Genomic DNA, 143,759 nt, shown 5'->3' on the forward strand with positions numbered 1-143,759 from the left:
GACACTGTTTACATTAAAAATATCTTCATTCTTTTCTTTATTACGTGCCCACCATTGACACTTGGTCCTGTTAGCATAGCTGTTAGCAAAGATGGCGGACACTGTTTACATTCTGGGAATGAGGCAAGTAGGTCCAGCTGCAGACCCGCAGACCACTCAACGAAACGCCCCTTTACTCAACGAAACGCCCCTTCACTCAACGAAACGCCCCTTCACTCAACGAAACGCCCCTTCACACTACACGACACTCTGATTGGCTCTCAAGAGACTGCGTCTGAAACGTGATGACGTTTACTAACGTGATAACGTCTTCTTTTATTGAAACTTTATTTACACACGCGTATTTCACAGACACTTGTTGACAAGAGACTTTTATCCCGGTGTGCGACAGGAATAGAGAAGAATAAATACTCGTGTTGACTTTTATGAACACAGAAATGTACTTTCTGTGAAATTTGTGAATAATTAATGTCACTTTGTAAAGTATGTAATGTTATAGCCAAACTGCTAAAATATATAAATGCCGATTGGAAAAGTTCTTTGAACATCACGTTTACACAATATAGTACCACGTTTTTGTGATATAATTATCACGTTTATACAATATAATATCACGTTTATGTGATATAATTATCACGTTTATACAATATAATATCACGTTTATGTGATATAATTATCACGTTTATACAATATAATATCACGTTTATGTGATATAATTATCACGTTTATACAATATAGTATCACGTTTTTGTGATATAATTATCACGTTTATACAATATAATATCACGTTTATGTGATATAATTATCACGTTTATACAATATAATTATCACGTTTATACAATATAATATCACGTTTATACAATATAATTATCACGTTTATACAATATAATATCACGTTTATACAATATAATTATCACGTTTATACAATATAATATCACGTTTATACAATGTTTATACAATATAATATCACGTTTATACAATATAATATCACGTTTATACAATATAATATCACAAATTCCACTTTGAACACACACTTTGAATAATTTCATTTGTTTTTGCAAACTTCCAACATCATGGCAACCTGTATGTTACAAAAAGGTGTGTTTAATATAGGCCTACATTTATTGAATGTCTTATTAGTCTGTAGTTTGACATGTTGTTCAACTGGACAGAACAACAATTAGAACTAATAAAAGTCTACTTGATTAGGTTTTTAACCTGAAAGAAACCCTCCTAAAATTCTGTGCTGGTGTGGTCCAGGTGGTGGTAGACAGAAGTTAAGTAGACAAGATCTGCTGAGTATGTCATTAAGGAGATGTTACCTATTTCCAGGAAGATATGTGAAACATTGGTATCTGAATCAAACCCAGCCAGTTGGACATCAGTAGGTCTTTTGATGAAAGTAAAACAAATGCACTGAAACCCTTGATTCTGCACAGAAAGTTGTATAATTTTCAAATCCATGTAATGAATACAAGTGATGAATGATATATTTTCTTTATTTTATACACAACAGACTATCCAGCAGACACATTCACTACCCAGGGATTACAGGCGCCTGAGGAATTCCTCACACTCCAAGGCTTTCTTGTAATTGCTCAGGAAGCTATCCAGTTTCTGCCTCGCTTTTGAGGAAATGTGGCTCTGAAGCTGTTCCCCAAGCTGGGTTATCTCGCTGACAAGACAAAACGATATAGCAAAATAATGAAGTCGTTAAAGACACTCAAATACATAATAAGATATAAACTGAAAATTGGATTAACAGTTTCCTAAACTATCCTGCTTACCTTGAGTCAAACTCTGTGCCACGCATGTACATCTCCTTGGCTTTGTCCAGGGAGATGGAGTGAACAGCTCCGAGGGCGTATACTGTTGCCTGTGGCATGAAGATTAAGATTTAAGATTGTGTTAGACAGTGACCATGTGTTAAAAGGAGACAGACATATGCAGTCATATAAAACATGTAGTCTACAAATCAGTGTCAGTGTCTGAGATCTCACCTCTGGCAAAAGTACATCCATTACGAATGCCACTGGATCTGCAGACTTCTTGTCTGTCTCAGTACGTTCGAGTACTTCAGACAAGAAGTGCATGACTTTGTCCACTTGTTCATCATCTTCAAAAAGAAGGATGACCCTGTCCTGTTTCTTGGCCCAAGGAGACACCGTGTTGCCTGTGATGATGTTCTATAAAAATTGTTTAGGATTTTAGTTTGGGTATTCATATACAAATACACAAACACCACACTAAATGCCATTGTCACTCACTTTAAGGTGTTGCAGCATGCCCTGATCCTCTGTGATTACACTGGTTAACAGACAACATGCCTCGCGTCGCTTCTGTTGGGCTTGTTGGGCCCTTTCCTAAAATTAAATTACACATAATATGCAACACTGAATACATGTGATTAAGAACTTTGAATAAGACATTTTCTTTCCCTGATTATTTGCACTTCCTCTGATAAGAGGTGTCATCCTGGCTGGCAACTTGTTTGGCCACAGTAACATCACTGCCCTAAATGGATATACAGATAAGCCTGTCTGAGAGGCAAATTGTTACATTATTTCTGAGAACAATCATTATTATCAGGGGCATCTATAAAAATGCAGGAATCTTGAAACTTTTTCTCAATATCTAAATTGTTATAACCTGTACATATAAATGAAAGAAAAAAAGGAGAAAAAAGGGAGAAAATCGCTGCGTCTTGCTTGCTGTTACAATCGCTATTGTTACAGCATGCAGACATAACTGGTTAATAAACCGCACTTAATTGATATAATGGATACAAATAATGACTATTCATCCAGTGTTCAATATCTAAATGTGTTTTTTATCCATTCTTACCTTTTCCTCCGTTATTTTCCCGTGTTTTAACCGTGTTACTTTTTCGGGTTCTCTCTTCATACTCGGTCAACGTAAACTTCATCACGTTTCAGACGCAGTCTCTTGAGAGCCAATCAGAGTGTCGGGTAGTGTGAGGGGGTGTTTCGTTGAGTGTGAGGGGGCGTTTCGTTGAGTAAAGGGGCGTTTCGTTGAGTGAAGGGGCGTTTCGTTGAGTGAAGGGGCGTTTCGTTGAGTAAAGGGGCGTTTCGTTGAGTGGTCTGCGGGTCTGCAGCTAGACCCTTCTCGAATGAGGTCCCATCCCCCTACGAGTGGGTCTAAAAAGTGCAGAATTAGCGTTGCAGTTACAAAGCTAAATGCAAATCGGTGAAGTATTCCTTTAAAGAAATTACCATTAGTAGTCTTTTTTAATTTGATTACATCAAAGAAACTGCTCCTTAAGCTGTTTTCTGTCACCGGTCCTGCCCTGTGAAGACATTCAAACAAACCAAACTTCACGATCTTTGTAATTATAAAAAAAAATAACTATGAAATGCTTAATACATTTCTTTTCTTTGTATTGACAACAAAATTCCCTTTAGGTGTACAGATCGAGTGCAAAAGACATGTTAAGATAGCCTTCATTCAGCTGCTTTTACCTGCTCTGCCCTTGGTGAATGTTTGCTCATTACATTTGTTTTTTTTTTTTAGAAAAGTCAATTCTTGGTCATGTTTGGGTGGGTTTCATTGAATAATTGCCTGGCAACAATGTAGTTATTGAATATTAAGTGGATTCTTTTCTCCTGTGCCACCATTCCATCCTAAAACAAACAGTTTTGTAGAGGCGTTTTCATGTCTTTACACAGCTTGTCTGAGTCCCCAGAGCCGCTGGTGCATAAATGTGCAAAAGAAAAGCACACATTTGCAAGCAGACTGAGCACACTACACTCCCTCTCTCCCTCTCTCCCCCCTATCTCTCTTTGTCTCTCCATAGCACCGTCACAGTCGTTCTGCCACACTTCAGGGAGACTCGTTAAAAACATTCTGGAGATGCATACTTTCATTCCACTTGCAAGTTATCAGTGTGGTTTTGTCGCAGCCAAAGTGCTGTGATGTAGCTTTGGTGTTCCCATGAGAACTCTGTCAAAGTGCCCACCCCTTCCGTAACACTTACCGCACAGCTCCAGCTGTTTCGCAGTATCTCCAGCAGTGGCCTGTAAATATCAGGTGGAACTCTCGACTATATGCGCTGTGAGCTGCAGCAGGTGCGATGGTAATAACATATTCTCTACGAGACGTCTTAAAAAAGCCTTTTTTTTTTTTTTTAGATGAACACTAGGTAAATAGCCGGCCCGGAGTCGATCAGTCTTTATCAAACTAGGCCATCCATCCCTTTGTTCCCAGTCGTTTGTACACAGCTATCAGACCTGGGCCACTGAAGAGGGAAAAGGACAAGCCAAGAGAAAGTAATGATGTTTGTGATGAGCCTCACTGTTGACTCAAGTCTTGCTGCTAAATCCCTGGACTCTCACAGTCAGACCATTACACACACTCAATGTGGTCCCCATAAGCTAGAAGAGGGGCTTATAGGAAGTGAAGGCACTCTTATTTGAGGCCGTGGTGAACACCAGACCACTGAATGCTGTCTGCAGACCTTGCACATTTCACCCTTTCAATTACAACTCCATTCTCCCAGTTGTGTAGCGCTCACCTTGGGGATCACATTTTGTTTATGTCTTTTTTATTTTAAGGACAGCCACAAGCCATGCTGTCACTGCATCCCTGCCATCACACCTCCATTTTTAATAGCATGTCCATGACCTATTGGGGGAGCACAACACCGACTGCTGTTCATTTTCTATTAATAGTCTATTCAGACAAACAGCAGGAGCTTTCAAAAACACAACACTTTCTTTTTCTTTTCTTTTTTTATTTCACTGGTATTATTGGATTTAGCAAACGTGGTTCCGGGACACACAAGTGAAATGCAAGTGTCAGCAGAGGTATTCAGGTAAGAAAAATGGCAGCCTTTGCTATGTATGACAAGACTTCCACCCTGCAGCTGCATCAGCTGGACGTATCCCTGGCTCTGTGCCGTCTTTATTCACTCTTTGTCGATGATGGCTGCCAAATGCCCATGTCACTGTCATCCGTTTGAGGGGAAGCTGGTGATCAATTAAACGCACACTCGTGTAGACGGATGGAATGAGATTGTGATTTCTTTTTATCAAAATTACTGTGCCATAAATTTACAGGCTTTTTTTTTCCTAATCAAAGGTCCAGTATGTAAACATGTAGGAGGGTAAACGTAATATAGTACCCATACGTTTGTGTATAAGACCGACGACCTGTCCAGGGTGTACCCCCTCCACCTTTTGCCGTATGTCAGCTGGGATTGGCACCAGCGGCCCCCCCGTGACCCTCATGTGAAGGATAAAGCGGCAGAAGATGAAGTATAATCTCTTCAAAATGAAAATCTTTTGGGGTTTTTTGCAGCTTTCGAAAAAAAGGCTTTTTGATATCCACATTAGGCAAGGGGCGAGCATTGAACTACCAAACCGTATGCACTTGGGAAAGGGAGGAGTGAGCGGAGCCGGGAGTCCCCCAGTTGACACGATCTGTCGTCTCGCCATTATGTGTCACTGATTCTTACAAAGTGAACCTTTAAAACAATGACAAAGTAGCCCCGAGACCAAGAAAGATGGAGACTGAGAGATACAGAGACTGAGCCCAAAGAATATACAGTTTCCTTACTTAGTCATCAGCCACAGTCTAAAAAGTTCAACCCTAATCATTGCCTATAATTAAGCTGCCTCTGAAACAAGAGCATTATACACGATGAATAAAATGGAGAATAATGGTTTGAGGGCACAACAAAGCAGCTGTATGCAGTCTTCCTTTTGGAGACAAAGCTAGCGAGGATGACAGCGTCCAGGGAGGAACAGGCACCAACATAAGCTGAGTGGGGACAGCTGACAGACAACAGCAGCTGTCGGCCAATAAACCAAAGACACTTCAGCCCTCTTGGTTTTAACAGCTTAGTGGCTATTTCCTGTCATGGAGGTGCTCGGATGCCCATAATATGACTACATCAGGCCTAGGAGGCGACATGGTTACACTGTGATGCTTGGCAAAAGTTGAACCAAGGATAAGTTGGCAGCATTTGGTGAGTCAACATGTTGATCCTCATTTCCACATTTCACCTGGGTACTGGGCGCAGCATTAGTGTGGTCTGCTGCAAATACAAAAGCAGCAGAGCAGAAAGGAAAAACACACACACACACACACACACACACACACACACACACACACACACACACAAAACAATGCTGCTTGAAATGCAAAGCAAACAGATATCACTTAGAATTTGCTGAAACGCACAAACAAAAACAGTGCACCTACTGCGCCCGGCGCATCACGGCACCATTAGAGGGGAGGCATAGTACTTTTTGGTGGAAAACTGAGTAATTATCTCAAGTCTCTCTTCTCAGTGAAGAGAAGTGCTGCCCCGTCTCCCTCTGTTTTCTGACAGCATTATTCATAGGAGTTCTGCATTGCAGCCTGAGCCATGTTTACTGACCAAAGCCGCAGTGTGAAATGCAGAATAATTGGTCTCCCCCAACTCCCCTGGCATTCCCTGGCACATTGTGCTGCTCTGCACGGCTCAAGCTGGAAGTCCAGCTGAGACGGGAATTTCCAGAAATTTGTCATCACTGAAATATGAAAAAGATGACAAAACTTAACAAAATCTATTTTGCTGTCAATACTAAACCACACACAGTACATGGTAGATAGGAAAACACTCACTACATACAAGTACCGTCTTCTAATGCATGTGTACTACCGACAATTTTCACATAATGTGATTGCTTTAAAATGGTAAGATGAGCAAAACAGATGTGTCAGGGCACAGTGTGTACACAGCTCATTATGCTAAGGCATTTCTGTTGGATGTGCAGACCAACACATAGGGAGGAGCTCTGTGTGTGGTGTGATGTGAGGCAGCACTGGTAACAAGCAGATAACAGTCCCACCAAGATGGCATTGCCAGAGCTTTGCACAGGCAGGAGCAGGTGGGGTGGAGCATCATTGCCATTCCGCACTACACACACACACACACACACACACACACACAAATGTGCAGGAGCACGCTCACACACCAACCCTGAGGCGGCCGTGTATCCCCCTGCCGACATGTCACTCTCCCAAACTGTGTCATGTTCTTTAGAGCAACTAAATAAAACCAAAAGGCAAACAAATCCTCCTGAGACGGGGGCAAAAAAAAAAAAAAAAAAAAAAGAAATGTGTCTGATACTTTGTACTTCTGTGCGTCTTCTACTTTCTAGGCTGGTTTCTTCAAAATGGCATTTACTGTTTGAGCTTTGCTATTCAACAGTGAGGTTTTAGTAAGAGGAGGAAGCCTCTCTTGAGGACTTACTGCCATCTGTTGGAACGGGGAGAAACTGATTATGAGCTGATAATGCTGTTTGAGCTGTGCTGTGCTGAACACTATATCCATTTGAAAGATGCAAGCTGACTTGGACTAGCAGGAATTATCCGCCCAGCTGAACCACTCCAGTGCATTCAGGAGTGAGGTGCCTGAATGACGGCCTGACTTTAAGTAAATTAACTTTTCTTCAGAAAATACTCAAGCATACATGATTGATCCTTTTCACACAGAGATGGATGGAGGTCCTGTTTATATTCAAAAGCAACTTGGGTGACACTTTTAACAGCTGTGATCGAGAAGGAGGTCGGAAACAGTGACAAAAACATGAGCCATCTGCTTTTGTCAGACTTTGTAAAATGACTTGCCCCAGTGAATGCGCATGGACCCGTGTTTCCAAACATCTCGAATCACCCTCTCACTCTCATTCTTGCATGCTTGACTGAACAATAATTACCACCCAAAGTGGGATAGCAGTGAAGAGAATGAGATGGCTGTTTACACTTCAGGTCACACATGCCAGGCTGCTTTTCTTGATTACTTGATTAGGTGAGGCTAGAGATCAACCACTGGAACATTTTCCAGGGAACATACGTTGGTCTGTAACACAACAAATGCATTTTCCTAACAAGCCTCTTCTCATTATTAGCTGCTTACGATGCAAGGCTGCAATTTTCTGCTAATTGCTCACAATAATTGTCCCCAGTATCTTAACACTCACAGTTGTCATTTGTGGCGACTGCGTCAGTGCAGTAATGATAAATGAACACGGCAGAATTCTTAAAACCATGACTTTCCATTTATTTTAAAAAGTCAAAATTTACAGTGAATGGCATAAACTTACAAAGTAAGCATAAAAAGGTGCATGGAATAATTTAATTTAATTTTATGGCAGTTTGCTGCAATCATCGTTGTTTGAAACGGCTCCATCACCAATAATGGAGGCAGAATCTTAAAAAGTGGCATTATATTTTATCTGCACAGACAGGCCTCTGGCAAATAACAGTTCAATGACTAATACAATAGCTGTGTAGGTTGCCTCCAACTGGCTCATTTTAAAGGGAAATGTCTTTCCAAAAAAAAAAAAATCCCCCTTTAATTACATGAAAGGGCTTCCAGTCTATTTACTCAACGGTGGCACTGTGACTCCCGAGTATTTATTCACAGAGAAAACATGTAGAAAATAAAAAGTATCAAAGCCCTTACATTGAAGCTGTAGTCGATATGAGGAGGTAGAGAATAGAAAAGGAAAAAGGAAATATAGGTTTTTGTTACAAATCCTTGAACTGCATCTGGTGCTTTGTTTATGTAAAAATACAAATCATGGTGGTAGTTACAGGTCGCGGTCTTCAGTCTGCCTCCTCCTCTTCAGACTCTGACTCTAGAAAGGAGAAACATCCTTCATCACTGTGCTTAAACAAACAGCGTGTGCACATAAAGCACTTGTGTCATTAATGTCATTTAAACGTCCAAACGGGGCGCAAAAGAGGACACCCAGAGATTGCTAAGCATAAGAGAGAAGTGAGGCACTAACCTTCCTCTGCATTTCTGAGCCATTCGACAAACGTTTTCATCTGTTCCAGAAAAACGCTCTTTCCTTTGGCGAGGTGGGCTTCATTGAACCACTTCAGAATTGGCTCCTCACTCAATACATCCGCTTTTAAGAAAAGAAGACGGGTGGGGGACAATTAAAAATGATGCCAACAGCACAGATGCGTCTACAGGTGCAGGCGCTTGAAAAGCAAATGTCGCCCGGCAGGTTGATGACATCCATCAAACCAAACTTTTGTCTGTAATCTACGGCCATCTGGCATCTTTCGCACATGCCTTAATACTGCAGTTTTCTGCTCCATAATGATGTCCCCCCCCCCCCACCACATTTAATGATGGAAAAAGGGACATCACAGACAAAAACACACACACACACACACACAAACAAACAAAGACACATACCTTTGTAGAGCAGTACAACAATTTTCTGGAAGGCCTTCATGAAGTGGATGTTGTCATAACAGTAATCCTGGATCTTCAGCAGTAGAGTAAGTTCAGAAAGTCCCTGGGAGGTAAAAGCCTTCAACAGCGGGCTGTATTGCTGCAAATATAAAAAAAAATAAAAATAAATAAATAAATTAACAGAAGGAAAAGGGGGTCAGAATATGTGCATGCTTTTTTACAATGTTTTTGATTTGACAGGTGGGATGGCTTTGGGTTAGTAAATCAATAATTGTCTCGGCTGAGTTCAAAGCAGATTTTCAAACATCTCTGAGGCACAATTTTTGAGTGCCACCCCGAAGTCTTACTCTCAGTTCTAATTGTGGTGCCATGATTGCCACTGAGTCAAGAAGCGGCAGAACCATATGACAGAAGTGTCACCTTTAAATGTTTAATGGCTTGTTCTGTGACTAGCTCCTCCTTCTTGTTCCACTCCACGGAGCCCATTACACACGACCAGATTAGTCCAATCATCGTCTGCTCGGAGATGTTGTTCTTCTTGGTTTCCTCACGCATGGACACAATAATCTGAGAAAGAGAGATGTGACGTATGTTAGCTAAGGGGGTTCACCAAGGTCAGCACATGCCCTGTATCACTGCTCATCAAATCCTGTCTAAGGTACGACGACCTCAGGAGGACACAGAGGATTGCAGCAGCAAATGTTGTGGTTGAGTGGATTTCAGCAACTTGTCACTAATTAATTGCCTCTTTTTCTTCTGCACTCCTCATGACATAAGGGGCAGGCAAAAGCAAAAAAAAATCTTAAGTGGTACCATCAGTGTTGTCATACAAATCAGGCACTTGGTGTAAAAGAAGGTCAACATCTAATAAGGCTTACATCTTTGAGGGGGTCCCCACGTGACATTTGCTCCTGAAGCTCTTTGTGCAGTTCCTTGCGAGCACCTATGGACTGCTGGTTTCTGACAAAGTCCGACAGCTCCTTAAGCCCAGCATCTGTGAAGTACTTTGAGAAGTGCTCACAACTGCGCTTGTTGGCAGGAAACAGCTCCTGAAAAAGGCACACAGTCAAACACGGACGCAAACATTTCCCAGCAGGCAAGCCCTGGGTTCAGGTATTTCAAACGCTCTTGTTCATTAATTGCCTGAGCACTGGATGACACAGGCACCTAAACCTGTTCATTTCATGGTGATTTTTTCCATTTATTTTTCATCGAACAATCTTTTCACAGTGGAAAACACAACCCTTCAGCATAACCGTGTTAATATTATTTCTTTGAAAGTATCTATCCTCACCATGAGCCTGTTGTCCATGCCAACCTTTCGCAGACTGCCACCAACAGAGTTGATGTCCTTTTCAGAAAGCCAGGATTTGAAGAGCTTTACAGCAAAAGATGCTGAAACACCTGAACAAATGCATAAAACTAAGTCAGCCGTGGGTAACAAACCTGCCAGGATAAATATTAGGTCTGAATAATACACTGGTAAACACAACATAGCAGGATATGATGAGATACACACACTCACAGCAAATATGAATTTCTCATTAAGCAAAATATTTCATTGACAGTTCTATAATGTCATGCATACATAATATCAATAATATCAATCACATCTGGTTTAAGGCATTTATACAACAACGGAGAACAAAACCTCTGCAAAATGCATTTCCAGGCATTATCAATTCATACTTAATGCAACAAAGTTATTTTGACATATTCAAATGTATACATATGGTAGGGTAATTTATTTGCTTCATCTCAAATATTGAATAATTAATGTAAACTAATAAATAATGATTTCCTCTGTAAAGGAGTTTAAATTTTAGCTGTTCTGTGGCAACATCTGTCGGACACAAAGTGGTGTTTGGCCTTACACGGACAAAACAAACAGGTTAGTAAATAAGTAACGAGAAGTTAAAGTACAAAGATATGGACACGCCATTTAAAAGTGGTCTTTTGGATTATGTTTTACTTTTTTCTCTCTCATTCTGTTACTTACAGACAAGAGAACAATGTGGTTTTAAAAGGCATAACGATGTCCCTGGGTGATTTAAAATACCCTAAACTGTGCAAGTCAACAAACAGGTACTACAGAGAACAAAACAAAAGCTCAAGAAGATGGTACAAGCTGATTCTCGACCTTCTTCAGGTCTGCTCATTTAATCCGACTCCCAACTACTTCTCCCTGTGGATCTTATCTGCTAAACAACTAAAAACACAACCAGGCAGGCCTACGGGGCAGAGATGCATGTACCTTCTTTAACCAGGTTCTCATTGAAGAGGCTGCTGAGAATGGATGCCGAGATGTTGCCGTTGGCGAGCAAAATTCCCGTTAGCATGGCCAGCTTGTTACGCTCGGACTCTGTGAAGCCCTTGAGAAACAGCAGCAGCTGCCAGAGAGTAAACACACAAACACACACATTTTAGGCTGAATTTTTAGTGAGACACATTTTTTTATATAGTCGAGTGGAACAAAATGGTTTTGAAAATCATAAATTTGACTTCATTTGACCAACCTTTTTAATCTCCTCCTCAAATCCTTTCTCCAAGTATTTGTAACGCCTGATGAGCTTGTTAAAGACCTGGAAAAAAACAAAATACATTTTTGCTTCAGTATTTGTTCAAACATTTCGATTTTTAGCATTCATTTCTAAGACACTACTGACCTGTGCATATGCCTGCATGGTCTCCATGTCCTCTTGTGCTTTGAAGAGACAGAAGTCAGTGCACGTCATGTCGTCTGACAAGGTTCCTCCTGGGGCTGTAAGAAAACACATTTTCTTTATTTTTAACGGTCTACAAATCTATGAATTTATGGAATTCATTTATTTTTCTGTTTTGAATGATCCAAGCCCATGATGCACAGCACATGGAGCAAGTGCAATAAAGAGGCATCCAAATCCACTTGCATCATCACTTGCATATGAATAAAAGAAATCACTTGTAATTAATAATAGTTGTGCTTCAGAATCAGGATATGTTATTACTGTTCATCCTTGGAACAAGCAGTGCATATGTGCCTTGCCCATGTACTTACTGCATAACTATCATGATAATGCCCTGCAGTCACTGAACTCGCACCAGATTCTTGTTGAACTAAAGTGCAGCTGCTCCACATTGCCTCAAGACAGCGAGATGCCAACTATGCACCCAAGCACAAATTGATCAACAAGCCCATGGGCAGGCACTTACATGAGAGCAAGATCATACGTTTGAAAAAATGTGGGCACTGAACAGTAAGATCAACAACATTGATCTGACACTATTGGTGCTGCTTTGTGCTGGGTTTAGATGGGGCCCAGATAAATTGTCGTAGCTATGGACATAGTATAAAAGTTGAGAAAACTACAAACACTTGGCTCTTACCCTGGCTAACACTGTGCTGGTGGTGCACATAGGACTTAGCTGTGTAAACTGCTAATCTAAGATGTTTTTGTAGAGGCAGATAAAATCATAAAGTATCCACCCACTTACCCAGCATTCCACCGGCCACCAGTATATCGAACAGAGTCTCTGCATAGCGTCTGTAGTCAAGTTTAGCACCAGAGGCATCAAGGAATTTTGCGACAGCTTCCAAGTCAGTGCCACTTTGGTTCAGACCTTGAACAATACTTTCCTGAAACTGGGAAGGGTCAAACCTCTCCTTTTCATCTGTTGAAAACACACAATCATTTCAGTTTATATCTGCTGCTGACTTATGAGCTATGAAATTGTAAAAAGAACCATATTCACTTCATGAGCATTTAGAGCTGCAACTAACGATAATTTCCATAATCGATTAATCTGTCGATTATTTTCTGGATTAATCATTTGGTCCATAAAATGGACATGAGGATGTTTTCCAATGTCGTGTTTTGTCCACAAACCAAAATGCCTAACTTTTAATGATTTCTTTGTTATCCAGAGCAAAGAAATTAAGAAACTATTCACAGTTAAGAAGCTTAAAATATTGGAAATCTTCAAACTGATTGATTATCAAAATAGTTGTATTTCAGCTCTATGAGCATTCACAGTCACACATATTTAAGCTTTTGCTTGAGGTAACTCGTAAATATATTTATTCGTGTTTGACTGCTGTGTGATCTCATTTTACTGTGGTCATAAACAATATTCAATGTGTTATATATTTAGTCAATAAATGGACAAGAATGTTATAAAATGAACAAAATTCAATGTCATATTACATTCATTTTCAGTTAATTTGTCAATTTTTCTTTCAGTTAATCAATTGGTATATATAGTGCCAGAATATACAAATAAATGTCCCAGGTTCTCTTCATCAACAAGATCACCAACAAAGGCTATGGTTATTTTTAAATTTCTGCAGAACGGTACAATCAGTGCCATGAGTCTTCTCACCTCTTTTCCTGGTTTTAAAACGCTGGCCTGTAAGCGTAGGCTTCTGCTGCTTTTGATTACTCATAAAAGATACTCTGGAAAACAAATGTGAAGAAAATAAGGACAAGGTTAAGACAGCCTCCTGAAATTATTGTCAGAAGACAGACATTAAAAAGACAATGGTTTTCTTTCAAACTGCTTAATTTAATCACAATGTAGCTGAAGACAATTGGAACATTTCCTTTTGCAAATTAGAGACCACTAACATAATTATTGAAGTTATTTATCAATAGCAGAGGTTGCAACTTAGGATGTGGGTTATTCTCATGTCTTGTTTTGTTCTATATAACAATATTTTTTGCATTAAATACATAAAGGTAAATACATGTAATGCATAAATGCTGGAAAAAATATCTTAAATCGTTCTTCATCTATAATATAGAAATGTTAATATTTTTTATTGCATCTAATGTGGTAATACTAACATGACAGTTTAAATCTATTTCACACTGAAGCTTAATTTAAATATCAAACTAAATCACAATAGCAATACAATTTGATTCCATTTGTGAATAAGAATGAATCAAGAGAAAGCAAATAATCAAGGAAACAACACAACAAAGTACAGTGCAGGTTTGTATAATCACATACACAACTCAATACAAAGCTAACCAGGGAACTAGCAATGACAGCGGACTGACAGGTGGGTGTAACTTGTACCCAGCATTTAAAGCTAACATGCTTTAACGTTAGGTTACCTTTAGCTACATGATATAAAGGCTGACTTGGACTTGCCAACGCTGTCACAATTCGAACGCGATTCCATCAAATGATATCAGAAATGTCTGGTTAAAAATGTCATAGGCATAAAAATCTAACAACTGAAAATAAAGATTTCTCTAAGCAAGGAGAGCCAACCCGGATGTGTGACTTTAGACCGGGTAGCGTTAGCTAACTCCGGTTAGTTTCTCCCCTTTTTCGTGACAACACGCCACAGCGAACTGAAATATATGACGACCTCATTCAATATGTTACCCACAATCATTCTATAACTCACCGAAATCCTCTTTAAGAGCAAAAACTGTCCGTGAAATATAAAGTACGACCGCCAGATACAAGGAAATTGTGGACACTGCCGCGCATGCGCGGTAACACAATCTTCCTGGGTCACTACACTCATGCAGGGGGAGTAGATGCTCAAAAAGAATAAAAAATTGAAAACAAAACAATGTCCCGAGGTACTTTTAGCGGTGATTTTATGAACAATTACGGGTTTATGATACGATGTTATTGTATATGTACTCTCTTAATGATGTACGGCGGATTAATGACAATCGTTTTAATTACTCCCCCCCGCTCAGTTCGAAGTCGTTTAGGAAAAGTGTCTTTAAATAGAAAAAAAATAAATAACAAACTTGAAAAGACACAGTGCCGTACTCTTTACAAATGTATTTTAACCGGCTCCATTACACACCAAACTGGCCCAAAGTTTTTAAAAGAATTAAAGAATCGGTCGAAAAGTCGCTGCTATTTATAATGAAAACACAGGAGGGAGATGTTGTGCTGTCAGCTTGATATTATTATATGTCTGGGATGAAGGGAATCATTTAATGTTGCGTTAGAGTTCACCTCGTAAATCTTGACACCCATTTTCATGAACTTCTTTTACTGCTTTGTTAAATTGTTCTTGTACAAGATTACTTTATCCATTGATTTTTTTTATATAATTAAAACCCAGAAAAAAATAGTAAAGCACATCATTATTTCTTGATTAAGGTGTCAAATTATAGTTATTTACCTGCATTAGTGAGTGGTTGAATGTTCTGCTTGATTCATTTCTGACTTTTCAGACAAGCCCAGTGAGCCGGCTCAAATTTGAGTATCAAAATTTTAATTCATTAAGTTATTTGCCAAATAGATAACAACAATATGTCTAGTTTTAAGGAAGTTTTTGAATTTGTTTCTAAAAGAAATACGTTTTTATGACAGAATGAGTGAGAGTTCCGACAACATGTGAAGGCATCACAGCCCAGTCCCTCTCACCCTCCGCCCCCTCCACGCACTGGAGGTGATTAGGGGACGCTGGGACTAGCCCAGTGACGCCGCTGTTGCCGCTCCCTACGCCCGGCGGACCCTGCCCCTCTGAAGTCCATCTCCACTCACTCCGCTCCATTCAAAGTGCTGAGATCCGAGTGGGAGCCACGTCCAGCAGCCTCATCCTGTACAGCAGAACACACGCCTGAAACTGAAGACAGCGTGGAAAGGAAGGGCTTCAGGAGCCACTCCACACCGCAAGAATCGCTCCTGGGATCCTAATTTTTCTTTTTGTCCATAAAGTGGATTTTAGGACACCAGGGAGCAAGTCCTGCAGAGATAAAGAGGCAAGTTTGACATCTTAATTTTTTCTCGGCTTGTTTTCTCCCGCAAATCGACACACTTATCTCTGTCTGTCTTTATGTTTGAGCCACTGTTGCACTCACGGCAACTTTTCCCCAAAGTTAACTTTGCACAAGACGCTCCGCTTCATTCATTCCTTCTCTCTTCCAGCAGGAGGGGGTTGGGATTTTTTTTTTCCTTTTTCTTTTTCTTTGTGAACGAATTGTTATGATTTGAGCTTTAACGTGTCTGCACCGAGTATTAAATATGTTCCACTTTACGTTCGCGGTTTGTCTGCGTCCTAATCCAAAACCCAATAGTCATTTAGCGACGTGAATAAGAAAAAGCGTGCTCACTAATTGCCTACATCTGCTGGCATGAACGCTTCATCTTTGTAACTCAAGAGTCAAACCCGGCTGCAGAGAAGAGTCTGGTCAGCGTAGAAGACAGGGTTTTTAAAGATGCTGCTGCTGTATGTGGTCATTAAAAAGTTTGGCTTCACGAGCGCTGGTGCTCAGTGAAAAGACGCACAATAACAGCAGAGATTGTGTCTGTGCTTCACTCTGGTCTCACGCAAAGTAAAAAAAAAAAATATCACTTTGTATTGTCCCAATTAAATGATATCTGTTAGGATAGGAGGATACATCTGGATCTGCAGGAAAATGTTGAAAAGTCTCTTTCAATATGCACTCCTCTAAATAACACAGGAAATATGATTTCCATTAAAAAAAAACACAGAAGAACAAAGTTTTAAATTGCATAATCAATAGGGTTCTCATGTCATTTAGGTGCTAGAATGGCCATAATGCATCCATGGACTGGAATAAATCACTCTATGACATGAATAAAAATTTGTCACCTGTGTAAAAAAAGCTTTTTAAAGCTAGTCTGTGTGGGCTGACATGCTGTGTTTCTGTCAAAAGTCTCCTGTGAAGCCATTCTGACATTCATAATCAAAGAAAGACAAGGAACTAAAACCATTTTAGCATAGCTAAAAAAAATGCATGACATAATGGAAGGGGATCACTTTAAATACAAGTGGTCAAACCAGAGGAAAAAGTGTGTTAAGTTGTTTTATGGGGTGCTACAAAACCAGCTATATGTTTTGTTTTGGGTTTGTTGCCAGTGCCCCCCCCCCCCCCCCCATAAAAAAATGCACAGTTTAAGTGCATCTGGGTTTCAAACCAGGTCTGATTCAAGGTTTATGGAAACTGCTGATTGTACTCAAGTCTAAACATAAATGTGTCCTTGTTTCCCCCCCCTTTTTAGCTACAAGTATTTACGGTCTAAAAATGTGCATGATTGAAAAGTACACGGGCGGAAGTGACATTAATCTGTTGGGAGAGTTACAAACGTTTTCTGGTTTAAATGTCAGACTTTGTGGCTTTTATTGCCCTGTGATTGTTTCCCTGATTCCACTGAGTGTCTCGACTCCTCATTCCATGAACTTCAAATCTCTAGAGGATCAGATAAGAGTTTTTTTTTTTTTTTTTGAAAGGATTGTGTGTTTCTCTTTGTGGTTTTTGCACAAATACGTCCCCCCCACTGTTGGCCACTGTGAGTCTCTGTCGGGGAAACCAGATGGGAACTTTATTACCCGCATTGATCAAACAAACAGTGATGTAAGATGAATGTGAAAGGTAGTGTGTGGTTAGCCTTCAGACTTACTGAGAGGCTCTTGGAAAAAGTAACAACCGTTAGCTCAGACTTGGATGATGGCAGTGCGTGCATGTGTGTGTGTGTGTGTGTGACTGCTGGCCCATCCAGTAGCTCTACCTCTTGATGGCTGCGCTCTTAAAAGTTGCAACTGCTTTTTTGAATGTGCCAAAAGTCTTCTCATGAACATGTTGGACTGAGGCGCTATGGTCTAATGGGGTGTGTGTATAGAGGACCAAAGTCCTCTCAGCCAGTACCATGGTGATGAATACTGTTTGCACTTGTATGGCTGTGCAGCTCAGTGTAGTGAGGCGTGTGTCTTGCGTCAACTGAGATGGACACATGCGGTGCCACTGACCAGACCTTGAAAACCATTGAGCAGGCTATCTTCCTAGAGTATTCTCCTTATTCAGAAAGCATTTTAAGACCTCATTATGACGCACGTCATAGTTACCTTTTACTATAAAGCAAACCTCACTGTTTTTTTCCCCTCCATGTTGCTTTGTTGTTATAGTAAATCTTCAAATTCCCCGTTCAATCAAATCATTTTTATCTGCTCAGTTCGATTTGGAACATTTTCCCACAGCTTCAACTTTGCGCCCTTTGTCTGAAGCCAGGGTAATAACGCTGTACGTTTTGATTCAGCTCACTGTTGCTTTAAGTCTAGCAGCTGCTTTCTCCATTCACTTCTGTGAAAACAAGCCAGACCAAGTGTTTCCCTGCCTGTAGTGCAGACGAGGCTGACGCTGCTAACTAGCTGGAACATATGAGCATATTCATGTAACACAGTGAAAAATTGCAACCTTGCAGGGTTGTCCTGTGTGCTTTGATTTAGGGCTACATTTTTTGTTTTTATTATTTTTTTTGGGGGGGGGGGGGGGGGGGGAACTGTGGAGCACGAGTCCAACTCCAACATAAACATGCAGAAGTAATTTTACTCCCTTTTAGAAATTAGATTTAGTAGTTTCAGGGAGATTAACACTTTTTAATTTTGAAAGTTTGTGTCAGACTAAGAAGATATTTTTCTTATTCTGTCTTGTTTATGTACTGACTGTCTGGGTGTTGTGTGAGTTATAAGCAGAAAGACATTAACACGGTATCATTATCTGTTATTTTATTGCAAGTCATATGATCATCTTAAAATAAGTATTACATGTTATTGCCTACTGCATATTTTAACTATAGCGGAAAAGCATTAAGTAATTTCAGAGCTGTTAGAAATGGGTGATATAAATAAGTGTGTTGCTGTAATAGGAAGTTTTTTTTTATGTAAAATTCCACTGTAAAAGTCTAATTAAATCTCAACATCATAGCGAAAGTGCAAGTGATTACATGCTGTGTGCAAAGAAACATGGGCCTGTGTTTAGAACTGTTATCTCCCTAATCATTTGGACATATTACATGCGCACTGTGTGGATAAATGAGTACATGCTTCGAGTTCTGTACGCAATGGAACATTATTTTTTGTTATTGTGGCCAGTGTGAAAATGTGCCTTTTAAAGCTAGCTGCCTCCCATTGTCTGAAGCAAGATAAAACTGGTGGCAAGAACCACGACCAGTCATTGTGTGTAACACATTCATGGTTCTTTAAATTTGTTTTGCAGTAATAAGGAAGCAAATTATGCATTAGGGACATCTTTATCTGTGCTGACTCATTGCTTATGGAGATGAACTGGAAATGGAAAACATGGCAGTACTCAGTTCCTGAAAGTAAATAAAGTTAATGCTTTCAAACATTCCAGTTTTTGTGAATTTCCAGTTGTACTTTTTTTACTTGCTAGCATCACACATTTGAATTCCGTTCAAGGTGCTAGCATTTCGCAGGCTAACTCATCGTCATGGCCCATCAACACCCGTAGCATTTAACCAGCATTGTTTTGTGACAAATTCACTTCATTGTAGTGGAACTGCGAGTTAAATACATCTTTACTAATTTATCATGTGAAACTCAACATGAGGTTTTACCTGCAATAACAGCTACAGCGAATAATAGCAAGCAGTCTTGACAGTGCTAACCTTTGAGACAATATTGCACCAGGGAGAGACAACAGAGAATGCTATTGTGGCTTATTAGCTGTGCTGCACTTTTCACTTACATTTCAGAGTATGAAATATGCCACAAAAGAGTAATATTTTCCAGCAACTGTGAGAGAGGACTCTTATAGAAATGTTTTTAAATAAGCTGTGTCAACCAAGCAAGGGCAATGGGAGCTAACAACGTCTCTCAAGCTATCAGCGAGCTATCCCTTTGTCTGGGAAAGTTGTATTTCCTTCAGTTTTCATTTAACCTAATGGCGTACTGTCGTGACCAAGTGTCAGGGTAGTAAGCAACACATTTACAGTTGAAAATCAGAAGAACCTCTGTATTTAACTCGGGTAGATAGCATGTTAGCGGTTAGCCAAGGTCACCAAGTGGTGCATTGAATACTGAAACCAAAATTTTAGGGATGCACAATATTACTGACACAGTATCGGTATGGGAAAAAAATTAACTTTAATACCACATGTATGAATGTCTTTTTAATGGCTGAGTTGTTTAAATTAAGTAAAAGATTATATAGGACATGGTCTGATATAGTATTTTACAGAAAATTGCCAGATGAGATTGCTTTAGCTACCTTGTGAACCTAAAAGAATAAGTGATATAGACAATAAGAGGATGGTTGGTGAAAATGAAGTTAAAATAATCATCAGATCTTTCCCTAGCTGAGATCAGTGAGACACCTGAATATGTAAAGCTCATGGTTACCTCACTCAACTGTTCTGAGTTCATAGTCCCTCATGTCTCATATTAAAAAGCTGATTCAAAAGATATGTTGTCATAATCTTTAAAGCTGACAGTTATATTCCTATTGCTGACGTGCATGTTCAGTGGATTAATTATGGGGTTGTTTGCTTTTTGTCATCTTGACAGCCAGCTCCATTGTAGGCTCAGTGTCTGTAGTCTTGACGTGTCCCTGCTGTTGTATTGTAAATACATGGCAGTGTTTGTTTTAAGTCAAAGGTTTATGTTTAACCAGACTATATGATGGTTGCGTGGCACGAAAACGCGATGTGTACATTTGAGCTAATGAAAAAACGTTTGTGGTCTCAGCCTTGTCATAGTGCACGTCTGAATTCTAAACAATCGCATGTGTGCAGCTTTGACAGGAGATGGAAACAATCGATTTACAGCCATTAAGTGCGAAATGTTCAAAATGTTCTCATTTTGTTCGCCCTCTTAGTGAGCCAGTGAGTAACTGCCAGTTTGTTCATATGCCAGCCTTTGCGCACACTGGCTTGCACAGATCTGTACCTGGCGCGGTGTCGACGACTCAGGATTCCAGGTCACTTTCCCAGGCAGCTGTTCACCCTCTGCCTGTCTAAACCTCCTCTCTGTCCTCTCTGTCCCGGTCTGTTCTTTGGCACAGCCTGAGCCCCGCTGCTCCTCCATTAGAGAGGACTTTAATCTCCATCACTGCCAGCAGCCTGTGATGTTGTGACTCTTCTCTCTCGTGACAAGGCCAGCCTGATCTGCAGTGAATTTACAGACGATTACACTGCATAATAGATTTTATTATCATTTGTTTGCACATAGACGCCACCACGTTCTTAAACAGCTGCTCCCAAGGCAGAATGACACCAATCATCTCTCAGGGTATGGCTCACACAATACCCTTTAGATTTCCCCTCAAACCACATGTCATTGTATACTGCCATGTTGTTAAGCGTACAAACATTTTCACCATTTAAAAAGTTTACCTTGAGCTGTTTTACATTTAATCAAGTACACGTAATGGCTGTTTTGAGAGCCTCTTTCACCACATGCATGTGAATGCTTGCACGGTTGTTGACCTTTGCCTGGGTGACTTTTTGCTGAAGGACAGAACACGTAGCATCACTTGAGAGTTTGTAAATAATATATGTACATTTAATGGTGTTTTTTTTTCCGTTATTTTCCCCCTATAGCTTGATCTTATTGGAAAATATATAGGCCACTGTCAGGGGCAGGAAGTGTGTGATATAATATTGTTGCTGACATGCATAGAAATCCCAGGTCCTGCCCACCCATCAATAATAGACCCTGGAGTCTTGATGATAAAAGCTCTCGCTCATGTTTTATTTTTCTGTTGAACAACTTGGCATCTCTAAATACAGCACTTTAATCTGTGGGAATTATAGATGAAATTCCCCTTTCAAAATGTAATCATGTGACTTATACTGACTGTCCTCACATCCAGCGTGCTCTATCTTATCTTGCCAGAGTGCTTTACATATTCTTTGACACCAATGGGATGAGACATCTGCTAAGTGCCAGTGGCAGGTATTAGCATTGAATTTATATAGCTGATAGGTGATGAATAATGGCAGGTGGTTGTACCAGGAAGTCTCCCTAATGTAATTACTATGGAAAGTACCGTACACACACGCACACCCATCATTCTTGCAAGAGCTGCCGTACAATAAAGTCTCATCCATGGCCAGCAGTGTGAAACACGCGCTTCATGTTAAATCAGTATTTATTGTACCTAATTTAAAAGGTGTGCGGACCCCTCCTATTCGCTACACATGGCCACACTTGCTCGTAGCTCACGCGCTCAGTTGAGGTGACATGCATCCAGACCAAGGGCAAAAGTTTTGATACATCACTGATTCATGAGATTTAGATTTGAGATTAATGGCTAAAGCCTCTGGGCGCATGTGCTGCTTACCCCCTAAACATTCATCAGAGAGATTGATGAAATCTCTCTGATGCAGAATGCATCAAAGAGATTGATAAAGTGGGACACTTTCAATGCAGTTTCATTTAGAGTGATTTGACTAAAGTTTGTGCAAGGGTAATTTTTATTCAGACAGTTAAAAAATAGCTTTTCTTTTTTATCAACATTTAAATATTGGGAGTAATTTGTTCGACATGACGAACCATAAAAGTCAGTGTTTTTAACGTCAGCCGACAGCGACTAGTTAGCCCGTGAGGATAATCCTCTGAGTTTAATCAAGGCTGTGAGGTTTCTGTCTCATTCCTCCACCTTGGATCTACTACAACAGTTAGCAGCAGGCAGCGGCTCTTATTAATGGGGCTGTGTCACTGGCTGCCTAGAAGCCAGTTCCAAATCTGGGGTAGTGGGTTATCAGCAGAGGAGCTATGAGCATCCGGCATCCAGGCTGCAGACAGATGCAATATGTTGTTGCTCCGGATGGCACAGGCACTTGGGCGACATAGACACATAGTGTTCTCCCCCAGGTCAGCGAGAGGCTTCAGCATCTGTTTTCTGTTTAAACTCTTGTTTGTTCATACCAGAGACTCAACTCAGCACTTTCTGTATTGCATGTCTGTGCACTTATACTGTTACTGCAATAAGTGTGGAGGAGGTGAGTAGTTGGAGTCATTTTCCCTTAACCAGCATTGATTGCGACTGGCTAGTACAAACGTCATTAATAACAGCTTGGGAAAATGAGTTTATTTACCGGCAGCTCCTCCCCTTTTGTTTTCGGTTTCCAAACAGCAGTCCTCAATGCTATATATTGAATCAATACTTAATATAGACCTGTTGGCACTGTGAGAAAATGCCTTTTTTGGTGGCAACATTGTGAAAGAGACATTCAATTTAGAAGAAAACACACGCGGTGTTGTCAACAGCGAGTAAGAAATTTGAAATGCCGTAGCAGAGCAACAACATTATGAAGCTGTAGTGAAAGGCAGCATATGGTCCGGGATCACAGAGCAGGTGATTGCCGTTTCATTTGACCATGCAAAAAGGAAATTACCTGATTTTTAAAATGCCACTGGAGACAGCCGAGGCAGCTGGTAGACATGAGCTGTCACTGGGAATGTTCTGGCGACGTGCCATTAGACCGGCACCAGTCAGTGGGCACAGAGTAACCCTCTTCAGTCGCAATTGAATATGGCCAGTTAATCATTTTGCAACACTTTCCCGTATATTTGAAAGGTTTGCGAGAGTGAGTTTGTTTTTGAACGTCTTATCTCTTTTCAACAACCTGGCAACGTCTTTATTGGAAAATAACACTGTGCCCTTTAGGGGAACACGGAGGCCAGAAAAAGGGAGGTGAAAGTTTACACGGGATTCTTTCCAGAAATGTCATGCTCCTCTGACGCTGCAGTTAAATTGAAGTTTAACAGCTGATCTTGAATTCTGAAACCTGAGTGCTTTAAGCTTAGTTTCATGCAATGTTCACAGTTTCTGATCTGTAGCGCTCTCTGAACATTAGTTTGTCAATACCAAACACCCACCAGTCTGTTTCTGACGACGCTGAAAGTGACTGTATGTACCATGTAGTGCGGTGAACAATGGATGACAAGCATGGCCTCATCCACTCAGCCTGGTGTGGACAGTCTGTCACAACAGTACACGTTGGTTTTTTTGCTGCAGCAAATCCCTGTATCAAGGCCCTGAATGTGGCCTAGGCCCCTCTTTTATCTCCTGCACTACAGCATTGGGATTACTGTCCCAAAGGAGGTGGGCTAAAAACTGCCTCCACCAGCACTGTTTTTGTCGTAGGGCACTCTAGCCCAGATCCTTTTTCAACACAAAAAATTATATCCCCGCAACAAGCAAGTCAGATGATCGAAAGGATGAAGCAGTTCACTGTTTCTTCTCTTTCGATTGTGGGATGGGGTTATTCCTTTAATTTAGAAGTAGCCTATTCCAGCCGAGCAGACTGTCAGAGGTTAAGACCAAAGTTCCTCAGTTATGTAATTGCCAGGGGGATGTTCTCACATGCCAAAGCAGAGGGCTGAACAGCCAACCAAAAGGTCCCACTTCTCCCCTGGAGTTAAACCACTGCTGTACAAACATATCCATCCCAAAAGTTTGTTTGTATTGGCTAATTTTAGGACAGTTTATGTTCTGATTGGAGAGTGCCTCTAAAGACATTTGCCAAATGCCTCTCAGATAATGGACAACAAGTATAAAACCATAACCTGATGGGCGTAATAAAGTCACGCAGCTCTGTTGCTCCTTCCAGCAAACATGTTAAGGGTATTTTTCTTTTTCAAGTACTGTAGCATGTGCAAAGAATAAAACAAAACATCGGAAAACAAACACACGGACAAAGTTGCTTGGTATAGCAGTTTTCTTCATCCCTGATTTACTGTTACACGATAAACAAACAGGCGCACACTCATAAAAACATCTCTGCACAGCGCTGCGAGTCAAAAACCCCACAGGGTGCCTTTTTAATTTGCACTGTGTGTGATGTATCTCTTCCTTTCTGTTTTTTCCTGCACAGTGGGGGCACCTGCAGCCAAAATGGAGGTGAAGACATCACTTCTAGACAACATGATTGGGGTGGGGGACATGGTCCTCCTGGAGCCCCTGTCTGAAGACTCGTTCATCGACAACCTGAAGAACCGCTTTGACCACAATGAGATCTACGTAAGTTCACCATTTTCTATTCAAATAGCAATTTAAGTGAATGGCATCCGAGTGTGGCATTAGATCCAGGTCATAGTTTCAGCGTTCTCCTGTCTGCAGTCGCCCGCTAGAGTCTGTGTGACCCATTTACGTCGTGGTCTACCAGTCCAGTTAGTTAGTAGTGGGCTCTTGTTTTGGTCAAAAGAGACGGTGATGATGAGGAAGACGGTAACTATGGAAACTCAGATCCGCCAGTGCCCGCACATTTTCAACTCGGCGCTCAAAGAATACAAGGAAACACAAATGAGAAGTGGTGAGGAATACTGAATGGAATGTTCGATCGAGTGCACATGTGTAGAATGTTAGACTGACACGGACCCTCGCTCGGTATGAACAGAGCGGCGGGTGTGTGTGTACGCGCATGTGGAAATGTAATACAGAAAGAAACACTGAAAGTATGGCCTGATTCCTCATTAAGGAACCAAGCGAATACATTTTTCAAAACACTATTCTTACACTCGTTTTTTAGTCCTGTTGCAGAAGAGGCACAGATTCTACAGCAACCCGGCAATCGATAAATCACATCAAAGAGGATTGTAGATGAAGTCCAGAACACGGAGACAAGGAGAGGCTGGATGCCTGACCGACTGTTTATCTAGAAAAATAGGGTTGTTAAACTATCATCCCTGCATCAGACAATTGGTTCTGGTTTAAGTGCTCTGGCACGCCACGACTCCTCTGCTCTGCAGGTTGACAGCCAAGATGATTACAGCTCTGCTCTGGCTGCTGTTGGCTCGCTGGGCCTAAGGGATGATGTCACCTCATTTAGCAATGATTGCCTTAGTGGTGTGCTGGGTATTTTTGTTAAGATGCAGCTCACATCTTGGAATGGTGTGTTTTTATTTGACTGTATTTGGTGCTGTCGCGGAACCAGTCGAAGCGGTGAGTAACGCCGTGACGTCTCCACCGTGCTTCGCTAATGACGCGGAGCGAAATGAATCATGGGAAAGGTACATTTCATGATTCCTAATCCACGATGGTGGCACACACTTTCACCTCAAGATGGATGGCCAGGACGATGTCTGAATCCTACACTTATCCAATAAATGTGGGGTTTATAATCCTCGCATGTGAATGTATTTTTCCCTTGTGTGGTATCATTCCTGGCAAATGGACCCAACCCCCACTCCCAAAATATCATATAACAACTCGCAGCAGAAGAAACATGGCTTTGTTTTCCAGAGGCAACAGAACACACGTCGTGTATCAAACAAGTTGTTGGGGGAAATCAAAGACAATGAATGTCGCCTTGTTTACTGAGCATGATGAATCTTCTTAATATTAACCCCGGACTTTTTATTGTCTAACATCTTATATATACAGCACTGATGTGACGGCTCGTTCCTTTTGCTTTGCGTCTGAGAGAAAAGGTCAATATGCATGAACTCGAGCGCTTTTGTTCTGTTAGTTGTTACAGATTCTCCTCCTTTTTAAAGTTGATGCAGAAATCCTTTAAAGCCCCTTAGGCCATAGCTGTACGAGTCGTTATGACACCAGTTTTATGATCTTTGAGAAGATTCATGAAATAAACATGAGCTCCTTTTGCTAGTTTTGTTTTTCCTAATGATGTGCAATCGTTTTTTTTCCATATACATATCCTTTGGTCAAGAGGAACTCCCCCCCCCGCCCCCCGCCCCCGTTTAACACATGGGGCTGTGTTTACATTGCACACACTCGTTCCCTTTTGTGTTTGTCCTCTGCACTGGAAAAGGCCTCATTCTGCCTCCAGTGTGCTCTTCGAACGAGAGGCTGTGGGAGGTTGCGGTGTTGCCACGGGGAAGGCCGTGCTCCACTCCTGCCAGAGTGGGTTATGCAACAGCCATTACCATGGAAAGCAAATCAAATGTTTCAGGTGGATGTTAGAAAGTGCTATCTGGGCTCTGTTTGGAGCGTAGGAGGGCGATGAAGATGATTGCTGGCTACATTCGCTTTCAAAAACACTGTGTGACAAGTGTTATTTTCCAAATAGGAGCTGCATAAAGTATTACATAAGGCTGTTTTGTATTGAAAACCCGTCTGTATTATTGTTCTGTATTGTTCCTGTCCAGTGTGTAACATCTTGGAGGACTGAATATAAATATGCTAATAATCCCTAGAAAACTACATGTGCTATAATGATCATCATCAATATGAAGGCCACCATAGGGGAAAAGGAAGGGTGGGCAGAGGAGTCCACCCCCCTCTGCAGTCTCACCATTAGCTGTCATTGTGTGATTCTTGCACTCTGGACCTTTTAAAACAAATTGCTATTGTCAAGGTCTGCACTGGTATAGAAGCACAACTGCATATAGGGTTACTGAAACTCCCCCGTAGCACCGTGACCTCTTTTTAATGTGCGTTTACTTCCCAGTCCTCAGATCAGATTCTATAAACCGTTGGAGGCTTTATACCAACAGTGCATCGGGAATATCCACGTGAGAAAAGCTGACGGCGGCAGAATTTACCGCCACCTTGACCGCACAATTAACACCAAAGGGGACACAGTAGGGGGGGAGAAAAAAGGTGTTGAAGCTGCTGTCAGCCTGTGAAAATGTCATGTGGATTCCTACTCACTGCTCCTTGTTTCCCTTCTTCCTCCAGACGTACATTGGCAGTGTGGTGATCTCTATGAACCCCTACCGGTCCCTGCCCATCTACACGCCCGACAAAGTGGAGGAGTATCGCAACAGAAACTTCTACGAGCTCAGTCCACACATGTGAGTCCGCCTCCCAGATCCTTTCCAGAAAGCCACGTAGCATTTATGTCAATTTCATGTCCCACTCGAGGCTCAAGCACATATGTTTTGACAGTGGGGCTTAAAATTAAACTTCTTTTTATGTGAAATCTTTCAATTTCGTATCATCCTGGAGGATTGTTTGTTCTTATGGACGTGTTGAGCCGGCGCCATCATCTGTCTCTGGAAGATAGAGCGTATTGCAAACCTCTGCAAGGATTATCATGTGGGCCCAGTGACTAATGTGTATGGTTGGGGGAGGTAGGTAGGGAGGGAGGGAGGGAGGGAGGGAGGGTGTGGTGTGGGGCTGAGATCAGAGCGACACTCGCTCTTGTGTGGAGAGTTGGTTTGCAGCTTCTGTCGGACATTCAGCGTTGCAGCGTGCCATCTGTCCACTGGCAACATTAAGTAAGCATTGCTGTGAGGCTGCCAAGATAAAAAAAACAAAACCAAGCCCAATACTCGTCAATTAGCCGCCTCTGTCTCTAGGCAGCAGCACAACCCCTCAGAGACTGGAGAAGTGAGAGCGGCCATGTTTTAGAACAGACACAAACTCCCTGCAGACACAAGCAGGCTCCTTGGCATTACTTCACAGCCAGCTTTCCGACACTGACGTGACACAGTTTCGGGCTGTTTTTGCTTAAATTTTTTGTTGTACCTCCTTTTTGTTTTGTAGTGCCTGACGTTCTCTTTTTTTTTCCCCCTCCTATTCTTGTGGATTTGTCAGTGACTCAGTACATTGTTAGAAAACAAAATGCTTTAGGTCGTCTTATAAAATACACATCGAGTGATAAGAACTTCCGTTTCCCAAAACAGACCCTGTATTGAGGAAAAACATAGTTGTTGATTTCTTTTGTTGGCTTATAGCTAAAACTGGGGATTGGTTTTAAAAAAAAAAAAAAAAAAAAGTTTGTTCTTGTTCTGCCAATATATTTTTTCCCTTACAATTTCCGATGCATTCTTTGCCTCCTGTAACAACTGAGCTCTCTTTACCTTGTTTTGTCTGATGGAGCTTTCACAAGGATGTTCCATCATTCATCTTTTTCACTACCTGGGGAAAAATTCTGAACTACAGAAGTGGTATCCTCTTTCTGTTTTGGTTACACAGTGGTGTAGTAAATCAAGCCTTTCGGTGTGTTTTTTTTTTTTTTGTTGTAAAGTAGCAGCTTTACAGGAAATCCATCAATGCTGATGGCATCATTACATCATGCAGTTATCGTTTACCAGTCAATAAACACACGTGTATGTTGCTTAATGGATGGTTCAATATATTTGGGGGGAGGGGGGAAGTTTGGCTGTAAACAAGCATTTTTTTAAAATACCTAAGATTATCATACTAGAATGAACTGACACCAGCACTTTCAGGCCCCAGCATTCATGTAAAGCATGACAAATTCATATGAACTATGAAATGCAAAAAAAAAAAAAAATGTTACACTCCTAAATCTTCTAAACGTGAGTCTGGAATATAAAAAAATCATCATTTTGTCATATGTCAAAGACCCTTTAAAAAGAATATGCTGATTTAAAAAAAGAAGGATTTTTGATATTTGCAGTACAACTAAATGACTGTAAAACGACAGTTTCATGTGAAATGAGTAGCAGTAAAAAACATGTCTCTCCTATCTGAAATATGTGTTCCCTAAATATCTTTAGTCTTTTAGGTAAAAAAATAATAATTAAGCCCAGTTTTAATATGACAAGGACGTAAAAGGCCAGTCAAAGGCTGATTGTTTCAACATGCTAAAGTTGTAATTTTTTTAAATCTTAATCCCTCACTCTGACCATCTGGACCAAGATCTGTGGCTTTGCATTGATCCTTCTCAACAACTAATGTTAAACCCACATATCTGGTCAAAAACGCTCCTGAACCGTTGTGCTATACGTCGTTCCATTTAGTGTTTATATAACCGTTCAATACCGATCCACATGTGTGCCACTGAAGGGAAGAGAACATGTCAATGCCTGTGTATCCACTGTGACATCTCCACAGAGCCAAACAGCGAGTTCTATCTTTACAGCTGCTAATTTCACACTCAACGTTTAAATTATGCAAATACACACACACTGAAGTGGCAACTTGGCAACGAGGACACCTCAGAGGTGCTGTCTGCATGAGCTTTAAACTACAAATATCATTGTGTATCATAACTTACACACAGGCCTGCTCTACCTCTAGAAACACGGCGTTATTGATCGTTTTACACAGCAATGCTCTCACAATGCGTGTATCAACTGCATGGATGAAGAAAGAATTCTCATCCATAGGTTTTATTATTATTGTTGCCCCCATATGGTCCATAACGGCAGTTTTTGATCCATATTAACCAGCACTAAACACTATTTGTTATTTGAATTGTGTTGGGTATTTTTCGTAGATGAGGTACAAGCAAATGCAATAGCTTACGATACCTTCAACAATTTCCGTTCATGGTTTTGTTCTCATCTCGCTGTGAGGCATTATTGCCATATTGAATGTGCTGAAGGGGATCAGTGATGGGTTTTAATTAAGGCAGCAACAGGGGGTCAGCGGGATTTCCCTCTTTCGTGTCTTTGATCCTCCTTTAAGACATTTAAACGGTATAAAATCAGCAGCTCAGAACCGGTTGCAGTAACAGACAAAGCCAAAGTATTTGGGATTTGCCATAAGATGCCTTTTAAAGATGATTGTATGTGAAGTTAAGAATTAAAGGTATGCTGTGTGGAATACATACTGTACATCCATCTAAATATGCATGTGTGGGACTTATTAGGATGTGTGCTACTGGAAGCTTGATGGAAGAAATTAGCACGAAGCTACTCTCTTGACTGATTTTCTCACCTTACTGCCACTGCAGAGACATTTCGGAGAACAAATAACAAGCAACGGATAACTGCTCGCCCTTTTAACTCCTCTTCACACCTCCGTACACCCACACACCGAGTGAAAATAACACCACACTGTCAATCAGAGGCACCCATTTGGACTTAAATGTTGGAGATCCAACCTGGTCATGGGTAGCACAATGGCAGAGTGTCGCAAATTGGTTTGCTGCACTTTAGAAAGCCACACTCGCTTACACACAGTCAGCGCGTTTACATGCACAGTTTAATCGGGCTAAGGCCGAAGTCTGATTAAGACTCTGACAACTTCCTGAGTCTGAGAAAATCAATTTATAAACCGTGTACGTCTGACCCCGCCTCCGTAGGTGGCGCTGTATCTCTCTATGAGCGAGTGCGTATTGAATCAGTTTCCTGTTGACTTTTACATCACAGAAAAACAAACGGCAAGTCCGACTCCAGTCTGACTAAGCATATACACGCAGGAGTAATCCCACTATGAATCATCCTTTATCCAGGTATGTTAGCCTGACTAAGACGAGCTCAATTTTAATCCGACTAATTTGTTTACATGGCATTAAGAGAACCCAATTTTTGTCTTGGTCCAACTAAAATGGGACTTTTAACATGCACGTAAACACACTGAGGGACAAAATATTCAGCCTCTGGCCTCATCTGCCCACCGAGCATCTGCTAACTGTGTATTTATGAGCGATTATTCATTGTCTAACGCTGTGTTGTGGGAATCTTTCATCCTGGAAAGTCTGTTCAAAATAACGTGGAAAAATATGTGTGGTTTTGGGTTATTTAATAAAGCACAGAAAATTCTTTGTATTCTTCAAAAGTGTTTTGGTTTTGATCAATACTGTTACATAATCGTTGACTCATTGTGTGTGTGTGTGCACGCATATCTGATGTGTGGAAGGGCTTCTGGTTCTTCTATGTGAGTCACCGCCAGTGCTCTCGTACTCCTCAGACATGTGCATCTGTGTATGTGTACATGTATGTGTACCCTTGTTAGGGTTGAGGGGAGTAAATTGGGTAAAATCCATCCTTGTGGGGACATTTAAGTTTGTTTTTAAAGGGGATATTTGAGGGTTAAACATGGTTTTAGGGGAAGAGTCTCGGGAAAACATTGTCTATGCTTGTCCTCACGACGACAGAGGAGCATGTGTGCGAGTGTGGCGATGAATTGCGGGGGGGGGGGGGGGGGGAAGGTTTCTATGTAATAGAAAAGTGAATTTCACCAAAAGTTGAAAATAAAATATACATAGCTCACATCAGCGTGAATAAATGTAATATAATTTAATCGTTTTGTTTAGTTCTGTTGCATTTCAGTGGAAGCCCCAGCTGTTTAAGTCCTTTATTACCATAGACCTGCCCAGCCACACCCTTCTCCAATCATCTGTCCATCATTTAATGGCCAATTTAGCAAAAAAAGCTCCATGTCCAGATGAGGCACCTCCATAATTAACTGGCAGGTGGTTTCCTCCGCACACACTTACATTTTGAGCATTAGTGACGATCTGACCAGACGATCTCCATGCTCAGCAGCACTGCAGATGGCCCGGAGTCATCTTTTCTGTGTCCCTAGCTGTGTGTGTGTGTGTGTGTGTTTGTGCGGACAGGCAGCTTGCCACACGTCTCATGGGTAAGATCATATTCCCCAATGTTTAATGAGGTATTGAGACCCCCAGTGCTCTTAGCGCTCGATACCTAGTTCCACTAGAGCACTGGTTACAGGGGGGCATCACGACTGGCTAATGGTGCAAAGAGGCCCCCGTGCAAGGCATATGTTAGGATTTGCAGCTGTCTTAGCACAGTTATGACAGCTTGACTGTGAAATCTGCTTTGTTACAGTTTTGACCATGGCTGAGAGTGTTTATTTTTTTCTTAATGCAATGATAAAGGGCACAGTACAGACACTTCACACATGAAGTGACCATACATACAGGTTTGCTGTACTGTCATAAAAAGGTCAACTATGGCGTTACAATTATGTGTCATAAACTTGGGATGATACAAGTACTGTATACTGTAAAAAAAACAAAAAACACAAAGCACTCAATAAATGCAGCATTAATTACTTTAGCCTCAGTTTCCAGGGACGTAAAAGGCTCCTGTGAGAAATAACATGCGGGTGGAAGCTAAATTTACTCGGTGAGAAGAATGTGCTCCTTCATTATTTGTGTATAGGAACAGCCAAGTATGAGCTGAGTAAGCAGGTTTCAGAGGAAGAGTCTTGGGAAAGTTCTGTCATGTTTGTCACTGGTCTACTCAGTTCTTCTTTGGATTTCATTGGAATTACGACAGTGCAAAAGGTGGACTTTGAAGCGGTTTACAGCTTTATGGGATCACACCCATATTTGTCTTCCCATTGTTGTCAGCGGGCTCGATACGCGATATGTGAAGGTTGAAAATTTACTGTAAATAGAATGTTACGTGTTGTATGGTCATTGCACCTCGTGTCCTTTACCTTTTGTTTGTACCGCACTGGCAGATTGTTGTAAAAGTCTTCCCACTGATGGCAGTACAGCATAGGACCACAGTGTTTTCACAGACCTTAACACTCGCAACACATGTCAGAGTATGCACAGCAGCTCCTTAATGAGACGTATGACTGACTGATGCAAGAAAGTTTTATTTTGTGTCCCGCGTTCCTTCTGTTAAGTAAAAGATGTGTGTGTGAAACTTGAATTCCAGACAGCCAATCCGTCTTGTTTTGTACAAATCTGTCCCGGCTGCTGTGTCAAGCTCATGACATGTACATAAAGTTTGGCTGTTATATAAAGCAGACTCGACGAGGCCCCGACGAGCAGCAGCAGCAGCAGCAGCAGCGAACAGAAACTGTGGGTGGGTAGATGTAAGTGGGCACTCAATGAAATGGCATTTTGACTCAGGTGGGCAGAGTGAGTCCTCCAGCATGTGTGTTGGTGTAACGCAGCGCTCGGTGAACCTGCAGAGGGATGATGGAGAGAATGAGATTGTGTGTGTGTGTGTTATCCACCCACTTCTTTACCTCAAGAACAAATTGGATAATATAATGAATTGAAATCATTAGGCACAGTTGTGCATCACTTTCCTATATCAGCAATTATTGTATACTGTATATGTATGCATAGACTGGCCTGTAGTGTATAGACATGGAAATACTTGGCAGTTGTTTTGTGTTGTCATTAAGCCTCCGACCTCTAGTTGGCAGCAGGCTTTTGGCTATTTGGTTTTCTCCCTCTCCTATCGTTCCTTTCAATCGACCAGGGGTCTCAAACTCAAATGACCTGGGGCAATCACTGAGTGTCTAGTCTGGTTCAGGAGGGGGCTGGTCAACTTATTGGGGGAGAAAACAACTGTTCAGTTGGGGTGGGAGATATGAGCTTAAAATTGTTTAACAATATGCCATTTTTATTCCTTTTTTATATGTATTTTATTGCCTTGTGGGCACATTAATTTGATTTATTCTGTCTTTTATCTATTAGTCTGTACAGCCCTTTGGTCCACTGTGGTTGTTTTAAAGTACTTAACAAATAAAGTGTTTGTTTTAAGTTATAAAATTATATATTTATATTTAATATTTATAATATTATATAATAATAAAAAAAAAAAATATGTATGATGCAAAATTCATCTTTTAATAAAAAAGATACGACTCATTATGACATTTATATCATTTGAAGGGCCACATGAAATCGATTGGAGGGCCACCAGTCACTAGACAAAGACATTTGTTTATGCATACAGCATTTTAATTTTAACAATGAAAGTTTACAACAGTAAGATTGTGTGTAGGCGTTTCTGTGTGCATGTTCTCCATCTTACTCACACAGTCCAAAGATATGCTGATTGTGGTTTAGGGTATTTGGAGAAACCAACCATAGGTGTGAATGAGAGGGTTGAATGGTTGTTCATCTCTGTATGTTGACCCTGTGGTAGACTGGTAACTTGTCCACGGTGTGTACCCCACCTTTCACTCAATGTCAGCTGGGATCGGCTCAAATGGGGGGGAAACAAGCAGTAACAATGGTAACCAAGTGTCTCTCCAAGTGTTACCAAGGGTACCACTTGCTTGGGATTTTTTAATCAGAAGAAATCAAATACTCAGCTCTTTTTTTTTTTTTTGCCTTTCCTACTTAAAATTACTTACATTGACATTTAAAGTAAGTACAACTCACCCTTTTCATTTTTTCTCATGTTTACCTTGTCATTTCTCATTTGTATACGTTGGATTACTCCCCTTGTGCAAAACGTGGTTGCAGCGTCTCATTTTACAACACACACTGGTAATAATTAATAAAGAGTAGCGTTGGATTCTTCTTTTGTTTCAGAGAGATAATACATCTCCCCCCGACTGAATAAACATTGCGTGCACTGTCAGTTCTTGCACAAGATTTTCTTTTATAGATTTTCCTTTTGTCTCCGACTGTCCATTAACCATTGTAAACCCTTTCTATTCATAATCGGAACAATGAGCATCAAGCTTTTTATCTGTGTCCAGAGATTGCATAACAACCTGTGAGGGGCACAGCAGAAAGTGGCAAATGGATAAAAAATATTTTTTGTTTCACAATGGGACCTTTTTTTATTTTATTAATGATTGAAAGATTTTTCTTTTAGGAACTAAAATTGACACACATGCACTTAGTCCTTTTGTAGTTGCCGTTTTTGAAACGGAAACTGATGCAGTGCTACTGTTGGGTTACTGTTGGGTTACTGTGGTGCGGCTTTTACTCTGGTTCATGCACATCTCTGCAGGGGCAGCATATGATTGTTCATATTCCTTTATGATGAAAGGTTGTCTTTATTTTGCCTCTGCTTTCAAATTCTGTTGGAATCCTTGTGCGTTGATCTTGCACTACACGTTTTTTTTAGTTTTCCTTTTTTTCTTTTTAGTACCTGCTCTGGCAAAGTTCCAAGCAAACTGAGCCAATACTAAATTGTGATGCCGACAGACTGCCGTCCACTGATTGGTGGAGTCACGAGAGCGACGTCCAACACAGTAATCACACCGGACAATGCCGAACTGCAGATCAGTTAAAAAGACTTAAAACTCCTGAAAACATGTGTTAATCTCCAACATTTATCAAGGGAATTGCTAAATAAAAAAGGAGTATGGTGTATTTAGTGACTGCGCTGCCGAAGATCGGCGATCGTGAGGCGAATCACAAGCCGTTAAGCCGTACTTCAGCTCAGTGACTGTGTCAGACGGAGTCTGTGCGCCGGTCATGCAGGAAGTACTGAACTAATCTTTTTAATGAACTGATTCTAATGATTCAGATGCACTGGTTTGTGTCGTGTATGGACGCCACGGCGGTTTTGTGCGCCCCCACCCGCGTTCAGGTACTGTGAAGTAATGGAAAACGACGTGCCTGATACCAAACCGAGTAGAGTTGAGCCAATAAGTGCTAGAACTATATAATGGAAAAGGGCCATTTGATATGTTGTTGCTTTGGCCTAGTTACAAGAAATAAAAGATTTTGAACTTCCTTGTCTCTTGAGTTACACATTGACACGTTCTAGCAATTTGTAATGATACCTCCCATACAAAACAAGTTGAAATCACTTACCTCCACTTGCCCTGATGTTGTTTTTTTACCACCCCACTTGGGGCTGGGGCGATATATCGGTGGTAAGAGTTATACCGGTATATTTTTGAAAGAGATATGTAGTTGAGACAATATCGCCATACTGGTATATTATATATTATTTTTACGTTGCCTTGCGAACGCTATTTAATAAAGCCGACTGCTTCTCTGAGCCTACAAGCTTAGTTCAGCTGCTCAATCACGCCCCTTACATGTACGTACTACGTAGTGCTCCCACCCACGCTACGCATCACAACATTTGAACGAAACGTGACGGACACGGTGCAGGCCGCTCAGCTGTTAGCTGCAGATTTTCGGATTCCAAGTGGACTTAAAACACATCAGCGGCTCGTTGTTCACCATGTCCGACACCGAGGTTCTGTTCTCCGGGTTTCTGGTCTCCTGTCTCCGGGTTTCTGTTGTACACTCCGGACGCCGGGGTTTCAGCTATCTGCTGTTTCAGCTGTCAGCTGAACAGCCAACCGGTGAGCAAGCGAGCTAACCCGTTGTGTTCAAGATATTGTTATAATATCGCATATCGACATTGGAACAAAAAATATCGCAATATCAGTTTTGGTCCATATCGCCCAGCCCTAACCCCACTTAGAACCTTGTCAGTGTCAGGCCCATTTGACCTTTTTGATCTGTAATATTTCATTTGAAGCAGTCTGTGTCGGCTCTGGAAGAAGGACATTTAAGAGTGATATTCCCGCCGTATATTAAAAGATCTGTCTGTGACTTCCTCATTGTTGCTGGTGTGGAGCACGAGAAGGTTTCAGCCTCCGCTGTGATGCTCTCTGACATTACACTGCTCACAATAACTCAGCTCAGTAGATCACATGTTTCACCCTGAGGCCTTTTTGGTTCTTTGAAGGCATGCCTAGTGATCTTGTCAGTAAATTAGATTTAACATTGTATATCTTTACATCCTTTGGGCATGAGTGAGGGGATATTGGCATGGTTTTAATAATAAAAAATTAAAAAACATTAAAAATCAAGATCTCCCATAGTCTTAGTTTCCCATAGATTCAACAAGGATCTGGTCTGTTTGTGAGCTACCAAACAAAAGTTTCACTGTATAACTACATTTCTCATCTAGTATGTTAACAATTATGTGTATTTATTTCTTTAGTTTTTAAATCCGGATCCAAATCACTACAAAAATCTAACCATTTCCTCCTTGGGCCTAGAAAATGAAATCAAAAATCCGTTATTTAGTTCTTTCAGTGTGGAAGAAGTATCCCATTCAGTTCCCATCCAAGGTGGACACTCTACACTCAAGCTTGGAGATTGTGAAAGGATGCTTTATTCCCTCGTGAAAGCCTCGTGCCTCGAAATCGACTGCTTTTTCTGCCAAAATGTGTTTTACTCATGATGTCAAGGTGAAATACATTACCCACAGTCATCGGGAATTAGAGCAATGTCTCCGAGTGGTTGAATTTGCTTTTTACCACGAAATTGTTTGCCACAACTGTGAAAAATCGTGACGACGACAGTCGTTCTGCTTTTACACATCACGTTTAACGAAGAGTAACCATGACCCTGTCTAACAGAAGTGTGCCAGAAGTAGTTGGGAAGGAACCGGGGAGAAAATCATTTGCAATGGTTTAATGGATGTGATTATGGACACAGCCTTGTACCTTTGCCTTATTGACATTTTTCCAATTGTGTTTGTTACGTCAAATCGGATGTTTTGTCATCACAATTCTGTAAGGTGCTCAGCCTGATTTTTATTTATTTATTTTTTATTTTTTGAAAATTATGGGGTAAATTACTTCCCGAACCACAGCCGTTGGAGCACTCACTCCAAGGAGAAATCACCACACTCTAGTGCTTTTGGTTTTCAGCCATATTCCAGTGTTAAATGTGTCTATACATCGCTTTGCTTTTTTCTTTTTTTCTTTTTATCTTTTTGCTCCTGTGAGCTTGAAGTGACCAGAAACCCTTGTGGAAGGCAGAGACGTGGAGAGTGGGATTGAAGAGAGGAAGTCATCAAACCTTGCAATGCTTTCAGAGCTATATAAAGACATCTTGCTCTTCTGTTTCCATCATCCTGTCTGTGGCTGTGCACTTGTGGCTGTATAGTTAGTGTGTTTTTCTGTGTCCTGTAGCCAAACACTCAAGGACATATGCAGAGACGTATGCAATGTCTCAGACAATCAGGTCAACTCGTATATCTCCTTTCCTTTTTTATTTTCTGAATACCAATCCCCAGAAAACCTGCTGAAAGAGCCACTGAAGAGTCTTTGTTTGAGGAGTGCTTTGAGGATGTTTCTCTGCACAGCATGCTTGTTTCCTGCTTTTCCAAGGATAACGCAAACAACTCTGACCCGTGTTTTCCCTTGCCGTGGAACACTAAATTGCTGTGCAGTTAAGTAAATTAAAGCCCCCAGACCCCCCTGAAGTTTGATGTCTGAGTGGGTTTCAATGAGTAATGTAGCAGCTCTCAGAAAACCTGTAGTGAGTGCTGAATAAATTAGAGATGTGTGGCAGCAGCTTCACCATCTGAGCTTTTAATTTGGAGATTTAGAGGCGTCCTTTATTGCACCTTGTAAGTAGCACGGTGAAAATGCTCCGCTGAATACATGTTAATTACGGGCTTGTGTCGTATTTGTTAGACTGTGGCCCCCGTGTGCTGGTCTTCCCTTCACCACCTCCCTGCAGCAACACGTCGTACCATAATCCATCCACAGATGGGCCGCATCTGTCAGAATGACTGTCGATGAGAGTGCACATGTGTATCCGCTGTCTGCTCCCACACACACATCAGCACGCTCGTCAGCAGACAGAAAATTTGTGAATGCGAGCCACCATTATTGTGTGTGTGTTGTGTTCCACTCCTCCACCTGGTCATAAGTCATCAGGAAAGGCTTGCTTCCTTGGTTGCTCCATCAGAGCCGAGCGGATTTCCTGAGGCCTTTTTCAGAGGCGCAAGATCACAGACTCCTACACTGCTCCTAAATTCATATACACGTAAAAAAGTCATAAAGTAAATTCAGCACCGCAGTCGTGAACAGAGGTTATCTCCCAGTAGCTCTGTGGGCTAACCCCTACATAACAGCTTTGTTATCATCTACAAATCACCGCATTAAAGTGCAGTGAATCTGCCCTCAAGTGATCCACCATTTTAAGATTCAGGTCACACACTCTGCTGGCCCGTCATCCCCTCCTGTGCCCCAGTTACCAGAGGTTGCAAGTAAAAAGAACTGACGAGACTATTTTCTACTGCTTACCTCATGTCAGTGTGGCTTTGTGTTCACCGCTGCCACGTGCAAGACCAAATTACAGCCTGCCGGCAGATGTGAAGGGGAGGTGCCAAGCAGTAATGGTCCAAGGCCTCACCCCAACCTAAACCCCCCCCTACACACACACACACACACACATGTGCGCACACCCAGTGCTACACACTGATCAGGGAGGCCTCTGGGAGCCTCTCTCACTGCTGCCACTGCCTTTGATGTTGACCTTGGTGCTTCTAAACTAGTTTGACTTTCACATGTAGGAAGCGGTGCATTCAGTCATTGTCCACATTTCAAAAATCCACTTTTCCTTTTGCTTGCGTGTGTGCGTGTGTGTCTGCCGTTGTGAAGTCAGCTGTGACTTGGATCTTTTTTAATTTTCAGACTGAAACGTATCATCAGCACTTGCACAGTTTTAGGTGTGGCCTCTTGCTCCTGCTAACCTCTCTTCCAACTGGGATTATGTGAGGGCTATTCATATTCATATGACCTGCTCTAGTCCCTGCAAAGGACCTCCCACTCCCCCCTGGTACAGTTCCCCCCGCGCCGGCCCCCCTCTTAATTGTGCGATGCTTTGCTCATTGTCAGGATCGGGTCAGACAACAGAGGCAGAGCAGACATCTGCGTCGCACTGCCCCTTTCAGCGGTGACGTAATGTCCCGTGGCAGTTCTCATCCACTCAGAAGTGCTGTGCGCAGGAGAGAGTCACAGATCAGCTGTTATCACAGATTTGGGGGTGGAGAATGAGCGATCATTTTGTGCTTGTTTAGGCAAAGGAAAACTCATTTGTCTTTATTATAGCCAGTGAAGACATTACAATAGGTAAAAAGTTCCTTAATTGACATTTTGAACATGGTGAGACGCATGAGGGAATGAGATTTGGGATTTCGGTTCAGACAGCATACAATAAAGTGGAGTAATTATAGCGATAATAAATGTTTCTCGTGCATTTAGTCTGTGTTTTCTGGAGGTATTGTATTTATTGTTCTGCTTTTTATTCAAGGAATATTCTCATGAAAAAAATGGTTAACAAAAGCTGGTAATCCTCCAACAAAGGAAGTGAATTGTATAAACAATTCCATATAACTTGCTAAATTTAGTTTAAATTACATTTTCGTTTCTAATTGTACACCAGCCACAGTGAACTACTGCATGTGTGCACCCCCTTCCTTTCTGTATACTGCTGGTTCTGGCTGCATTGAAGTCCAAAACAATGTGTGATGGCGCAGAACCCTGAGCTCGATTAGCCCGTCTGAGCTCTAACTTTGGTATCGTGACCTGGCATCCATTCATCTGGCTGCCCATCTTTGCCCCGCCTCTGTCATGCAATCAGCTACTTTCCAAACGGGAGGTCAGCGTTAGTTCACCGTGTGATTATGTGCTCCCGCTTCTGGCCTTCGCCACACTGACTCCACTAATACTGTGCGTACAAAGTTAAATGTGGATGTTTTTTTAGACATTAGCTTCTTCTTCTTCCACGTCCTGGAGTGTGTGCGGAAGTTAAAGTAGTTCATGACGAAATGACAGGATGATGCCACATAAACATTCAGCAGTATATCGGGCGCTACCATGCTCGTCGCCTTTATATAGTCACATTTCAGACTGAATCACAGAGAGTGGTAGAGTTGTATGAAAGCCCCGTGTCAGCATTATAAATGTCAGAAATTCCTTCCAGCGTTCATTTCTGCAGCATTTAGTGCATGTAAGTACTTCATAAATTATATTAGTTGGACCAAGGGGACTTTAAATTAGACACATGGGAGAAACATAATACTCTGAGATGCAGATCTTGGCTTAATGCTTAGGAGGAAGATTAAGCCCTGGATGGTTTCAAACCCGTACTGCATTGAGTTACACAAACAGTACAGGATGACCAATATGGAATTTTTTTGTGTGGCCAAAACCTATTAAAAAAAAAGTCAGGGCAGCCAGTTTTATTTTATTCTTTCCTTTGGGTGTGTATGTATGTTTTTTTCCCCTCTTCTCCTCCATCCATTAACATTTTAATAATAAATGATCCAAAAAAAAGTTTCATGTGAATGTTGAACAACATTTATGATCTGTCTCTCCGACGTTTGCGTTAATAATGCATGACGCGCAACAGAATCGCTTCGTTTTAAATAAGCGCTTGTTCAACTGACATTTCTTGAAGCTATGATCTGACTTTTCAACTTCCATTTTGTGTCTGAGCTACAGAACACTTTAATAATTTAGATGTATTGTGTAAAATATTAAACGCGTAAAATAGGAAACCAGCAAAAAAGGGGGGGACTGTTAAATATGCTTTTGGGGAAAAAAAAAAAAAGTTTTTGTATAATAATCAGCTGATGCCAAGTTTTAAAAATTGCCAAATATCCGCCCCATTTAACGGGTCGACCTCCTAATACATGTGTGTAGCTGAATGGAGTTTTTTTTGTGTAGTTCAAAGGCATTACATTCAGGTGGACACCACTCATGGTACATTTTAACTGTGTTTACTCTGAGTATTCAAAAGAACTCCTCAAGGAGGTTTTAGCTGGAACAGAATTTCACGTCCAATAAACTACTACTTTGCAGTAGAGTCTTAGGCCACCATTAGATTTGCTGTCTTATGCTATAATGACCATATCGTGTAATTATTTCTGAGTCAACACGTCCAGAAAATTGGGGAAAATATGTATGCTTGTTTTAATATAACACATTTTTCAGAGAAAACAGCTTCTACAGATTAAAGTGCCAAGTATTTACTGTGACTTAAGGTTACTATTGAACAATAGCACACCCCGAGTTCTCTTAAACCTGGAGTAGAACCCTAATTAACCTGTGTCTGTCCTACTATGTCAAGACATGCTCGAGCATTACGTACACATGTTGTACAAGTTAAACTCATTATAAGCTTGTTAAGACCAACGTTCAGTCACATCACTTAAATCCGAATGCCACCGTTCACGGCATTTGACAGACTGAGACTTTGGCACCGGACTGAACCTCATCTCAAACGAACTGGCCCCACTCTCAACAGCAGAGGCCTTTTAATGTGTGTCATAAGGCATAGTAAAGGGGGAAAAGTCTACTCTACATGCACCGTTTCCCTCCACAATCGCAGCTAATGCCAGACGTGGCTCTGGAAAAAATTCCCCAGCAATGAAAGTACGGGTAATTTTCAAGCAAAGTAATTTGCTTGAAGGAGGAAGCTGGAACACGTTCCCGCTGCACCGTACATGTCTGTTTGCTGGCCATAAAAGAAGCTGTAAAAATATTGCCCTGTAGCCTCACCCTTTTTTAGTATTTCTTCTTTGTGGGTGTACGCCATTGAAAATTACAGGCGAATGTGTCACGCAAGATAAAATGTTGTCATTGTGATACGGCCCTCATACCATCCACACCCTGCTCCGAAACCATCTTAAGGGACCGTCTGCATAAAGAGAACAAAATATTACATTGTGGAATTCCGTGGAGGGTGAAACTGCGATGATCAGCTGTCCTGGAATGTCTCACAATAGGCTACGTTTTATAATAGGCACAGTCTTTTATTCAACTTTGTTCAAACGCCTGCCTGCCAGGGTTTGTGTAAAGTCACTTTATTTGTTTATAGTTGATCCTGTTAAATGAGTTTAGGACAGATAAAACAATCAGTTTATGTAAGAAACCACTGACATCTAGGCATATTACTGCTCTTTTGACATTTTGATAACTTTTGTTTTAAAGGAATACTTTACCGACTTGCATTTAGCTTTGTATTACTAGAATAGGGGCAGTATTTTTGAAAAATTGTGCTTCCCAACCTCAGTTTACCCTGAGTCGAGAAATATCTTCATTCTTTTCTTTGTTACGTGCCCACCAGTGACACTTGGTCCTGTTAGCATAACTGTTAGCAAAGATGGCGGACACTGTTTACATTCTGGAAATGAGGTCCCTTCCCCCCACGAGTGGGTCTAAAAAGTGTGGAATTAGCGTTAGCGCTAAATTAGCGTAGTTGTAGTTTCCAAGTTCCAAGTGTCACTGGTGAGCACGTAACATAGAAAAGAATGAAGATATTTCTCGACTCAGGGGAAGCAGAATTTTTGAAAAACACTACCCCTGTTCTAGTAATACAAAGCTAAATGCAAATCGGTGAAGTATTCCTTTAAGTTTAGGAGAAGGAGCGGGAAATGGTCAACTATCAAAGCCAAAGACAAACATGTACCAGACAGTAACTAAATAAATTCAAACCCCTCCACTACTGTTGCTCCCCTAACACATGCGGCCTGATTTCATCCACCGTCACATGCTGTTGATTAGACTAGTCCCACATAGCCTGACAGGAAAGTATACAATTCTCTGGACACCTGCTGCATCTCACTGCTTGAAAGCTGAGTTACGGAAGCTCACCACTTTTTTCCTGTTCTCTCTTTTTTTTTGTTTCCAGTTACGCGTTGGCAGATGAGGCCTACCGTTCACTGAGGGACCAGGACAAGGACCAGTGCATCCTCATTACAGGAGAGAGTGGGGCTGGGAAAACTGGTAAGTCAACACAAATCCTCCTGTTTTTAATTTAATTCCGGGGAATATTCGAGGGGCAATTTAGGATCACTGATATCAGTAATACATCTGCTGCGAGCATGAAAAGCCACGGGGGGAGAAATATTTCTTTAAGTTCAATAAGAGTTAGAAGTCCCTCAGTAATTAGTCAGGAGCTCCCTGGAGGCTTCAAATGCACCGGTTTCCTCTATTCATCTTTTTGTTTGTTGTACTTTGTAGTCAAAACGCTCTATTTTTAAAGGCCGTTGTAAGATGAGGGCTGTTATGTATAAAGTCACGGTGCAGATTTAGATCTGATCCGCCATAAAAGGCAGTTGTGTTTAAAGAACGAGCCATGGCGGCGCATGAAACGTGACAATAACCTTGCGATAACCTGCACACGAGTTGCATTTAAAATGATAGATGTGGGAGCAGAAGAAGAAGACAGATGGTGGTGTTGTTTTATGTTGTTTTATGACACTCCCCGTGTACAGTGGACCTTTACCAGTTGGGGAAACATAAAAATGGCTTGGACTACAAATGGGAGATGCACTCTAAGATGTTTTAGAGGCAGCTGCTTTTTCCACCCGTTACTTTTTTTTATAATGGTGTCGCCACATACTGGAACATTCTCACATACCTTACAGAAATCCATGGGAGTGGAATTTTCCTGGTCTCGGCTGGCAGTGCTATATCACAGGTCCGTGTAGGTAAAACGCCATATTGAGTTGGCAGAGCGGAGACTGTGGGAAACTATGTCGTAGTCCCAATGTACTCGTAAAATACCGTACGCAGTGACACATATATGTTCATACTGTTATTGTTAAATGGATATTTGCTCTTGTTCTAAAAAGTCACACTACACATTTGCCTGCACTTGATGCTTCAGGGATTTCAGTTTCAACCTCAGACTCTGCAAACTGAAAGTCTGCTACACTAGATATTCTTGTGTTTGACTAAAGTGCGGTGGAAATGATTCGTACTTGGTTATAGCGCCTATTTGGTTCAAATTAAAGCTCTCCGTGTAACTGTAATGAGGAGGTAGGCAAAATGAGAAAAAAACCAAAACGGTACATTTGATCTCAACCACTTTATTTTCACATTTGAATATTTACTGAAGTCCTGCATATTGTATGGCATAAAAGTGACAATCACATGTATTGTTTTCATATGGTTCTAACAAGAGAAGACATAAAATAAAACATTAAATGAAAGACAGAGTTATGGGAGTCTTGTCACCCTTTCAATTTGAATCATCTACCCCAACATTAAAGATGTTGTTTCAGGCGGTACTGATTCCTTATCTATCGTCTGTATTAATACAATAGTTTTAGACTATTGAAAGACTTTTACTAGACTCTTGAGACTGATCTCCCAAATTATACTATGTAATATCCCTCTGTAGAATGTTAACTACACAAAACCACAAAGCCACACAATGACTTCAACCAAAACCACTGTCAACACTGCAGTCAATTATTCGTTTGCAGCTGATAGTCGAGTTGGGGCCAGTGAGAACAAATCGGGATAACTGCGTTACCATTTTGAAAGATCTCCGTTTCTGCCCGTCCCAAATAAAAGCAGCTCCAAATGGTGACGACAGCATTTTCAGACTTTCAGAGAGTTTTAGGGCCTTTATATCACGCACTGTATATCCAGAGCAGAATTTGCATGTGTTTTTAAACAAAAAGTGAGTAATGTGTGGATGTAGCTCAGCCAGACAACATACAGTGGTAATTATTATTATTATTATTATTATTATTATTATTATTATTAATAATAATAATAATAATAATAATAATAATAATAATAATAATAATAATGTTAATATTATTATCATCATTATTTTTATTTTCGTCATCATCATTATTATTATTATTATTGTCGTTGTTATTGTTATTATTATTAGAATTATTGCACTAACATTCATGATAATCCGCACGTCATGTTTTATATACCGGACCTGCATTTATTTGGGAATTCGTAACCTCTCATGGATATTAAACAACCTCACTTCGCGAATGTGTTCGGCCAAGTTGAGGAGATAGATGTGGATTTCGGTAAGCCCATCAGCCCATTGCATTGCAGTGGAATAAGGTCATCACCCGACACGCCTTCCTCTTTTGATATGGGTCACTGACATTCATGTGTGTGACTGAAGCTTTTCTCGTGCCTTAGTGGTGACGCTGCTTTGGTTAAAAAAAAAAAAAAAAAACAACAACTATCAGATGCCAGCACAGCGCACGGGAGCCATAACAAAGTTTTATAGTGAGAGATAACAAAGGGAAGTTTATTCTTCCACTCTGGAAGATAAAGACGTGAAGGTAAAGTAGTGTATATGCTTTGTTACTCAGCAAAAGAGCTTTTCAACATGCATGCTCTGCCTTCACAAGTAGTTTGAGCATGTCTGGAGCTGTTAGTGCACCGGGCTCATCAACACACTGTCAGGCTCTTTTCTATCCTCCCTTGGCACGCCACATGCATCATCAGTTCTGGGTCATTTCCCTGGACCAGAGGGATGATTCTGATGCCAGCAGACGTCCTACAAGGCCACGTCGCTTCGCCCCAGATGGGCGACCAATGCTTTTTGAGTCACACTCCTCATGCGGTAAATGATTTTCTTTAAGGGTCATGATTTACTCACAGCACACTCTATCTGACCCCCAGTCCGACCTGGTATTAACATCCATCCTGAGTGAGTGATCTGATCACGTCCAGATCGCGCTGATTACAGGTCTGAACACTTGCAATCCGTCCCACGTTCAGAGGTGGTTTGAGGACACGGGCCCACATTCCTGCGCTGCATGAACACAGAGCGTCCTCGGGATGGATTAAAGACCACCTCCTTATCTGATGTCCTCTGACTGGCAGTAGTTTCATGGTGTTTTTAACACTAATCAGTGCTGAAATGAAACTGAAATATTAACATTGATCGCCAATCTTAGCATTGATTCACACATCTGTACAATCCAAAACAATTTTTATTCTCGTAAAACAGTCATTTCTTTAGTGTGTATTTAAATAAATGGCACAGGAGATGCATCCAGATTTTAAAGCCAGGTGTGAACAGTGCTACTGCAGATAGATGTGTGAATGTGGCCTCATAGCACCCTTGCTCCATTTTTGGCCCGGGAAGTTGAGAAACAGGATCAGAACAGTTAAGTTTCCTGCCCAATCAGCAGTCTGGATGATGATAACATGATGCAATGATGGTTATTAAATGAAACAAAGGTATGTCTGCGCAATAGGAGCCCCTCCCCTCCTCTGGGGCACACCCTGGTCTGATGGGTGTCAGGGGGGATGATGTAAGGGGGATTTTATTGGGTACGGTGTAAACGGTGGACAATGTCACACTTGCTCTTCAGTCGTGTTTTGCAAACGCATCAAATCTAATGTGTGTGTGTATGTTTGTGTTCCAGAGGCCAGTAAGCTGGTGATGTCATATGTGGCAGCGGTGTGTGGGAGGGGCCAGGAGGTCAACAAGGTCAAGGAGCAGCTGCTGCAGTCCAATCCCGTCCTGGAGGGTAAGCCAAGTGCCATGCGTCTCCGGTTAAATGCCTGGATCATCCGAGGTTTTCGAAAGCGTGAGACTTGGTCCCGCGTTAGCAGATTAACATGACACTTTTTCATTTAAATGCCCGTTCAAATAGCCCTCGGCCAAAGTTTAGGAAACACAATGTTTATCACGCAGCCCACTCAAGCTGTTCTCCACCGTGCTCCAGTTTGTTGTTCAGAGAAGATTTGTGATCATTTGTGAATTTTGTTTGTTAGCCGAAGACATAATGGCCAATAAAGTGCGTTTGATAGTTGGAAAACTGTAAAACATTTAATTAGCTATGCGACTCAATAATTCACAACAATAATAAAACAGATGTAGGAAAGCACATAGACACAGACAAACACACCAACCCTGTAGAGCCTGAATATAGACGAGAATAAGGAGATTTATGTAGATATGGATAGATAGATGCTGCCAAGAGAGTGTAATGATGTCATGTAAGCTTAAATTAAGCCTTACTTGTCAAAGATCAGCTTGAAGTACAGATGGTCAGACATAGACTATATTAAGGCTGCAAATAAAAATCTCAGTTCATAACAATATATTGATCGTAACTCGATCAATGTATTCTATTTTTTAGAAAGTATGGATGCAAAACGTGCAGCACATATTGGAAACCGTTTATGTTACACAGTTTGATTGTGTCTAACGTGCTAATGGTACGTTAAGCTTCAAATTGAAGCTTGTCTTTTGAACAATTGTGTCTCCAATCCGTCAGAAAACGTTCAAACGATAAGACTATGTAGATATGATCTTTTAAAATGTAAAAACATACAGTTTCTTTTTGTTTTAGATGAGGCTAAAAGTGGTGCAAGTCATTTTGCAGCTGAGGGCCTTACATGGGGAAACGGCAATGTCACAGAGAGTGAGCAGTAGAATAACTGTAAAAGTCTTAAATACTGCTTAACCATATTTATTTGCTCAGTTAACCCCCTCTACACCACACACACACACACAGGCACACACAGTCTCATTCCCACATCCCACTGCTAGCACAGTAACAGCTGTATTTTAATTGGGGGCAGTGGACAGGAAATGCCCATGAATGATGTAGCTGTATACCCGGGTTGAGTCCCTGCAGAAACTCGGCACATCTGCAAGAGTTTAACTCCTGCCGATCTAATTGCCCTAATGCTAAAAAGGAGGCGAGCTACACGCGACGTATCTGTGCCATGCTCTCTCTCTCTCTCTCTCTTCTTTGTCTCCCTCGTTCATCCTCCGTACCGATTTCACTCGTTGTCACCGTCTATTTCATCTCACGCCGTGCTCTTGATTTCCCTTCCGCTCCTTCCCGTCTTTCTCTGTCTCTCCTTATTCCTTGTCTCTTTTTGCCCCTCCAACTGCAGCCTGCGCGTTTCACGTTAACCCGAGACTTGAACGAGCATAAATCAGCCGTTATCAGCAATTAAGCAGTTAGGCTAATAGCGCCGTGATGCATGGCGCAGTAATAGCATTATAATGTAGAAATTTGGTTAGAGGCAAAAATGGAGAGTGCCCTGGATTGGAGAATAACGCTCTGAATGCAAATAAGACGAGGCCTACTGTACGTTCTCCTGCAACATTTCACCATGGTTACGCAGGACAAATTAATACCCCGCTTTACACTTTACAACACTTTTTTGTTTGAACGTCATTGTTTGTTATTGTTGTATTAATAAGCACGGGCACTTATTGAAGCCGTTTTTTGTTTTTTTTTGATAAACACGAATGTGGCGTGGCAGCGAGGTTGAGCCGTCAGTAAGCCTGGAAAAGCCCCGGTACTTTGCTTAATCCATACAGAATTATGAGGCTTCATCAGCGCAAATAGCTTTTCACATCCAGCCCCAATATGATTGACAGCGAAGCTGAAGGCACGGTTCAATGGCGAGGTTTTAATGGTTTGGAACACCGCTGTAAACAGGCTTTCGTCTGTACTAGGTGCGTTTGTGGTGTTGACTTGTTGTGATTGCATACACTACGTCACATTCTGACTGTTTTTTTCCCTCCTTTTACAGCTTTTGGAAATGCCAAAACAGTGAGGAATGATAACTCGTCCCGATTTGTAAGTATCCTCTCCAGATCTGAAGCAGTATTTGATTAGATGATCAATTTCTTGGGTAAAGTGCACAACCAAAATAATCCCCACGGTGTTTCTTAATACCCTCCATTGATTCTACGTCTCTTCTTTGTTTTCTTTTCACACAAAATGTCAGGGCCGATGTTTTCCTGTCCACACATGCCCTCAGTAAATGATGCATGCTGCTGCTGCGTGTTTTATGACATTTGTCACGTGGATGTTTTCATGTAATAATAGGGAATTTATTGGATCTGCAGCGTACGCCGGTCCTCACACTGTCTCAGTTGCACCAGGCCCCCCCCCTGCACATGTGTAACGGCCTTTGTAAATGAGCTTTACTTTGACCTACTGTCCTGTTCATTAACTGAATGACTGTGTGGGGAAAAAAAAAAAAAGAAATGACAGCACAGAAGCGTTGGCTGAGAACAGATCCTTTTCTTTATATAGTTCATGTCCCAGTGTATTAGAATTAGTTTCTAACTTGGTGGCTCGCTCTCATTGCCTGCAGGCCGCCGAAAATGAAGTATTCACCGTCTTACTCCATTCTCTGTATGGATGGACACAAATCCAGCAATTAGTTAATTTCCAGGACAGTGGCTGTATGAAAAGAGACAGGCGTTGTCTTGAGCTCTATTTTCCCATGACGGCCCTCTCGCTTTATCGGGACCATTAATTTTTGGAAGGCCTGAAAGCAGCAGCAGCAGCTTCAGCTTCAGTTGCTGCCCTGTGACACAACATTGCATCAGATCATACTATCTCACCCCCACCACTTGTGTTTAAGGGTTTTAACATGGATGTTTGTCAAGTGAGTCCGTTCATCTGTAAAACTTCCAGCGTATCCATGATGTGATGCCACAAGACTGCAAGTTTTTTTTTAATTGTTTTTTTTTCCCCCCCTCTGAACGTCTCCTGCTTAAACTCTAATGGAAAGTGGTTATTTCAGCCTGCAGCAGCTAATGGGCCAAGGGCCAATGTGCTCTTCCTGTACTAATTTTAGTTTTTCCACTCTATTCAACCTTCTACCTTTTACAGATACATACAAACACATGCTAGTGCTTACACTAAGAATAGCTGGCTGTAGCCTGTTTTGCTCACGGCACCCCCCCCGTGATATGGTTAGGGTTAGGGGAAGGATCAGGCTCGGTGTTATAGAGGGAGGGGGGCTGTAGCCAGACCCTTCTTGCTGGGATTTGTAATTCTAAGAGGGAGTATCATAAAGGATTAAGCCCCGATCTGTTCATATTTGGGTTACCTTGGCCTTAAGCTCAGGACGTGGACCTCGGGCCTTTCCTACTAGATACCAGTTCGTTAGAGCTCAGTCATTTTTTTTTTTAATCATAAAACTATAAATCAAAGTGTCACTTAATATTGCTGAGTGCAGCAGGCTTATTGAATTTGGCTGGAGCCCACTCACCAGCAGAGCTTGGCCTCTTCTGAGGACCCGTCTGCTATTAATACATCAGATGAGGAAGAAGGAAAAAAAAATAAAATCCAAGCACATAGGACTCACTGTTCTAACTTCCAATTTTCAGAGAGGAGGGGGGTGGATGAAATGGTTAGTTTTGAGGCAGCTAACAGACACACATTTTCACTTATTTCATGGCAGCTGTGTTAATGACCAACAGCTTGTGTGTTTAGTTGTGAATTCAAACTCAACTCAACAGAACTCATGGACTAACGATTGTTTTTTTTTTTTGTTATCCAGAGCAAAGTCATGAAGAAAATACTCACATTTAAGAAGCTTAAACAATCGGAAATCTTGTTTTAATCATGAAAAAAAGCGATGAATCGATTATCAGAAAAGCTGTCGCTGTTAAGCTGCGTCACAAAGTCTTTTCAAAGTTCAGACAATGGAGAAAAACCTGTTTGATTGAAGTCCAGTACGCGCTTCGTTGTAACCACTGTGCTCTGATCCACAGGGAAAGTACATGGACATTGAGTTTGACTTCAAAGGAGATCCTCTGGGTGGAGTCATCAGCAACTGTGAGTCCTAGTAAAATAATGTTGTATTAAAAAAAATGTGCATGTAGGATCATAGTTCATATTCATTCCTTGCAGACCTTTGCCCCGTTATTAAAACCCTGTGACTCTGCAAGACCCGATAATATTTTATAGCAACACAACTACTTAAACATCAGGTACTGAGATTAGCTTATCATCAGAATTGAGTGTTGACTTTCTACCATCTACGATTCCGCAGCCTACTTTACAATCAAATGATTTCCCCTCAAAAAAGAAAAAAGTGTGAAAGGGACATAAATTTCACTAAGAGCTCATGCAGAGAGTGCCCTCCTCCATTAGTCTCTGTAAAAGTGTGACTCTAGGAAAGTAACACAGCTGATGATACTGCCGAGAGATAATTAGTTCACATTATTGCTATGACTGAGCTGTAGCAGCTCAGGGTCTTTCTTTTTTTATCTTCTTCTTTTCCCAGAGATAACCGTTTTAGATTCTCAAATTGATGCAGTAGATGGACCTTAAAAAAAATAATTTTTGCTCGATCGAAACTAATCCCACGTTTGTCAGACTCGACAAAAGGCACAGTTCCACAGAGCCGCTTTCCTCTACCCCCGAGCTCTTCTCTCTGTTTTGGTTTGATCGTGCCTCTGTTCACTTTGTTGTGTCTGCGCTGGCGTGTGCGCCAGAGGTCACAGAAACAAAGAGAGAAGCTGATGGCCAAGACACAAATAAACCTCTGTGTGGCGTCGGCCTGAGTCAGTTCAACACAAGGGACTGACTGTGAGGAGGAAGCAGTGACATGTGACTGCTTCAGACAGAGCTGGCAGGCTGGATGGATGAGGATGTCTTTGCCGGGCCGACAGAAGTGGGGTTTCTCCTCATTATTTTCCCCTGGATGTACGTCCTTGGAGTCCTCAGACGTTCCTTATAACGGAAAATAAATGGCTCTCGGGCCAATTCTCAGTAGCGCTGGTAATTATAGAGCGGTCACATTTTTTGGCGGGCCGCGCAGCCCGAAGACTTTTAGTCAAAACTTAACAGGATACTGTCCCCCACATTGACACGTCGATATGTGTTTGCTTATCTAAGGCAGAAAGAACATGTTGTGAGCTGAGTATGCAGTAAACACTGTTCCAGATGCTTCCCATCCAAAAAAACGTGGCCCTTAAAAAAAAAAAAACAAACGCGAAGTGACTGAATGGTTCGGCCGGACACTGGGTGTCGGGTTACTTCAGTCGCAGGACGGCGGTAATCCGAGCCTCTTCACTGTCGTCCTTCTTTGTGTTTTTGACGGAATGGTGTCAAAACAAGCATTTACATATAAAGGTGAAAGAATTGGCTAAAAGAAAGTGAGTGCTTATCTTCCCGTTGTGCTTGCTCTGATGGAGCCGCTGACGTGATTCATGGCCCGTGGGTGTCACAGATTCGCGTTAATCCGGCTCCAGTTCTACCTCAGGTGTCTGTCTAGGGCTCTCCAGTTTGGGTACTTGTGTTGTGTCCACAGAAAAGAACGAGGTACTTCTCTCCTCTCAGCTCCCACTAACTAGTGAGTCAGTGAGTGATGTTTAAAGACTTACAGTCGGTTTGGGACGGTATTGTGGTCCAAGTTTTTGTGGCCATTACTTCCAAAATATTCATCACAGAGTAATGTAAACTACAACCATGTCCAAAAATAAGATGTTTTTATATATATATATATATATATATGTGTATGTGTGTGTACAAAATGATTGTTATTATTGAATCAGGCTGTCAGTGAAGAGGCTCTGGAGTGGCCTCGAAAGCTGCTGAGCTCTGTAGTCGGTCTTTAATTAAATCATACTCAGTCTAATGCGGCGAGTGGACGACGGCTCCTCTTTTAATCAGGTGCTGTTGTACTTGGTCGGCGGCCCGGGAGAAAGGGCTGACGTTTGATATCCGTGTGTGGTTTTCTTCTTCGTCTTTGTGCACTTCCTGTCGTATTTATACACACAACATTGGCTTGGTCACCTTAGCAACTTAAACACATCGTTGGAACCCATTTGAGCTCAATATAGACACTGGGTCAGCACTTGAAGATAGTTGCAGGTCAGCCCTGTATTTACTTACTTCTCGAGGACATGTCTAGTGTGAATCACTGCGGAGATATTTCCTATTTTTGGCAAAGACTTTTCTCATTGTGTGTCATTGTTTCCCCATTCTTTGTCCTTCGCTCTCTCAGATCTGCTGGAGAAGTCGCGTGTGGTGAAACAGCCACGGGGAGAGAGGAATTTCCACATCTTCTATCAGCTCTTGTCCGGAGCCTCTGACGACACGCTCAGTAAGTCATTTAAATGCTAGGGATGGCATGAACCAGGGGGAAATAGGGTTTATACAGCATGTAAGTGTCAGTGTGTGTTTGTATATATACACACTCCTGATCAAAATCAAAAAGACCAGTTGAAAAAATGCAAGAATTTACATTTTGCACTGTTGGATCTTAAGAAGGTTCTAAGTTGTGCTTCAAAATGCAAAAAGAACAAATGGGAGTGAGACAAAAAAAAATTGGAGTAGGCAATTTATTGCAAACAACCATTAAACTCAAATAGGCTGTTCATCAGCTGATCAAAAGTTTAAGACCACAGCCCGTAAAAGCCTAAATCTTGGCAAAAATGTGGATTCAGTGCCATTTTCTGTCAGGTATCCACACTGTCATGACCTCCTGATGGCAAAGGCAAAAAAGCTGTCTCTCTTTGAGCGCGGTCGGATTGTTGAGCTGCGTCAGCAAGGCCTCTCGCAGCGTGCCATTGCTGCTGAGGTTGGACGCAGTAAGACAGTCATTTTAAACTTCTTAAAAGATCCTGAGGGTTATGGAACAAAAAACAAACACAAAATTGGAGTTTACACAAGAGCAACCAAACATGGGACATTGAAAGGTGGAAGAAAGTTTTATTCTCTGATGAGAAAAAATGTAACCTTGACGGCTTCCAACGTTACTGACCATATTATCTCGGGCGGCACACAAGAACACATGGAACAAATAAATTTGATGGCAAGGCAGACTTTATTCAATTATTACACGGTACTTGCAAGCCGAGATGCTCGTGGAAGAAAAATAACATGAACGTCGTTCCTCGAATCAATCTGTGACGGTCAGGAACTCTGCAAATGTTAGTTGCACCAGCGCGAGACCAAATGGCAAACATATTGTGGTTTATATTTAGCCTTTAGTTTGTCTCGAAATCATTTTTGGCCTCTGAATACACACACGCACACCTCTGCTCACAGAAAGCAATGAATAAAACATCAGAGAAGCCAGTGGGTAGTTTGGTCTAAAGAACACTGGGCTCACCGGTTTTTGGCCGTTTTTGTTGTCGATCGTGGAGTTTGTGTTCCCAAAAAAAAGTTTGAAATAATTCACTCACTTAAATCACCGTCTCCACGTGTGACCAGCATACTAATCTTTCACTTAAACTCTCTCTCTCTCTCGTACGAAATGTTTTTCTCCGCAGCGGGACTTCAGCTGCACAAACACATGGCTTACACATTAATGGCCCACTCTTCCTTCCTCACAAACACTACAAGGAACAAAGAGTGCCAAACCTGTTTCTTCTATTTGTGTTTCTGCGGACAGAGGGCATTGTTTTATGTCCTGAACGCGGGAGAACAATATATTGGTCATTGACTCTGGAGCGCACACACACACACACACACACATCAGAGGGGGGTTTGATATAGCTGTAGTTAATGCAAACGCTAATGAAATCTGACACATGCACCCACGAGAGGAATAGATTTCTTTGCTACAAGATAGGAGGGCATTTAAGAGGGCTATTTGATCTCCCTGAGTAATGTCCACTGCAGTAACTCAGTAAGTGTGTGTGCATGTTGTGTGTAGAAAACCTTTAGGTTGGGCAAATTTGCCTGACAGTGGTTTCACCCATTTGAATTTCGCACCATCGAGCGCGCGGCTCGTCTCCATCGCGACACGATTGGCTGGCATTTAATGTAAAGAGCCTGCTTTGATGGAGAATAGTTTGAATATGAAACCGCGTTGTTTGTTTGTTTGTGTGTCACAGAGAAGTTGAAGCTGCACCGGGATTTCAGCAAGTACAACTACCTGAGCCTGGACTCGGCTGCGGTCAATGGGCTGGATGATGCTGCCAATTTCAGGACAGTCAGAGTGAGTAGTCCGTGGCACTCTCTCGTTTGCCTCTGTCGTTTGCCCCAGTAAACCCGGGGCAGTGGAAGAAATGATCTCACACGTAACCTGGAAGCGTCCTGATTGCAATTCTTGTTCAAAACCACAAATCGACTCCCACAAAGGCACATTCACTGCCATTATACCACAGTATTTCACTTTCCTTTATTGCATCATACCAAGTTAATCTAAATGCTGCACACAGGGGTAGAAGCAGTCAGACTTCTCCTTATCTCCTGGCCATATCAAAGAGTTTATGTAATGACGGTTAGTCCTCTGAGATTGTGTAACGTGCCACTCCAGATTTCTCCCAACCTGTTGCAAAACCAGGTGAACTTTGAACAGAATCTGAACTTGAAAGTAAACTTAAACCTGGGCCTACCAGGTGTAGCATGATAAACACGTGGAGTTCCATGTGTAGCTTTAAAAAAAAAAAGATTTCAACAATGGTTGAGCTTATAAGCATCACTGGAAATCACTGGGGAATAATGCAGCTGCTTCCTTTTAATATGAATGAGTGCTGCACCGCTACTTTATTCACTGTTAGTGACACAGAGGATGTTGTGTCTGTAAGGAACTGTATTCTACTGCGCTCTATTGTTGCCAGTTGCCGCTGCGGCGTACTCTGCACTCATGCTCACATTCTACTCTACTCTACTGCTTCACATCCTGCTTCTCATCAGGTCTCGCTCTTGAGTTTTAACCTCATTCCCGTACAGCTGCCTTTTTTTCGCCGCCGGAAAAACAAGAGCACATGGTTCCTGAACAATGGCGCTCTGCATGTGGCTTTCACCGTGACAGTAAAGTTATAATTTCGGCACAGTTTCAATAAACATGAAGTTTTTACAGCACACTAGGAACATAAAGGAACGTAGTTTAGAGTGTCGTTGTTTAATAACAGTCTTTTCTAGGCCTCTCCAGGTCTCTTTTGATATGCTGAAGTATGTACACTAAATGCTTACTTTGGCTTCAACTCCCCTTTTAAAAAAATAAACGGAATAAATCTCCGTCTCAAGAAACTGTCCTGAGTATGAAAGGTCGGAAATGTATGGTTATCTGGTTGACACGGCTTTTGGACTGATCGCATTCAACTTCTTCTGTTCCACTTCCCACAAATACAACTTTTGGAGATGAGATGCCTAAAATAAGATGGAATTTTGGCTTCGCGGACAACGTTTGTGTTGGAAATGCATGAACTCATTTGTCACGTACATTATCGTGATAGCGGTAGTTAGAGCGCTGACAGGCCGCAGGGATAATATTTCCGTTTGTGCACGTTTCCCACTGAGACGCGGCGATATTGGTCGACTCATGACTCTTTCTCTTTTTTTGTTCCGCCCCCTTCCCAGAACGCAATGCAGATCGTGGGCTTCATGGAGGATGAGGTGCAGTCGGTGATGGAGCTGGTGGCGGCCGTGCTGAAGCTCGGCAACATCGAGTTCAAGCCCGAGTCGCGCTGCAACGGCACCGACGAGAGTCGCATCAAAGACAAAAATGGTTGGTAAACGAAACAAAACAAGACGCAGAGAGTGTGTCTTTGATGATGTTTTTCCATGTGATAACACATGAACCTGCATGATGTGGTTATGAACTACTGTGCTGCTCAGGTGTTTAGCTGTGATTAACTGTATATCAAACAAGCCTATTATTTGTATTAATGTTGTTTTTCTTGCTTTACACTGATCTAATCTGCTTAGGTTATTTTATTTTACACATTACTCCCAACATTCACAGTTGGCTTGATGTTGACGCACTGCCCCCTATTGGCTCCTTTACTCTCCCTAGTTCCTCTCACCAAATGTGTGTTTTATGATTTGCTTTAGGCAAATATTCCATTTACATACTGTATGTCCATCCATGACAGGGGCTTTATCCATCTTGCTGTCACTTATTTCCCTTACGAGTCAAAAGGCTGGATCATTGCGGTCCTATTGCAGCATGTTGTTCATTTTCACATACCGATTGAAATAGTCTTTCGTGTGCTTGAACGAAGCGCTCCAACACCTCTGACATTTTGACATTTGATTTTATGTGTTTATCTTGTTTTGTCAGATTTGAAGGAGATGTGCGAGCTGCTGGGGATCGAACAGTCGGTGCTCGAGAGGGCCTTCAGCTACCGCACGGTGGAGGCCAAGCTGGAGAAAGTCTCCACCACACTGAATGTGTCTCAGGTCAGAGAGAAAGCTCCATATCTGCCCTGCAACAGTTCTTTTAAAGCATGTCTGCCCTACTTGTATTGACATTAACACTTACACACACACACACACACACACATTCATTGGAATTCATAAAAAGATAATGGGTCATTTCTTACTCTTGACTTGCTCCACTGGCTGCCGTCTCTGATCTATGTCAGTGCTATGTGAAAACCTCTCTATTATACATGAACAGTGTCCCTGCTGGACATTTAAATGGGTCATATTTTCAGAGGTTACCGAGTTCACTCCTGTAATATGAATGGGCCAAACTGGGGTCTCCTTGTCCAAAAGCTGAGGACAAATCAACCTGACCTCAGAGTAATGAGACCAAGTTGTCTGTATTTTGTACAATTGAGAAGTTTGTCCTGTGGTCTTTTTCTGAAAATGGGAAAAGTAGTTAATGGATTTTCAGCTCCATTGTGGTCTAATAATGTCATATTTGTGTTATTTATTGACAGGCGTACTATGCCAGAGATGCCCTCGCCAAAAATCTCTACAGTCGTCTGTTTAGTTGGCTTGTTACGAGGATCAACGAAAGCATCAAAGTAAGTAAAGTCGCAGTTTTTAATTGATTCTTTTTAATGCTAAAGCTTCTGTTAGGCATTCACTGATGCCGAGAGATTCTCCAGAGGGGCTGTTTGTGAGGAAAACAATGTCCGGACCCAATTTTATATTCCTTACCTGGAGCAATGTCTTAAATGTCAAAGTTAAACTGGCACAATGCTACTCTCTGTTGCTAATATTGACACTATTGTCTCCCTGCAGGCACAAGCTAAGACTCGGCACAAGGTCATGGGTGTACTGGACATCTATGGCTTTGAGATATTTGAGGTAAGATGGTAGATTAAAGCCACTCCGCTTGCTCTGATAAGCTACAAGGACAGAAAATCCGACCACACGGGCATTTTATTCCATTTAAAAGGATTTTAAATGCTCCGCGGCTGTTTGCTCACGTGTTTTGGTACCTGCGAGGAGCTTATCAACAATAACTGAGGGCTGATAAAACCACATTAAGATCAGATTAGTTCAGCCCCATTGCACCCACGGGCGAACCGATTTTTGTGCAGTGGTATTTATTTATTTATTTTAACACTGAAATCAGCATTTCACAGTAGGAAAGTGGCCACAACATCAATACACTGCTCACTACAGAGGAAACATAAATCCTCAAAGCATCATATCCATTTAATGTATTCCTCAAAGGTATTAAATGGAAAGCATTATCTTTAATTCTTACAGCAATAGTACAGGGCATCTTTGTATGATTACATAGGAGCTAATACACCCCCATCCACTTTGTTATCAGTGTATAAATTAGTATTTCCCTCCAAACACATTTGTGACACTTTAAGTGCTTTGTACAATTAACTAGAGGTGGCATAAACTGTTCCTTTGCATTGTTTGCCTGATGCCTTCAGCACCCCCCACCCCCCCCCCATACAGTATGTTCATGTCTTTTTTTTCATATCCCTGCTTGTTCACCCCACTCACTCTCAAGTCCTTCCTCTCCTCTGACTGTTGTGTTGTGTCTGGGTCACCAGGATGGAGTAAGTAACACCTGCACCAGCGTGTTTTGCTGTGCCAGTGTGCATGCTTGTGATCTGAACGCGTCTCAGCGTAATTCAGCTCGTCTATCGTTAATTCAGCTAACGATAATTCAACTGTGGGTGTGCAGCAATGGCCATGAGGTCGACGAGATGCCAAATAATTCTTTAGTCCAGACTAATGTAGTCTAACCCTTTATCCAACAGTTCTGAAGGATTGTGTGTTATTTTGGAGGCTGCAGCTTGAGGACCCCTCTGAATTGTATTGTGGTATAATGAGAGTTGTGTTTTGACTATCACATTATCAGTGATCACTGTTGTATAAGACTATTAATTATAGCCGAATTAATGGAAATTAAATCTAATATTGACACTGTTTTTGTGTCCAGTTAAAACAGTTAGAACTACAGTAGTTTCTTCTCTAATTAATCTACCTCTCAAACAGATAATCATACATCCCAAAATGGAGCATACCACTTTAACGTCTACATTAGGGGGTCTCAATCTCGATAGAGATTCTAGTTTGGTCAGTAGAGGGCCAGTCAAGTTAAAAAAAATCACAGGGTAACTCACATGCGATGTGTCCACGATAACAATAATATCACGACACAAAGATTCTGTGATAATCAAATTATTGCAAGACGAAGCGAGATCTGAGGAAAACAAAACGTCTGTGAGAAGTTAAAAGTGCAGGATTTCTCAATTTTTTCACAACATAGAGAACAAAGTGCATAAAGTCTATGCATAGAATGTTTAAATCGATATTTTGACCCACCCTTACGTATTTATGATGCTAAATGAATCACTTAATTAAAGAAAAAACATATAGAAATAAGTCATACCATAGAAACCTCTGGGCTAGATGAAAATAAGAATTGTCTACTTGCACCCCAGTTAACTTAGCATTGCACAATTAAAGGAGGACTCCATTGGAAAGGCTGATATGCTGTAAGCAGTGACCTTCCAAGGTCATTGTGCAGATACTGCAGAAGTTTACAAGCTACAGCTAAGTTCACTGTAACCATGTGTAGGTTTACTCTACATCATTTCCATGTTAATTTGTTTAAGCTCAAGCTAGCTAAGCTACGCTAAACGTCTCCTAGCTGTAGTTTCGTTTTCGCTGTACAAACACGAGAGCGGTGTCAGTCTTTAAAATCTATGAAGGAGAACAGATAAGAATATTGGCAATGGCGTTATAGTCGTGCTCAATGCACTGGACGTGATGTTTGCAGTCTACAGGTATTTTAAATGCGTATTTAAAGTGAGAACAGTGTCGTATGAAATATGTGTGTTTGGTAGCTTCATTGTCTTGACATTCTCCCATCAAATTTAAGAAAGATTTAGCATCTGCTTAGCATTTAAAGTCAGTGCTCCTGTAACTCCTTTCACTTGTAATATTAAATGAAAGTACTCTTGCCTCACCTCGGGGAAAGTAAAGAATTACCTCAGACAAGCCCATTGAGTTAAAACTGTTTAGAGATGATTTCTTTTCTCCTCCTGTTATAAACAGCTTGTCATAAAATAAGAGATTTGCTGCTGAAATGTTTTAGTGTAATGGTAGAAATGATATTTCAGCCTGGCGTCTGCTGCCACTTGGGTGTAAACATGCTAATAGAGTTTGTGTGTGTGTGTGTGTGTATTGGGTGAAGATGACCTTTTGGTTTCTCAGTAAAGGGAAATGGAACTCCTCACATTAATAACCGTTCTCATTGTTATTATGTGTCCCATTATCCTGGTTGCTGAGAAACCTTGCCGTGTCCTTCACTCTCAAATCTAACATGCTGCTCTAACCACCGCTGTGTCCTCTGCACCTAACCCACACAATAAAAACCATCTGCCAAGACGCACGGCGAACTGTTCAATGGTCATAATCGACAACCGTAGTAATTTAAAAGAAATCCGGGAAGTAAAATTGTTAAGGCTTTTGAATGATTAACACTCCATCAATGTTTAATGACAATTTACAGCACCTGTTTTGATAAGGTTTTGCCATAAAGTGCAGTTACTGGTATTGGTTGTTTAGTAGCAAATCAGCGAGCAGAAGAAGAGGGGTAGATTTATATGTGGGGATAGTCCTGATCCCTTTTTCTCACAGTTTAATTTGAAAATGTTTTTGTTTTTCTATTAAATTTAATCTAAAATGAATTTAAATACTTGGGAACCGAGTTATTATCCTCATCATTAACCGATTGAAACGTGACATGTTCAGAGTTAACAGGACAGTTTAATTTTTAATTAAACTGACCATTGTTTAATTAATACAGTAATTAAAAGTGAAAGGAAGTCGGGGCACCTTCAGGATTCAGCATGTCAAACTAATCACCGTTTACCTGTTGCTGCTTTGACAGGACAACAGCTTCGAGCAGTTTATCATCAACTACTGCAACGAGAAGCTGCAGCAGATCTTCATCGAGCTGACCCTGCGCGAGGAGCAGGAGGAATATATCCGAGAGGTAAAACTGTAAACACATTCAGATATATACCACCAGCACATGCACGCATGTAATCCCTGTGGTGAGTCGACACTTGGATAAATGACCCATCAAGCCCAGCCTGTGGCCCTGGTAGCCCTCTCTCACCTACAGCTCTACATCTACATTACTCTATATGTCAGCAGACTATTTGTTTGTTTGTCCCACAGCAACGTGGCAACCGGGTCGTATCACTCATCCCCGGAATTTCTTGTGCCACGTTGGCTAAATCTACACTCTTGACCCAAATGCATCATTTCTACTTAACTTATGTCTCTGTCGTCCGTCACCCTCTCAGTTTGCCCCCCCCCGAACCCCCCCTCCCTCTGTGGAGACTCTCTGGGAAGGAAGTGATCCCTCACTCCAGTGAGAGTAAACACTCCCCCTATGTGGGCCTTTAAGCTCTGTTTGTTTTCAAAGCTCTACGGATGTGAGCACTGCATTGCTGACCCCCCCCCCCCCCCCCACACACACACACACACACACTCCTTCCCCACCAACACCACCACCGCCGATGATACTCCACTTCTGGGCTCTGTCCAGTATACTGCATGGGAAAATACCACAGGGCTGGAAAAACCGGGGGGGAGGTCCACCAATCAGGACTATAACCAGGCACCCATCATGTTAAGTCACACCCTCTTTGCTCCCTCCCCCTCAAAATATCTGTCACATTGCTTACATCAACCCAAGCTATGTTCCCAACCCATTAGGAGCTGTGAATTAGATGCCGGCACAGGACAAGATGGAAAAAACGTTTGGCTTTGTGCTCAAGCAGAAGATCTTCTCTTCTGCTTGAGTAAAGGTCTAGAATCTAGTATCATACCAGCAACACTAATGGCTATAATGACTCATGTATTAGCATTTAGGCCCCCCCCCCCACCCCGCTACACAATGTGTTCCCATTATCTCAGCAAACTCTCCCTTAAGTGCTACAGTATGTTGCCACATGAGGCTAAAACGTTAAGTAAAATCAGTAAGAGACACATTGAAGATACATGGAGTGCAACTGTCCTCAGTTGTGTTAATTAACAGATCATCACCAAAGCCCCTTACTCTCTTTTTTCTACCCTTACCTCTTCTGTTTTTGTTTCTATTCACTTCTTTTTACCCATCTTCAGAGCAGAAATACAGAAAAGCTACCCCTTTAGCTTCAGCGTTACAAAATCTGTACCTCTGGAGAAAATACATTCATACAGTACTATAATATGTTACATCCAGTACCAGATACAAGTTAAAAACAAAAAAACTATTATACGTTTGACCGTCATGTCATTGTTACAGGACATCGAGTGGACTAATATTGAGTATTTCAACAACGCTATCATCTGCGACCTCATTGAAAATGTAAGTCACACATTTTATGACACGCGACTAAGCAATAACTCAACGTTTTTGTCATTTAGCATTTTTGAACTCACACTGTCTTGTTTACCAAACTTGTGACGGCCAGAACCAAAATGGCATCTTGGCCATGTTGGATGAGGAGTGCCTGAGGCCTGGGACGGTCACAGATGAGACGTTCCTGGACAAACTGAACACTATCTGTGCCGAGCACCAGCACTTTGAGAGTCGCCTCAGCAAGAATTCCAAGTTTCTCACGGACCACAGTCTGCCACACAATTGTTTCCGGATCCAGCACTATGCCGGCAAGGTACTATAAAGTAGATAAAACCTGTAAGGTGTGTGTTGATGTGCTTTTGTAGAAAACACTGGAGATTCAAATGTGTTTGCTTCTTTTTTTTTTTATCAAGGTGCTGTACCGCGCTGAAGGATTTGTGGACAAGAATAACGACCTCTTATACCGAGACCTCTCGCAGGCCATGTACAAGGCTAACCAAAGCCTCATCAAACAGCTGTTCCCTGAAGGTAACCCTGCCAAAGTCAACCTGAAGAGACCCCCGACTGCTGGATTCCAGTTCAAAGCGTCGGTGGGCACACTGATGAGGAACCTGCAGACGAAGAACCCAAACTACATCCGGTAAAATCCCTGTACTTTATATCTCGGACTATAAATTGCTTGTGTATTGTTAGTATTATTGACATAATGATCACCTCTGATAATAGCTAAATAGCACACCAGGCCACCATTTCTATGAACCTGGCTAGTAGGCAGACACACACTCTTACTGATAACATGGCGGCTGAAAGTGACAGAGGGTAAAGCAGATTAAGACCACTGAACAAAAGGCATATGTTTGCCCATTTTTCTTTCTGTTTGACAGACTTTGTTTCCACGGAAACACACTTTGTGTCATCGTTCGTAATATGTCAATACCTCATACAGTCTCAATTCAAAAGACGGAACTATCCTTTGAAAAACATTTAGAATATAATTTGCTAATGTCATTGTCACACGCTCACGTAAACCACTGCTTGTAATGCTAAAAAGCTGTCAACTTGTCGCCTTGCCTCCTCAGCTGCATCAAACCCAATGACAAGAAGGCGTCCCACATCTTCACCGAGTCTCTGGTGCGTCATCAGGTGCGCTACCTGGGCCTGATGGAGAACGTCCGCGTGCGGAGAGCAGGCTATGCCTTTCGCCAGCCGTACGAGCCCTGCCTAGAACGCTACAAAATGCTCTGCAAGCGAACTTGGCCCCATTGGAGAGGACCGGCCAGGTAATGGTTGTTTTTGTTTGTGAGGCAGTGGCTAATAGTGGGGGGGGCAGGTGAGGGGACTAAAGAAAGGGGGCGTGTTGCTGGATGATTGCCAGAATAAATCCCTCCAAGGTTTGTGTGAGGAGTGTGGGAACAGGGAAAACACTCCAAGACTCCTTTTAAAATGAGGAACTGAACAGGCTTCTCCCACTGGACTGACTGTGACCCGCTGTAATGGATTGTAGTTAAGCGTGGTCAGCTGCCAGGTGTGTGTGTGTGGAGCTGTGTGGAAAAGGCCTCAAATGACTTTCCCTGGATAAACATAGGATCAAAGTGGGAAATAATACTTTAAGGTGAAATTAAAACACTTAAACCCAGCAGAATTATTCTCTAAGCCTCTTTACCTGAAGCACTTTAAAGGATGTTTACGTCCTAAAATGAAAAGTGAGGTTCTTAATGACTGGTGATTATTTGCCTTTATGATTACAGTCCTTAACTGTGGCATATGCACTTCATTTGTAGAAGGACCTATTGTAACGTCCTCTCAGAAACCAACAAGTCTTGTCGCATACCAGTCGCTCCCTGTTGGGAAGAAGTGAAGCGTTCCCTCTGTGAACCACATGTCAAGACATTTTAATCTTATCTGTCTCCTCCATTCCGTACCCGCCAGTGTTGCATGTTTTCATCCACTGTGCTGGCAAAAGCACTGATTCCAATCTGCTCTGCCACACATCAGTACCTTGTTGTGCAGCTATCCCTTAGTGCTTTGTCTGGTTTTCTTATTTCCTTCTTCCTTCCTCCCAGTTTTGCCTGTGGGTGATTTTTCTTCTTCTTTTTATCCCTCCTGTAATCATTTATTCTCCCTCAAACTCTAGCATTTGTACTTCTTTTTTCTTTGTGGAGTCCAAAACATCTCGATGTTTCTTTACTCTTCTGCTCACGGTGTTTATGTTGAACACAGGTTAGCTTTTACATGACCCTTCTGACTCATCTGGCTTTCCGTAGGGAAGGAGTGGAGGTCTTGATGTCTGGCCTTCCGGTTCCAACAGAAGAGTTCTCCTACGGCCGCTCCAAGATCTTCATCAGAAACCCAAGAACGGTAGAAAACACGTGTTGATTCCGCTTCGACTTGTTGTGTTTGCTCTGTAGGTGAAACCGTTCGGATGTCTTAAAGGTTGATTCCAGTGTGCTCGGCTGCCCTGTTTTCTCACAGTAAAATGTTTGTAAAGCAGGGTGGGCTGCACTTGAAGCCCCCACTTTGGCAATTAGCATGCAACCACCATGCTGAAAACACATGGTTTCACTTAGCCACCCCATCTAACATGGGAAACAAGCGTCTTTACTGAGCGCTTGCAGGCTCCTTAACTCTTTGAGCCTGCAGCGTTTGCATGGACTTTTCTCCCCTACCCAGCAAAAGACCAAACAAAGCTTGGAATAACATGATCTCATAATGATGGAATTTTCTTTTTCTGTAATCGCTCTTTCTATCTGGTCAAGTTATCTCCGTTATACATCTACAGCTGGGAAATCACTTGAAAATAGAGTCTAGTCCAGCAGATTTTGATCAAAGTTTCCAGATAGCATTTTTTTTTTTAGCCACACCTCAAGCTTTTAAATAAATTCTTCTTGTAAAACACAGAATGAGACCGTAAAACGTGGTGCTAATGTCACTGATAAGTTGATTCACTTTATTGCGCTGCTGTAAACCTGTGGAAAGACTGTACTTTGTTCTTGATGTCCGTGAATCAGAACTGGCTTTGGCATGAAATGCTTTTTTTTTTATTGAATTCACAAGAACAAGATGAAACAATATTGTGATGACACCTCCTGTCTTTCTCTCTATAGCTCTTCTTCCTGGAGGAAAGGAGGAGGCAATGCCTGCAAGACCTGGCCACGCTCATTCAGAAGATCTACCGTGGCTGGAAGTGCCGCACCCACTTCCTGCTGCTGAAAAAGAGTCAGATTGTGGTGGCAGCGTGGTACCGCCGATATGCGGTGAGGCTCCTGGAGCTTTTCCCTTTTCCTCCACATCCACACAAGGAAATATAAGCGCGCGGGCAACTGACGAGTGTTTAATTCTTTTCATATTCCATCACGCAGCAACAAAAGAAGTACCAGAAGATCAAGAGTGCCACCACTGTGGTGCAGTCGTACACCAGAGGATGGCAGGTGTGCATTCTCATTTTTGTTTTAAAGAAACGTAGTAAAGCTGAAATTATTACAGAAACAAAAATGTTATTTCCATTTCCGTCAGGCCCGCAAACTTCTCAGAGAGCTGAAATATCAGAAGAGATGTGAAGAGGCAGTGACCACCATCGCAGCCTACTGGCACGGCACCCAGGTACTGATGCATAAAAGTGCAGAGCGTTAGATCTTTACCTCGACAAACACTGGGTGTAATACAGACTTTTCTTTAGTGTTGAAAGAGACTGCTCTGGACGACTTCACAGTATTGCCTTCATCCTCTGTAGTGTTCCTGCCTAATGGCCCACAGTTTTACAGAAACTCTGTTCTTGAACTGCATTCTCCTTGATTTTTTTTGCCGCTGTTTCCTTTTAATCCTGCTTCTTTTCCTGATCACACAAAGCAGCTTCTCTTTTTATTCCCCCCCGCCCTTCAATACTCTTTCAACTGCCTTTTTCTCGATTCTTTTCCTCCTCACATCCTCCACCACCTTTCCTAACCAACGCCCCACCGCATCCCACCAGGCTCGGACGGAGCTCAGACGTCTAAAACAAGAAGTGCGGAATAAACACGCTGTGACAGTAATTTGGGCATACTGGCAGGGAACCAAGGTATTTCCACGCAGCTGTCGTGTGTTGTTGTCCAAACTGTCTTGTCACCCCTGGTCACTGCGTCCCGTCCCATCCCATTCCACCTCATTTTCACTTAATAGAGTAGCAGCCGCTCTGAGTGAAACCCAGTCCCGCTCCTCTCCAGTGGTCTGATTAATGTGCCCTATTGCTGTTTGTCCTTTTCTTGTAGCTGCTACATCCAGGGTTGTCTTGATGTTTTGGTAATCCATTCATAGTATTACAAACACAACAGAAATCCAAATTGAATTTCTCTTTTTTTGAAGCAGTCACACTGAGATACTGAAAAGTAGTATGTTTTTAAACGTGTCCCTCAGGTCAACCACCACGCACAGGGTTATCACCCCATTTATTCCAGCTCATGCTTAGAAGCCTATTTTTAATAAACTGATATGCTGACAGTGAAACAGCAGGACGCCGCTGCACACAATCTTCAAATGGTTTCCGTGCGATGACACATGCAAAGCCTCGGCAGATTTTGTAGTCTGCTGGCATCACACTCTCCATTATCTTATCCTCTTTATTACACTTGCCAGTGTTATCACTTCACGTATCTTGGTTGTTGTTAATAATCGATACCTTTTTTCAAGGTCCTAGCCAAGATCTTGATGACTCATTACAGATAACGACGATTCCGTCTTGTATGTGAACTTTGTCCTTGCTAACGTGACTGCGTCTTATTGGTCGGCCCGCAGATAACGCGGCCAGTTCACACAGATGTTTGTTGTTTCCCGCATGTTGTCGCTCACTGCCCACTCCCCCCTCCCTCATCTCTTGGCATTATTTTGGTGTCTTTTTCTTCAGTGTTTCACACCGACTCGTTACTCATTACCTCTCCCTGAGACAATTAAAAGTTATGTGAGTGTCACGAATTAAATTAACCTGCTCCGCAACTGCCACCGCTTTTCATCAGGCCCGGAGAGAACTGCATCAGCTGAAGGAGGAGGCGAGGAATAAACATGCCGTGTCGGTCATTTGGGCCGGCTGGCAGGGCACCAAGGTATTTGGGAAGCCATGTCGATTTGACTTTGCCGTGATTTGCCGCCGCAGTAGAATCCCGAACCCCCCCCCCCCCCCCCCCAAAAAAAAAAACCTTTAACATACGCAGCAGTCTGCTTAACCCATTCAAAACATTTCATTCACATATTGACCACCTGATGCGGGAGTGAAAGGTGTGTTAAAAATGTATGTATTCATTTGGGACTAACTATTAACCAGGGCTGGGTATTGAACTTCACTACTTTTGTGGTATCAGACTTCCTCTGTATCACCTCATATCATTTTTTTTATCAGATTATGGCACCTAAGGCAGTAATCTCATCAGCGTCCGTGAGCCAATAAGCGTGTAGATTGCTATCTTGCCGAGATGTAATAGTAATCATGACTGGGTTGTCAGATGGAGCTCATTTCCCCAAAGGAGAAGAGAAAGGCGGGGCTTAACACGTGTGTGTGCGAGGCAATGTTTGAATATGAACTTTACCATAATGTGTCATGTATTTTTTGTTGAAACAGATTCAATAGAATTGGTATCGGAAAAAAGTATCATTCAGGAATCGGTATCAAACACTTTTTAACCAATACCCAGCCCTTCACATAACACTAACATGGGCAACCCCATCCCATGGAGGATATAGCTACACACACACACACACATAGTCACTGCATGCCTGCGCCTCCTGCATGCCTTTACTCTTACAGTATGTAGCTGCTGCATGTTTACGCTCTGCATTGTTTGTCGTCTTAGATAAGGTGTTTGGACTCTTTGACGTGACCGCTGCTGCCCCAGTTGTGACTTTTGCTCTCCGTCTTTTTTTAAACTCACCTAGTTCCACTAAAATAAAGCCCCAACTTTGTTTTCCTTGCAGACTTTCCACAGATAAAAAGCTCATGTGGCCTTCAGTGTCATATTCGCTTCTGGAGGTCGGAGCAGAAGAGCTGTACTCGTACAGTCTCTTAATGGTCACACACACAGGGCTTGTGTGCAGTGTGTGTGTGTGTGTATTTAATGTTTGCTGACCTGAGGCAAAACGATGTCTCCCTCTTCTTCCTCTCATCGACTCTTGCTTTATTTGTTCCCGCTCTTTCTCTTCCCGCCCACCTCCCGAACAGGCTCGCAGGGAGCTGAGGAGACTGAAGGAGGAGGCCCGGCGTAAGCATGCTGTCGCTGTGATTTGGGCCTACTGGCAGGGACTCAAGGTACCTACCAGCCCCACGGCACAGCCCATCACCAAGTCTCCCACCTACTCATCACTCCTGACCCAACTCCCTCCTCATCCCTCTCATCCTCCTCATCTCTGTCCTCTGCGTTTGTCTTCAGAGAGTCGGTCTCTGCCTAGAGTTGTGGACTCACTCCATTCATTATCCTCACATTGATCCCAAAGTGTTGGCAACTTCTTATACAAAGATCCATGGGGTTAAGGATATGGGAACAGGAATAATTAACTGGCTAATATGTGTGAATCACTGAATAGTTTATATGCAGTAGCTCTACAGTGTAGGACTTTTCAACCTGGTTTTCTTCCACTTACATACAACCTTTTAGTTCTTCAGCATTTAATCCAGTGCCACTCACAATAACTCAAAAGTTCTACTAAACCAAAATTGAACTTATCCAGTAAATGTATCTCAATGGTTTCATGGTCATGCAGAATTTTCTTTTGTCAGTTTTATTTGCAAAGGTTCTAAAGGTTAAAATGGATTTGAATAGTGATTTTCTTTTTAGAGAGAGAGAGAGAGAGAGAGGTTTAAATCACTGGGAAAAATCTGTTTTGAAAAAGTGAAACCGTGCCCTAGTTTCTCAAAATAATCCACAGCCCTCGCAGCAGTTTTCACTGGAACAGTTTCTTTGGTAGGAAATAGCAAAGATGTGACGAGTTAACTTTGGGTTTTTAATGTTGAAAATTTAAACCAACAGGGCCTGACAAACGTGGCAGATGCCGTCTTTCTTGTCTGAGTGTCTCTCTCTGTCTGCTTCCTCTGTTTATGTCAAACTAACCCCACATAACCCAGCAGTGTTCTTCTAACAGTCTTCCTTTGTCTGTAGGTATGTGTCCTAAGTTTTTGGTGATAATCTGTTGTCGGCTCAGTTTGGTTCGAGCGCCGTTGTCCGTCACTGTTGCCGTGTTAACACCTTCATTGTGTAAACTGATCATTTTGCACCTCGCAGTGCACCTGTTTACAACTCAATTTGTGCATTTAAGGTCAGCATGAAGGTCTTTCTCATAACCATCTTTGACTTTTCAGTAATTACATTGTGGCTAATTCCAGCAGCTCTAAATTTAATTTGTCTGTTTCAGTTGGTCATTCATCACTTTCCAAAGGTGTTGTGTGTGCGTTTGGTGTTATTTTCTTTGTCTTTCCTGCCCTCACATAAGACAAATGGGTGGAGATGGGTAACTGTAGCTTCTAAGTTTGGTTTGTTTGCTGTGACAGATCCGCAGAGAGTACAGGAAGTTCTTCAGGGCAAATGCAGGCAAGAAGATCTATGACTTCACCGTCCAGAGGATTGTACGTATGGCTTGGAATACTTTTGTTTTTAGCAAAGATTATTTGGATTTAACGAATGCCTTTTGTGGACACAGGCGATATCAAAGTGCCTCGTTTTTCCCCTCACAGTTTTCATGTGTCTTCCATTTGTCCAGATGCAAAAGTACTTCCTGGGCCTGAAGAGAACCTTACCTTCCATGTCACCCATAGACAAGAACTGGCCCGCACGGCCTTATCTCTTCCTGGATGGAGTCCACACAGAGCTTAGGAGAATCTTCCATCTCTGGAGGGTCAGTCTCATCATTTCTTTCTCCTTCAACCCGGTCGGAACAAGGGCCTTTCTGCACGGAGTTTGCATGTTCTCCCCGTGTGTGCGTGGGTTTTCTCCAGGTTCAACGGTTTCCTCCCACAGTCCAAATTGCAAATTGCAAATTGGACACTCTAAATTAACTCATTTTGAGTTTAAAGTGGTAGAAGATGGATGGATGGATACTGGAAAACAGAGAAATACATTCCACATTCCGGCTGTCCAATCACAGACAAGGTTCACCTCCATATCATATATTTGTGACGTCAGCTTTTCAGTAATGTAACGGTTACTACGCCAGATAATGATAGTTAAAGTTATCTTGGAAAAAGGGGCAGAAGCACTCACTCATTGAACTTTTTTTTTGGCAATTCTACAGCCATAAAATCCAAATAAAACAAGACAGCCTGAATATCACAATGGTCAAAGAGAGTTAAATAAATATTGTGTCTAATTAGTGTTAAAATTTTGAGAATAAAATAGAAGTGTGAAAATATGATGGGCCAACCAACTGACAAAACTTGTCATGTGGATTGGTAACATCGGGGTCAGGAGGATTCATTATCTGGTATGGATCCTGTGCTGCTGTGGTTGACAGGCATATGAACAGTTCTTGGAAAAGCCTTCACAGAGAGCAGATGGTTAAATGTGGGACGTCTTTTCGACACTGCTCTGGTGGACAATCCGGCAACCGGCACACTGACTGTACGCTCTGCCATGGCTAATCACGTCGGTTGGGAATTTGTGACATTTGACACAATTTGACATGTTATTGTGAGCAGCCCGATGCCCGCCTGTCCAAAAATCATGTCGGTGTCTAATGCGCCACACCTGTCAGGTGGATGGATGATGGTGGCAAAGGGGAAAAATGCTGACTAGTGTGGATTTTTACAGGTTTGTGAATATAATTTGTGAGGGTAAAAGTTTTTTTTAAGAAGCAGTGAGTGCAGGCATTGGGTCAAAAACAGTGTTTCCTAAACTTTTTGTATGGGAGGGGACAATTTACCGTGACTTAAGTCACAATTTTCATTATTTTTCAACGGGTAACTCGGATAGTATGTTTGATAAATCAATCACAACATTCCATAAACCCATAAATCTTAAGTAAAAGGCAGGAATAAGTTGGCAAAATCCCCTGTTACCCATTTGTGGGTCCCAACCCTGTCTCTGGGAATTACTGGTTCGCAATATTGAAGATCCCTTATTGTCTTATAACAATGCGACATCATTGCCGGTAATTAAATTCCTAGTCCGTCTCAACTTTGCATAAGAATAGAAACATTTAAGTATTACAAGACCAAGTAGGAGGATTTCACTTTCAAGCCATGAACTCAAGAGTGGGCGTGAAAACAAACGTGTTGCATTATAAATGATACGCTAAGCAACGAGAGTCCCTCTCTCCTCTTGTGTTTGTGTGTTTAGTGCAAGAAATACAGGAGTCAATTCACGGAGGAGAAGAAGGTAGTGTATGAGGAGAAGCTGGAGGCAAGTGAGATCTTCAAGGATAAAAAGACTCTCTACCCAAGCAGGTACCTGACATTCACTTCAGCAGAGAGCTGCTCATTTCATGGTCTAATAAAAACATTTTGACTTTGTAGTCGATGAGTAGATTAGCGAGTCTGTAATTCCTTTGTCTCAGTGTGAGTCAGCCCTTCAGAGGAGACTACCTGGAGATCAGCAAGAATCCCAAGTACCAGAAACTCAACAGTGCCATGGAGGAGAAGGTCCTGCTGGCTGACGTGGTTAACAAGATCAACAGAGCTAATGGCAAGGTGAGGACACGTAGCACCCGGTAGTGACATCGCCCATGAGAATCTGAATTTTGGCCAGAAATTCAGGAAATTCACAGGCGTTACTTTTAACCAGGCACCTACTGAACGATACCAGCTGTCAATCACACTGGTGTCCACTCATTATTGTCTATTTTCTCTAAATGGGAACATATGCTATAGAGGAAGATGGAATAATAAGGAGAAAGTGCACATTAAAGGTAATGGGCAGATCAGATCAATAACACTTTAAAACTTTGAAACCAATCTAGGAGGCATAATATGTGTCATGCTGTTGTTATGATGTATTTTATAGAAATAAACGAAATGTGTCAGGCCTGGACACTGCACCACCAACAAAGGACACAAAAACAAACCCATTATTCCCACAAAGTAAAAGTATCCTCCAACAAGGTGAGCATTAATAAACAATGACACGTGTCCTCGCTGCGCAGCAGAGATCCAACGACCAGTCCACGAACATAACCCACAGTTAGTTTTGGAATCATTTATAGAGTTTGAGTGTGCCAGACGTCACCTGCACAGTGCTCCCTGTCTCTGGGCTCTGTGACGTGTTCTCCCTCCCTTTGTTTAATATATTACCATGCAAATAAAAGAAGAATTTCCTTTAGTTATCATATTAGGTTACAGATAATTTCAGTGTATAGTGTTTTGAATGCAGGGGAATATATTTTTCCCCTAGTTTATTTTCCTAGAGATCACATTACCAACAGAAAGGTGCAGCTCAGGCGATCCTTACAACCTGAAATTAGTCATAGTAGATAGTAGTGATACACTTCCAGCAGTCGCCCCCTGGTGGACATTCAGCATATTCTTACTTGCGGGTTGTCCTCAACTGGCAACCTGGAAGACTACATCCACTTTTTATATACAGTCTATGGATAAGATGATTTGTACATTTATTTTTACTTTTTTAATTTAGCTCATGTAAGATGTGTAATTCCAAAATATAGATGCCCTGTTCCACTCCACTCACATTTAAAGCACAAAACCATGATGTTTATTTTGATGCATGTTTCACCCAGCAACCTCGGCAGCCAGCATCAGCAATCTGATGCGTTGACATGTCCGAACAAGTTTATTATGCTTCTTTCTTTTTTTTTTTTTTGCTTTTCACCGGGTCCCAGTTTCAAGATCAAGAGAACTGATAATACACACACGTGTTGTGCATGTTACTGTAGTTTGACATTGTGGTGACTCATTGCTGCTCTGGTTTGGCAGGGAACGCCTCGTATCTTCCTGCTGACTAAGAAGAGGTTCATCCTGGCCGACCAGAAGACGGGCCAGCTGAAGGCCAGCGTCCCTCTGCTGGACCTCACTAGTGTGTCAGTGAGCACACAGAACGACGGCTTCTTTGCTCTCAAACTCAAAGAGGTGAGGGGTGGAGAGTCTGTTGTGATGCAGAGCATAAAATCAGCAACAGTATTTTAGCTGAGTCGTCATGTGGGCTGTTTCTTCTTTATAGGAGAAGAATATTTGTTATACAGTTGGCGAATTAGCTCGACATGGCTAGCACAAAATGTCAACGCTAACGTGTGGTTATTACGGTAATGCCTTTGTAATAGCTTGACATGGCTAGCACAAAATGTCATAGCTAATTTCAATTTTAACACGCAAAATTTGTTTGTTTTTCCTCATTTTAAATTGTGAATACACTATTTGAACACGCAGTAAACCGTAAATAACTGGAAAATGTTCTGGAAAAATGGATAGATTAAACAGGTTAATTTTCTGGCCCTTTTTATGGTTAAAATAAAAAGTATTTTAGCTAAGTCATCATGTGGGCTGTTTATTTCTTTATAAGGGAAGAATCTTTGTTAGACAGTTGGAGAATTAGCTTGACATGGCTAGCACAAAATGTCAAAGCTAACGTGTGGTTATTACGGTAATGTCTTTGTAATAGCTTGACATGGCTAGCACAAAATGTCAAAGCTAACGTGTGGTTATTACGGTAATGTCTTTGTAATAGCTTGACATGGCTAGCACAAAATGTCAAAGTTAACGTGTGGTTATTACGTTAATGTCTTTGTAATAGCTTGACATGGCTAGCACAAAATGTCAAAGCTAACGTGTGGTTATTACGGTAATGTCTTTGTAATAGCTTGACATGGCTAGCACAAAATGTCAAAGCTAACGTGTGGTTATTACGGTAATGTCTTTGTAATAGCTTGACATGGCTAGCACAAAATGTCAAAGCTAACCTGTGGTTATTACGGTAATGTCTTTGTTATAGCTTGACATGGCACGCACAAATGTGATTTTAACAGTTTCTAAAAATTACAGTATAGGCAGATACTCAAGTCTGTGAGATCAGTCTCACTATCGGACACCAAAGAGTGCTATTGTGCCATCACTAGTCTTTACTTATAACCACAAGTGACACCGCTGCTCTCATCCAACTCTTGGCAAGAAATGTCAACATATTTTCACAATTTCAACAACATTGTTGAACTGTTTTCCTTTTAAATCCCACCATAATTTTTCCCGTGAATGTAGTCGGCTTTGCAGGTGTGCGCTGTTGGTTTTTGAATATGTATGAGCGCTTAACAGAGGAGACTAGATTTTTACACACGGTGGAAGTGAGCCTGCAGTAATGCATTTTCCTCTAAATGAAATAGATTTACTCTCTTTGCCTGAGTGAAATTGTGCTGTTGCTTTAAGTGCTCATGGGAAATCTCTAGCTTCAGGAAATGCTGATTCAAACCGTTTTCTTTCTTTTTTTTTTCAGTAGTTTAAGGTTGTTGTTTTTTTTATTGAATTGAGAAACACAAGTAAACATTTTACAAGGGTTAAGTTTTTCCTGTTAACCTGGCGTCTGGCTGACACAGACCACACACACACACACACACACACAGAGGAACACAACACGCCCACACATGCACAACACAAAATTATATATTTTGTATAAATTACATTGGTATTTGTATTGAGTTGCTGCAAAATAGAGACCAGATAGACAGACAGAGGATATGATACATGTACACATGTATTTTTATTTATTTATTAACCCTTTAACACAAGCACACTTTGCATTAGTGTAATTACGCGACGATTTGTGCTGTTGGAAAAATAAAAATGGTTTCCGAAAGCTGAGAAGTTGCACATCAAAGGTTATTACGGCAATTAAACCTGCGCTGTTGCAGGAAGCCAGCGAATCAGTGTCCAGAGAGGAGAGAGTTGGAAAAAACGCCTGTACATAGTTTCAATTTTTTTTTGGCCTGTTTTTTTGACATTGAACAAATGTTAATATAAATGTGTTCTACTGTTCAAATTTCCAATTTAGCATGCAAAATCGGGTGTGCATGTACAACTACGGTGTTTTTTTGTTTGGTTGTTTTTTTAATCAAACTTTTTTAAATTGTTAATATACTATTTTAACATGTAGTCAATTGTAAATAACTGCCAGATATTGAAAATTATTCTGGAAAAATTAGCAAAAGCGCTTAGTCACAGGATGTTTTCTGGCCCTTTTATGGTTGAAATAAGCCAAAAAAAAAAGTCAAGGCAGACTAATTAAGGTTTAGGTGTTAAAGGGTTAAAACTGGGAAATGTTTACATGTTTACAGCATGGTATCAATCATTATTTCCTATTCTAATATAAGAAGACAATAACACAGAGGTTAGATACAAAATATACAAATATCTCAAAAAATATATAAAAAGAAGAAGTACACGTGCAAATAAGGACATACACATGCTGTACACAGAATAAAGAATATGGTTTAAATGACTTCCTATTACGTAAAATAAAGGTATCAGTGCTATTTAGGATCATTTGATGGGGATAATGACATTTATTTATTCAGTTTTTCTATCCATATACTGTACACCTTTTGCAGTAGTAAAGTACATAGTACATGATGTGCCATGGACCAGTTTTTGATGCCTATGGTTTGTGGATTCCTGTCTTTTTACATCAGGGCTCAGCGTCAGCTGTCAAGGGAGATTTCTTACTCAGCAGTGAGCACTTGATCGAGACCATCACCCAACTCCACCGCATCGGGGCCGCGGCTGGTGACAAAGAGCAGCTCAAAGTCGACATCTCAGACGAGTAAGGGAACAGAGTCGAGTCCGGTCATTATGGGATGAGTGATGTGACACGTCGTCCGCCCGGACACTGTCTAACGATGTGGTTTTAATGTCTCCGTGTGCGACAGGTTCGTGGTGCAGTTCAATCACGACAAAGTATGTGTGAAGTTCATCCCGGGGTCCCCCAAGAATGGCAACGGCGTGTCCTGCAAGCGCAAGAACAACCGCCTTCTGGAGGTGTCGGTGCCCATAACGGCATAGTGGAGACCCCTTACAGTTTGGGAGCAATTATACATTAAAAAACACCACCCACTCCGGAAAGTCTGGTCTCATGAACCACCACAACCACCACCCCAGTGCCCACCCCGAGTCTAAAAATGACAGTGCAGTTATTTGGCATGTTGTGTTGTTGATTTTCCTTCAGTCTCTTCTTTTCAGATTTACTATGGCACCACTATAGCTGTAATAATGTGCCTCTTGTTTGGCAAAGAAAGCCTGTGTACAGGTTGCATGCCACAGAAAATTGGTCAAATGTTTCACGGGTGTATTTGTGAAACTGGAGTCAAGAGTTGAAGACGGGTGAATAGAAAATCTTGGTGGAGCACAACAGAGACCAGCGGTGATCTTGATGGTGATTGTTCCGCCTGCTCGGTCATTCAGTCTTCAGATAAAAATGTTTTTAGAGAGAAACTTGTGTGACAAGCTCCAGCCCCAATTGGCCTTAAGGCTTTAAGCGCGTGGCTTAAATTTGTGACAAACTAGGAACTTTTGGGCTCGGCCTGTTTTTCAGAGTTAATTTCTCCGAATAAAGTAACGGGAAAAAACAAAAACTGCACTTGTTTTCACCTCAGCGTAACCAAAAGAGGACCTGAAAGTGAATTTGATTGTATGATGTACTATTTTTATGTATTTTTCTCTGACTAAAAAAAAAAAAAAGAAGAAGAAAAAAGCACAGTGGCTAGTTGAGAATTCAAATGTAATTTTTCCAGATTATTGTGAAACCACTTTTTGTATCTGTCATTCCGATGTGCCATTGGACAGGTCACATGACTTGTCATATGTCAGTGTACAAATACAGACCCTACAGGTGACGATTGAGCCCACTTAATTACAGATATTGACAAATTTCAATGCCAAAAGAATTTGAATATGGGGCCATAGCAACCTATCAGGGCAATCGATTTGATAGCACTGCACATGTGATGAATTTCAGTTCCCTAACAGCCGTGTATGAATGCAAAAATCATCTCACTTCATGTGGGAACACACTGACGGTGGCAGTATAGACATTCCAGTGGAAAGTGAAACCCTTGATGCAGATGTATTTGTGTGCAATAAATAACATTCTTTTTCTCAGTTATTCTCTTCCAAACCGTAAGAACCCAAAGCAGTCGCCCTCACTGTACTATAAGCTGTACATATAGTTTCTTTAGGTTGTGGCCCCGGCATGAACAAAGGGGTTTCTTTAGTATCCTTATTTTTATTGCTGTGTTAGTGAAATGGCTGGTTTATTTTTTTTGCCACTTCGGCTTGATTTATTGTCGTGCTTTGGCCTTTCTCTCTCTAATGTATTTTTTTTTCAAGGTGAAAGACCAAATATCACGTTTTCACATGACCATGGATTCTTGATGTATCTTAAAGACATTGATCCGTCTCCACTTTTGCAACTGTCTAGTATAAAAAAAATTGGTACGCATATATTTACACACAAGCCAAATTTGATTATAAAAGAAACATGAGTGCTCTATATTCAGGTATGTTGACTATAATAATGTGTATTTTGGTGTACTGGTAATTGGGCATTGTACTATTGGTATCCAAGTCAACCAGTTGTGTTTTTTTTTTCTTTCTGGCAACGATGTAAGGGTATGTAACACAACCAAATCTGGTCTGGTCATTTTTTTTTTTTTTTTTAATCCAAACTATCTTCGTTATTTTGTTTGTTTTCTGTATTTAATGCCACACACAACACAGGGAATTGAGGAATCAGTTGTTGATGACACGTGGGAAAGTTCGCGATAAATGGCCAGTTGCGACGTACATATTTGTTGCCTGGCTCTGCTCCATTTCCGCGCAGTTTTGCTAAGGTGACCGCTTCCCTCCACCTCTCTCTCTCTCTCTCTCTCACTCACTCTCCTCTTTTGTTTTTTCGTACAATGGCTGCAACTGTAAAATGTGTCTGCATTCTTGTGTGCCTAATGTTAACGCGTGCTGAAAGACACAACGCGGGAAGGTTTCGGTAGAATTCGATGTAACGTTTGCAAGTAATCTCTTCTCTCTTTTCTTTTCTTTTTTTTATTTTAAATTAAATAAAAATCGGTGATAAATAAATAAAGAAAATAAATAAATAAATGTCATTCTGGGAATCTGTGACATTCTTTGGCTGTGTTTCCGTATGTCATCCTCCACGTCAGCCTGTGAAGGGCATTTAAGGGCTTAAAGGTGCAGTGTGTAAGATGTTTGGTTGAATGTGTGTTGGAGAACCTATGTAGCCTTCATGTCTTCATTGTTAACCCCGTTGTGAGCGATCGTTATAACATGGTGGTCCAAAATGATGGCCTCTGTAGGGCTGACCTCGCTCCTGTTGTGAATATAAAAGACTCAGTCTGCGGTTGTGGAAAACCAACAGTTCACGGCATCATACGAAGGTTACACTTACACAAAAATGTAAGTATAATCATTTTTATCTTTGAGTTCTGCTAAGTGAAAGTCATTTCACCTATGTTTTACACACCGGACCTTCAAAGCAGCATAATGACACGGTACAGTTTGCACAAAAACAGTCATGCCGTGTAATCTACTGTGAAGGCAGACTATCAGATTATTAATTCTCCCGTTAATTTAAAGGGGCGCAGGTCGCCATTTATCTGCATTATCAACAGGGTGTTGGCCGGTTCTTTTGGGTAAGTAGCACTGGGGCTGGACAGCCAAGCCTTGTAGTCAAAGCAGTTGGCCAGATGTTTTCCATCACATCTGGGGAGAGCTGTCCTGGGGTTAAATTCCGCGGCTTGGGGAAAGCTGCCGGCAACAGGTCTCCAGGGAGCAGCCCTCAGATTGAGTACTGAGTGGTAAAAATAGCATACCATTTTGGGCTACCCAGTACCCAGTTCCCACCGATCAGCAGGCTGGGAAAGGAAGGAGGAGTCAAAGGCTCCCTGTGGATATTCAACCCACAGTGGGAGTGCAAAGGGACTGTACATTGTACACTCTGTAAGTCCTGTAGTGTACAATCAGTGAAGTGCATCTGCAAAAAAGTCCAGCACATCATAGGAAAACCAGAGTTCAGTAGTTTTACACAAATCAAAAACAAGAAATTGTTAATTTAAACATCTTTAAAAAAAAAATAAAATAAATCTCAACAACCTTGGTTGCATGATTTAAACTGAGCCTTCAAAACAATTATTCTAGAGGAGACCATGCTGCCTCTAATAGTAGTCTTTGGTGACATCTTGTGGAATGCAGCTGACATTACAATTAGACTGAAAAGAACACAAGGATGATGGGGGAAGATGCCAAACAGATTTTTGCTGATCCACAAAGGTCTGGTACAGTCTAAAAAAAACCTTTACTGACATTCCTTTATAATGCATGCATTGTTAGAAGGTTATACATTTATGCATTTGATGTTAATCCACAAAATTTAAAACTATACTACATTTGAATGCAAGAACTTACAGTACATACTTTATACTGTATATAGTGACCAGGAAGATGCAGAGCCAGCCAACTGCATGACCTTCAACAGGGACTACACTTAGTATCCGCTGCAGTTGTAAATGCAGTACATAAAAACACAAGTTTACAGTTGGCATTAAATTGAATTTCCTCCATATCGGTTATAGTTGCAATAGCAGAAACTGCCTAGAGCCAAATTAACATTCTGTCTTCAACACTGTACAATGTGTTCTGAGATGAAACTCTTCTTCTTCTTACTTTTTCTTTCAACTTCTCTCTTTAGGGGTCGCCACAGAGGATCGTGTGCCTCCATCTCACCCCGTCCCCCGTGCCCTCCTCTGTTCTCAGATGAAAAGGCAGCAGAAAAAAAAAAAAAAAGGTAAAACATTACCTAATGTTTGCAGAAGTGTGCTGAAGTATCTCACTCACGACCTCCCTGTCATTCTCGCCTCCGCTTTCTCTAATAGATAAATATAGACACGGCGTGGAATGAAAATAAATCACAAAGACATGCTAAAGCAGGAGTAAAAGGAATGGAAGCAGGCATAAAAAAAAAGGTTGTAAAAAAGAATTTAAAAGCCGTGTGACCCTTGATTGTGACACATTGTGTGGTGGCCTGCACGGGTGTGTGTGTCTATGTGTCTGTGTGAGGACATTTTGACCTTGTGGGGACATTTTGTCTGGGCCCTAAATATTTAAAGAGCCTTTTCAGGGTTAAGACATAGAATTTGGGTTTATGTTAAGGTTAAGGGACTTAGTTGTGAGGGTTAAGGTTAGGGTAAGGAGCTAGGGAATGCATTATGTCAATGATGTGTCCTCACTACGATAAAAACAAGTGTGAGTGTTTGTGTGTGTGAGAGAGATCTTGTATGGGTATCTTTGTGAGGACCAAAACACTTTTTGGGAAAGTGGGGACCCCTTGAAATGGCTTTTAGGGTTAGGAATTTATTTGTGATAGTTGAGGTTAGTATAAGGGGCTAAGGAACGCATTATGTCTGTAAATGTCCTTACTATGAATGCTACACAAACATGTGTGTGTGTGGTCAACTACAGTATTTTGAAAAGTCTCTTATATCTTTAAACGTTCCCTCTTATATCGTCAGGCTAAAATTGTATGATTGGCAATTTGGCAGATCCCATTTTCAAATGCCATCCCATGGTATTTCTTGTATTTGTGTAGTGACTGTATGGTGCAGGCACTGTGGGCTTGTCACATCGTCAGAGAAGCATTGAAATTAGTGAGTGGATGAAACTCTCTGCCTTAGTTGGGAAGTTTACAAACCCCAGACTTCTTATCATCGTCTAGGTGTAATATGTTAATGACCGGAAACATCATGTTAATTACTAACTTCATTACTATAGTGAAGCTTTACTGCATTTACATTCCCATATTTTGCCCCCAAAACCCAAGACCAATCACATTAAACTTGAAGCCACCACTTTCATGCTCCCACACAATTAGGATAAAGATTGGGCTTTTCCAGTGTTCTGGATTTACTACCATCTATAGTCAATAGGATCAAAGTTCAGTGTGAACTAATGAATCTCTAAATTCAATATGCGACCCCCCCCCCCGTCCCCCCCGTCCATTCTCCTCCTCCCAACATGTCTTTTTCCCCCCCCTGCCATTACTTTAATGCTGCATATTATTAGAGGTGGAATATTTGTATAACCTCCTTTTTAGAATATTGGACCATGATATTGTCCTCCTAGTGTTGTGAATTAATTAGCACGCTGTCTGCCTCATGGAATAAAAAAAAATCCCCTTGTGTCTTCTCAGATGTATTTGTTCACACATTAGGGCTGTTTGTGTGTGTGTGTGTGTGATGGAAGTTAGTTAACAGTATTGACTGTATTGAATTGTCACAGTGAAGAGGCTGATTTCATTATTGAGTGAGGGAGTTTAGAATGTGGATGTCGACACGTTGGACACCAGCCCGCTGATTTACTTTGGCGTAAATCTATGCTGTGATCTAAAGGAATACTTCACCGATTTAGCATTTAGCTTTGTATTACTAGAATAGGGCTAGTATTTTTGAAAAATTGTGCTTCCCAACCTCAGTTACCCGAGTTGAGAAATATCTTTATTCTTTTCTTTTTCGTACGTCCCCACTAGTGACACTTGGTCCTGTTAGCGTAACTGTTAGCAAAGATGGCGGACACTGTTCTGGGAATGAGGTCCCGTCCCCTTACGTGTGGGTCTAAAAAGGAATTAGTCGAGAAATATCTTCATTCTTTTTTCTGTTGTGTGCCCACCAGTGACACTTGGTCCGAGCCTTGAAACTACAACGCTAATTCCACACTTATTAGACCCACTCGTAGGGGGACAGGACCTCATTCCCAGAATGTAAACAGTGTCCGCCATCTTTGCTAACAGTTAAGCTAACAGGACCAAGTGTCACTAGTGGCACATAACAAAGAAAAGTGACATAAATATCCCCCCAATATATGAAACAGACAGTCTGTCATTTGGAGAAAATTATTTTCTATTTCCACAGCGTTAATTTCTAGTTTATATATATATAAACTAGAAATATATGGTGTTTTTATAAAATAAAAACACCAAATACATGGCACAACATGAGGAGAACACAAACATTTGTTTTCTTTGCTTCTATTTTATATATATATAAAAAATATATAAATAAAAAATATTAAAAATACGTATATATGTATATATATATACATATATATATATATATAAAATAGAAGCAAAGAAAACTAATGTTTGTGTTTATATATAAAAAATATGTGTATATATATATATATATATATATATATATATATATATATATATATATAAAATAGAAGCAAAGAAAACAAATGTTTGTGTTCTCCTCATGTTGTGCCATGTATTTGGTGTTTTTATTTTACCAATCTGCCTCAGGCAGAGACGGCAAAGCTACAGAGAACGGAGTAAAGACCGACATGAGCTGTCGTTCATTGGCAAAGACAGGCACACAGAATTTTACATTAGCGCCTGTGGCCATGTGTCGGGGAGTCTGGAGTGAGGAGCAGGGTCTGGAAGAGATCTGATTAATGAGAGTTACTGGGTGGTGGATATAGTCTGTGTCCCCATTCACCCTCGTGTCACCAGTGCACTCTGTGGCTTCATCAGTTTGTAGCCATTATCACATCAATAGGCGAGAACGGAGAGGGAGGAGGGGAGGAAAGTATTGAGGGTGAAATGGGCTTCTGCTGCACCATCTGTGAATAGCTGTACACGGGTTAGAAGCGAGAGGTAATCATTAAATTAATCTGCTAAGTCTGCAAAATTGAATAAAAACTAATTATAACCAAATTAACTGCACTGTAAACTAATAACGATAATACGTACTTCATTTTCTATCATTTTCAGATTTTCTCTTTGGTGTCGAGTTGCTATAATCTAATTTTAGATAGTTTCTGGTCTTTGTTTTTATTTTTTTGCTTTGTGAGGTTGATGGGAATGTGAAAAGCTGTGTTTGGGCATCATATGTAGACTTTCAGTAAAGGAAATCCACAAAGTTGTGACAATTTCTATTTTTTGGAGTCAAAGAAAGTACACAACCCTCATGTGGAGGATAAAGCAGTAGAAGATCAATGAATGAATGAATGAATGAGTGAAAAATACATAATTCCAATATCATAGACAGGAACAAAACGGATGTTTTTGAAAGTAGGGATTACAATTCACCCTGATGGGAATGTGACTGCACAGTATAGGCTGCCACATTATAATCTGGCCCACTGAATATTTCAGGAGTCTGCACTGAAAAAAAAAAAAATCCAAATGTTTATACTTCATGGAAACCTAATGGATAAGTCATGGTGACTGCCGGAGTCAGCGGGGAGTCCGGGGAACATGATGCTCATACAAAATGTTGTGCTACTCCATCTTGCAGATATAGGAAGAAAAAATCCACCCTGCTGGTGGCTCTGCGTGAACGGACAAGTGATTAGAAACATCAATGAGCAACACATAACAACAAAAGTCATGTTGTGTGTGTGTGTGTGTGTGTGTGTGTGTGTATGACCAAGCTCATTTTGCTCTCCTCTGTCCTTGCCTTGTGAGAAGGACACAGTTCTCTACATGGCGACGTTTGAGCAACATAGACTAAAAATCGTCCCAATCTATCTGTGCCTGTGAACATCACCATGTCTTTCTGTTTGAGCGTGTGTGTGTGTTTGTCTGCGTGTACGTGTGAAGCCGCGCAGCTGTGCGGCTGATATGGATAAGCAAATAGCTGCACACACATCGTTAGGTGCTCATTTACAGACATTAGGCAGCGCCGCACTGAACACTGAACAGGACTGTGTGCACGAGGAGTGGCGGTGCATTCAGAAAGAACCCAGACAACTTTTTTAAATACAAAACTCAACCTTTTTTCCCTTTTAACAGAAGTTTAGAGTATGTTGAAGCCTTTGCGATGGAACGTCAAACTCAGGTGGCTCCTGTTTCTCTTGATCATGTTTGAGATGGAGTTCACCTGTTCACCTTAGTTGGACATGATTGACATGGACGAGACAGGTGGCAACGCATCAGAGCACAAAAAGAAGTCATGAGGTGTAAGAAAGAGTCTGATATGGCAACAGATCTGGGGAAAGCTGCAAAGAAATTCTGCTGTCTTAAAGGTTGCAAAGAGCAAGCTGCCCTCCATCTGACCAATAATAAAGGAACCTCTTTGTGGGTGTATGAAAACCAAAAGAAGTAAGGTGTCAACATTTTGAGGTTGTTTTTTTTTTTTCAGTTGGTGGGAAAAAAAACGACCAACAATTCTGGAAACTGCACTTGCTGTGATGATGAAAATCATGTTGTATAAAGAAACCAGTGTTTTAAAGATGTCCCTGAGCTGAGAACCTGAGCACTGCTCATCATGTGACCAATCCCTGTCGTGAAACAGAGGCAGGACACTACATATTAAAGGAAAGCTGACTAGTTCGATTTTAGGAAGGTTCCTAAATAAGTGATGTGCCCCGCTAGTCTCTCAGTGGTTTGAAATTCTCAATCGCTAAGAAAAAGACCTCCTTCCATTTGTATTTTCTTTAGCATATGATATACAGTGCATCCATTACATAAAGCAATATAGATAATGCCACGCCGCAGTCCAACGTGGATGCAATATGTAAAGCGACGGCTGTCTATTTCATTAGTGCGGGGGGACATTTTCACTTTTGTGACATGTGGCGTATTCCTTTTCTTTTTCCAACCTGCATGTGGCCAACTGTCTGTGATGCACTTTTTTGTCGTCCATTTTCTGAATTTTGTAGCAGAACTGTGTCATTAACGTCCACTTTCACATCATTTATGTAAGTCTAGTGCAATCGCATTCTATTATCAATTACCTAAAAATGTCTCCTCACTGCATCTCTCCATCCTCACAAAGCTTGAGAGAATTTGAGGTTTGTCAGGTCATACATACCCAAAATGACTTAACAGTGTTATCGCCTCCAAATTTGCTTCAACATCTAAGGATCTGAATAACTTTGCTTCGACCTTGGCATATAGAGTGATGAGGGGACAATGCACAGGATTTTGATGTAACGCTGCAGCATGGAAACAGCTGCGAAATTTGACACAGAGAAGTATTTATGAGGGCGTTGGATAGATAAAATGTCCTTGGGAAAATGACATAGAGCGCGTCAATTCATATAGAAACAAGATAAGACATGGTGGGCTGTGTAGACCCACAATAGAGGCTGAATAGTTTTAGCAAAACATTTACAGAGGCTACTCAAAGTAAAAACAATGAGGACACTGATTTAAAATGGCGTGTAATGATGTTAATGAGAAGAATCCCTGCTTTTCATTGCATTTTACTCTAATTAAATAGTTCAGACTGCCATTAGAAAAGCAACATGTTGGGTGCGGCGCAAAGAAAGAGACGACAGCAGGGCAGGCGCAGAAGAGAAACTGGCAGAAGGTAGGCCGAGGCAATAACAAGAGAAGGTGTAAAGTAAGGGCAAGGAGTGATCTATTAGGGAAATGAAATCTCCTCTTCAGTGTGGAACAACATACATCAAGATGTGACAGCCCCTCCTCTAAGCCTGTCAGTCCCCGCCTCTGTCAAAACAACAATTTAGAGCAAAGCTAATTCCCCTGTTAACCTCCAGATAGCCTCTGTCGAACACATTCTTCTCCTGTAAACAAGAGCGCTGCGTTGGCTCGTGCATTTCTCACACAGAACTCAAGCACAAAGCCTCCCTGTGCCAATGTAGAACAACTGGGTACGACGTGTCCAACAGAGACTATTTTGAAACCCATCTGTGTAAATCTACGAAAGTCATCTTATTATGAAGGGTTATTATGCAGTCGAGTAGAGGAGGAGACGTCATTTTGGCGTTCTTTAGCTGGTTGCTTTGGATTATCGCGTCTGGGAACTACGGTGGCCTTTGGATACCGTAAAAGGATGTTGTTGTTGGAGTTTTACTGCAAAACACAAGCTGATTTGTATTTTTTGAGAAAAAAAACAAAACTATGCATATTTGAAAGCAGTTATACACATGCACAAACATACTTAGGGGGGTAGTATGTTCAATTTCAGCTAATAAACCTTCCTAAAAGTTACACGGTGGATCGTTGACCCACCAGCATTTGCCTTTATATTGAATCGCCCTCACTTGTACAATCAAGGTGTGTTTCACCTCGAAGGAGGAGATTAAAGAGAGAGGAAAGCAGAAATAAAAGACAGGAGAGGGGAGATGATATGGCAGTGTCAGTGGTGGTAATAAAGAATTATATGTCTGTCTTTATCACCTATACCTCACACACACACACACACACACACACACACACACATGCAACTGTTCTGATTAAACCCCCCGCAAACATGGATTGGTGGGAGTGTCCATGGACCACAAGGCTAATTGAACTGTCTTCATTCTGAAAGGGATGGGCATGCAGAGAGAATGATGAGGACAAGAATAAACAAGCAGCAGTAATAGTTACAGAAAGATGCAGACAAAGAGAGGAGAGGAGGTGGTAAGAAGTTCAGTCACAAAAAAGTTTGAAGATTAAGAGGTAAAAGACGTTAAAATAAAAAAGGTCAAATGAGGACCTTCAGTTGCCACTATTTCAAGGCTGACATCTCAGTAAATTTCAGATATTCAAGTTGCTCAAAAGATAAAGCCCTCTGACTCTCAGTCCTGACCCATCACAAGGTAGAATTGTGTATTTTCAGAATTTGTGTGCCTGAAAGCAGGTGCCACGAATTTCCTTGTGATTTATTTCCACTTTATTTCCATTGAGAGAAATGTATGGGTATATTCTGAAATCTGAAATGAATCATTTAAAAGTTGAATCTGCTCTGAGACCACAAGAAAAAGCACTGACTCTGTTTGTTCCCTTTATTTTCCATCATGAGCTTTCTTTATTAGGCTAATTTCATTTCAAAAATCACAATAAATCACAGAGGCTTTGTAGTTCATCACAATAATCACAGTCATTTCTATAGGGAAGATCATTTGGAACTGTAGTGTCTGAATGGTCTTTGTTTTCTCCCCTGCACACTGAGATTTTCTCTTCTGAGCAGTGAGATGGTTAATTCATGCTTTATGTATACACTGGTTTAATGACTAATTGCCCACCCCAAATCCTCTTAAAATGTTTATACACCAATGTATTTTTTTTGAGCAATTTTTTGTGTTAAAGGGAGAAAATGTTCTGCAGCTTCAGGTTCCCAAAATACCCATCGTGAGTGATGAGTATTTTGGGAACCTGACCCTCCAGAATGGTCTGAGAATCCCACAGAGCAACAGATGTTTAACTGCTCTCTGTAGCCGCTGCTCTACCGTCCCGTCACTGCCCCCTCATTGTCCATTAACCAGCTCTACGTGTGTCTGTCTCCTCCCGCCATCCACCGACTTCTGTTCACGACTAATTAGCTATCTGCCCCCCCCTCTCTCTCTCTCCCTTCGCTCCAAGCCTGAGACCTCATCACATTCTACTGTCATCTCGCTGTTCACTGTCGTCGGTAATAATCATCCAATCTCCGCTCTCCTCCTCCCACCTCCCCTCCTCTCCTCCTCCTCGACTCCTCCCCCTTGTCCTCCTCATTATGTCCCGGTCTCCGGCGTGACAGCCGCCATTAATCAAGTCGTTTTGAAACGATGTTGAACCTTGCAACCCCTCAACACCCGGCCCCGGCTCCGGCTCCACCAGGAAGTGTTCCATCCCTGCGGTCCATTAGGCCAAACCCGAGCAAAACATGAAGCATGACAATGGACGCAACAATAGAACGCACAGCAGACATTCGATGACACGACACAATGGGATGCAGAGGGGGAACAACTGCTCTCATTATACTCTATAATATATCTGTTGGGGAGTTTCCTTGTGCCCTAATGTCTCCTGGGAAACATTGTTTCCCTTTCCAAACACACTGGACCTTATAATTAGTGTTAAATACTTGTTACTCTAAACTCTGCCATGACATTTTTGCAGCAGCAGTAAAATGAAATCCCCTCCCCATGATAGAATCTGCCTGTTAACTATGGTGGGTTGACAGGCACTACCTAGCTAGCAGCTCGACCTCTTTACATTTGTGTATGAATGGAGGCAACATGAATGGTCCTTTTTTACAGCTACAGACTGTGTGGTTGTTCTGTGTCTCCCAGACTCTGCGGTCTTCAATGTTGCTCTATGTTGTACGTAGGTTGCTTGAGTTTGTGTGTGAGAGCATGTAAAAGTGACGTTTTAGGGAAATGCATGTGCGTTTTCATGTGATTCCACACACGAGGGAATTGTTCCTATGTTTCCCAGATTGATACTACACAGAAAAAGGGAACGTGACAAAGAAGCCTATGTTCCCGAGGACTAGCGTTTCCCCAGATTTGATACACAAGGGAACATGATAAAGGTTCATAAGCTCCCAGCTCTATATGGCACACTGTGGAAAGCTCCAGGTTTGTATTTGCTTAAATTGTCATTGTGGAAACTCATTAAATGGGTTTTGTGTTTGTCCACCCCCCCCCCCCCCCCCCCCACCCCCTCCCCGAATAATAGACCTAAACCTGAGATAACTTATCAAATTAGGTTTAGGGTTAGAGTTTGGGGGTCAAGGGCTGCTGAGTTTGTTTAGCCTACTTTGAAACCTTGTCCTTTGTGATTTTATTAAACATACGCACACACACACTTTGACACCGAAGCCCCCCCGACACCTGAAGGATTAAAGCCTTCATCTTTAAATGGCATTGGTCAACAGATATTTGACGTTTTAATCAGACGGGACATCGAGAGGCCAACCTCTGTACTGTGCAAAGTATCACGCTCTAAGGCCGTTATCTCTTTGTAAATAGATAAATGTTATGTGCATGAATTATATGAACACAACGAAGTGTTGTTAGTCTGGCAATCTGATCATAAATCCAAATTACATTATACCACCAAACCTAATATCTCTCGGCGGTGTGAGATTTCAAATGCCGCTCGCTTTGTTGTCTTTATCGACAAGACCTTATCTCAAATGATGCGATATTTGTGCTCAGATATACAGCATCATCGGCGCAACATATTGTTCAAACTTTATTAAATGGTGTGATATATATCCCCCCCCCTCCTATCTAATGGAGAACAGATCACAGAGTACTAATTATTTTACAGCAGGCTTTTACGGCCTCCTTTTATAGCCTATATCTGATGAGGGCAATGGGAAAGAATAACCTGATCACCAACAACTATGGCATTTACTTTATCATAAATAATGCCGCGTAGAACTGGACAACCTGTGACCTGTAGTTTAATCACTTTGAGAGAAAATGATGAAAGGTTTTTGCTGCGCCGTATGGGTTCAACTTCTACAACGCTCAACACGGGAAAACAGAATGGCTGTATATATATAATAATAATAATCTATATAATTGATCCAGTGTTTTACCCCTGATCCTTGATAAATTCAGAGCAGACATTTTTACATTTTTCTTTTTTTTAAACAGGAAAAGCAGGTGTCTCTGATAACATTCTGATAACAGTGGCTCTGTTCCATTCATATAAGTCAGGACAGTGTGGCAGTGAGCCAGCATGCTCGCTGATACTGAGGAAGCTGAATGGAGCACAGCCTTCATTAATTTGATGATTTACATCTGTCTGTGACTTTTCCACAGCCACCTGTCAAAATATCTGCCATGAAAAGGGTCTATTGTTGTATCTATAAGATGAACTTAAGCCCCTCTAAGTAAAATGTATAATTATTTGTATTTACAGTAGTAGTAGTAGTATTACAGGCATGAAGACAACATTGGATTTATAGCAATAATTCATAGTGATTGATCGTCATGAAAGATGATGTAAGTTGCAAATGAGTGACCCGTGTCTCAAAGACTGAGCTTGAAAGCCGATGACGTATGTGTGTCTTCACGAGTCAAAGGCAGAATGACACTATTAGCAGCGATTTCATTCATTAGTTCATTAGATTGGCTTGTATACGACAGCTGCCTATGCTGCGATGACGAGCTCATTTCATCCTATATGAGATGGGGAACGGTGTTGACTAAAAGACATTAATTAAAGAAAATGAATCTCTGAAAACCTTTATATCAGGATACCCAGATAATCATTTACCTTGATGAGCGCACACATGCCTGCACACACACACACACACATACATACTGTACAAGGCTCATTGGTTATTTAGTTTATATGCTGGGTAGTTGAGCAGGTGTTGGTGTGTTTGTCTTTGAAGTGAGAGCAGTTTGTTTTCCCAGGCCCATAACTGTCTCTTATCAGTCCTGTATGAACCAGCAGGAAATCACCAAACTGTAGCAAAAGCAAAGTGCAGTTTGCAGACACTTTAAAAACAGATTTTAGCCACTACGTTATAAAGCCTCACCTCAGAAAATGTACACCGATGATATCTTATGAATATGTTTGACACTTTGTTTCACTCAGACGACCTTTGTCTGAACGGAAAGAGAGGGTCGTGTTACTTTCTAGACCTCACACTCCCCACACCAAAGTCCATAGAGGTAAACGGTGACTTTAAATCATTGCACATATGAGTTGTTGGTTCGCTGTTACCTCCATAAGTTCATTAAATTATGTTTGTTTGTTATTTGGGTGACTCGTGTGTTTGAAATCTTTCATTTAAATGTACTTAAGTGACACAAACTTAGTAAACAAAGCAGCAGTCGACCAGCAGCTCATGTGTCCCTGAGCTAAAAACTCTGATTTTCTTCATGGGCTTTGGTGCAAGAGAGTGAGTGGTTAACACATTTATGTTTCCAGTCCAGGCAAAAAAAGGAAAAAAAAGTTTAATAGATATTCTTCAGCCATTGTAGACTTAAGTGTGTGTGTATTTTATTAGATGAACCTTTAGTTAAGTGGCTAAAATCAGTTTTTTCCCTGTGCCCTAGATAATAAATAATAATAAAATAAACTATTTCACCATGCATATGAGCTCTATGCACATAGTAAGTCACTTGCACAGTTCTGTGTGCAGAAGGTCTATAGAGGAGACACAATAAGTTTGCTTTCTCTCCGTTTACGGCACCATTATCTGCACAGATATTGTGAAGACCTATAATTATAACAACCTGTGTGATAAGAACTGTCAGGTTTCTGTCAACCTCGGGCAATAAATCCCAACGAAGTCTTGTTAAACGTTGAATTTTATCATCTCTCTAAAGTGAGATGACAGTAATTAACGTGGCGGTAAAGTGTGTCACAGTGTGTCAAGACAGCCGACAGTGTGTGAGCTAAAGACATAATCACACCTGAGAGAGGTCAAATAAAAGATAACAGGGGAAAACTGAAAGAAAGAGAAACAGCCAAAGGGGGGAAAAAAAAGATCATAATTTTAGGATTGCAAACGCAGAATGAATACTGTCTCTATCTTCAACTATTATTTTATTTTTTTGCTCCTTTCATTCTAAATTCTAACATGAATGCCCTTATAGGAAACTAGTCTCTGGTTATATCCTGCCCCTGTGCTGCAGGACACTGGCCAATCAGGATGGAGCAGACTTTATAGCGCTCTGGAGTGTTTGTCAGAGTGAATCAAGTGTTTTTTTCACTCGCATGACAGAGGTGGAGTGGGTCAGAAAGAGAGTGGGCCATTTCTTCAAGGAAGAGGAGTGAAAACAGGGGTTTGACACCAAACTTAAAAGTCCTGCACAGTGTGTGAAGAAATCACAGACCCACTGGGACTTTCTGTATTTCCTCAGGATAAGAGCTGAAGGCCTGTTTTCAGCTGCTCACTGGAGACCACTTTGGACAGAATGACTTCCACTCTGGAGAAATCCAAAAACTTTTGCATTGATGCGCTGCTGGCGCACGACGTGGAGCAGAGGACGGAGAGCGACGGTGCGTGTTACACCAAGAGCCCCGGGGACAGTCCGGTGTCAAACCGCTGCTCTGAGACACCCTCCCCTCACCCGAACCCACCAAACTCCTCTCCAGCTCCTCTGGGAGTCTTGCCCAAATCCCACCTCTACAACAACTTACCCCAGTCGGGATTCGCTGCTCTGCACCACGGGGGTCTCATCGGGATGCACCCGGGCTCTGTGTACCCCCTGGCGGCCCTGGGAGGCCAGCATCCCGCCTTCATCTATCCCGGTTTTACGCAGATGTTCCAGTCGTACCCGGAGCATCTGAAGGCGGGTGTAATGTCAGGAGCTGTCCCCCTGGAGCCATGGATCAGAGCCGGCTTCATGATACCTAGATTTGGAGAATATGGAGGTGAGCTGCTTCAGCTGCACACTATTATTATTTCTTTTTACATGAATAATACATACAACATTAAAACTACACTATCAAATTGCCTGACATTATATTGCCAGACATTTAGTTACTGTATATATTTGTACAAAAATAATAAAATGAAGTATAATCAGATGAATACTGTAAAACTACAGTCAGATAAATGTCAGATGTTTTGTTTAAAATAATCATTTAGAAATTCTGTACAACTTTTTTAAGTTGTTGACACCTTTTATTCATGCATGTTTCTCTTTATAGTTGGAATTTGAATTGCTTTAAAGCTGTTCATGTTTTATTATTATTATTATTATTGTTGTTGTTTTTGCCCACTTTTGTTGTAAGTTGCAGTCCATCAACCAATTTGTATTCATATTTTAGGGCATCTCAATACCTTCCATGTCCATCTCATATTTGAAGGTAATGTGACATTGAGATGCTGTGTCACTAAAAAACAACGTGTAGCATTTATGACAACACTTGAAGCAGACCTGCCACTTAATCAATTGATAACATTTATAGTGTTTTCATTAAGGTAATGGAGCTCTGCGATGGTTTATTACTCCTCCGAAGCAATATCCTCTCACCTCACATCAGGGCAATAAATGGGAACAAACAGATAGACAGACAGGCAGGAAGACAGACAGGCAGGTACGGCTGGTGGCATCCAAACAATGAACTGGAAATTAAACTGGAATATTATGGGATGTTACAGTTGAAGGTTTATTTGAAAAATATCAAATAGGGTAAATAATGTTTTTAAAGGTTATTATTATTATTATACTAATATAATTGTTACATGTAAATAATGTAACTGCTGATGTATGTCTCATCTACCCCCTGCTTCTTCCCCTCTCAGCTCCAGCCCAGGCAGGTTTGTTGGGGAAGTGTAGAAGGCCGAGGACGGCTTTCACCAGTCAGCAGCTCCTTGAACTAGAAAACCAGTTCAAGCTCAACAAGTACCTGTCCAGGCCTAAACGCTTCGAGGTGGCCACTTCACTCATGCTGACCGAGACTCAAGTGAGTGTTAACACAAACATACACAGTTTTAAAGACTCTGTATTGACATCCATTCATTTGGACAGACTAAACAAATGTTATCTCTAACCTTAACCTAACCCCAATTTAAATCTCAGATCTAAACTTAACCAGTTCCTCAGAAATGAGACTCTGCCTCATTGGGACCAAGTTTTAGTCTCCATGAGGACTACTGGTACACTCTTTGGTTTTATTTATTTTTTAAAACACCACCTACTTTCCAGTTTAGGCAAGACCTGTTTATTGTTATTGTTTTATTTCAACATATATCATCCCCCACTCTCATTTCCCTGAAGAATATATCATTTGTGAAACAACAGTTTAAAGAGTTCGAAATAAACCATGTACATACTCAAACAGTGCAAACGTATTCTTTATTGTAGGCTTTTAATGTGGTTTTTGGCATTCGTTTGCAGAAAGAGGTCGATTTCCTCTAAGTTGCCTTAATGCAGAACAATTGCTCAACTTTATAGGCCATTTTCCTGTTATCCTCAGTCAACAAATCAGAAATATGTCCACTTTTTATATAAGGTTCAACACAATCAGTTGAACCTGTGACACAACAGTTTAAAAATATGTAAATGAGTGTAAAACCCAATGTCAAGTTTAATCTTGCTCACCGTCATATGGTGCCCTTGTTTTCTAACATTGTTTTCTCTGCTTTTTATTTTTTTCTTCCATTCACCAGGTTAAAATCTGGTTCCAGAACAGGCGCATGAAATGGAAGAGGAGCCGCAAAGCCAAGGATCAAGCAGCCCTCACTTCATTGACTGGTGCAGAAAGAGATGAAATGGATACACATAGTGCCAAGTCTCAGGGTGATTCACACAGCTCAAGCCTAGAAGATGAGGAGGAGCTTGATGGGGAGGTTGAGGATGAAAACGAGGAGACAGAGGTGCTGAGGGCAAGTTCTTTAGGCTCTGTAGGCTGCACCAGGCTTGACATAGGAGGAATAGGGAACTACAGCACTTATTCAGAGGAGCAACGAAGCGGGGTTTTCCCTGGGTTATGAAGTCCTGCAGGCCTTCAGTGTATGTCTTTTTGTGTTTACTCCTCCTGAGAAAGAAAATACACAATGCTACTGAATATGAAAACTGACCACATCAAACCAGAATAATGCCATCTTCATGTATCTGGTGATTATATTGTTTGATGACCACTCACTGTACAAGAGGTATGGCTTCAAAATCAGCAAATAATTCTATTTTTATGTGTATTTTTGTGCATGTTTCGGCCAAACTATAAACTGTAATCTGCAATAAACACATGAATGCACATGTTCTAAAACTGTAGAAGTTTAGGGAAAAAAGCACTTTCATGGGAAGGAGTGGAACATTTTACTTGTTAGATGTTGACAGGAGTGTCAGTGTTACATTGTTGTCAGTGCTCTCTGGTCTGTTACAAATATTAGAACTTGAACTAATATTGGAAGATTTTCATACTTTTTAAGAAGACTCAGATTTACATTTGCTCAGTAAATATTTTAGGGCATTATAATGGGGCAACACAGGGGGAAACACTTCTCAGGTTGTATAGTACTTTTTTGATGATTTGGTCATGAATTTGTGTTTTGTAATGAAGCTCTTTGATTTGTTTGAACTTTGTGAATCTGCATGTTGCCTATTTAGTTTAAAAGTCACACATGCACACACAAAGAAATGCTTGCATGTACTGTATGGAAGTTGAATGTGACCCTCTCATTGTGTTTTGTAAACTATTCTTATAGTATCACGCATGGTGTTGTCAATATAATTTAAAAATGATAGAATTTAATATATTTCACCTGTGCAACACTAGAGTCTTTTTTGTGTGGAGGTGGTTGTTTGAAAAATAAATCATGATTGCTTTGAGTTCAGACTGAAAATTAATGATATTGCGTGCCATTTTAGTTACAGGGATGATTCTATTTTAAACTTTTGGAATAGTAGATATGTATAATGATAAACCCCATTATTATACACATGAATGACACAAGTGACGTCATTCTAACCGATATAAACAGAATTGCAGATTATCTGAAACTAGTTTTGACTAGTAAGAATGACATCACACACACACACATATAAGGTATATATATATATATATATATATATATATATATATATATATATATATATATATATATATATATATATACATATGTGTTGATAATATAAATAGATAGTTGTAGAGAGGCTTATCATAGCTCTAACGCTTCACGGTTGAGAAATGTCCCTCAACGGCCGCAGTAATTACTGCAGCTTCATGGGCGGAAGTAAATGAGCGAGCAGCGTATACAAACAACTGCTTGTTGCTATAGTAACGCCGTGAACGACAGAAAGTCACACGTTCCTTTGAGAGGAAATTACTTTAATCTAGGTTTACGTCACGACCGACGAAATATCGCCGTCGCGTCGCTGTTATTTCCAATATTCGCACAAGTAACGTGGAATTAAAAGCGCAAAGTTAGTAGGTTTTTAGTTCGAAAGACGGTAAGAATCTTACAGCACAGCCGTAGCGTTTAATATACACTTATATCAAAACTCTCGTAACTGCGTGTGCGTTTATTTAGAGCGAGTGTAGTGGTCACGTTCACAGCAGCCATTTTGAATTGTGTTAGCAAGGCAGGCAGCACAGGTGTGTTACTGATAACATTAATGACGGCTCTGTACAGTTCATGTCAGGTAAGTACAGTGTGACATTGAGTCAGCATGAAACCTGACACTGGGGAAGCGAAAAGTAACTCATAAAGCCTTTCAAAACACTTTAAAAAGCACATATATTCTTAAAATTGCATTTATTTTATGTCTGCAATGTGATATTTTATTTGTGCGTCTACCTGTCGAGCCTGGAGGAAGAGGTTCTCAATTTCAGTTTTTCCTGAGCAGCAAGGATTAGATAACATTGAAATAATAATAATAAAAGCACTGTAATTCAATTTAAAAATAAATAAGTACATAAATAACAATCTCTAAAAGCAAACATTCATTCATCACATAATGCTTAGCAAGTCTCAGCAAATAAAGACAGGCAGGGTATACCATAAAAGTAATCATTGAAATTGGAAAAATTTATTCTAAAATGGATAAGGAGACGGAAGGGATTTTAGGTGAAAATGCATTCTCTCCTTTCACCTGTGGTGTTTCTACTGTTACCTTTCAAATATCTGCTGTCAAAAAGGCCCATAGGTGTGTTAACTGAAAAAAAACTATACACTCTGCTTCATATTTTATAATTACGAGCTGTGTCAATGCCTTGTCTCTTTTCCCAGCCATGTTAGCTGGACAAAGAGGTACAAATCGACATCTGAATCCTTTGGGTTCCAATGCACCACTGCAGCCCCCCACTGCTGGAAAGGATAGCAAAGTAAGTACCAATAATAATGGTAATATAATAATAATAGTAATAATAATAATAAGTGAATGTAGTATTTGAGCTGCCTATACCTGTTTTTTTGTTCATCACAGCGGTCTTATAACGTATCATAAATCTGTCTTTATCTTTTCTTTCTGTGGATTCATGTCTTCCTATGAGAATAAATAAATAGGTGGTTTACTACTAGGGACAAAACTGGGAAGAATTATCCATAACTGCCCAGAATCAAAATCACAGTTCATATCCTAAAAAGGGAAGACTATGGTGTCTCTCATTAGATAGTATCTACTAGATTTTACTGTGATCCAAATTACCTTTTGGCTTCCTTTGTTCATTAATCATCAGACAAAAAGTCAGACTAACAGTTACAGTCTTTATTTTTAAATAGCTATTTTATCGTTACTTTATTTTATTAAATATTAAAGGTTCAGTTAATGTGTAAATGATTTATGCTTTCCTAAACTCATTCCTTGCAGGATCCAGGAGCTCACCACAGCGGACAGGAAAGGAAACACCTGCAAAAAGTGTCCAGCAAAAGAAGCTGCCAGTTTGGGTTGGAAACAAGGTCAGCGCTAGTTTGGAAGGACTGGGACCTGGGAAAGGAGTTCCCCAAGACCTTAGTGTTAAGGAACATTCAAAACAAGCTACAGAGGCTATCCGTGAGGTATTCAAATTTCTAAAATTACACACACTTATGCATACACCTAAGATTTATACAAACATGAGGTAAATGGTATTATTTGCTGCCAGTAAACTCTGAAGGTCCAATGGGAAACCACAGACTAACCCGTCTCCCTTATTGACCTTTTACAGGCCCCCAGTGTCCAAGTTTTTCACCACCATAACTACCCCGCATATTCTTCTCAGCCCAGGGACTACGTGCTCTATTCCAATCATCTTTACACCACAAAAGAAGGTAACACATACCACACTTAAGACATCATAAACAAATGTGTTATTTCACTATTAGAGATATTACTATCTCAGCATCAGTTTGTGGGTCTGGCTACTGTCTACTGTCCAACTGTCTTGTCTCTTGACAGCGTGACTATGAGGACAGCATTGAGTTTCAAGGTAAAGATGGAAGCTTCCAAGTACGCCTCCATGCCACCGTTCCTTGCCCTGCACTGGAGGTGCCTGACTCAGTGCTGCTGCCACTCTGTGCTGTTCAACATTCCACACATACTACTTTCCTGCTCAAAAATGCAAGGTACATACAAGTTTTTCCATTTGAAAGAAATTCATTTTATGTTTTACTTGACACCACTCTTTCTTCAATCCCTTCAACCCACCTTCTTTCTGCGTACACTTTTTTTCCCTCTCCACAGTAAACTCCAGACATACTTCCGATGGGTATGTGAAGTGCCTTTCCAGCTGAGCCCTGATCATGGCCTGTTGAAGCCCAACCAGGAGTGTCATATCACTGTGGAGTTCTGGCCGGAGGAGGCTCAGGTGTACCAGCAACAGGCTTATTGCAAGTTTGGAGAAGAGGACAAGACAGAAAGCTACTGCACTGTGCTACTGCAGGCACAAGGTATTTATTGCAAACATAGGTCCTGAAATGTGGTTATTGATTAAACTAACACGTTTTGATGTGTGAATCATAAAGATTGATTGTAGGATTACTACTTTAACAAATACTTTTAAATCACAATTTGTGGGTTAGGGTTAGTGAATGAATGGGCTGTATCCACTAATATAATCTATAAATAAGACTGTAAATCTGCTTGTGAATTAAATCTAAAAGGTCAAAAGGTCAAACAATTTGACTTAAATGGTGTTGCTTTAATTTGCTATAAATAATTATGACTTGACACAAATCTCTGCATTTGCCCAACTGTCCCCGGCTGTCTGTCTTACTATGTCAATTTGAGTGAAGACACATGTTGCCCATTTCTCTTAATTTCACCTTTTAACCTATGAATATTTGGCTTTTGATTCTACAATGAACCATCCGTGAAGCAGGAACCAATACTTGCTCACTTGCCTCTTATTTTGCTCCTCCTATCTTAGCCAAAAACCCATGTCTGCAGCTGAGAAATCCCGTGACCGGGAAGGAAAAAGAACACTGGGATCCAGTTCTGCTCTTTGGCTCTGTAGGTGTTGGCCAGAGTTTACAGAAACACTTTGATATCTCCAATCCCTCCCCTGTGAGTTGCTCTCAAAATGCACAAATACATGCGCACTATCTCTGTGACCTTCTCACTTTATTATTCTGCTCTCTTCTCTCTTCTGCAGGTAACTGCATCTTTCTCTTTGTCACTTCTGCCTGGCATGGTTTCTTTGTCTGGGTCAGTGTTCAGCTGTGATGTCATGAAGGGTGAGGTGGCGCCCGGTGGAACACGGCGAGTTGGAGTCACCTATTCCCCTGCTGTGGTGGATATGGTTTCTGTTGAGTACTTATCTCTTGAATGCAGAGGGACCCCTGAAGAAACCTTGCTTAAACTCACTGGAAGCTGTAGAGGTAAGGGACCCACAAAAACCAGAAAATACAGTTCATTCTTTTGTTTTCTGACATACAAACAGGAATGGAATCAGAAAGTCGGAATGTACACTTATTTAATAAGACAATGTTTATTTTTTTGTAATTAGGTCCCAACGTGTCCTTGTCCTCCTCCGTGGTGGACTTTGGTTTTGTTAAGGAAGGAGGATCGGTCAAACAGACAGTCACACTGCACAATTATTCTCCTGTTGAGACCCTCTACCAGTGGGACATTGATTGCAATGGGCACAGTGTATTCAGTATCCAGCCAGCAAGTGGCACTGTGCAGCCATGGAGCCACATCACATTGAATGCAATCTATAGGCCTACGCAGCCCATTGCTCACAACAGGAGAGTGCCTTGTCTCATACTGCATGGGGTATGAGCCAATGTTTAGTTATAGACACACTCACAACATAGAGAAACATTTATGAGTAACGCCTACTTATCTATATCACTAATCTTCCTTTTAGAAGCCTCTGTTCCTTGAACTGAATGGTGCGTGTCACCCTGAAGACTTGGATTTGCCAGACACTGTCAGGGCAATGCAGCAAGCCCATAAGGTACACTTGAAGCGGCAGGATGTTGCTGTGTGTCCTGGATGTGGTATAGTGCCGTAGAGAGACATTCAGTTTTGTCTATTTAAATATCTTTTGTTGACGGCTGTTGTTACTTAATGGAACAGTAGAGGTTTACAAATGTCTCTGTGACCCACTCTTTCACTGTGTTATTTTCTTGCAGTCCAATGAAAGACTGGACAGTGGGATGCTGAAAACACCCATGGATGAATATTACCAAACTTTTTCTCCGTGCACGGACTCTCCCCATGTGTGTGTGTTGCCCCATGAGCTGCTGTTTAATCACAAAATTACCAAATCCTTGACGACTTCATCCACCTCCTCTCAATCTGTCGCCATCACCAACCACACCGCAGAGAAACTCAGGTACTGCTGCCTGCCAAAAACTATTTCTTTATTACAATATTAGTTTTACAAATGTTCTGCATTGATGTAATTTCTGTTGCATGTGTTTCTCTTCCAGCGTAGTGTGGACTATTGCCAAAGACTCTCCATTTTTTGTCTCTCCCTTATCATCTGACCTGGCTCCGATGAAGGCCACCTCGTTCAGGGTGACATATGACCCCAAGGAACTCAACACATTGCATGGAGCACAACTCGAGTGCTTTGCATACCATAAAATGGTATTGAAAGGTTATTCGGTACTGCTGTAAAAAAAAATTCTGTTACTAGTTAACATGTCAAAAAGTGTGTTTTTGAGTTGAAATCCTCCTTTATCCTTTGTGGGTCCTGTAGGCTAATCTCACTGGGGAGCGACTGCTGTGTTCATGTGTGATTGTGAGAGTCATAGGCCACTCATTTCAGCCTGGTAAAATACACTTCAACCCATGCTGCATTCTGGAACCCCCGCAAGTGGTGAGACACAAGAACAAGAATGAACGCAAACGTTTATTTGTTTCTTCTTATTTGGTGTTAATCTCTTGTTTTGCCATTCACTCAATCAGTAGCAAACTTGTAAATACAGGGTTTGTACAGGTGCTTGAAAAACTGAAATTCTAACTTGAATTATTTAACAACAAACGACAAATTGACTGAATAGTTCACTGCTTGCTCTGTAAGTCTACTCAGAGACAGGTTAATTTTTTTTCAAAACGCAAAACCTGTGTTTTCATTATAATGAAACTATTTTGGTGGTTTATAGCATAATGCAAACTCTTTTAATGTGATTTAGAAAAGTGGGAAAACATTTTTTAGTATGAATGTATTTAATAAATATGCAATTTACCACAGCTGAAAGGTGATGAAAAAGCCTGGACAGTGAAAGTGCTTCAATTGGACACGTGAATATAAACCCACTAAATAAAATGCTTAAAGCACTATAAATTATACTACGATAAACAAAGACAGACATACTCTGATGTCTACGACATGTCATTTTTATAGGTGTTCACAGGCACAGATGCCCTTTCCTATCAGATGGTGCTCCTAAAGAATAGTGGGCACCTGCCCCTCACTTTCTGTCTAGGCAGTAGCTCAAAGTCTACGCTGGCAGAGTCGGTGTCCGTATTTCCAAACTGTGGTCTGATCCAACCAAGGAATCACCAAATCCTCACCCTCAGAAAAACTCCAACAGAAGGCTGTCCCAACGAGGGGTTTAGTGTACAGCTGCAGCTCAACGCGGCCAAATACACACAGGTACTGTACATGTCTACTCCACAGACAAACAGAAAGGAATGCAGTTCTTGTACGTTTAACTGTCTTTTTTGGCGACTTTAGGAAATGACAGTTGTGAATGTGGTGGAAAAGTTGAGCATGTCTCTGGAAGGAGATGGCAGTTTAAATTTCCCACCAACAGCGGTGGGCTCGCTAACCAGACGCTCCCACTACATCAGAAATCTCAGCAGTCTACCTATACGGTCGGTTGTCCCAGTATTGTTTCTCTTTGCCTGTATTTAACCTGGTCTTAACCCACAATCATGAACCTCGCCTGCTTCTGAATCTCCGTGATTGTCCTTTACGATAGGTTCCAGTGGAGCATTCCAGAGCTTGACAAGGAGCTTATCACTGTTGCACCAGATGCTGGGGAACTGAATTCCAATGAGATCTCGGTGAGAGATGAAGAGAATCAATTATTGAGAAGGTACTTTCCGGAAAACTTGACATCTGACTTTTTTGCATTTTTGTTACAGATCCAGACATGGTCCTTTAGTCCAATGACAGACAAAACATACACTATTGAAGCTATTCTCACCTTCTGGCTGGTCCAGACCGATGAACATAAAAAGTCACACCTCACCCTTAAAGTGGTGGGAATGGGCTCCAAAGGCTTTATAAAGGTACGGTCGCCAACGTGTTTGTGCGATTTTACTACAATTCCATATCAGTTTGAAAAAAAACCAACAAAAAACCTTAACAGGTGTGCTTGAAGTGAACAGAACCAAACAGTTTGTGAATGTTTGTTTCCTCATCAGGCAGAAAAAGCAGTCCTGGATGCAGAGGAGATCCTCGTGGGAAGTTACCAGTCAGTTGAAATTCCTCTGGTCAACAACAGCCCCTGTGCTGTGTCCTTTTGTCTCTCTGTGCAGCAGACACTTCTAGATGAGGGTCTTGTTTATAATCCTGAGACTGAACCACGTGGTATGCTCCATTATGCTGTTAATTAAAGTTATTTAGTGTATGTGCATGATGTTTATTTGCTCTCTGACAGCACATCTTAAATGTAGTGTGTAACTTTCAAGCAATGAGTTCACACAATAGTCTCTCAGTATTTATCAGTATAGCAGAGTTTAGGTCTCATGGCAACATTCCACAGTTGCACACAGGAAGTGATTTGTTTTATGTCGACGTGAGACTGCTGCAAACAGGTCGGAGTTTGACGGAAAACAAATAACACAGCAGTTCAGCAGTTTCATGGGGTGAGCACTTCTTGCCCCCACCTGCCCCTGCACTGTCGTTGTTGTATACACTCAACTGACTGACTAAGCCTGTTTTCAGATAAAGGATGCAACATACAAACACAGGTTTAGTACAACCAATGCTGCACATAATACACAGAATGTTGTCTTTATTTCTTTCAGCTCTACAACTGGACTTTGAGAGGGGAACTATCGCCCCTCACTCCATGATGCTGCTCCCATCCACTGTCAGACCATACAGACGAGCCCAGTACCTGTGTAAAATCAGCTACCAGATACTGAATGCCAGTGGTAAAAAGAAAACACACTCTCTTCAAACCTGAATATATTCTGCTTTAGTGTACTATTATTTCTCATTTCTACTACTTTCTACTCCCTGTCTACTTCTACTCTCTTCCCAGGGCTTGTGTCGTCCCTTCCACATGCAGTGTGTGAAGTGAGAGCTAAGGGTGTGGTCCCCATTCTACAGGTGACAGATGTTTGTGGTTTTGGCAGCATTAAAAGACTCGGTAAGAGGCCTCTCTGGAAGATCTTGTCTTTGGATAGCCTCAACCACCACCTGCTGTCCACCCCCTCTGCTTCAGAAGTCACTCATGGAACCCCAACCAGATACTGGTCAGGAGCAGAAGACAGAAAAAAAGATGGAACACTATTATAAATACACATTTATTGTAAAATAACCATTTTGTACATAAAGAATATTATCTTCTTTTCTTCCCCTAGTCTGCGCACTTGTCCTTCTACCACTGCGACTATATTGGACTTCAACTTTAATGCTGCTCCCATGGATTCAGCCCCGTCAACGTTTGTGCTGATGTTTGACAACCCTGATTCCTTCCCTGTTGATTGGTGAGCAAACAACAGTGAAGTTAGGGCCCACTTGTGGGCCTCAGAGGTACTGCAGGTGGGCCTCAAATGTACCTCTGAGGTATTGCAGGTGGGCTTCTGGACGCATCCTGTTCTGTGGAGACAAATGTAAATCGAATCTAATGTGTAATATTTTATTTAAACTAAATGACATTTATATGTAATGTTTATTTGCAAACACAATTTTGGCTTCTTATGGCCAAAATGGCAATCACAATTATTTTTGATGATGATTATGTATGATTATATGTACATGTATATGTACATCTATATTAAAAAATAGATGTACTAATTATCTTTGGTTGATTTGACTAATGCTCTTCAATATTAGGGCTTTCCTGTTTCCAGAAGACCAACAGACTGCACAGTGGGATCACTGGTCACAGATAGGAGCATTCAGCAGCACTGAGCTGTCCAAGTTGAAGGTCAGGCATACCTAAATACAGCACAAGGACATTTAGTAATACTTAGTGTCACTTTAAGATTAATATTATCTGCGATTCTGAATTCCTAACCTTAAATATCTTGGTTTCATTGACAGGATCAAGGAAAGCGTCTGTTTAATGTGTCTCCTCGTTCCGGAACCTTGATGCCAGGCCAGAAGAAGGCAGTGCGCTTCAGCTACAGGTCAGAGATTTCAGAAGAGGACGTACAGTAGTTTCTGTCATCATCATATAAGGTGTTAGTGTTAGTAGAATTTGGTACTAAGGATAATAGCAGTTTAGCTGTATTGCTTTTATTAAATTAGTGAAACATTTGACATAGTTCAGCGTATCCATTAATCACATCACACTTTCTGTGTGGTACCAAAACTTTTTTTTTCTTCACAGCCATGAAATTACCGGAAAAAATCAGCTTCCTGTTGTGTTCACACAATCCTATGGCAGAGAGATATTGGTAAGGCTAACCCTTCTAGCATTTTATCACTAGGAATAGTGAACTCTTCGCAGTTGTTAGATCTTCTATTAACTTCATGTACATGTGATGTGTTTATGTTCACAGCTCAACTTCCAGGGGTTGACCGTGGAGACGAGCAGATCATATCTCCACTATGCCTCCAACAATTATGTCTTCGGTCCCGTGTTCATTGGGGACTGCAGTCCTCCGAAGCAGGTGTGTAAAGTTCTTTTCCAAATAATATAATTTATTTATTGGTCCATCCATTCATTTAAAACTTAATGTTGCAATGTTAATTCTGTAAAAGTATTGAGTATTTTTCTGGGTTTCTATGTCTTTGTGCTGCAGGGGTTCAAATTACATAATGCAGGTGCATTGCCAGCTCATTATGAAGTGGACTCAGCCGTGCTGTTACAGCTTCAGATGGACAACTTTAACCATGCAGTGCTGTACTGTGTCAATCCAGAGGGAGGGGTCCCTCCAGGAGAGCCAGTCATGCTGGAATGGATCTTTTCTCCACTGGAGGCTAAACTGTACCAGGTATGCACCAGCTTTCTGCTCTCCTCTAATTGTTATTCTTTGAAAACTGGTTGGTCTAACGTTACTGGTGGCATCATGTTTTTTTTCTGTATCAGTGTGGAGATTTGAATTTGTAGATTTTGTCATCTACCTTTTCACATACCATAGCATGTATAGCTATTTAGCCCTCTCTCTTCTTGAATGTCTAGAGACTTGTGATTTTGTGGGTTTCTGAATTTGTGTATTTTCTAGATGGATATTCCTATCCACATCGACAATGGGGATACAACGGTGGTGAGGTTTGAGGGGTGTGGGCTTGCTGCTCCCTCACTGGACAACTCCAGCGCATGTGACTGCAGTGATGATAACTCAGCCGATCAGGGGGTGCCTGTCCCAGGACAAGTGAGAGCGACTATGAACATTGCCAAGACTTCAGTGAGTAACTTTAAAATATAATCTGTTAACATTCAAACCATTGTCAAATGACATCATTTTTTTTTCCTGTGGAGGGCAGCATTGCACCTTTCGGTGTACAGCCTGCTGGAAATGATGAATATAAGAGTTCACACAATGATGATTAAATCCTTTAGCTCCACATATCTTTCTTTGTGTTTCTCAGTCACCTGTTGACATTTCTGCACTGCAGATTAGTAATTCATGTTGGAGGCAACAGCAGCGTTGTGTTAGTAAAGTGAGACGGCTGCAAAAAGGCAGACTAGTAACATCAACATGAAAAAAAAAAAGCACCAAAAGATACGTACTGCAGCAATTCAAGAAATTGAATGAATTGAAGTAACTGAATCGAGTCATTGAAGCAATTTTTGTTACACTTTTAATAGCACAAGTCTGATCCTTGTCAGTAAAATATAATTGAGGCTACTTGTATATCTCATCTTAATTTATATGCGTTTTGCATGCAGACAGTATTTCTGTCCGAGGAAAGTGTGTCTCTCGGCTACATCCCCATCTACAAACAATCTTCAAGAATCCTCTTCCTCAACAATGTGTCTGGCACAGACACCGTGCAGTACACATGGGACATGTCCCAGCAGAGCGCCCAGCAGGTACATTTAAGGCATACTGTACATGAAGCCTGTGCGTAATCATTCATGTGTAGCTTTTATTTAGACCAATTTATATTGACTAAATGTTAGCTTAGCATGCTGGTCTGTATGTTGTCAGGTGGTGCATTTCCATCCAGAGCAAGGTAGACTGAGTCCAGGGGAGATTGCTCTTTGTGTCCTGACTGTCACCGCCACTGACTACCCCACCATTTATCAGCTAGATCTCACCTGTCAGGTACCACAGCAGTATTTTAAGCTGCATCAAACAACTTAAGTGGTTCATTTTGAGCCTGTTGGACTTTCTGACACACAATGTCAAATGTTTCTTACCTCTCTATTCCCCCCCGACTTCAGATTACTCAGGAAGCTGCACTGAATCAGTATCATAAAGCTCTGCACCGCTGGGAGGAAGAAAAAAAGAGACGGGAAGTGGAGTTTGTTATTACAGACAAGAAGGAAACTCGGTCCCAACGGGAAGAAATGACAAAGCTACAGGAGCAACCCGAACCACCACACCCTACTCAGTTGCTTCTGGAGGTTACAGCACACTCCTACAGGCCTCAGCAGTATGTCACACACTTTCTTGGCCAGTTGTGTGTATATATACTGTAGTAGGATCAATTCATTCAGAGATTGATGATAATGTTTTTTTGTCTAAGTGTGTTCCTCAGTCAGCTCCAGTCGATCAAGCACACCGAAGTCTGTCATGCCGCTGGCAAAGACATCGTCGTGCACATACTTAGCACTCTGCTATGGTAAAACACACACACACTGATAACTGCAGTAAAAACATGACACATTCACAAAGTCATTTGATATTGTTTTATATATATATATATTTATTTTCCAGGAACATACTTGATGACTTGGACTTCTGCAAGCTTGAACGTCCCATGAGGACTGCAGTGCGTCCGAAAAAAATACTCCTAAAACGGCAGCACACTGAACTTGTGCCTGCTGAATTAAGTAAAACGGTCTTGTCAAGCACCATCCAGAACCTGATGATGGAAGCTGTCAGAGGAGAGCTGGAGCTTACAGGGTATCCACGCTCTATTATCCTGCCACCTGTTTCTCCCGGGTGAAGACAGACACTGTGTACACACACACACACACACACACACACACATGCACATTCAGGTTAGTTCTCTTGCCTGAATATGAAGTTAACCTTACTGTGTTTCATTTTCACTAGGTGGATATCCAGAGCCAGGGCTGAGCAGAACAGCAAAAAAAGATTGAGGACTTAATTTCACCCCCCGACAACTTATGTAACTTTGTCATTTTCAAACTGAAATCACACTTTGCAACAACTGGCAAATGTTAAAGGTCACATTTATTTTAATTGTTCTGTTTTTAATTGTTTTAATTCCAGTTAAGGGGAAAACAATTAATATCTCTCATATTGCTTTGCATTGGATAAGCAGGAACTAATTAAAAAGAATGTTAATGTTTGTTCACCCTATTGGCAAGAAGAAAACTCTTTGGCAACACCAAGACAAAAAGCTCCCCCTTGCTTTTTAGTGGGGTAATGAATATTTGGATGCATTTCATGTGGTGATGCTCCCTCACCTTTTTATTATTTTTACACTGTGAGTGTTGAACTCAAATTGTCACCACAACTTAAACTGGTCATCAAGTACTGGCTCATAATGTCAACTGTTGGGTTTGTTTTTGTCTTTGTATAATATTGAGGTCTGAACTGTATTGTGTAAAGTGCCTTTACAAATAAAGTTGATTTGACCTCATTTTAAAGTGTTTTACAAAAACCTCACATAACATGTACGACTGGCATAAAGACAAAGGTAAAAGCAACAGTGTTTTACAATATTTACAGACTTTATTTGGTAAATGCATTTATCATATTCATGTCCATTTAAAAAAAATAAATACAAAGTTCCTCTCCATGGTACAGGCAGTGGAAATATAGTAGAAATAAGGTGACTTTATTTTTATTAAAAGTATACATATTCAGTACCTGCTGGCATAAGCAGGCAACTTTGATATCAGATGCTGCACAATTTTAAAATATCCTTATTTTCTTAATGCTCAAAATATGACAAATGATGAATTATTTCATATTTTTCTGTCAAATTCAATGATAGGAGTAGATTTGTATTAACATGCAGATCAGCCACTGCACATAAATGAAGAACCTCTGGTTGAATTTGTGATGTGACCAAACTCAGTGGTTGAACTTGAGGATGGTGGGAGACATTTTGTCATGAAGATATTGGACTTTTTCCTTCCGGGTCCTCAGCTTCTCAAATTCAAAGTAAGGGATCTGAAGGGAGAACAGCAAGTAGTAAGTATTCCTCTTATCTGTACACATTCAGTAAAATGTTTGACCAGCTATTGCTTGAATGTAATTGTATATTAATAAAATGTTAAGTTAAAATGATAACTTGGTTAACTAACTTAACAATCTACCAAAAATAAATTGAAGCTAGCAGCTGAGAAAAACTAATTTCTAGTCAAACCACTGACCGTTCTTACTTATTATTTACAAATGTGAACTTTTATTTATTAATCTACAAACAGAATCTGCAATAAGAGCCAATACTACATTATTTTCTTTGTAAGAGAAGAATTGATTATTTCTTGCCATAACAGGTCCCTTAATTTGATAGGATAAATTCTAACATGGGTTTTATCTTATGCAACATTAGAACAGTCAAAGGAACCACTTTGGTCGTTCTGGTGTTGAACACTGAATGTCATACCTGCACCACCTCATAGCCCATTCTGCGGAGGTGTCTCCTTTTAGTGGCTTCCTTCCCCAGCAGGTGTCGTGTGTTACTGCAGAAGCGGGTTTTCCCATCGAGACACAGCGCCACCCTACATATTGACAAGAGGACATCAGCTTTTTTTTTTTTTTTTTTTTACTGTGATAAAGAGAAAACTACTATCTTACCTCTTGTACGTGTGCTCCCACTGAGAAAGAGGCAAAATGTATCCATCCTCATCCAGACAAATCTCCACATCTTGGAAAGAAGAATGAAACAGAAAACACCATATATGTGAGTAAAGATTTTGAATTCTTATTTGACATTAAATGACTATATATAGATGAATTATACATTTGCATTGCATCTGTGTCGCATTACCTATCGTGTATCCACTGGGGATTAAGATTCTGGTAGAGTAAAACTTTCCACCCAGGACTTGAGTGAGTGACACTTTGACCTGTTGGTACAACGGATTCTCCACGGGTGTCTCAAAGGCCTCGTCCACAGAGGAGAACTTCCTCACATGGATGAAGTGAGGCAATCTGGGACCCTGACGAAGGCGATAGAAAATATTATTATTAATCTATGTATCACTTATCTACCCATGTGGGTTTTTTCTATGAACAAAGACAGAGATCAGAGCAAACAGGTAGCTTTTCAACATTTTCAAGAACGAGTTGTGTGACACTCACCCAGTAATGTTGACATTCTAACGAGATGGAAAGATGGAGCTGTGTCAGTTGTCTCAATGTATTCTTGTCCATTGGCTGCCCCTGTGCTGCGGGACAAACAATGACTCCATTTTACTGTATTACCGTAACAATACAAATATATAATATACAGTAATTGAATTTACTGTGCTAAAAAAATACTGAGAATTAACTGAATCTACAACTAACTGCTATATAAAAGTAAGCAAGTAGCTGTTAACAAGACACAGCTGACAAACTTAACAAGACATGTGTCCTCTCTGAATCCAGTGTTATCAAATATGACAGCATCTGTGTATCTCTCCCTCTCCTTTCTCCCAACATGTTTCCCTACACGTACCTTGCAGCCGCTGTAGGAAGTAAGGACTGAAGACTTTGGACATGTAGTTGAGTGGAAAGCGCTCCAGGTGGATGCAGGCGTGCAGCACGTCTATCAGGGAGCGAGGCTGGAAGTGGGACAACCTTGTAGATAAAATACTCTCCAGCTTCTTAAACATCTGACCGGAGCACTGAGGAGTAAAGGTGAGAAACATCATCATTAAAAAAGTTACTTAGATTTGAGGGGAAAAAAAACGTGAATTTTTATCTGGAATGACACACATCATCTTCAGATTCAAGTACCTTTGGCAGGTAGTTGAGTCTCCCCATGGCAACAATCTGTTTGGCTATCTGAGGGGCAGTGTGCCTGTCAGCATTGCACACAAAGTTCTCAGCCACAGCCTCAAAAATTGTCTCAGAGCGGCACCTGGTCTGCAGACAGTACTCCATGACAGAGCTGATCAGCTCTGGCTCACATTTCCCCAGCCTCTCTGACACACACACACACACACACACAGCACAGGATGTTCTGATTAGCTTTTCCCATTCATAAATTATCTTTTGCAGCAAAGAAATAGCACATTTGTGACTAAAACTGGCAAGAAGAATTAAACGTAATCACACATCACACCTGGTAGCACTTTCTCCATTGCAGTCCGGAGTTTTTCATGACGATGCCCCAAACACATCAGGGCAGAGAGCACCTGAATTATTTCACTGTCACTGAAGGCACTGAAAACCTGTGATGCTCTGTGACTCAGCCTCAGCACCAGGGCGACAGCCTGTGAAACACAATGTTAGTATTAGTGCTTCATCCTCTTATAACACCTCACATAGGGGAATACATTTCAATACAGTATGTGTGTGTGTGTTCTCCGAGAATAAATCATTATAGTATTAGTGTTATACTATAAAAGAGACGTCAAGTGACTGAACATCATTGTGATGAATGCACACCAAAACAAGACAATTTATTATTATTATTTTTACACACTTGTATGTATTTGAATATGTGACATGGTCTCATGATGCCAAATTATGCTCTGTTTTGTTATGGTGGTCAGAAGATTTTGGACAAAAGTAGTTAACTCTATAGTTTTGACAAATTGGGCCATAGTTTTTTTGCGGGGGAGAGTCAAATGGTGAAATATGTAAGTCAAAGAGAAAGTTTTAACAACCTGTCCGTGCTGGAACTTCAGTAGGTGCTGCAGAAGATCACTGACTTGACTGGCACTCAGCTGGTGCACCAGCCCCTGTGTGACTTTGTGCAAAGAGGACAGCATGAGAGCCTGCTGCTGGCTGCCAGGCTCGTAACACAGAGCGAGCAAGGCGTGAACTCTGACAGCTTCTCTGGGAGAGACACAACTGTCTTCTAGAGCAGCACCGATGACGTTCAGGACCTCCATCAACACCGCAGACTGACGGCCTTCCAGGGCATGAGCCACCTCACCCAGGTGGCAGAGCTGAGTCACCCCAATGCCCCCGGTGGTGGTGAGGAGCTTCTGGCACGCTTTGATCAGTTTGACGACTACAGGACTGTGGCCTTCTAAGCCACACTCAACACATACTCTGAGTAAAGTGGTGAGTCCCTCTGCTCTCTCCTTGATGGGGGAGTCTGCCAGCCTGGCACACAGCTCTGGGATCACATCGTCTTCAAACAGAGACTGGATATTGACTAGTGCAGTTGCACTGCTCTGTGGTTTGGTGTGCAGTGTGTATGGAGGGAGACTGGGGAGAGCTGATCCTGATTCCGCTTTAGGCGTAATGCGTCTCACTATCTGTTGCACAGTCAGGTGATCGTCTCCTTTCACTGGTAAAAGCACTGGAGTGAGGAGAGGGGCTGCTCTCACCTGCTGGACCATTGCTGTGTTTACATGTGCACTGTGGAAAGGACGCAAACCTGTTAAACATGGTGGCTGTGCAGCCACAGTTCTGCTGGCCACAGGAGAGCATGTTCCCACTGAACTGCAGCGGATTAATGCAAGATTGAATGTGGAGAAGGCTGAGCTGTGCTGACACACTGCCCTGACAGACGAGGAGATGCACACAGCAGACTTCATGACAACCAAGTTCCACCTGGAGACAAGAAAGGTCACTCACTGTGAGTAATATGACATTATTTTATTTTGTACATCACACTTTCAGGGTATTTCTACATTATACATTCATGTATTGTTGTTTATTTCTGAACAACACAGTAGCAGCTTTGTGTGATTCATTTTCATCAAACTACATTTTACAACATGTGGTTTGTGATAGTGATGAGTTACGGACCTTTGCGTAAGAAAACCGACTGGCGTTAAATTCAAAGTCAAAACATCGAAATAAAACTCTTTTTTTTACTCTAATATTTACACATTTTATCATGAATGAAACTTAAACTAACATGTGTACGGACAGTAGCAGCTCTTACCTTCAGTGAGACAGCTGAATGACGAGTGGGGTTTACAAACACGAACACATAACAGAACCTCAAGCGTTTGATAACACGTTGTGTAAGGCTTGTGTTTACGTGTGCTGCCATCCAGTGGTTAAAGCGCAAACTGCACGCTGGTCTGGTCTGTGATTTCTCGTCTGCTTCTCGATCATGATGACGTCATTAGGCAGCAGCCCTTTTAAATGAGTTGATCTCCAAAATGTGCATCTTGTAAAATAGAATGTTGGAAAAATGTTAAATAATTAATTTTCGCTATTATCCTTATCAAAATATGATTTAATACGTTATTTTTTATTTTATTTTTTAAATCTACCTAATAACAAAAATCTTGAAAATGCAGCCTCCCTTTTGTGGCGCTTCAAAATAAATCACTCGTACCCTTTTTGCATCGTCATCATGTGAAATATGAACCATTTTACCCTTTCACAGTTGTATAATGGAGATAATGGAAAGTCAACAAACGTTGTATGTGCAATAAGTACATTTCTATCTAAAATAGAAGACACGTGATCACAGATTAAATGTCTTAGGCAGTGTGGTAATTCCCTTAACATACACGTGGCTTTATCCTTTTCCCAGCATGAACTATAATTACAGCATCATCATCATTACCAACTCATACACGATGTCACTGCATCAGTGTTAATTACCACAAGATGGTGCTATATCCAAAGAAACTGGCCTGCCTTGCTCTCAACGTTTACCCCCCATGTCACAGCTAAGATTAATAATTTTAGATTTATCACATTTAACACAAGGAAACAAGCTCTGAGTAATAATGTTACAGTAAAAGCAGAGAATCTGCATTTATTGTGTTAATACAAGGTATACACAGATAGACACATAGGCCATAGAGTGACATAATGACAGTAGTATTCTGTAAATAATAAGTCAATTTATTGGATGTTTTTATAGGTTTTAGTTTTTTTTTAGAAAAGCATATATTCTGGTATTACAGTCAGTGGTTCTTTTCAGAATGTGGTTCTTTTCAAAACTCTGTATCTGTTTTGATTGCATCTGTGGCCTTGTGTGTGGCTGGTGAGACACAGGGTTGATCCAAAAGTCATCTCCTTCCATCTCCAAGACCATGTGTGTGTGTGTGTGTGTGTGTGTGTGTGTGTGTTCCCCATCTGGTCCCCTCTATCTCCTTGCAAAAAACACCACCAGCCCTCTGGACAAGAGCTGGACTGAGAAGAAAGAGTGAAAAATACCCAGGGCTTTCAAATGGTGAGCAGGGCAGACTAGATAAGATCTGTTGCAATAAAGTTACTGTTCTGCCGGTAATGCTGATGAATCACACCGAATAGTCACCCTGGCTCATGTGTGTCTGTGTGTGCGGTGCGTAAATGCTATCAGTTTTTTGGTAAATGACCCAATGGAAATATTGACTTTTGTGTAGCTAAATCGTAAAATAATCAGTACAACTTCCCCAACCAAACGTACATGTTTACACCGCCCCACACACACTCATTAATAAATCCTAATAATTATAACAAAATCTGTGAGTACCTTCTGTATTCCAGCTTGTTGTGACAGAATACGCCTTTGAAATTGAATTAAACAAAGACAGATAACTTAGTGTGTTGTTTATCCGTGGAAACTGGCAAAGGTTTTGGAAAATGTTGGCACAATGGAAACTCATGCCAGTACACGCATTCACCTACAGTATTACCCACAAACACGCTGTGTGTGGGAACGACACTGCAGCACGCAGCCATTTAAGCTCATAATCAAAGGTTCATCTGTGGTGTCATTGGTCACATCTGGAGTTTGCTCCGGCCCTGTCTGTACATCAGGATTTCTGCTATTAGATCAGGGGCCTCAAACTCAAAAAGACCCGGGGGCCAGTGAACTTCTAGGCCGGTCGAGTGAAAAAAGTTTAGTGATTGGAAATTATGCAGTTCCCAAAAAAAAACATATTTATGATGCAAAATGAATCTGTAAACAACAAAAAGAAGAAGTAACAGACAAAAATAAAAGTAGAATCCAAACATTAAATGAATAACATGTAGAAAATAGTAATTCAAACCCTAGACAAGCTTTTTAAATGATTACATATGACTAAAATATAATATATGCGGGCCATGAGACTGTATTAGATGAAACGTTACATTTGTTAAAATGGTTAGTGGTTAGTTAGTTAGTATCAAGCCATGTATTATATTAAGTCATAAACAACTATGATATGATGGAAACATGTTAAATTGAAATGATGGCCTCAATGACAAAAATGGTGCAGGATCTACACTCAGGATTGGTTCCTCAAAAAAAATAAATAAATAAATAAATAAAACATGAGTTTATAAGGAGGTGGGGGAGGGGGACAACATACTCCAATCTTTTTAATTTTCATCGCCATTTTAATCTCTAGCTGCGTATCTTAAAACCTCTTAAATTTTAGTTCAAAAATTACAAAAATCTGTCTGAATCCCTGTTCCCAACATGCTCCCTGTACTCTGATGTAGCAATACTACAACCTAAATACACATATAAGATATTTGAGTGACTACTTTTTTTGTTTAAACCCTGGAGGTCTATTTTATACCATAAAACATTTGCAATACCGTTGTCCTGGTACTTTTAAAATCCTGCTTTGGTTCACAGGGTTTGGTTTATTTTCGTTTAGTAATTTTACAGTGAAACAACAACAACAAAAGACACACATTGTGCAGGAGAGAGAGATTCAGGATAATAATTGGACTCTCTCCTCATGCAAGCAAACACAAAAGTGCAGGGATTCACAAAACTGGACAGATGAGCAGCAATATCATCAATCAAAAAGTAGGCACACATCTAAAACATCACTCAAACTCCACGAACCCTCTGACAGTTTGGGTGCAAAAGGTGTCACATAAAGTCTCATCAAACACTTCAGGGCTGAGCCCACACACAACACACGAGAGGAGATTCTTGAACATTTCAATTCAAATGCAATAAGTTAGACCCATGGTTCTGAAACTTTTTAAGCACCACCTGCGAAAATATAGAGCTCTTAAAGTAACACCATTATCACCAACATTAAAATACAGTGTCGTCAATAGACCGAGCAAAGTCAGCTACAGACTTTTCACAGGAGGCAGGATTTATTCCAATTGAGATAATCTGCTCTCTCATCCTCCTCCTCTTCCTCACATAGACTTCACACACTGGTATAGCGACATTAGATTAAGATGGAACGAGACACCAGTGAGAGAATAGTAATTATTTTGTTATTTTTTTCATTTTCTACACATGATTCCCTAGCTCCACTCCGATCTCATGCTCTGGTTTAAACAGTAAAACAGCATTTCTAAATTTTCCTCCAAGTACCACTGGTGGTACACGTACCACAGTTTGAGAACCATGGCGCTTTCTGCAAAAAAAACACCTTTAATTGGTTCATCGATGCTTAAAATGGAACTCCTTATCATCTGCCAATCTGCACATTAACCAATTTTTTTCTCTCCAGAATAACTGGTGGATTCCAAGTGTGTGCACATCGTTGTGCTCCAAATAATATGCATCCAATTATGATTACACAGAGTCACCGAGCTGAAAACATGGGCTGGTCCTGGTGCGAGACGAAAAGCAGGATACACTGCATCTGAATCACACCACGTTATAGAGCACACTGTTGACAGTTTGCACTGGTTTTCAGCGCACAGGCAGTTTCCTAGGAACAGGGTTTACTTTCATTACTTGCTGTGACAAGACCATCATTTCGCATAACTTCAGTTCCCTTCTCTCTAAGAACAGACTTTCTGTTTGTGGACATGTAAAATCATGTGGCAGTGAGAGGTATCAATATTTCATACTACGATCCCTCTCACACTTAAAGTGTGTGTGTGTGTGTGTGTGTGTGTGTGTGTGTGTGCCAGTTATGAAGGAATTTTATAAACATGCCTTTCTCTTGGGAATTCCTGGGATGGCTGTGGTTTGTTTTTTTTGTTTTAAAGGTTAGGGCCATCATGTGTTTCTGATTTAGATATAATTCAAGCTGTCATATAAAATATTAGCTCCAGTGGGATTTCTAATCATTTTTCCTTTTTTTTTTTTTTTTGTTTAAATCATAATCGCCTGGGAATGTGTTATGTGTACCGTGCAGGGTGGGCGAGGCATGGAAACAAAAGGACGCACGTGTGGCACAGAGAAAGAAAGAAAACAAAGGGAGAGAGAGAGAGAGAGAGAGAGAGAGAGAGAGAGAGAGAGAGAATTACATCCAGAGATAGGTGGTGCATTCTGGCAGACAGTAGGAATCCATTTCACACCCAGATGAAAGCAGTGTGAGAAGGGGAATGTGTGTGCAGCGTGTGTATGATAGGTGTGGCGGGACAGGGGTTAGGCCTGTTAGCTTTTCCTGGGTGGAGGGAGGGAGGGAGGGAGGGAGGGAGGGAGGCAGAGAACACTTCATATCCCAGACCCATGCTCTCTTTCCTCTCAATCAGTGACAGACCCAAGGGGAAACTACAGAGTTATTGCAACAAATTGTTTATCGAGTATGTTTTTCTGCAAAGATAAGCCTTCCTGTGATGAGATTTTCTAATAACGTATGACACACTTCACGTACAAGGTACTACGCTGTCGATAGAATACAGTATTGTGGTGTCGTAGAGTAGTAATATAAGTACACTGGACATTGCCGATACACAGATTCCTATTAATTTATTAGATGTTGATGTGATTTAATGATAAGTGATAACTTAAACCCCCGGGTGCACCATTGTTTTTTTTGGATTCTTCTGCTTGGCTCTAAACATGCATGTGTATTGGTCATAATCTGACAGTGTGCCAGATGATGACAATCTGGAAGTTGTTCAATAAGCACATTTTGTAAAATATGTCCCCGTATACTCTTGCCTTTGCAGCAAGAAGAACCGTGGAGTTTGCATGTTCTATCCGTGTGTGCGTGGGTTTTCGGGTCCTCCGGTTTCCTCCCACAGTCCAAAAACACGCAGATTTCGGGATTAGGTCAATTGGACACTCTAAATTGACCGTAGATGTGAGTGTGAGAGTGATTGGTTGTTTGTCTCTATATGTGGCCCTGCAATTGACTGGCAAACCAGGGTGGGCCCCCACCTATCGCCCTATGTCAGCTGCGATTGGCATAGTACCCCCTGCGACCCTCATGTGGAGGATAAAGCGGTAGAAGATGGATGGATGGATGGATGTCCCTGTATTGAGTAAAGCAGATGATCAAGGATGGCACATATGAGAGAACACCAGTGTGATTGACAGCTGGTATCCTTCAATAGGAGCCTGGTTGTAGATAGATAGGGTAGGTGGGTGGGTGGCTGGGTCAGTAGGTAGGTAACTGTCTGTAAATTTCTGGCTATACAAAATCAACATGGTGCTTGGGAGTTACCAGTTGCAACTTGGTTTGTATCAATTTATCAAATGTCATATGAACCGATCCAACATTTGTTAAGATATCTCACTTAAAGTCAATAAACTGCACAAAGGCACTTGTGGGATTAGTCCTCTGGGGACCATGACTGCCCCATGATAGTTAAGTCTCTGCCAAAGTGATCTCTCCAGAGAGTTTGAGAGAAAAAGTTGTCACTGTCCTTTGTTCTTGTACGTACTTGTACAGAGCTACAGCATCATGTGCACTTTACAAGCCAGGTGTGAAATTGTACCAGTGTGAAATAAACTGTGTTTGACTGAACTTGCCCGTGCACAAAGTGCTGTAGTTTAAAGATGCCAAAGGAAACATGAGCTTTATATTAAACAGGTCTGACACACACGGGACATGGGCTGTGAGATCATGTCCGACTGTTATCATGTCACCCCGTGCCATCCCATCCCTCTCCCCCTCAACTAGTAAATGTCAAGTGGAACGGAACCAATATTACAAGTTTTAATGAGTGAAAAATGCAGCGCTGGCAGCTCTGAGTGAAGCTCCTGTATTTATCAGGGCGTTCTCTTTTACAATTCTGCACTAAGTCCCCACAGATGTGTTATACATGCTAGAGGGACACGTCACACATCTCCACTCTGACTTATGTGATTAAAATGTACGAGTCAGTGAGTAAACAACGATGGGAACTCTAGTTAATCACAAAGGCTTTTAAGGTCAACATGGAGCGTCATCATCATCATCATCATCAGCATCAGCATCACTATGGGAACTATGGAGATGGGGGAGCAAATACTCAAACTAGAAAACAATGGTTCTAGCTCCTGTGTTGGCAAACATCTGTCCTGCCACAGTGTCTTTGGGCAACACGTGGATTTTGGTTCTTTGTTCCCAAATAATCCTGTCAGGGGGGAGATACTCAACCACAATGATTTTAGCCCATTAACCTCAACCAAAGCACTATAATAGTCAGTCATTTCAACTCAGTTTAGTATGACAACTCAAATGAACAACATGAATCGGGTCACAACATTCTCTGCCGTACTAACACTGTCATTTTATGGAAACGACAGTGTTAATCATAAAGTGTGCCTTCCACTTGATGCATTCAAGGTGCTTCAGCCGAGAATATCAACATTTTTTTTCATTCATAATCTATACAGACATTGTTTCTCCTAACAAAAAAGCTCTAACGTGGCATGTTTGCCTTCAGCGTTACAGTAAATACAAGGTGCAGCATCAAAGTGCGAGAACACTGAGCTGTGCTTCATGTTGTGGACGTCGGCAGAGCTCGGCGACACTGAGGCCGAGGCGATGATGTATGGAGCTCCACACAGACAGAAGAATCTCAACAATGCACATAATGTACATTATGAATCTAATGTAAGTGGGCTGATGGCCATCTGGTCAGGGGCTGTGCAGTGTCTCCTCCCAGCAGGCAACTAGAGTTGTGAGCCAAGACCCCAGGCCCAACACCCTGCCGGACTTTGAAATCAGATCTTTATTGTCCATAAAGCCGCAGCCAAGTATGAAGAATCAGCCCTCCCTAACAAAACACACTAATCCAGCAGAGAGGGAGCGAGAGAGAGAGGGACAAGACAAGAGAGAAACTGTGGAACAGCGAATACAGAGATACACAAGAGGAGAGGACAGAGAGTGTAAGGTGACTGAAAGATACGTGTGTATGTGTGTGTGTGTGGGGGGTGAACAGCCAGTACAATGCATACTTCAAGTGCCATGTTTTTCCTCACAACCATGCCGCAAGTTATTTATAGTATATTGAGATAACTCAATTCTCATAACTTTCTAATTTTATTGTAGTTGGTATCAGTTCACATGTCGGTGCCGAAAACAATGCAGCCACGCTTTCTCCGCTCAAACATCACCACGTGTTCCGTTTCAGGCGCAGTCTTGCAAGATTTCACCTTGTTTTGTTTCAGCCACTTGATTTAAAACACGGGAGGAAAACGGGTCAGAGAGAGAGAGAGAGAGAGAGAAAATGTATAATTATAGGTAAGGTATTGATTAGAAGTAAACAAACATTTACACTAATAGTAATGACACTAGCACATGTTTAGTTTTCAACAAATATAAACAGTGACAATAACAAGATATTACAGCATTTAAACTGATGAAACAACATCGAGACAAATCACAATAAGTGAACGCAGTGATATTAAATCCTTTAAAGGCGGCGGTGTCGGATAATTCATTACTTTTGTTATATAAACGGCATCACCCAGAGGCACAAAACTCTCACGTATCTAGACATAGCAAGTGCCAAAGCAATGCAGAATTATTGTTTATATACTTTATAAACACACTGGGGGAAATTCACCAAATGTGGGTTATAATTAGTTAGGCTTATATAGAGCCTGGGGGGGTTCTACATTGAAGCAATGGTGGGTAGTTTACTTTCTCCAATGATATCATTGGAGAAAGTTTTCACAAAATCATTGTTGCTATAGACAAGACTATAGGCCACTTCTAATATCTCGGCCCCGGGTATTCACCATCTTCGCCTACTCCCCGACTTGGCGATAAATTAATCTATTAATGAGCAGAGGCCATTTACTCCAAGGTTCAAGACACAGCATTATACGTCCAGTATCCACCAGCAATCGAGGGAATCTGATTCACGAACAGACGTCTCCTCGTTTCTCCAGTCGAACAATTAGACAATGTAATTATCAGCATTGAATCAGGTTTGGTCAAATTATAGGTGAAAAAACCTTTTTACAAGTTTCTGTGGGGAGTAGGGGTAGGAAAACACAGGGTAACTCACGATACGATATCACCAATGTCACGATACATTGTCCAGGTCACCAATGTCACGATACAACAATTCTGTGATCATCGACACTTTGCAAGACAATCATATATAGCGATACATTGCGATATCTGTCCAACTGAGGAAGCAAAACCTCTGTGAAAAGTTTATTTACAACAAAGTGTATAAAGTCTATGTATTGAACGTGGATGGGGCATCTCTTGACGTAGCTTTCTTCGCCATTATCCCGCTGTAAACTTCCTATTTTTGGGCAGGTAACTTTCACCCAAGTTTCCCTCACTCCTTTGGGCAGCGCTGCAGGGAAACTGGCAGGGACTGTTTACTTTAGCGGCTTAATTTGTTAATTCAAATATCAACCCTGGTCATATCATATTTGCCCTGGTGTGTTGATTATCGTATTGCATGCAGGGCGACGGTATATCACCAAAAATGATATTTCATCGCACCCCTAGTGGGGAGCTGTGTGACTATCAGTCCAAAACTGGGACAACAGCAGATACTGTATATACTGTATTATCACTTCTGAGGTATATTGTTCCACTTGTATTTGTGGACACAACAACAATAATGTACATTCAGACAGACCAGTTCAAGTTCTATTTTCCATGGCCTGATTCATGTATTTTGAGATTTGTTTTACATTTGTCTTCCAAAAGGCTTCATATTTCCAATCCAGGTGGTCAAGAAATCCAACGCTGATGCCAAAAAGGCCAAAAACATGGACGTCAAAACATTTCTTGTGTTATAAAACAATTTTAAATGTGTCAATATGCACCTCGCAGGAAAGAATTTCATTTTGGATCACACATGATTGCACGTTTCCAGGTGTCAATATACATTTGTAGTTGCATTAACACTCTATGACTCTTTTTTAGTAAAAACATGAAATTAAATGTGGATGAAGAAATGCTCAAGTAACACTCAAGTCTGTGCAAGGGGTTGTTGATGCTGAAGGAACATGAAAAGAGATCATGTCTGATACAAAGTTCCGGGAAAACATGTCACGTGTTGTAAAAATACATTTGTATAACACCACAATTGGTTGTTAAAATACAAAATTTCATGGGTTTGTCTCAAAATACTTGAATGGATGAAAGGTTAAGCCAAAAAGAGTCAGGTTTTCAATAAAAATTACAATTTGGACTTTAATTTTATCAAAACATAAAAGTTGCCTGGACTTTTTCTTCTTTCTTCAGACAGGGCTTCCCATCAGGTCCGCTTGTGCTTTGGTAAATGGAACGGAGACCTGCGAGAAAGACGGTGGCACTTGACTGGGTGAGTTTGCCTTGTGTTACACTTGTGATTGATTGCATTACTGCAGTGAAACAAAGTCGGGTGTCAGTGGCTTTTATGGGCGACCACAGTACAGTGGTGTTGGATTTCAGTGGATATGCCCTTGGCCAGTCAGGTGATAATACGCCTGTTCACACACACACACACACACACACACATTTGCACAGCTATTCTTATCAGGACACTGACTTCCATTCATCTGGACAGCCTAATCAAAACCGTCTCCAAAACCTTAACCATAACCATAACCAATTACCTCTTAAATCCTAGCTTAAAAGAGGACCTCAAAAACGTTTAGTTTAGTGTCATTTAATTTATAAGGATCCCCATTATACTGGGCAATGGCTGCTCTTCCTATATGGCCCACATTTAACATAGAGCAAACAAAACAATACTATAGAGCAGTCACATAATTAAGGATACATAAAAAAAAATCAAAAAACCCACAAAACTGTATATTAAAAACAACAACAACAATGTAATCACTGGCAAAACAATCAAACTAATTACAAGAGCTAGTTATTCTCTAGCAAAGGGCAACAGCAGCTAATCAGCAAAACAATTACTCACACTTAACGTGATTTTTTTATTTATATAGCACAATATCACTGACATACTTTGTCTCAAAGAGTCTTACAGTCTGTAAGAATCACACTCCACGTGTATCACAATTAGAATAAACTATAATAGAAGTTTGACAGAAGGGCAAAAGCAAACATTGGTAATCACACAATGTCCAGGATAGATTTTGAGATATTTTGTAAATGTAATTCTTGATTTCTTTCTTTTGTTTGAATAACTAGTGAGGGGAGAGAATTCCATTTTGGCATGACTGTGTACATGCCTGTGTTAGGTTCTGACCAAACATTGGTCCCTATGAGGACTATACTGTTCCTGGAAACGTCAGTGCCAGAAAAGTTCCCAAAAAAAGAACACACGTGCCCTCGCGCGCAGTATAGTAGTTAACTTCATTTGTGCGCAGCTTAGGTTTTGGCTAAAGTTTCACAAAAAAATAATATGAAATTGAAAAAAAACAAAACAATAGATATCTATAAATGATGGGATTGAAGACAGTGTGACATGATGCAACACCCATCCAGATGGCTTCATACCGTGCCAGTCTCTTGGCACAAACATATCAGAGAGCTGCTATACCACACCTGTACTGACATCACCTCATTCCATAAGCTCTTATTTCTGGTCCACCATAAACACTCTTTCTCTTTCTCTCTCTCTCAGTGTGTGTGTGTGTGTGTGTGTGTGTGTTTACCCCCTCTCTGCTCTGCTCCACGCCGGGTCCTCCTAAAGCTAATTGGAGTTTCTGTCTCTCTCCGTCTCTGAGTGACAGCGAGGATTTCGCTGCGCCCGGAGCGACGTCACACCAAGGTGGAAGGAGACGAGCGCATTTTTTCCTCGCCCTTTATCATCCAAAGAAAACACATCGACACAGACCGTGGCTCTGCACTGGCGCACATACGCCTCTACCTGCAGCCGGCGCGCACCAAAAACTACCTTCCCCAAAGTTTATTTATCACTGCGTCATTTCAGAGCCAAGCCACAATCCAGCACAGCCACTAACAAACACCATGATTGGCTTTTATTTGTTTGGAAGGCGCCCGCGCTCGTCTTTAGTACCATTTCACCTTTGAAACATAACAACAGAGAGGAGATAGTCCGGCTGTCCTTCCAGCCGCAGCTGCTGTTCGTGCGCTGTTCCGCTCTCAGCCCTGACTTTGCCGCTTTTGTCACTGCGTCTCTTTTCCTTGGGCAGTTGGTGAAAAAATTAAATGTGCTGCGACCATGTGGAGGTTAACCACACCTTTGAAAGTGGACGTCTCTCCCGCAGCCTCCTGACCAACTTCGTTGCGCGTTGAGATGCGCCCGACAGAAGAGGAGTTGGATGATGAAGCTTTTCGCGCTCTCTTTGACTCACAGCGTACAGTGAGATTTCGCACCGTCAGAAAAACCAGGGCTTCCTATGTATTTCCGAGGAAATCCATCCCGCCGTTGGCTGAGCTGAGTCATTTCTAACTTTGCTGGGGAATCTCATTGAGGATTTGCAGTTGTTCAACATGACGGTTCGTCTATCGCGGATCCAACTGGCCCTGTTCTTCATCCTGCTCTGCCCGGTCAACATCATCGGACTGTGGTGGTAAGTGTCGTGTGTCTTAATCACGTGTGTTGTGGTTTCTCGCGTCGATCTTCTGTCTCACATGGGATTTAAATCACGGCACTTTAATTTGAGTTTCTGCGCGCAATCGCTGCGCGTAATCACGTCTTCGGTGATTAACCGCTGCGCCATCACTCGGACACTTTGACAACTTTTCATCCAAATACGCACACCGTGTCAAATCGGCAGTGACTCACAAGTTCCCGTTGCCTAGAATTAAAAAAAACAACAAAACAAAACTTATCTCTTAAAAAAACACATCAAACAATTCATATAAATATCATATTAGTAATTTAAATTGTTAACAAACATTCACTCAAAGATTGATTAAAAAAAAATATATATATATGCAAATGGCCTGAAACAAAAACAACACATGTCTTAATTAGACTTGGTGATGTGGATTCCCGCTGTGTTCATTAAAACGCATCATTTGAGAGGGGAGGCGTTCAGAGAACACACTGAAGTAGGACAGAGAAACACAGAGAGGTGAGAGTGGTGTCTGCTCTTCGTTGCCTGCAGAGATACACGAGGGAGACTGTGTGTTTGTGTGTGTGTGTGTGTGTGTGTGTGCGTGCGTGGGTGTGGGTGTGTGGGGGGTCAAAGTGAGGAATGTCAGGTGGCCCTCTAGGCGCAGTGGATATGTCATCATAAAACAATCCATATAGGCTCAGCTCTGCTGATGTGTGTGACAGTCGGACAGACAGACAGACAGACAGACAGACAGACAGCCCCTGCAGATCTTCTGATAACACACACTGTCTGTAAGTCTGTCCATCTGTCTGTGTCTGTTCTTTCATTGTCTTGTGTGCAGTGTTTCATGAGACAACATCCCTCTCTCTCTCTCTTTCTCACACACACACACACACACTTCTGCAAAGTGGCAGTATTTCAATGTGAAGCTTTGTGGAGTTTTTTTTTTTTTTTTTTTTTCCTCCTCAAGCGAATCCTCCCACTGTTCATTCACAGCTTTGTCAAGGTCAGTGTGGGATGTGGTGTCACAGAAGCTGTGTAAGTCTACTGTATGGCTGGTATGGCCGGGCAGCCTCTGAAGGACGCGTAGCCACATCTGTTGAGGAGAGGCACAGAGACACTTACTCTGCTGACTTTCCGCTGGGTTGAACCTCCGTTGTAAATATACTCCCTTCTACTGTCCGTCATCACATGTTTACACCGTCGTCATTAAGCCAGGACGAGTAATGTGCAAAAACGTCTTTGCTACATTGAGCAAATGAAAACTTCACCCTCAGTGTTTTCCATTCATCTCCATAAATAGTGGTCAATGGCAATACGTGCACTTTGATATCATGTGCATTTAAATTCAAAGTGAGTCTGTTGTACTTTGAGTTTCCTGCTGCATAATCCTCAGACGTGTCTGTTATGTCGTCATAATCCAAAATATTTTGTAAATGTAAGGCTGTTCTCATGTGTATCCACAAAAACTGTGCATGGGAAGATCTGGTACGTGGTATGAAAAAAAAGAATGGATCAAAATGGAGAAGAAAAGAAGCATTTTCAAATGCAGGTGGACACAGGGAATCAGATTAACCAGAGGGTCATGATCTGTCGACCCAGCTGTGGTGGGAAAGAAAGACAAATACTGTCCCTTGAGGGGAATCAGTCATTTCTCACCCAGCTTTTAAACACCTGGTGTAAACAATCCTGGTAAAATGAAAATTGAGCTTTGAATTTTAGGATTAGTTGTTATCATTATTATATTCACAAAAGTCATAATCTGTGGTGTGGTCAAACGCGAGATGAAAAAGAACATTCAATCTTTTCATAGTTGGTATATAGGGCTTTATTTTTTTCAGAGCCGAAAGAACTGCTGACAGAACTGTCACCGCTCTACAGACGGCACATTCACTACAGGACGCTTATTTTAACCAAAGCGGTCATGGATTAAGAGAAGTCACCTTCTTCCTCTCTATCCCCACTGACGTACGTTATCATCTTCCATCACTCGCGCGTGTGCGCTCTCATGTACACACAGTGCCTGACTGTGGTGCAGCTTGGGCAAAGCCACACCTGTGGGCAGCTCCCCAGTCTGCCAGGACAATGATGGTCTCTGTTGAAAGCTGCTGGACATACCATCGGACATCTTTCTTTCCCCCGGTCTCATGCTCGCTCCTCTTGAATGTCTCTATCTGTGTCTGTCTGTCTGTCTGTCTGTCTGTCTTTAGTCATACTGGCCCTTTCGAGAGGGAATGCCAGTCATTACAAGATAGGTTGTCGCTGAAGGAAGAGAGTGAGGCAGAGAGTGGGAGAGATGAAATGCTGGGAGATAGCTGTCCTTTCAGAGCCTCTGCTGATTACGGCCACTCTAATCATTTTGGCCTGAGAGCAGAGAGCACAGCCTGAAGACTCAGCGGAGTGAGGAATGCCTTTGCTCTCTTATACTGGTTTTGATTGCGGTGCTTAGCAGGGCCAACTTTTCTCTGTGTGTGTGTGTGTGTGTGTGTGTGTGCATGCCAGTGTGTCACAGCTCCAGTCTGGAGGAGTGTGTCACTGACCCACAGGTGCACGCATGTGCAATCACACACACACACACACACACACAGACACACACAGACAGGGTTTGTGAGTGTGCTGAAGTTGTGTCTTTGGTGTGTTTCTGTGTGCGTCAGTATAATTACATCTTCAACCAGTGGATCCTTGCTTAATCTGTTCAACATGCACTCATTCAGTCACACAGTGAGGGAAAGATATACTATGTATATACACTGTTCACTGCCATCATCACCAGAGGAGAGTTTCATTGTAGCAGATCTTATCTTGTCCGCTTCACTATGAGTCTGAAAAAGCTCAATGTCTAATCAGGACCAGCGAGATGGGCACAGATAAAGATTAAATGACGATGTGGGCTTGGCATCAGGTAGGGAACTGAATTAACTGTGTTTATGTGTGTGAGTGTGTGTGTGTGTGTGCATGTTTTTTTTAGACATTTATGCTACAGTATGTTCTAGTGCCAGGAATATATACATGGCAGAGGAAAAAAAAACACATGCTGAAATGCCTCTGTAGCTGGAGGAAGAACCGGCATAAAAAAAAGGTAACATAGCACAGCAACATGGCTTTTACTGTATGTATGTATGACGTTAACTGCAGCCGCTGGGGTTTTAACATTCATGTAAAAATAAATAGAGACTTTTATCACAATTTTGCCTGCAACGGAGAGCAAACAGAGCAAGAATTCCCATTAAACCACAGGAAAAGTGTTGTCCTTCTAAAGGCCCCGTTAGATTAGATTGAAGTGAAGATGTTTCTGTTCAAACGGCTTCAAATTCTGTTCATGATTTCAATCACGTTTTTAATAAATCCGTGGAGTATTTTTCTACTTTTAGTTATCTGTCACTCAAGAAAACCTTTCTTGAGTGACAGAAAATATTGCTTTTGACTGGCCAGCTTTTCTTTGTCTGCCACAGCCTAAGTTTGGCGTGTGTTACAGGCTCACAGGTGCATACACATGTATGTGTTTTTGCTTTTTAGGACCTTTTCTGCCCCTAATACTGACCTTCTTAGGACCGGTATTCCTCTGTGATCAAAACCTGGTCCTATTGAGGCAGAACTGGTTAATGTTGTATTGTGGTTAGGTCAAGGTTAGGGTTAGGTACAAATACTTAAGTACAAAATTCATGTATCTGTACTTTACAGGAATTGAACCCACAACCTTCCAGTTGAAAGACAACTTGCCGCACTCCTCACTTTTTACACAGTAAACGTCATATACTTTAAGACTTTAACTTAAGTAATATTATAATAAAAAGTGACTTCAACTTCTACCACAGTCATTTTGTACTTGTACTTTTACTCAAGTATCCCTTTTAGGTACTTTATACAAGACTGGGGTTAGACATTAACTGGTTATGGTTAACGTTATGGATAACACTTTGATTAGACTGTCCAATTGAACAGAAGTTAGTAAGAGTCCTTAAAAGGATAGCTGTCCAAACTTCCATCTGTTTCCTTCTGACAGCCACCACTGACAGTAGCTGCTAGAACATCTGTTTCAAACCTCGGCAGATGTGCTTGTCAATGTTACTTTCCAATCTTTTACACGCTAAATATCTGGTGACGAGCCCATCCAAGCTCGTCCATGCACTGACTTCTCTAGCCCAGCCACATCATATAAATATGTCTGTTTTCTGACAGCTTTTATCTTTTGGCAGTCAGTGCCCACTGGGTGTGTCACTGTTGTTACAACAGAGCAAACTGGATAGTTTTCCTATGTGAATTTGGTCCCGTGTTGGTTTCCTGTCGGTCACACTTTATTGCCACCGTTTAAATTGGGTGCCCTACAAATTATGAGTTCTGAAATATTTTATTGCAGCAAACTTCGTTGCTGCTCAGCCTCTTGATCTACGCAAGCAAAAAACATGCGAAAGCTGCTGTCGATGACACCCTGTCCCCGTCAGACTGTCCAGCAGGGACATTGGCAAGGTTCTGCATGAGTTTCCTCCCATCTTCAAAATGAGTTTTGCTCTGCAGACAATTTTTTACACATGTTTTGTTTTTCATTCCCTTATTTATAACCTCGTTTATCTCATAATATCTCATTATTTCTCCTTATCTAACATTGAACCCCCACCCACTATCCCCCCCCCCCCCCCCCCCCCCGCTCTCCCTGGCTGTCTCTATTTGATCCTTTTCTTTCTCTCACACACTGGCGTCTCAAAACTAGCGCTTGTCGTGACTGTCTTCATCTCCAGCATACTTGAGGGATTAAGGAGGGATGAAATTCACTCATTCGTGGGCGGAGTGAAAAAAAAAAAGAAGGGTCCCGTACAGTACAGCACTTTATCTATGGTGCCGTGAGATCCTTTTATGAAACCTGAGGTCTCGCACCGATGTTTAATCTCCTTCCGACCCAACTCTGGGCCCCAAAAACACCAGGAAAAAGGCGTCTATTTATAACATCTTCATGCGAAAAGCCTTTTATTTTTGAATTTCACAGAAACTACATTATGAAAACAACTTTCTTCTGTGTTTTTTATGCAACAGATGTGAAACCACGCCGATAAGACCTTACTGCCCTTATGCACATTTTTTTAAGCAGTACACACACAACCATGAGGTAAAGGTTTAGCTCTGGATCGGAGAAGCTGTTAACTTGTTGCAGGTGGTAAGAGCACTGATAGTCCTATCAGTGCTTTTTATTTTGAATGCTTTTGTGATTTTGTCTGGTTTTATCTCTCACTGCATGAAACCCTAGTGTCTCTCGATGAAGAACTCTACACCCGAGACAGCGTTTCCCTAAAGCCCCCCCCCGATAACATCAGCGACTGCTCATCCTTGTTGGTACTTTATCTGTTATCTGATCAGGAAGCTGTAGCATAACTGACAGCGACGGTGGAACTTTGCATGGGAAGGATCTGATCGCTGTCTGACTTTGAAGTTCCTTCTCACACAAGTGGATTTGAGCTTTTAGCCGAGTGGCAGCAAGTGCACCTGCTCGTATACCTGCACGTGTGTGTGTGTGTGTGTGTGTGTGTAAGATTATTCCACTTATCCCATGAGGCAGTGTAGGGTCAGCACACATTTAAATTACTTCACCATCGATGAGGCTGCAGAAGCCAGAACAGCAGTAAGCAGTAATTTAAGCCCACATCATCACTGACAGCTGCATTAATGCCAAAATACCAGGAACTAAAAGGCTCCTGCAGACGACTACTGACGACTAGATTATGCAAATTAATGTGATCATACACACACACACACCTATATAATTGTACATAGTGTACATTTGTGTTCTCCACTGTAGCATTTGTAACAAACCAAATAATAAAGCTCCAGAAACCCCACTATAGCTCAATTCAGTTTTCAAATGCCATTTTCGTGCCATTTCATATTGTTCTTTCACTACTTACTAGCACTTTTATATTTCACGCTCCTTATCTGATTGGTGCACCCCATTTCTGCCTCTATCTCCCGTCATGTGCTTTTCCACCTGACTTCACTTCACATTCCAAATCGCCTCCTTTTTAAAACGCCATGTCTTTGCAGTTCCGGTGACGTCTGTCATGACTTTGCAGTATTTTTAAAGAGGAACGCTGATGAATCTGATGAATCGGAATCAGTCCCGTGTCGACTCTCTGTCTCTTCGGCTCTGACAGTGAAACAGGACACTGTACAGTCACTCGTTTAACAGCTCTACACACTTCCCATTATAAAAAACCAGGCTGACGTTTGAGCGGCTGACAGAGCCCGCTTCCCAGACCTTGCCCCTGGCACATGCACACACACAGGCCCACATACTGACACAACATCACATCCATAAAACAAAAAAACTTGAACAGACTACATAGACATTACTCTTTTTTTTTTTAATGCACCCATCTCTCTCTCTCTCACACACACACACACCCACACACGCACACACACACAGTTCCCAATGGAAGTGGGTAGATAATAAGAGGTTGTTGAGAGGGAGTGTTTTACTAAGTACTGAACATGTACCTGCTAATTAACATGAACAGCTCATCTGTATGATGTTATTATCTGTGTGACTACCACACACACACGCACACACACACACACACACACACACAAAGAGACTGCAGCAGCGAGAGAGTTGCGTCTCCATGACGCTGAATTACTCAGACTGACTCTAACGTTAACCTAATGACTCCAACATTCACCTTAAAACGTAATGATTTACGTTACGTTACGGGACGTTTGTCTCCACTCGCACACCTGTGTTAAAAGCACACGATTGTTTCCATCGCAATTGTGTTAATAATCATAACAACAGTGTGAGTCCCTGGATACAGAGTTTGTCAAACAGTTATTATTTTTAATATAAATTGCCAGGTTTTCCCATTACACACCAGCTATTATGGCTGATTTTGTGGGATTAAGCACATTAACTCCCCCTAATCTTCAGTCAATTTTCGATAGCGGGGAAATCACGACTGTAATCTGCGCTGTCTGCTAGTCCTCGTGAGGAACAATAGTTTATTTGCTTCTGGATTTCACTTTTCATGCCGCCATTGGCTAAGAGGCTGACACTGTGCTCCCGACGTATTATGTTTCCACTCAGTCATGCGCTGACATGTTAGTCTGCCATATAAATATCACATTATTACAATAAAATAGATTGGCCTGCGTGCATACGTGCACGTTTGTGTGTGTCGGTGTCAGACCACCTGGAGAGGGAACGGGCAGTAGTGTGCGTTGTGTGCGTTCTTAAAACAAACTCTTGAAGCAGATGAGTGATATCACGCAGTGAGATTAACAAGCACAAAGCTGAATGAACACCTACTGTGAAGGCTCTTTGTCTGTTCTCAACAGATGTGATGGATTGAAATTAAAAAAATGAGTGTGAGGACACGTGAATATATAATAACAATATGGTAGGAGGAGATAAGTGGCTAAAAATGCTTAAAACCATCAGAGGGAAGAAGAAGAAGGAGGAAACAGGTCTACAGGTTGAACTGGAGACATTAAACCTGGTTTAATACATGTCATTCACCCTGTCACATGTGTTTTTTTGAGACGTAATGAGTCGGCGATCGCGTCGATGTCATCATCAGTGTTGTGTGAACTCACAAGAGGCTGCAAGAATAGCACACGTGAGGTGACGTGTGGGAAGCACAGCCAGTGGGATGAAGAAAAAGAGAGAAAAGAACGGGAATAAAGTGATCTTTTTCACAAAGCCACTATCCTGTATCACACTGAAGGAACCCATAAAGCCAGCGATTGCTTCAAAGTGGTCGAGCCAAATCCCTCTCTCCCATTAAGAGTTAGAATAAACAATTTATCTTTATTATACACAGTCATCTGTCAAAGCTGTTGAGGAGGTCCTCAGTCTCTGTTGAATAACCCAAGACACTTGTATATGTATTTTGATGTTTTAAATATTTGCACAACGTGAAGCAGACTTGATTTATCTAACCGCACAATTAAATTCAGATTTTCTGTAATTTAATATGTGTACTTTTCATTTAGCCGGGCTTAAGTCTGGAAGGGCCGATTCTGAGGACAAATTGCGGTTGTAAGCGGGGGGAACTCCTTAACTGCCGTAAATAATCTCAGATACTGTATTAAGTGGAATTTAGGAAGTCTGCCCGCCGGTTTACCAAGATCAACTTAGTGTCAAGACCAACTGTAAACGGCCTGTCTGTTAAGAGATTTCCACGTCAGTGAGTGTGACGTTAGCAGACGCCTCTGGGAAAGTCTGTGTCTCCCTCGCTTGTCTCCCATGTTCCTCGTGGAGAAGCACATTGTCGCCCATGGCTGAGATGTGGTGGGAAGAGCTGGCAGGCGCGACAGCCACAGAAAAATACAACTTTGGTTTATGGCTTCCCGATGAACGCGGCCACATTGTTTACTCTGTGATTAAGTTAACAGGTGTCGCCATGACAAGTTGCCATACCTCGCAGGGATTTATTATTTTTTTGCCTTGTTTAAATAAAGCCTCGCGTTAATTCATACTGGACACGGTAGTCATACGCCCAGCTGTAATTGGCCGACAGCCAACGGACCACAATCTGTGAGTCATGCTCCAATCACAGCCACTCTCATTTAAAATCAAACACTTCTCACCTCACTCATGTTTTTTTTGCCACCTCCTCTCCAGATCAGTCTGACAGGCTTTGAAGTTTGAAACCTTTAACTGCACTTTTGCAATAAAGGGTTTCGTGACGACGAGCGTGTTCCCTGACTGAGCATTATTTTTACGTGTTTCAGGGCAGTGGGAAGCCCACTGGTGATGGACCCCAACAGTATCTGCAGGAAGGCGAAGCGTCTGGCGGGGAAGCAGGCTGAGCTGTGTCAGACTCAGCCAGAAATCGTCAACGAAGTGGCCAAAGGAGCCAGACTGGGTGTCAGGGAGTGCCAGTACCAGTTCAGGTACCGCCGGTGGAACTGCACCAGCCACAACAAATACTTTGGCAAAATACTGCAGCAAGGTGAGTAACAGACAAATGGACGTGTGCAGTTCTGCTTGTGTCTTTCCCTCTTTCCTGTCTGCTTATTACCTCTGATATCTACTAGAGCTGAAACGATGAATCGATGAATCGATTATTAATCGATTACTAAATTAATCTGCAATTATTTTGATAATCGAATAATCGGTTTCCAATTGTTTAAGCTTCTTAAATGTGAATATTTTCTTAATTTTTTTGCTCTGGATAACAAATAAATCATTAAAAGTGAATCATTTTGGTTTGTGGACAAAACAAGAAATTTGAGAACATCATCATCTCCAGGTTTGATCAACATTTTTTAAGGTTTTCTGATATTCTGAACTCCAAACGATTAACTGATTAATCCAGAAAATAATCGACACATGTTTCGATTATGAAAATAATTGTCAGTTGCAGCTCTAACATCTACATGTGGTGGTTGTGGCCTTTTATAATCACTACGGCTATATTTAAAAAGATATTTAAAAAGAAAAATAGAAAACTCTCTTCCGTGCCTCTTGCAGAAATGTTGATGAGAATATCAATACCACCTTTTCATGTGTGCAGTCAGTACCGAGCTATCAACACCTGCTGGCACCCCTCGAGCTCTGCAGTTATGTGCAGGTGCAATAACACCACGTTTTCTCACAACTCTCCTCTGCTTTTATAGACACAAACCCAAAGGCAGAATCAAAATCATATGGTATGAACGGACGAGATGTTTTATCTTTAACCAAATTTCATTCAACACAACATACCGGCCTTTTGGGTTTAGCAAAGCCCTTAAAAAGGTTAAAACAACTGCATGTGAGTCTTGTTTTTTTTCTTCTTTTCTCTTATTTCCACCGCCAGTGGAACAGAGATTAATTCCCATAGTCACTTTTGCTCTCCCCACCAAAAAGCTTTTTCACAGATTTGTTGAGGATAGGCATAAAAACACGTTAGAAACACGTCATGTCCCATTTTTCAAATGCGAGTGCCTTCAGGATCTGAACCCATGACCTCACGACCGCAGCCAGTGGCCTAACGTCAACTTGAGGTCAGATGCCCGTCTAATGGCAGCACAACAGACAAGGGCAGCTGTTGTATTTCAGACCAGACATATTCACACATGACTGCCTCTGCTCTTTATCAGATTGGGCACGCTTGAAATGATCAGCAAAGATTGCATTTTCTCTTAACATCTCTCTTAAGATCTCCTGACATCTTCCTCCAGCTCTTTGAAGTCTGTAATATAACTGATGCTGGGTCAGCGCTGGGTCTCTTGCAATTACTGTGTTGGTTTTTCTCTCATATGATTAGATTCATAGAGGGACGCCTGTCCCTTGTTGAAGGGCCTTTATCTGTGTGTTTAGTCAACAAACAGTCAATACCTGGTATTATAACTCCACCTCTTTGGTTTAATTAATCGTCCACTCATTGCACCAAGTGGATTATTACGACCTTTTTACTGAATTCTAAGCTTAAATTTTTGTGGTACATTAAGATTCCAACAGTGCTGACTTTAGTATTAGCCATTAAGTGCCAGTGATACGCTCTAGTGATAAAGCAGAATCCCACCTCGGTACAATTAAGAGGTATTTTCAAGATTTTTAAACCAGTATGATGCTGCTAAAAAGCCAATTAACCAAATTTCCATTGCCAGCAAGTTGTTCCGCCTTGTGGTGTTTTAATTCCACCCTCACCCGTGCATGAATTATGACGTCATGGATGTGGAAAATGAGACACCGTAGCCTTCAGTGATAATGCTAGCACGGTTACTACTTTACTACTTTTACTTCGGGCTCTTTATTGATGATCTGATGAAATAAATGATAATACAAATGGATGGAAGAAGAAATGAACACGTTCACCTTGCTCTTATGTTGCATCTGATGCCAATTGGAGCTGGAGCCAATGAAAACCCATCCATCCATCATCTATCGCTTTATCCTCCAGGATAGGGGTTGCGGGGGTACACGTACACACGGTGAGAACATGCAACCCATAAAAACCCATTTGGCTCTAAGAAAATAGAGATAAATGCAGATTAAACACATTCTGCTTGACACATCTCACTATTTCTCGACAGGACACACTTAGAATAACGAAAGAAACAGCAGCTTAAAGAGACAACAGACTCATTTGGCCACAAGAGGGCGATAACTTGCATCACAAAGCCAACACAATACAAAATCTATATGGGACGTACAGATGGCATGGAGCGCTATTGCTTTTTTACGTTGATACATTAATCTATTTTTCTACTGCATCTAAAACAATGCCACAGGTTTTTTCTTCTTTAAAACATCATTTAACCTTTAATTATGATACATTGATAGGGGTCGCCACAGCGAATGAACCGCATATTTCATTTAGCAGATTTTTTTTTTTTTTTTTTACACCGGATGCCCTTCCTGCGGTCAGTTTAGAGTGTCCAATTAACACCAAAGGACCTTTTATATTTGACTTAAATCAGAAATAACTACAATAAGGTTTTACATGCATTAGATTGGTTAGATTGTGTGTAAGAAAGGTTACATTTATAATCTGAAATCCAGAGAGAAGAACACTTCTTTGTTTTACAGCAGTTGGCACTTAATTCTCTGGATTCTGGATCACTTTTTAACTGTACCTCCATCATCCCCATGTTTTTTGTCTTGTCTTAAATAAGGCAGATGTTTAGACAGAATCATCATAATCTGCCAATTTGCATCCTGCAATTTATGGTTGTTTTTTGGGATGATGTCAGCTTCATATGTTCATTAGCTTCACACCAGCAGACGCTGATTGTCAGTGACACACGTAGCCGCGGACCATCAAGCTGGTTGAAACGCGCGGTGTTTCGTCTCTTATCTAATTTGAATTTATGACACTAACCAGCCTTGCCAGTGTCTCTGGCAGAGAAAGAAAGAAGAAAAGAATGAAGGCAGAAAGAAAGATCAAGAAGCGGAGGCAGAGTAAGAGCGAGGGGAATGGGGCAAGAATCTACCAGTAGAAAATAGACTAGCAATTAATCATAAATTCCAGCCTGTCTATGAGGGAGACCAAAGTGCCTCTCTGTTTTTAAGTCTTTGTCCTAAATTACCTGGATCTGCTCACTTAATGGCTGTTAATCTTGCGCTAATACCAGTATACGTCAAAATAAAAGTGCCTTTGTATTAAAAAAGACTCTCTCCCTAAGTGGTTTATTTAACCTCATTGACCCCTCTTTAGCGTTTTATGTGATAATAGATGCTTTCCAATCATTTTGATGACATAAGCTTTTCTTTGTGGAAAGGGAGACAGTCCTGTGCATGCAGTCTGTTGTTGTTGTTGTTGTTGTTGTTGTTTTTGTCTGCCTACTGTTTGATATCGTCTTTTTTCACCTAATTTGATGCAAATGCGATGAAAAGGAGGGGAACATTTGTCTAATTTATCAGCTGGGATTGGCTCAAGCTCTGTGTAGGATAAAGAGGTAGACAATGAGTGAGTGAGAGTGACTCTGCCTTATCAAATGTTTATATTGAAGGGGACTCCAGTCAAAGATCAGCTCCCCAAATAAAATAATCCATCCATCGATCCATTTTCTACCGCTTTATCCTCCACAGAGGGTCGCAGGGGGGTGCTGTGCCAATCTCATAGGGCGATAGGCGGGGTCACACCCTGGACAGTTCGCCAGTCCATCGCAGGGACAAATATAGAGACAAACGACCATTCACTCTCACTCTCACGGTCAATTTAGAGTGTCCAATTTACCTAATCCCCCATATTGCCCCCTGGGAACATGCAAACTCTATGCAGAAAGGCCCTTGTTCAAATAAAAATAATCCACTTAGCAAATTGTGATGATAAAAATTCCCAATATTCACGTGACTGTGGATACGTCATATAATGACCTGCATGGAAATTAAATCACACGCATACGTTGCAAGAGCTTAGTGCTTAGTGTGTGTACGTGTTTGGATAATAGGGGATATTTTAGGTGATTTCACAACATTCTGAAACGCTGCCTCTTCACCCGTGGATTGCGAAAATGAGCGAATGAATGAACATGTCGACACACGGGGTGACAACTTCTTTTTCGGCGGAATCAAAATGTTTTCTCCCCTGGACATGAACCTTTAACGTACAGTCGGCTCCAGAACAAGGTAGAATTTCTGGTTTTACGTCATTAATTGGTGGTTATTATCATCCGCTCCTTGATCTCTGTTGTGTTTGAATAGCACACAGACCCCGGAGCAGTCATACCTGGCAGTGCGAGCCAGCCAGCATACAGTGATGCTGGTAATCACAGAAAGGATGCTGCAGGTTTTCTTTTGAGAGCCCTGGGAGAGAGAGAGAGAGAGAGTGTGTGTGTGTGTGTGTGTGTGTGTGTGTGTGTGTGTGTTTGACACTGCACTGCTGTAGAATTAACAAGGACTTTTGCTCTGGGCTGTACAATGGTTGCACATTAAATAAACCAGTCATCAGTCATGTCAAAACTGAGGGTTTTCACATTAATGAGCTTCACAGGTTGACACAGGTACAGAGACACAAGATACATGTGTACACATTTACGCCTTTCACTTAAAACTGTAGTATGTAACTTTTGAATACAAACAAGGGCTGATTACGTTCACAACGTTGTCACATACGTTAACACTGAGCCAATCAGCTTTTCTCACAGAGATGTGGACTCGAGTCTGAGACTTGGACTCGAGTCTGAGACCCGGACTCGAGGCGCACTTAAGTCACACAAACATTAATTTCCGAGTAGACTTGTTACTCGCCTCTAAAGACATGAGACTTGACTCAGATTCAAACTCAAAAGATTTGAGACTTGACTTGGAGATTAACTCGAGATTCCAGTTACGTTATGCTTCTACGAGGCAACAGCAACATGTGAGAGACACTAAAGAGAGACACTTGCTAACAGGTGAAAATGTGACTAAAACCACAAAGAATTGCCCACAAACTGTTTCAGAAGTGAATTCTTCTGCTCAAAAACCTGGTTGTTCAGTGTTTTAATTGGATAAACATTCATAACCCCCTGGTGTATAAACACAAATGCTTGATAGTATTGATGGACAGAGCCTGTTTTCAGATGAAGAACGCAGCATACAAATAATGTCACATCCTTCCTCTTCTCGAAGACCAAACAACAACATTAATGTGTTTACAGTGTTTTATTTGCTTCTACTTTAACAAAAAAAAAGTGAGCAGAGCTGTTTTTCAGACAATGCGAAAATAAATTGGGTCTAAATAAATAAATAATTATTGTCACGCTTTGTCATGTTTTGGCATGAGCGGCGACAACAGGCCGCTCCTGTGATCTGAAGTGAATTTAAAGCTGCACTTTGGCAGGATCACGAGAAACACAGTTGATGCAGTGACCGTTGTTGCCAGTGCTGGAGCACAGGCTGTTGCAAAGGAATGCCTGTTGTGAAGATTCACAATTTGAAATTGACTGATGTCACCTGCAGCCAGGCACCTATTGTAATGATATTGGCTACTTTTGAGTCTTCAGCTGTCAAACTTGAAGGCTATATGTCCAATTTTATTTAAAGCCTATATGCTGGACTGTATCAGTCTTTATACCAATGGGACCTGTGTGCATAGTAATAACAAAACAAGCCAGTATGAGTGATCTCCACTGCCCCTGTGATTGATCAAAGTCTCCCGTGGCATGCAGGAGATTTGCAGAGGTCTTTAAACCTGGAGAAGGTGCAGATGTGTTGTTCTCTCACGGATCCCTTGATTTATGTTGTGGTGAAAGTTTATCATGGAATTTTTTGATCGGTAACGTCCAAACAATTGTGCCTGGTGTACATTTAATAAAAGCGAGCACATCATATGTCAAGATGCCATCAAGACTCATCCCTCATCTCGCTGGGAAATGTAGAAGTTTACTCAAGTCTAATATTCTGGATCCCATCCAAACCTGACATAAAGCTTCAGTTCTTTTTCCAGGAAAGGAAAAAAAAAGGGCCTGCTGCACACATACTGTATCTACAGGTAATTATACCTGAATTAGGTATAATTTAGGTTTGCCTTTTGATTTCTTGATAACTGTTATTTCCATACTCCTGAGGTGATATTAGTTAGTCACTCAACGTAGGAGACTCTCTGGTTTATCTGGAGATCCTGGAGCACAGTGGAGCTTTGGGTCTGAGAACACTGGATGTGCAGGTGTCTCCAAATGCCAATGCGAATGCACCAGACATCCCCATGAATCTTGACCCTAAAAAGTCAGACTATTAAAGAGTATGTGCTAATTCTTGCAGCAGAGCCTTGTGGAATTAGAAGCAGACACAGACAGGTCCAGACACCCGCCACATGGCAGAGAATTTGTTTGGAATTCATGTCTCCGAGGAAAATATGAAACAGGGCACTTAAATCATCACATTATTGATAGCTTATTTTACACATAACAATACTGTTTCTCTTTCGCCCTCTGCTCTTTTATTCCCGCTTTTATTCCTTGCCTTTGTCCACTCTTAACGGGGCCACCTTTTGCTCCATGTCTCCAAGATTTAAACATATATGAAAGGACATCAGAACAGTCTCCCAGCCTGTTTTGTTATCATAACCATATTGTTCTCATCATGAGCTGTGTGCTAATGTTTTACACATGCACCTCTTAAATAAAACCCAAAGACGACACATCTCAATTTGGGTATGTCACTCAGTAAGGGGAGGTTTGTCGCAGCTTGCAGGCCTACACACACACACACACACACACACACACACAGTCAGTGTGTGGACATGATCTAGCCCCTTACCCTATATTTGCGCGTCACAGCTCGAACCCTGGCCTCAACCTTCTACGTCGCCATGACAACAAAGTCAACAATTTAGTGCTTTAATCACGCGCGTTGCTCGAAATGTCACTGACATGCCTGTGCAACAACCTAATGAGATTAAAAAGAAAAGTTTTCTTCCAATATTTCTATTAGATTTTAGTGGTTGCTATGCCCTCAAATCCATTTTTGAGATTACGATGACTCACCTTGTACTCGGGGGAAGTTTACCAAGTTGCATCTAATGAAGCACTTCGTAGTTGTGTTTTGCTTTGTCGTTATGCCGCGTTGTTGACGCTGTAAAAGAAAAGTCGTACAGTTTTTTTCGTGTGCCAAAAGTCTTGCGGCGTTTGCTGGTGGTTTGAAAACAAAACACCACTAAATGTCAGGTTAAAGGTGTGTTGAAGCGCCAATTCTGACACATAAGGTAACGAGTGTCATGTTACTGGAAACGTATTGGTAATAATGCTTTACATTAGTAACACGTCACTGAAATGGTGCCCAACACTGTAAACGACAATCAATACTCCCTCCCGGCTCATTTTCTCTGACCTCAACTTCACTGTAACCTGTTCCCAACTTCCAAAAAGCAGTCTGGACTCATAGGGATCTCACATTTGTAACCTTTTTGTACTTACATATACATAAACACATATATCCTTTGAACCTACACAAAACCATTTCAGACTCGTTGACGCGTAGACATCTCTGGGTGTTGGAGCGCACAGCAGCTGGTCTTGATATCGCAGCGTGCTGGGGTGTGCAGGTTTTTGTCGCACGCCATCCGTTCTGTGTGTGTATATATGTGTGTGTGTGTGTGTGTTACCGTTCCTAATGAATCCCATTCACTGAATCATGCGATGCAGAGTTGGCAGCGTTGGCGGTTGGTGACCGCACGCTCACCGCCTTCCAGCTCTTTAAAAATAAAAGTCCTCTGCTTAGCCTTCACTCACACATGCACCAGAGTGGACAAGTGACATTTGTTTTTTTGACATTTCTTCTTTTTTTGTGTGTGTGTGTGTCTTCCTGCTGGAGAGGAACTGGAACTTTTTGGAAGTGTTACCCAAACAGAAATGAGAGATGATGTCCAGCTGCAGATGAGCACACATTTAGTGCTTATGAGTATTTAGGGCTGGACAACAGTGTTTGGAAGATGTGACCGCGTTGACCTTCATAAGTGAGCGTTGAGTAGAAGTATTACATGTGTGTTTGGGGTGGACTATAGGAGGACATTTGTCTTATTTCAATTACACATTCCTTTGTTGCCAAGGGGAATGACAATAACGGCAATAATTGAGAACAAAGAAGCGCTGAGCCGAGGGTGAGAACAACGCTGAAGCCGGTGGCGAGGAGAGACGATCAATTTGTAGTTGTGGTTAGATTTGCCTTTAGCCAGTAGTGTTAAGCGCCGGGTCTAAAATAAACCAGCAGCTGTGGCGTGTATGAGTGTATGACTGCATGACTGCATGTGTGTGTGTGTGTGTGTGTGCACGAGAGAGCGAGAGAGTGAGAAATAGCCGTCCTCTCAGCACTACAAATCCGGTGACGCTGGTGATTGCAGTAATGGACCAGGAGTGACACAAAGGTGCTTTCATCTTGTTCCATGTAGCTGACATACTGACTCGCTGGACGGAGGGACGGATGCCTGGATAAATGGATGCATGGAAAACGGCTTCTTACATGTGCAGGTCGCTCCCCCTCTTTACTCGTTATTCTGATTGATTGTGGAGGACATGGAGATGATCGAATACAAAGACCGCTCTCTATGTAAAAAAACAACAAAAACCAGGTGTCTTGTGTAATGTCATTTGCGCGTATTCATCATCTACTGTCACTAACGCATCATGAAGATGTTAATGAAGTTTGAATAAGCACATTTGCAGGGGAACTTTTATGAATTCTGATGCAGGCATGCTCAAACTGTCTAAATCCCTTCTTTTCATGTCACTGCAGATATTCGGGAGACGGCGTTTGTTTACGCCATTACAGCAGCCGGCGTGACCCACGCTGTGACCCAGGCCTGCAGTATGGGAGACCTTCTGCAGTGTGGCTGTGAAGCCACCAGGAACAGAGCACCTCCAAGGCCACCGTCGTCGTCGTCGCCCTCCTCCTCCCCCTCCTCCTCCTCCTCCTCTTCCTCTTCTTCTTCTTCTTCTTCTGGAGATGGAGTCAAGTGGGAGTGGGGGGGCTGTGGAGATGATGTGGAGTTTGGTTATGAAAAGTCGAAACAGTTTATGGATGCGAAGAGGAGAAGAGGCAAGAGTGACATCAGGACACTCATTGACCTGCACAACAATGAGGCCGGGCGTCTGGTAAGAAATAGTTTCAGTTGTGTTGTTAGTTGTGTTGTAAAGAGTCAAGAGTCATTTGAACAAAAACAAACCACAAAAATATTCTTGTACCACTACCGAGCTACACGAGCCTGCTCCTTCACTCGTCTTACACTTTAGCACCAAAGGTGCTGCTTGTCCCGTGGAATACTCTTCATTCCAGGAACACGCTTTAAAAGACAGACATCGCTCTGAGCCATATTTGTGTAGTGCCGTAAGCCGATATTCTGACAAGAATCAGGTTTCTGAAACACAAAAACAAGAGCGTGCCACACATTTTGTTTTCAAGCCTCCGAGGCAAGTCGCGTCTAATGTTTCCACAGCCCTCTGTTCAAGTTTAAAGTTCCTCTTTGTTGCCGGTGCGAGCGCCGAGTGAATTATGGCCACGACAAGTCCAAATGCTACCAAAGGAGCGTGCGTTGATTAAGTAGCGAGTTTTTTTTTTGTTTTTTTTCAGTCGAGTTAATTATCGTGTAGCTCGGAAAATTTATCGTGTACTGCCAAGATCGCATTTACTTTTGGCTGTTGGTGTTGTGTTGATCTCCGTCGGTTGCAGCCAGCTGCAGAAATGTTGACACACGTACAAGCTCACAAAGTTCACTTTAGCTGGGGTCAGAGGCAGGTACATGGGAAGAGAGGAGAGGAGAGGAGAGGAGAGGAGAGGAGAGGAGAGGAGAGGAGAGGAGAGGAGAGGAGAGGAGCGTTCGGGACGACATCAACGCATGCATATCTACTTGTGTACACATTTAGCAAAATATGTGTGTATGTCTGCATGGGCAGGTGTGTGTGTGTGTGTGTGTCTGTGAGATGGGTTAATTATGCAGTATAAGTGAATGATCTGTTGTCAAGGCTTGTTAGATGTAGGAAGGCCAGAGGCAACGCAGAGGGAGAGGGGGGTAGTGGAGTTAAATTCCTTCTGAATAGTGTCTGCTTTTATCTTACCTATCTATCAGTGTGAGTCTGCATGTGTGTGTGTGTGTGTATGTGTGTGTGTGTGCATGATCCAGTGGCTTTGCCTGTAATACATCATGAAGACGCAATAATGTGTTACTTCTTTAGAGAACTTGTCAATTTGTCAAAAGCGGTTCTGCCTCACTTGAGGGTACAAGGTTAAAAATGCCTTTGCCCCTTTGTTTTCCCCTGTTTGATCAGACCTTCTCCATTTTTCTCACCTGTTTGCCCTTCTTTACCTCCCTC

General features: G+C 41.4%; 7 protein-coding genes across 13 annotated transcripts in view; 4 read left to right on the forward strand and 3 right to left on the reverse strand.

The window, feature by feature from the left end:
- Positions 1-1,481: 1,481 nt before the first annotated feature.
- Positions 1,482-3,077, reverse strand: LOC131455173 (PWWP domain-containing DNA repair factor 3A-like). Its single transcript, XM_058622641.1, has 5 exons — positions 2,845-3,077; positions 2,268-2,363; positions 2,001-2,186; positions 1,788-1,876; positions 1,482-1,675 (listed from the first exon to the last, which is right to left on the reverse strand). The coding sequence occupies exons 1-5, from the start codon at positions 2,902-2,904 to the stop codon at positions 1,549-1,551; spliced, it is 558 nt and encodes a 185-aa protein (XP_058478624.1). The 5' UTR covers positions 2,905-3,077; the 3' UTR covers positions 1,482-1,548.
- A 4,967-nt stretch (positions 3,078-8,044) lies between these two features.
- LOC131449149 (eIF5-mimic protein 2-A-like) lies at positions 8,045-14,722 on the reverse strand. The gene is made up of 12 exons (XM_058622066.1): positions 14,616-14,722; positions 13,580-13,653; positions 12,695-12,871; positions 11,887-11,981; positions 11,737-11,802; positions 11,475-11,610; positions 10,515-10,624; positions 10,099-10,269; positions 9,641-9,787; positions 9,221-9,359; positions 8,802-8,924; positions 8,045-8,648 (listed from the first exon to the last, which is right to left on the reverse strand). Exons 2-12 carry the CDS (start codon positions 13,641-13,643, stop codon positions 8,617-8,619), a joined length of 1,260 nt encoding a protein of 419 aa, XP_058478049.1. The 5' UTR covers positions 13,644-13,653; positions 14,616-14,722; the 3' UTR covers positions 8,045-8,616.
- A 915-nt stretch (positions 14,723-15,637) lies between these two features.
- Positions 15,638-79,164, forward strand: myo1b (myosin IB). 4 transcript variants are annotated; one of them, XM_058616376.1, is made up of 32 exons: positions 15,638-15,939; positions 24,821-24,966; positions 27,586-27,701; positions 43,745-43,839; positions 47,256-47,360; positions 49,390-49,436; positions 51,371-51,434; positions 53,611-53,709; positions 55,448-55,551; positions 56,919-57,066; positions 57,622-57,740; positions 58,226-58,312; positions 58,533-58,598; positions 61,660-61,764; positions 63,067-63,129; positions 63,236-63,436; positions 63,537-63,763; positions 64,203-64,403; positions 65,388-65,481; positions 66,228-66,377; positions 66,483-66,551; positions 66,637-66,723; positions 67,091-67,177; positions 68,109-68,195; positions 69,305-69,391; positions 70,628-70,702; positions 70,837-70,971; positions 72,411-72,517; positions 72,628-72,760; positions 74,000-74,152; positions 76,699-76,829; positions 76,936-79,164. In XM_058616376.1, the coding sequence occupies exons 2-32, from the start codon at positions 24,841-24,843 to the stop codon at positions 77,066-77,068; spliced, it is 3,501 nt and encodes a 1,166-aa protein (XP_058472359.1). In that variant the 5' UTR covers positions 15,638-15,939; positions 24,821-24,840; the 3' UTR covers positions 77,069-79,164. The 4 variants fall into 4 exon arrangements, with proteins under 4 accessions (XP_058472359.1, XP_058472369.1, XP_058472380.1 ...); XM_058616386.1 differs by lacking the exon at positions 67,091-67,177 and having other exon boundaries at positions 15,639-15,939; XM_058616397.1 differs by lacking the exons at positions 67,091-67,177; positions 68,109-68,195 and having other exon boundaries at positions 15,639-15,939.
- A 13,336-nt stretch (positions 79,165-92,500) lies between these two features.
- Positions 92,501-96,040, forward strand: LOC131455175 (motor neuron and pancreas homeobox 1-like). Its single transcript, XM_058622645.1, has 3 exons — positions 92,501-93,134; positions 94,012-94,172; positions 94,879-96,040. The coding sequence occupies exons 1-3, from the start codon at positions 92,675-92,677 to the stop codon at positions 95,200-95,202; spliced, it is 945 nt and encodes a 314-aa protein (XP_058478628.1). The 5' UTR covers positions 92,501-92,674; the 3' UTR covers positions 95,203-96,040.
- A 472-nt stretch (positions 96,041-96,512) lies between these two features.
- cfap65 (cilia and flagella associated protein 65) lies at positions 96,513-108,542 on the forward strand. Of its 4 annotated transcripts, none has more exons than XM_058653845.1 (33): positions 96,513-96,661; positions 97,441-97,535; positions 98,021-98,208; positions 98,358-98,460; positions 98,588-98,754; positions 98,873-99,078; positions 99,558-99,694; positions 99,783-100,008; positions 100,137-100,405; positions 100,500-100,589; positions 100,768-100,970; positions 101,068-101,227; positions 101,340-101,459; positions 101,988-102,239; positions 102,321-102,460; positions 102,568-102,652; positions 102,734-102,880; positions 103,016-103,181; positions 103,622-103,750; positions 103,861-104,074; positions 104,183-104,308; positions 104,658-104,751; positions 104,868-104,953; positions 105,157-105,223; positions 105,329-105,439; positions 105,572-105,763; positions 105,995-106,177; positions 106,663-106,806; positions 106,925-107,041; positions 107,161-107,372; positions 107,466-107,561; positions 107,657-107,884; positions 107,999-108,542. In XM_058653845.1, exons 2-33 carry the CDS (start codon positions 97,443-97,445, stop codon positions 108,051-108,053), a joined length of 4,806 nt encoding a protein of 1,601 aa, XP_058509828.1. In that variant the 5' UTR covers positions 96,513-96,661; positions 97,441-97,442; the 3' UTR covers positions 108,054-108,542. The 4 variants fall into 4 exon arrangements, with proteins under 4 accessions (XP_058509828.1, XP_058509821.1, XP_058509836.1 ...); XM_058653838.1 differs by having other exon boundaries at positions 96,536-96,634; XM_058653853.1 differs by lacking the exon at positions 96,513-96,661 and adding an exon at positions 96,699-96,853 and having other exon boundaries at positions 107,657-107,845.
- A 124-nt stretch (positions 108,543-108,666) lies between these two features.
- On the reverse strand, positions 108,667-113,042 carry LOC131454989 (FAST kinase domain-containing protein 3, mitochondrial-like). The gene is made up of 10 exons (XM_058622591.1): positions 112,974-113,042; positions 111,739-112,636; positions 111,192-111,342; positions 110,864-111,051; positions 110,583-110,751; positions 110,225-110,310; positions 109,911-110,082; positions 109,718-109,787; positions 109,527-109,641; positions 108,667-109,087 (listed from the first exon to the last, which is right to left on the reverse strand). Exons 2-10 carry the CDS (start codon positions 112,618-112,620, stop codon positions 108,989-108,991), a joined length of 1,932 nt encoding a protein of 643 aa, XP_058478574.1. The 5' UTR covers positions 112,621-112,636; positions 112,974-113,042; the 3' UTR covers positions 108,667-108,988.
- Positions 113,043-124,320: 11,278 nt separating this feature from the next.
- Positions 124,321-143,759, forward strand: part of wnt6b (wingless-type MMTV integration site family, member 6b) — a 20,857-nt gene continuing 1,418 nt past the window's right edge. The window contains exons 1-3 of the mRNA XM_058651969.1: positions 124,321-124,568; positions 133,275-133,495; positions 142,186-142,544. Of these exons, the coding sequence (XP_058507952.1) occupies positions 124,489-124,568; positions 133,275-133,495; positions 142,186-142,544 (660 nt within the window). The 5' untranslated portion in view covers positions 124,321-124,488. The remainder of the gene's footprint in view (positions 124,569-133,274; positions 133,496-142,185; positions 142,545-143,759) is intronic.

This window comes from Solea solea, chromosome 2, assembly GCF_958295425.1.
Source record: "Solea solea chromosome 2, fSolSol10.1, whole genome shotgun sequence".
Classification (NCBI taxonomy): domain Eukaryota; kingdom Metazoa; phylum Chordata; class Actinopteri; order Pleuronectiformes; family Soleidae; genus Solea; species Solea solea.

Excerpts from the sequence above, each read along its gene's own strand:
- LOC131455173 (XM_058622641.1), bottom strand. The coding sequence starts at position 2,904 with ATGAAGAGAGAACCCGAAAAAGTAACACGGTTAAAACACGGGAAAATA. Across the intron at positions 1,877-2,000 it reads TGGATGTACTTTTGCCAGAG|GCAACAGTATACGCCCTCGG; the intron begins GTGAGATCTCAG and ends TTCATGCCACAG. Across the intron at positions 1,676-1,787 it reads GGCACAGAGTTTGACTCAAG|CGAGATAACCCAGCTTGGGG; the intron begins GTAAGCAGGATA and ends TTGTCTTGTCAG.
- LOC131449149 (XM_058622066.1), bottom strand. The coding sequence starts at position 13,643 with ATGAGTAATCAAAAGCAGCAGAAGCCTACGCTTACAGGCCAGCGTTTT. Across the intron at positions 11,803-11,886 it reads CCATGCAGGCATATGCACAG|GTCTTTAACAAGCTCATCAG; the intron begins GTCAGTAGTGTC and ends GTTTTTTTCCAG. Across the intron at positions 8,649-8,801 it reads GCTCAGAAATGCAGAGGAAG|AGTCAGAGTCTGAAGAGGAG; the intron begins GTTAGTGCCTCA and ends TCTCCTTTCTAG.
- myo1b (XM_058616376.1), top strand. The coding sequence starts at position 24,841 with ATGGAGGTGAAGACATCACTTCTAGACAACATGATTGGGGTGGGGGAC. Across the intron at positions 66,378-66,482 it reads CGTGGTACCGCCGATATGCG|CAACAAAAGAAGTACCAGAA; the intron begins GTGAGGCTCCTG and ends TCCATCACGCAG. Across the intron at positions 69,392-70,627 it reads CCTACTGGCAGGGACTCAAG|ATCCGCAGAGAGTACAGGAA; the intron begins GTACCTACCAGC and ends TTGCTGTGACAG.
- LOC131455175 (XM_058622645.1), top strand. The coding sequence starts at position 92,675 with ATGACTTCCACTCTGGAGAAATCCAAAAACTTTTGCATTGATGCGCTG. Across the intron at positions 93,135-94,011 it reads TAGATTTGGAGAATATGGAG|CTCCAGCCCAGGCAGGTTTG; the intron begins GTGAGCTGCTTC and ends TTCCCCTCTCAG. Across the intron at positions 94,173-94,878 it reads TCATGCTGACCGAGACTCAA|GTTAAAATCTGGTTCCAGAA; the intron begins GTGAGTGTTAAC and ends TCCATTCACCAG.
- cfap65 (XM_058653830.1), top strand. Across the intron at positions 105,440-105,571 it reads ACTGCAGTCCTCCGAAGCAG|GGGTTCAAATTACATAATGC; the intron begins GTGTGTAAAGTT and ends TTTGTGCTGCAG. Across the intron at positions 107,373-107,465 it reads CACTCCTACAGGCCTCAGCA|TGTGTTCCTCAGTCAGCTCC; the intron begins GTATGTCACACA and ends TTTTTGTCTAAG.
- LOC131454989 (XM_058622591.1), bottom strand. The coding sequence starts at position 112,620 with ATGAAGTCTGCTGTGTGCATCTCCTCGTCTGTCAGGGCAGTGTGTCAG. Across the intron at positions 111,052-111,191 it reads AATGGAGAAAGTGCTACCAG|AGAGGCTGGGGAAATGTGAG; the intron begins GTGTGATGTGTG and ends TGTGTGTGTCAG. Across the intron at positions 109,642-109,717 it reads TGGGAGCACACGTACAAGAG|GGTGGCGCTGTGTCTCGATG; the intron begins GTAAGATAGTAG and ends GTCAATATGTAG.